This window comes from Globicephala melas, chromosome 3 (assembly GCF_963455315.2).
Source record: "Globicephala melas chromosome 3, mGloMel1.2, whole genome shotgun sequence".
Classification (NCBI taxonomy): Eukaryota; Metazoa; Chordata; class Mammalia; order Artiodactyla; family Delphinidae; genus Globicephala; species Globicephala melas.
The window spans coordinates 122,177,198-122,321,376 of record NC_083316.1 but is presented as its reverse complement, the minus strand read 5'-3'; the positions used below and the strand labels follow the sequence as shown (position 1 = coordinate 122,321,376).

Sequence of the window (144,179 nt, the reverse complement as noted above, 5' to 3'; positions counted from 1 at the left end):
AGATAAAAGATTCCAGGCGATTTTTACATTTAATGAAACTTTATCAGCAGATTATAATCCAAAATAAAATTTCTGAACACCCTGTCATTTACATCATAATCCAACACCAATAGCAACAAAAACAGGTGGTGTGGAAAAATAAGGCTCTAGAGATTATCCAAGTCATTCCTGTGGATCTTCACAACTGTGTAAAAGTCACTAGGCCTTTGGTGCTTTAATATCATGAACAGTTATGAGATGTATTTAAATAGCAAACTTGCTGTCCTTAAACCTACTGTGTTGAAAATAAAAATAAAAAAAATTTTTTTGGCTCATTGACTTCTTTAAATAATTTTAAAAAGTTGTTCTTCTAAACAATATTCCTAAAAAGTATACAGCTCGCATCAGATTTCATCTTCGCCATGAACGAGATTCATATTCATCTTCATCCTCATCGTCGTCATCATGCAAAAACAAATCTGATGTTTCTGTTTCCTGAAGAAAAGAGAGGGTAAAATCTGCTCAGTGGCACAAGAAAGTTAAGTAAAGTGCTTTTTAGGCCAAAGGACAAACAGACTAGTGTACAAAGCCCAGGCTGGATTTACAAGTGACGCAAAGTATCTTTGGGGGCAAAAAAACCCCAAAACATTTATTTATATATATATATATATATTCTTCTCCCCTGCTAATTTTGCTAGTTTAATAGAAGATTTCCATTCTAATATCATCAGAAAAACAAATAACATATGAACATTTAGTGGGGGGAGGGGGATATCTATGAAACATGTGTTTGATAAAATTAATTTTATTCTATTATCTTAAAAGTGAGAAAAGTAAATAACCATTTGAACGTCTAAACGTTTCCTCTAATATCCGACTGTGAAGGACGAATATAATACCTTGCCTATGACACTGACATTCCAAATCTTACATAAAAATCTAAAATCTTACACAAAGTAAAAGTATCTACAAACATTCCCGAAATACCAAGATTTTTCTTTTCTTTCTTTTTTAAAGAAGGGAAATGTTTCTGCTTTTGTTATGTAAAATTACCCACTTGGTCAGGAAGACTCTTGATCAGGCATAAATGCTATCTTTTAAAACCAAAATTACAATGAATGAGGAATAACTTGCAATGCTGCCTAAGTGTCCATTTTAACAAACTAATTAGAAATACTGTAGTAAAAAAGCAATATTAATTCTCATGTTTTAAGAAGCTGGTTAGTACTTGTATTATTTAAGTCCTTGGTTTTGCTATTCTTCCCTCTTATGGCCATCTTCTTTACACTCTCTCATTTTAACCAACTATATGTAGAAAGAAAACTCAAATCTATTACTTATGGAACTTGAATAAGTTAAAACTAGAACAATCAGATAAAATTTAATTTGTTCACTTAATCCATGTCTTCATTTACCAAAATAAAAACGTCCAGAGCCCCAATAAAGCCAAAATAAATGCAAATTTTAAAAAAGTACAGTCTCTCCTACACCAGAAAATAACCCCCAAAAGAGCTTTTTTATTTCTGCACCTAATATGATTCTTTAATAAACTTCTAGACTAGTCTTAATTAATTACATGCATGAAAAAACTCAATATTTATTTTTAAATTTTTATTACTTAATGTTAAGAAAAGCATATAACTGGAAAACAATCTAATTCAACTCTTATTTTCAATCGTTAAATTTACCTCCTCCTTGACTTCCTCTTCCTCAGTCTCAGTGGATACAGAAGGCACCTTGGCCTTGTGCCATGATATTTGTAGCCGACGGTCTTTGAATTTTGACCCTTGGTTTGCAGGCTAAAATAGATTTTAGAAGAACACAAAAGTTTGTACTCACACTTACTAATGATTTCTTCAAATTGTGTGCTATTAAAAGTTTAATGACTTGAGGGAAAAAAAAACCTGTTAAAATGGATCTACAAATAATCTCCAATGAGAGCTAGAAAAAGTGAAGTTCTTTTTAATTAGAAGACCACATGTCTGGTTTTCCCAGGATAGTCCATGATTAATGTTGATGTCACATAAATTTTAAGATCTGTCTTGGTTTGGATATAAATTATATAGTCATTCTACATAGAAAAGTCATGATGAGGACAACAAATACTGTCTTAATATGATTATTGGCCTTTGGCTTTGATAATCTACATATTTAGAGTAAAACCTTACAAATATAAGTAATTTAAAAATTATCTATTCATCTCATGACATCTCTTATATCCCCATCTATATCTGTTAAAACTATTCCCACTTCTTTTCCTGAAATGCTATATAACAATGACAAATACTCTGCAGCTCATCTACGCATCCCACAAATGTTAAACACCTATTATCCTATCTCAGGGTAAAACTACGCAGTTTCAAATGTATTTCTTGTTATTACTGTCTAAACATTTTTTCCTCCCCAGCAAATTTCAGTAAGAGAAACCAAAAGTTTAATTTTAAGGACAAAGCAATCGAGACAAAAGAACAGAGACCCAAAGTTTCATGAAAGTGAAAGCTTAATCATTCCTACAGCTTTCCTATCAACAGATCTGGGTTGTAGATTATCCCCAATTCTTGGTTCAGTCCTAAAATATGTAATAGAAGGGGCTCTTTTAAATTTGGGGTTTCACCCTATATTTTCTAGGAAAAATATTGATAAACTTCATGAAACATTTGCAAAATATTTCCATAGAACACTCAGATCATTGCATGGCAAGAATGTACATTAGGCCAGATGCATACCAGTCAATTACTGTCTCTGCTGATACCACAGCCTGTGATTAAAGGAAAAACTCCTATTATCCCTTGTAGGTGTTAAATGTTTATAACCTGACACCAAACATTTTGATTCATGGGACAAACTAAAATGACACATCAAAATGGCCCTAACCCAAATATACATTTACCATCTTTTCAAAATCAGGTAGTTACTGAGTGGACATTAAAAGTTCTCATCACAAGGAAAAAAAAATTTTAACTATGTGTGGTGATGGATTTAACTAAACTTATGTTAGTAATCACAATGCATATGTATACTGAATCATTATGTTGCACATCTTAAAATAATACAATGTTGTATGTCAATTATATCTCAATAAACCTTGGAGAAAGAAAAAAACAGGTAATTTGTGTAACAGACATCCCTTGCCCTTACTCTATCCTTTAACATACAGCCCAATTATAGAGATTTCTTCAGTATTTTGTTCATTTCTATATTATTTAAATTCTTTCCAGCTTTACTGAAGTGTAACTGACAAATAAAACTGTAAGATATTTGAAGTGTGCAATGTGATGATTTGATACACTGTGAAAGGATACCCCATCGAGTTAATTAACACATGCATACCTCACGTATTTATTACCCTTTTGGGAGGGGGGCGGGAGAGGGGGGTTTTTAGAACATTTAAGTTCTACTCTCCTAGCAAATTTCAGTTATATAATAGTGTTGTCAACTACGGTCACCATGTTACACATTAGTCCTTAAACTTTGTTATTTGAATTTTTAAGTAAAGTTATATTACTTTTATTAGCAAGAAAAAGCAATATAAAAATTTTTAACCTATATTAACTGGGTTGCTTTCCAAAGAGGGTAGCAGTTCTATCTTCCAAAAGAAATTTTAAGGCATTAGATGTACTGCATATATATTACTGAAGGAAGAAGGAGAAATTTAATTTGTATGCAGTCAGGAACTAAGAATATAAAACTCCCACTACCTAACTTGTAACAAATAAGATTAATAAATAGAATAAAGATGTATTCTAATAATACCAAGTCAGGAACTCTCACACACCACCAGTGGGAATCTAAACTAATAAAACTGATGCAGTTCACTCAACAAGTCCATGTATATGCAACAGAAATGTACATGTATATATGAAAAGACATTTAAAACAATGTTCACAGCAACACTGTTCATAAAAATGAAATGGAAATAACCCAAATATCTATCAATAGGAGAATGGAAAAATAAATTGTGGTATATATATATACAACTGAAAACTATACAGCAATAAAAATAGCAAACTACTGTTACATGTAATAACACAAATGAATCTCACAAATATAATGTTAAGAAAAAAAAGTAGACACAACAGAATATATACTATGTGGTTCCATATATATAAATTTTCTTAAATACGCAAAATAATACTATAACATTTAGGAATACACATTAAGGTGATAAAAATACAGTTGATTCTCGTTATTTGCAGTAGTCACATAAAGTTCACCCAAGCACTGAATTAGCAAACACTGAACCATTGTTCCTAGGGGAAATAGAGGGTTAGGTTCCTATGAGCCTCTGGTCAAAACATTTTTGCCAATGATCAATATGTAACCTTGTTTTATGTTTAAGGACATTACTTAATATATACTGTTGATTCATTAACATTGAACTCATGGCCCAAAGCATGACAACTCATGCCTGAACAAGGCTTATCTCTAACACACATCTTTACCATAAGGCACATCACTACCTTACTGAACACTTACACAGCACTTCAGAACTATACTTGGAAGCCATTTTAAACAGTGAAATCACCAATGAAAAGCACAAAAAAATGAGAGAAATAGGGCACTAAATAGACAGCAAAAAAGACTTGTTTACAGGATGAGAGCTGAGACAAGAAGGCAGAACATCACCTCATTTGACCTCCGTTGGGAACTTGTGCACTGGTCAACTCAAATTTTTCACAGCACATGTCTGAAAATGACCACACAAGCACTTCAGGTATTGATTTTGAGGCTGTAATAAATTTTAGTGGGTAGGTGAATGTGCAATGCAGTATCCACGAATAATGAGAATCAACTGTATAAAGAAAGCAAGGAGGTGATTATAATAAAGTGAGGCTAGACTTTTTCTGAGGAGGAGAGAAGATAGTGACTGGAAGGGGGCAGAAGGAGACTTTTGGGGTGCTGGGAATGTTCTATTTCTTGACCTGAGGGGCAGGTAATATGGTACCTTCTGATAAATCACTTAACTATACATTTCTTATTGGTATAGTTTCAATAAACATTTTAAGTTGAGTATTATCTTCATAATTTCAAGAAAATACCAATTAGCCAAGATATTTATGTTAAAAAAGCAATGTTTAGAATGCACCTCTGTATTTATAAATGATCCCATTTTGGTAATTTTTTTAATTAATTAATTAATTTATTTATCTTCGGCTGTGTTGGGTCTTCATTTCTGTGCGAGGGCTTTCTCTAGTTGCAGCAAGCGGGGGCCACTCTTCATCGCAGCGCGTGGGCCTTTCACTGTCGTGGCCTCTCTTGTTGCAGGGCACAGGCTCCAGACGCGCAGCCTCAGTAGTTGTGGCTCACGGGCCCAGGTGCTCTGCAGCATGTGAGATCTTCCCAGACCAGGGCTCGAACCCGTGTCCCCTGCATTGGCAGGCAGATTCTCAACCACTGCGCCACCAGGGAAGCCCCGGTAAAATTTTTTTGATGAGAGACTTAATATATGTATTCTTATATTCGTAATTTTTTTCTATAAATATATCCAAGAATAATAACTACCTTGTAAGAGTAGGCCAAGATTAAGAGGTGAGATTTTTACTTTTTATTAACCGAATTTTGACCCTTTGCTTGTATTAATTTTTTTAATTAAAAATACTTAAAAAAATTTAGGACTTGCCTCATATACCTATCAAAATATCTAATTTTTCTATATACACATATATATTCTCTCACACGCATATCTATACCACGGCTTGAAATAATGAAATAGTGGAGAAAAGTTAGAGGTCCATCAATACAGGACTAATTAAATCTAGTACAGTACATCTATACAATAAATCACCATGCATCCATTAAAAACAAAGTAACATCATATGCACAATTAACAGTAATTGCCTATGGGGAGTGGAACTGTATGACTGGAGGTAGAAGGAAATGTTATTTTTCTTTCCTTTTCTTTTTCTTTTGGCCACAACACGCGGCATGCGGGATCTTAGCTTACCGACCAGGGATCAAACCCGTGCCCCCTGCATTGGAAGCATGGAGTCTTAACCACTGGACCGCCAGAGAAGTCCAGGAAATCTTACTTTTCATCGTACATACTTTTCTTTTTGACTATGTATATGTGTGTTGCCCCTCAAAATAAATCAAATATTAACATATATGAATATATGTGTGAATATGAGCAAATCAATTACATATCATCAATAAAAAATTATATGCAGTAACTTAGAAGCATGTAGAACCTTAGAGGTAGAAGTTACGCAGAGAGAAATTCACCTACACAGCCATTTTCCCAGATTAGAAACTGATGCCAAATCTGTGCCAGTCATGATCATCAATCCCCTGACTGGCAAAGATGAAAAAACAAAACTTAAGTGCTGTTGAGGATATGGGCAAACAGGTGCTCTCACCCAATGTCACTACAAGTTTAAATTAGCGCAACATTCCTGGAGGGTTATCTGGCAAGCTGTACCAAAATTTTAAATACACATACGCGTGCCTTCGATCCAGTCATCTTGCTCCTATGAACTAACCTAGGGCAATGGTTCTCAGTGGGAGACGATAATGTTACTCTAGAGGGCATTTTGGTGGTCACGCTGACTGAAGCGCACTTACTAGTATTTAGTAGGTGAGAGCCAGAGGTGCTAAAGGTCCTGCAATGCACAGGACTGTCCACATAACATTACTTCCCTCAAAAACGCCAAATACAGTAAGATGTATATAACATTGTCCATTAACAGTGAAAAAACAGGAAACACCCTAACTAGCCATCCTGACTGACATCATGAAGAAAAAGACCTAAGGAAGAAAGCCAACACACTAGGATAGTAGAGGAGAAATATGAAAAGAACCTGTGTAGCTGAGTTTCTTAAATAATCAATCCTAAAACCTCCTTACCTCTAAACTTCTTGAAAAAAAAGAAAATAAACGTCCATATTTTCCAAGTTATTTATCTGTTACTTGCAGCTACTAAATGCATCCTGAGAAGCATTTACTATTTTCATAATCAGGAAGAAGAAAATAAAAAAAATCTACTTCCACTCTATTATTACTGAGTACAACTCTAAACCACACTACCATAGCTCAAAATCTTTGTAGTTAAATGATGCATACTATTGAAAAAATGCCAAAGTACAGTTCAAGTATTCCAAACATTCAGCATAAATAACTTTCCCTGTTGAAATTAGCTGAACCTCTCTTTACCCAGGAGTGAAGGAAAGCACCCTAAGCTCTCATCCTATCTGTGCCCTTAAGCAAGCCTCTATGACTTAAAATTTTCAGCTTTTACCTAAACTTTAATATTAAAATACTTAAAGGAAATTCTTCATGGTCTTTGATACCCTCCTAACTCTGTCAAATGAAAGATATATAAATAAGGATTCTTTTTTAAAAAAAGTTCTTTTGGGACTCACTGATTTTATCTTTAAAATATACAAAATTCTATTTATATATTACATGATATTATTTCCCTTTTTTTAATTTATTATTATTATTATTACTTTTTTTTTTTTTTGTGGTACGTGGGTCTCTCACTGTTGTGGCCTCTCCCGTTGCGGACCACAGGCTCTGGACGCACAGGCTCAGCGGCCATGGCTCATGGGCCCAGCCGCTCCGTGGCATGTGGGATCTTCCCGGACCGGGGCACGAACCTGTGTCCCCTGCATCAGCAGGCGGACTCTCAACCACTGTGCCACCAGGGAAGCCCTCCCTTTTTTAAAAAAAATTATTTATTTGGTTGCACCGGGTCTTAGTTGCAGCAGACACGCTCCTTAGTTGAGGCTCGCCAGCTCCTTAGTTGCAGCAGGTGGGCTCCTTAGTTGTGGCATGCGAGCTCTTTGTTGCGACATGCATGTGGGATCTAGTTCCCTGACCAGGGATCTAACCCGGGCCCCCTGCATTGGGAGCGTGGAGTCCCAACCACTGTGCCACCAGGGAAGTCCCATATTTCCCATTTTTGAACTTAAATATTTTATATATAAAGTAATAAAATAATATATACCAGGGGTCTGCAAACTACAACCTTCAGGCCAAACATGGCCCAGCACCTTGTTTTTGGTGGCCTGTGAGCTATGAATTATTTTTACATTTATAAAAAATTATTAAAAGAAGAAAAGGAAAAAGAAGAAGGAAGAGGAAGAGGGAAGGACAGGTTTAGAGAGAGGAGGAAAAGGAGAAAATGTGACAGAGACTGTACGAAGTCCGCAAAAGCCTAACGTGTTTACTATCTGGTTCTTTACTAGAAAAAGTCTGACTAGTGATATATACTATTAAAATATTTATATATTATTATACATGTTTTATGTTGTTATAGATAACTTCCATTGTATATAAACATTCTCTGGATTTTAAATTTGTGTATATAGTTGACCCCTGAACCACACAGGGATTAGGGGTGCTAACTCTCCATATGGTCAAAAATCTTGGTAATAACTTACTGTCAGCCTTATTATTGAAAAAAATCTGTGTACAAGTGGACCAGCACAGTTCAAACCCATGCTGCTCAAAGATCAACAATTTTTAAATTTACTCATATTTTTCATGTACGTATCTGGGACGTAAAGCCCAAGATTAACACATATCCTCAAATTTGGTTTTAACATATACAGTATAAAAATGCTGGTGTTTCATCTTAAAAATGAATGTGAAGTTAAAAAGTCTGATTTTAAAAATAAGATATCTTCCTTTGGAAAGCACAGAAAACAGAGAAGAGCCTAGAAGGGAAAAAAAATTAAAACTAACTTGAATTCTCCCACCCAGAACTAACAATTTAAAGCAGTTCCACTCCAAGTTTATGACTACTCTCCTATCCCACCTTTCCTTAACCTAAAAGACAATCCTGAGAATTTTCTTATGTCATTATTCTTTAAAAACATGTTTTTAATAGCAGCAAAGTACTGTTGAGCGTTTAGATAGTTCTCATTTTCACTATTATAGCAAGTGCTACACTGAGCACACTTACAGTTTGCAGAATCGTTTGCATAATTTCCGTATGATAAATTCTTAAAAGTGGATTAATGCAGGGGTCCTCGACCCCCGGGCCACACAGCAGGAGGTGAGTGGCAGGTGATCAAGTGAGGCTTCATCTGTATTTACAGCCACTCCCCGTTGCTTGCATTGCCACCTGAGCTCTGCCTCCTGTCAGATCAGCAGCAGCATTAGATTCTCATAAGAGCATGAACCCTACTGTGAACTGCGTATATGAGGGATCTAGGTTGCACGCTCCTTGTGAAAATCTAATGCCTGATGATCTGCAGTGGAGCTGAGGTGGCGATGCTAGCACTGGGGAGTGGGTGCAAATACAGATTATCATTAGCAGAGAGGTTCGACTGCGCAGAGACCCTAATAAGTCTCTGCTTGCAGACTCACATCAAAACCCTATTGGTGAGTGGCATGTGAAAACAAGCTCAGGGCTCCCACTGATTCTGCATTATGGTGAATTGCATAATTATTTCATTATATATTACAATGTAATAATAATAGAAATTAAGTGCACAATAAATGTAATGGGCTTGAATCATCCTGAAACCATTTCCCCCCTCCCCTCCGGTCCGCAGAAAAATTGTCTTCCATGAAACCAGCCCCTGGTGCTAAAAAGGTTGGGGACTGCTGGATTAATGAATACAAGAATAAACTGAAGGACTCTAGAATTAGGTCCTCACACTTCAGAACAGCTTCACTAACACCCATCCATCACCTTTTCATACAGATATGGTTGATCCATGATCCTTTCACAATCATTAAGGACAGTAAAAGAATACTGAAAATATACATTTTACTTTAGTCTTTGTGGGATTATAAAAGACCTTGAAGAAGAGTTACCCTATAGGTTTGCTAAATCTACTTTCAATAATGTCTTAGGCATACGTATTTCTGTATTTTTTTCAAAGAAAGCATACTATACTGCCCAAGTATCTGTTACAAGTGTAAGTGTGTTTCTAGCATTCAAGACTGTCTGATAGTACCCTATCAAAACAAAAAACAAACTACAAAACACCATCGAAACCAATGGTAGTGTCTCATTCTTGAAGTTGCCTTACCAGCCTTGGCTTTGTTTGCTCCTTCCCCAAATGCCTGGACATGTCCCTTTCCACAAACCAAGTGCCGTATTTCAGACTTAACAAATGTATGTATATAAAAGTTGGTTATTGGGGCTTCCCTGGTGGCACAGTGGTTGAGAGTCCGCCTGCTGATGCAGGGGATACGGGTTCGTGCCCCAGTCCGGGAGGATCCCACATGCCACGGAGCGGCTGGGCCCATGAGCCATAGCTGCTGAGCCTGTGCGTCCGGAGCCTGTGCTCCGCAACGGAAGAGGCCACAACAGTGAGAGGCCCACATACCGCAAAAAAAAAAAAAAAAAAAAAAGTTGGTTATTATTAGATACTCTAGAATGACTCTACTTATGAGAAGGAGAGAGAGCCATTTGAGCATGACTTCTGGATTAAAACTTAAAGATTTATATATAACCCTCAGGGTAGAGCATGCAGCTTCCTACCTAACAAAATTACCTACTTTTTGTAACTAAAACTTTCTACAGAGCCAAATTTATAAAAATTCTGCTTTATATTATTATACATTATTATGTAATGCACCTCACCAGAGCTGGCAGTGGGTCTAAATGCCCATGCCCAAGTTTTGGCAAGGAAATTCGAATATTATATACTCAACCCTGAGAGACAAAAATCGACATTCACCCAGCCTCCAGAAGAACACCCTGCCCATGTACAGTGCTCCTCCATATATTATCTTCTTTACTCCTCAAAGACATCACTTAAAGACAATCTCACACTTTACAAAAAAAGAAAATAACAGTCAGGGTAGTGAAAAAACTGGCTCAAGAGTAAACAGACTGCAGCCCAGGTGGCTCTCAAATCTGGACATCTTATAATAACCCACCATTCTCTAATAGCCAGGGTGAAACAAGATTAATGAGCATCAAACTAATAAGAAACTATGGAGTGAAATCTTGCTCTTTAAGATTTCTCTCACCATCTTTAACACTCAATAGGGCTGAAAATGTTTTCTCTCAAAAAAGTTGTTTGAGGAATAGGCATCCTGGATGTTAACAGTCAATTGTGTATTTTTACCTTGGTCCTGCCTCTTATTAACTGTATGATCTTGGGTGACTTTTTTAAGCTTTAGTTTTCCGATCTGTACACATGGGTTTCTACCTGCACTTTATACAGTTATTTAAGGTTACATGAGATCATGTATGAAAATGCTCTAGCACAAATAACACTCAAAAAATATTTACTAGATGAATTAATGAGTGGTTAGAAAGAGAATATACTGTTTATGTGCAAAATAACAAAAACATTCACTTGTGGCAAATATCTATTTGCATATTTGTCTAAAAGCAAGTGGTCACCACTGTACACAGAATATAACTAAACATGACTCTTCTCCTAACAAATTCTTCCTTTGGATTTCGTCTCCATCCCAGACTATTTTCACTTATTGACTATAAACATCTAGTAAACCATGTAATAAACCCTAAAGCAAAAATCAAATATAGCTTTCGAATAACTTGTTGTTACAAATGCATTTATGTGAAGTATTATGGAATATAGCATGAGCTGCTTCTTGACCTTCAAATATATTAATAGGAATTTACTAATACCCATGATTTTACAACTTATTTTTCTAATCTATAAAACATTTGACATTTATACAGAAGGCATCAAGGAAATGCTAAATACAATGCTTTTAGAGTTGGCATTTACTATTTTAAAAACTTACTGAAAAATGCTGAAGTAAGTCATCTTTCTCCTCCTCAATGAATCCCCCAACTGTTAGTGCTTTAGGGCGGTGGTCCACCACCATGTGATTTAGTGAACCCCTTCCTCTTCCTCCACGGCCTCGGCCTCTTCCTCGACCCTGAGAGGACATGGTCTTTCCTCGACCCACAGGTAAAATACCTAATCGCGCAGCCTGAATAACAACAAAAAGCAGAATATAACACATCATCAGACTAAATCTAGGAAAACTATTTTTCGAGATGTTAAATGTAGTGGGTAACTCCTCTTAAATCTCACCTCAACCTGTAACTGACTGAGTTTTTTCCGTAACTCTGTTGTGTCTTCTCCTGAGGATAGCCTCTTGTGAAGGTCCAGTTCGGTATCTAATAGTTCTTTTTGGGCCTTTGGAAAAATTAAGAGTAAAAATGTATTTTTTAGACAACCTACAAAATCTTGTTCACAATATTACACTTACAGAATGACACACATCTCTTCTGGGTAAATGTGAGAGCACGCAATAAACATGGGTGTTTTAAGGAAAGTAACTTTACAGATATAATACTGAAAACATGTAGAGAGTATAATGTTATCAGTAGTAACAATAAACAGTATTACTGCTTAATAAGCAAGCACTATTACAAATGCTTAATTAAGATGGCACAGCCCCTCCAGAATAGAGAGACCCCCGGGGTGGCTGTCTCCAGGTCGGCCACCTGTACACAGGTGTGTGAAGTTCTGAGGCACAGCTCCGTCCATACGGGGCCACTGTGTCCTCGGCAGCACCTAGGGCTGCTACCCATACCCTCTGAAATCGGCTTTGCGAAAGCTTTGTATCTGCCGGGCAGCTTTTGGCTGAAATGCAACAGATGTCGAGCCCTCCTTGTAAAGGAACATTGAGTTTTCCTCTTGTGACACATGGGATGCATCATAAGTCCCTCCCCAAGTCGTAGTTCACACACCCATCCTTCCGACGGCGAGTTTTGTGGTTTCTTTTTTTTTAGTTTTGTGGTTTTTAAAAACAAAGACAATTCATTCTGATTACTGTCGTGATATGAAGGCATCATTTCCATGAGCTTTGGGGGATTTTTATGTGAAATAAATAAACTATCACTGAGGGAAAAAAAAAAAAAAAGATGGCCTAAAAATCAGACCTTGGAAACAGTCATTTGAGATGAGGGAGCTGAGAACATAATAAAGCATCATAAGTGAAACATAATAGGGCAAAATAAATTACACAATAAAAATTCACTAATAGTACAAACATAACAGTTACATAATTGCTTTCAGATCTGAACCCTATAACTACTGCCGCTCTTTTTTTTTTTTTTTTTTTGGTAAGAAACAAATTATCAGCCTTTAGCTGGTGTGACTATGAGAGATTTTCTTTCCCCCATATTCTCTTAAATTTCTTTCCATAATTAAATGCTCTTTTTATTATTGGGGGAAATTTCAATTAAAATAACATTTTATTATATTTTTAAAAAGCAATCATTTTTTCTTTTTTTAGATCATAAATTAATCTTTTTCAAAAAATTTTTATTGGAGTATAGTTGATTTACAATGTTGTGTTCTTAATGAAACACTTTACATTCCTTTAATAACAGAGAACCACAATTTCAAATGTAATATAATATTGTACATAAAAATTTGCATTCTATATATATATATCTGACAAATTTATTCCCAGTTTTCAAAGGGCTGCAAATTTATCTAAAATCCCACTACAGAGCTGTAGAATAATGATGGAACCATGGTGTAAAAGCAAGTATTCTTCTACGGTAAGGAAACAAATAGAAATGAACAAAATTAGACTTAAATGGATCTAGAACTTTTGATTATTCTTTTCAATAGAAAGCCATATTTTTACCCATACTAAAGGCAATGATATCTTTTGAATATTAAAAGGGATGGCTGCATTACAACATTATTAAAAAATTAGAAAAAAAGCTGCTGAAATAGGAAATGTCTCTTTCCTTGCCATCACTCTAAGCAGTTACATCATCAGCATGGAGAACAAAAAAATTCAGTTAAAAAACATCTTTGTTCAAACCGGGTATTATCACTTCTTTCAGAGGAAGTGTACAGCATCTACAGAAACATTAAAAAAAAAAAGATACTTATAATTGTCTCACACTAGACTATTAGCTACCTAAGGATTCCACTGCACTTTTTTTTTTTTTTTTTTTTTTTTGTGGTACGTGGGCCTCTCACTGTGTGGCCTCTCCCGTTGCGGAGCACAGGCTCCGGATGCGCAGGCTCAGCAGCCATGGCCACGGGGCCTAGCTGCTCCGCGGCATGTGTGATCTTCCCAGACTGGGGCACGAACCCGTGTCCCCTGCATCGGCAGGCGGACTCTCAATCATTGTGCCACCAGGGAAGCCTCCACTGCACTTTTAAAGTGCAAAGCACACCACAGATGTTCAATAACCCTATGCTGAATGAAAAGTGCAAATAGGTACCTCTGTTTTTGTCTTTACTTTAGATGGTGTGGAGACTGCAGAAGATGTTTTTAACTCATCTTTCAATTGTGAGATCTTTTCTCCAAGCTCTTTTAAAGTCTTCATTATATTTGCTCTCTCTTCTGGTTTCATGTTTTTGTTTTTTTCTAGCTTGGATATTAACATCTATAAAATAAACAGCAAAAAGTAAAACTATGCTTAGTAAATTTTAGTTTAAGTAACCTTTAAAACTCTATTGGGGATATCTTTGTAAAATCCATTCCATACATCAATTCCAGCATGCAAATAATGAACATTTATCTTACCTTTTGGCATTCTATTTGTTTTTCTAACATTTCTTGCCTCTTTTTCCTCATATCTTGTTGTAGCTTCATTGCTTCCTGTACGAACAGGTAAAGAAAAAATCAGTAATGAATAACTAAGTTTGCCCATGATATATATGGCTACTACAGTCTCAACTCATTTCTTCTGAGTCATCCCTTATACGAGACAGATTTTCCTCCTAATCAAAAAACAGCTGAAGCCAGAGATGAAACCTTTAAACCTATTTTCCCCAACACTTCCAATATAAAAGAGTTTATGTTTGTAACTGTACTTTAATATTTAAAATACTGAACACTAATTAGCTGTATCTATGAGGTTTATTCACTTAAATGACCTGAATATGTATGTAAAGAAAAACAAGTTTTCACTTCCCCACATAATAAGCGAAATCCTTATTTTTGAAGTTTGAAGTCTAAAAATAAAGTCTAAAAGTGACATGCAGCTATAGATTAGAAATGATAGCAAAATCTATGGATTTTTGCCTGGAAAATGTTGCCTCCAACCCCTCTGTTAATTAAATCTCCAATTATACTGAGATAATATATATAAATAACTATTTTATTTGAAAAACTGTGAGTTTAAATCTAAGATGATAATGAAACTCAGAAGTGAGTCACATGAATAATAACTACATAATTGTTACACTTCACGTGAAATATTACCTAACTTACGAAGCCAGAAAGGAATTAAAAGAGAAAATAATGAAATAAAAGTGTTTATTTCTCTCCCTTGCGGGGGGGTGGGGGGAGAGACGACAGCTCAGTGTCTTTTACTTTTACATAGAAAAAAGTTCTTTCTTTGTGCTTGATGTAGCCACTGAAAGGCAACTGCAAAACATTTTTTCTGTTTGCTCATCTTTTTTTCAAGTGTACAATGCATCAAGCAGCAGCTAAATAAATGTTAAAATGTAGTTTCATAACAACATGAACTGTTCAGAGATGTTAATATAATCACTTAAGAATTCAACAAATCCCGGACTTCCCTAGTGGCACAGTGGTTGAAAATCTGCCTGCCGATGTAGTGGACACGGGTTCAAGCCCTGGTCCAGGAAGATCCCACATGCTGTGAAGCAACTAAGTTCGTGCGCCACAACTACTGAGCCTGCGCTCTAGAGCCTGTGAGCCACAATTACTGAGCCTGCACTCTAGAGCCCGCGAGCCACAACTACTGATGCCTGCGTGCCACAACTACTGAAGACCGTGTGCCTAGAGCCCAAGCTCCACAACAAGAGAAGCCACCGTGATGAGAAGCCCACGCACTGCAACGAAGAGTAGCCCCTGCTCGCCGCAACTAGAGAAAGCCCACACACAGCAACGAAGACCCAACGTAGCGAAAAATAAATAAATAAAAAATAAATAAATGTATTAAAAAAAAAAAGAATTCAATAGATCCTTTCCTCTTGAAGGAAAAGAATTGAGGCTGTTACCTGCTTCTTTTTAAGAACTTCTTGGACATCGTGAGACTTTGATCCTGAACAAAGTTTTGAAGGTGTCTTTAAGTTTGAGGAGCTGTAGATCATTTTTGGATGGCCTGGAGTTGAAAATATCTATGAAACACAAATATAATTAAATTAAATCTTAGCAATACCTTAAAATAATTTTTTAAAAAGACTCCATATATTTTTTTTACATTTAAAAACTTCATTTATAAAACAAGTTCTTTATACATAAACTCAATTGTCATTCAAATATAAAAACAAAAACTAATTTTAAGCAATAATGTTGTGTTTCTGAATACAATCACTTATCTTTCTTTTCTTTATATATTTTTTAATTATGGGAAAAAGAACAACAACTCCTGACATCTAGGAGCTGGACTGCCACTCACAGCTAGGCCTTAGTGTCCCCTTGTTAAACATAAACAATTTTCATAGAACATCAACCTCAGACAAGGTCACTCTTGTGCCCATGGTGGATCAAGGCAAAAACAAGATCACTCCATTATCACGACTGAACACACACACAAACCATGAATACTATCCAAACCATAAAAATGACTAAACATCTCTCTACCCTGGCTAATATGAGTGACTACAGCTTCTTTACCAATTACAGCTTTAGCATAATTCTAGTCTTCCCTCCTTCTAGGTAAACTACTAGGAAATTTGATCATAGAATTACTCCTGTTTCCTTTAACCCTCCAACAAATCACCTAACACTGCCAATCCTAACATAAGTCCTTGCTAACACCCTCTAAATGAGATGTTCCATGGTTTCACTGTGTATACTCCCTCACTGAATAAGAGTTGTTCAACTACAGGTGTGTTCCTGGAGGTCTTTGGGAGGGTAATGTCATTAAGCTCTTTTCCACAATGCCAAATAAGAATGCATGTTCTAACTGCAAACCCTCCTAAGAATTAAGGTACTTTGCAGTCATAATCTTAATACTATATTTAATCAAATGTTATGAGTTTACAACCAACCATAAGCAGTTAGCTCACAGATCTAACTTTGCAAGTAAAATGGTGACCATCTTTACTGTGCTTGTTTTGGTATTTAGATTCCTTTCTGAACAGAAATTTATTTATTTTTTTTTCAGACATTTATTTTTAAACAATTTATAATTTATAATAAATAAATAAATTTATAATTTATTTTTAAATTAACTTTGAATATATGATATAAGGGACACAGGATATAATACTAAGAAATTCATGGAAAATTCAATCACGCAATATATACAAATACAAAACTTATCTCAATCATACAATACTTAATTGTCCTAAAACTTAAGCTACTTTAAATACACAGGAAACTCTCTCAAGTACTGTAGGAACCTGCAGAGATGATGTTCATGCTGTTATTACTATTTATCAAAATAAAAATGGCACTACCTACAAGTTACTGAGCACTTATTATGTGCGAATAAGCACTTCTCTTTTATGCTTTACCAATATGAAATTTTTTAATCCCCATAGCAACTGAGTTTATTGAAAAGGAAACCAATGCTCGCCAGTTATTTAACACAGCTAGTAAGAGGCAGGTCAAGTCAGTAAGGGCTGTGTGACTTCAAAGTCTGAGATTGCTTTTGTTTTTCTATCTTTTAGTATCGAATTTTTTTTTTTCTTTCTTTTTTTTTTGCGGTACGCGGGCCTCTCACTGCTGTGGCCTCTCCCCTTGCGGAGCACAGGCTCTGGACGCGCAGGCTCAGTGGCCATGGCTCACGGGCCCAGCCGCTCCGCGGCATGTGGGATCTTCCCGGACCAGGGCACGAACCCGTGTCCCCTGCATTGGCAGGCGGACTCTCAACCACTGCACCACCAGGGAAGCCCTAGTATCGAATTTTTGAAACAAACCAAAGTACAAAATTATATATAAAAAACCTGACGTATCCATCAGCAAGCAGAAACAACCATCAATTTACATTATTTTATATAAAATAACCTTGTTTTATTTAAACCCCCAACTACATCATCATAACACACACATTATTTTATCTGTAAATAATTCAGTTGTATCTCTAAAAGATAAGGACTCCTTTCTTTTTTAAGTAAAACTACAATACCGTTGTCACACTTAAAAGGTATAACAATTCTTTAATATCGTTAAATAGTCACATTTCCAGATTCTATTATAATTTTCTAAACATTCTTTTCACATTTAAATTAGGACCTACTAAGGTCCATATAAATGCAATTGGTTATATCTCTTTAAAGTCTCCTTTAATTCCGTTTCCCTCTCTGTATCTTTCTTTTCTTTGCAAATCACTTCTGGAAGAAACCAGGTCATTCATCCTGCAGTATTCACTACAGGATTCTATGGTATCCTTTAACACGTCCCTCTGTCCTCTGAATTTCCTTTAAATTGGTGCGCAGTTCTAGAGCCTTTATGACATTTTTTCATTCTTTGATAGGATGCTAGTAATCTTCGACAAATTCCTCACTTTCTGGTTTGACATCTGGAACACTGTCACCCCCAGATCTGGGAACAGCCATTTCTTCAAGGATCCCTGGTTCTTTTTGGAGCTGGGGGAAGGGGCATGTCAAGGTTCATTACCATCAGGCTGGGTCACTGTTTCTAGACCTTTTTGGTGGACAGAATTAAGAAATGTTTTGGAGGTTTTTAAAGTTGTCTAGTTTCTTCTATCCTTGCTGTAACCACCAAGACTTAAATTATATGGGTTCCTTTTTTTGTTTTTTTTCTATCATAAGTAAGTATACGTATTCATTGCCCCAACTTTCTTAAATAAACAGTGGCCAACTCTACATTTTTTGTCCCATTTTGCTTTTTTTACTTAATGTATCCTGATGATCACCTCATGGTACACATAAAGATATTCGTCATTCCTTTGCAAAGTTACACATATGCTATTGTATGCATGTACTACATTTTAAGTAACCAGTCCCCTACTGATGGACACTGGACTGTTTCCAGTCTTTTGCTATTGAAGAGAGTCTACATTCCCTAGCCTTGCTCATATGTCTTTCTATAGTTTGACTAGTATATTTTTGGCACAGATTCTTAGAGGAGGATTATTGGTTTAGAGTAAATGCATACATAATTTTGCTAGATGCTGCCAAATTTCCTTTCACGGAGGCTATACCATTTAGCATTACCATCAGCATATAAATTTCAGGTCCTTGTGGACATTATCCTGGTTTACTATGTAATTTTAAAAATGGATCTAATTTTTTTTTTCTATCAGGCTATCCAGTTATCCCAATACCATCTACCAAAGAGTCCATACTTTCCCCGCTGAACTGAGATAATGTGTTAGCATATGATAAATTCCTATTTGTGAGTGAGTCTATAATCTCAGTCTTCGATTCTATTCCACTGGTCTGTCTCTTCATGTGCCAGTATCAAATTGTTTGAGTTATACTGACTTCACATTATTTTTTAATGTCTAGGAGGGCTAACCCCACCTGTTCTTTTTCAGTTTTCCTAGCTCTCTTGGAAAAAAAAATCACCAATCTGGACAGTCATCATATAGATATATTCCCAAAAGGAAAGGAAACTACTTAAAAACATATTTCAAAATCTGACTTTTGGAGCTTCCCTGGTGGCGCAGTGGTTGAGAGTCCGCCTGCCGATGCAGGGGACACGGGTTCATGCCCCGGTCCGGGAAGATCCCACATGCCTCAGAGCTGCTAGGCCCGTGAGCCATGGCCGCTGAGCCTGCGCATCCGGAGCCTGTGCTCCGCAACGGGAGGGGCCGCAACGGTGAGAGGCCCACGTACCGCAAAAAAAATAAAAATAAAAATCTGACTTTCGAATTGACTATGACTGAATCCCCTTCATGATGTTCTTAATTATATTAAAAAAGAAACATTATAAAAGGAATGGATTAATAGACATCTATTAATAAATGGCTAAAAATTTCAAATTCCTATTTAGCTTTCAATAGGAAAAGAAAATTTAACTAGCAAATTTCTGGCTCAATCATGGAAATTAGGGAAGTTTACCGGCCACATTTAGGTTAGCTCTCACAATTATCTTGATTGAGGAAATAAGACATTATAAATCTGGGTGCTAATCAATTTGTTAATTTCTTTGTGTCACTGAACAACTCTAAATATATTTAAAGGTCCACAGAAATATATACCTGGCAATCATCTCCAGCACCACCTGACTGATTCAACAAGTGTGCTGCATCACCCTGGTTACCACTTGCATGTCCAAGACGATGTTTCACAGGAACTTTGTTAAGAACATATGCACCCGATGTCTGTGGTTTGTTCATCATCTGCATATACAAAATAAACATATTTATGGTGGAAGTTTTTTTAAATGCCTAGGAATGATACAAATTTAGGACAGTAATTACCCTGGGGAGGAAGATAAGGAAATGCGAAGGAAGGGTGCTTCAATCATCTGTAAGGTTTGATTTTTTTAAGTGAAGAGGTGGATATACACCGGAGCCTGTGCTCCGCAACGGGAGAGGCCACATCAGTGACAGGCCCGCGTACCGCCAAAAAAAAAAAAAAAAAAAGAGTGTCTGATTCTAACACAAAACAAAGAAGCTGTTCTAGATTCAAAGTTGTTCGGTCATGGATGGCTATCATACTTTAGTGTTGAGAAGAATCACTAAAGGTATTTCTTAAATATGCAGATTTACGGTCCAATATCTAGAGACTGACTCTAGATCTGAGAAGGTAAGACCCAGGAATGTGCACCCAGATAAGTGATTTTGATGCAACACAGCACTTCTCAACCTTCAAGGTACGTAAGAATCACCTGGAAAGCCTGTTAAAACGGATTACTGGGCCCCACCCATAGTGATTCTAATTCAGTAAGTTGAGGTGAAGCCTTAGAAACTGCATGTCTAATAAGCTCCTAGGAGATCAGATGCTGCCGGTCTACAAATCAAACTGAATGGCTCTGATATAGAAGACCCCAGGACCACAAATTGAGAAACAATGATCTAGGGGATGGGATTAAAGGACCTTTAATTCCCTGTGAACCAGTAGATTACCTTCTGAATACCCCCATGTACCGTTGAGGGAGGAGACTGGGCCACCAGCACTTGCTGCTGATGAAGGTGCTGTGGCAGGTGATGGTGCTGCTGTGACAGGTGACTAAGTGTTTGCTGCTGTTGCAGGAGCAGCTGTGTTGGCGACTGTAGTGCTGGCTGCTCATTATTTTCCCTGTGCCACAGGACTCGAATGAACCGGTTGTTTAGAACTGCTTCAGTGCTGGAAATGGCTTTTCTGGCCTCTTCATTGGTAAGATACTGGATGAGGGCTGCTTCTGGATCTCCCTTAAAGGCAACCTATAAGAAAAAACAACAGCAACAACAACACACATAAATTAATGATTGTAGTTAAGCAAATATTGATAAATTATTGATAAAAAATTCAAAAGTAGAAAACAGCCTGCTGAAATCCATTGTGAATCCTATGTAAATAAAGTTAGCTATCCCTTAAAAGATAACATGTGTATTTCAACATTATATATGAAAGAATATTGGATTATTTAATAAATAATCCTAGTGATGTTATATAACCACTTGGGGAAAAGTTGTTAGGTTCCTCCCTGGTATCTTACACGTCCAAATAAACTCCAGAGAGAGAAAACATTTTACAAAAAAACCCAGGGAAAAAAGGTGAATATCTGTATAATCTGAGGCTTTGGAAAGCCTTTTTATGCACACCTATAAAGGCAGGACCCATAAAGACAAACAGCGAATTTGACCAAATAAAATTTTAAACCACTGTCAGTCCAAACCTGCCACAAACAAAATGAGTGACAAAACGAAAAAGTAATTTTCATATATATGACAGGCAAAGGCTTGGAAAAGCATTATTATAAATGCCTTCATAAAAAATGGGCAAAGACAGTGGGCAGGTAAATCCAAAAGTGCTGCAAATGGTCTATATAAATTAGAGTCTACCTAGGAATAAAAACAAAGCAAATTAAAGCAAGTACAATTTTTCACTTATGAAACTAGTCTAAAAATTTTTAATGGATCCATATTAGAGTTTTGATGAGGTTCACACATTGTGTTAGGGAGCATCAACTGGCACAACCCTTTTGGAGAACAATTTGGCAGTTCAAATAAAAAGTTTTACAATTCCCTTTAATTCAGCAATGCATCATAAAAAAATAAAAGGTTTATACAAAAGGAGGTTCACAATAGCATTGTTTTTATAAAAAATAGTAAGAACAACATAAATTCCCCCAAATAGAGAATAGTGCTTATATAAATTATGGCCTACTGCTATGGAATGAGTTATGTCCTCCCCAAATTCATACGGTGAAGCCCTGACCCCCAATGTGACAGTATTTGGAGACAGGGTTTTTAGGAGGTAAATAAGGTTAAATGAGATCAAAGGGGTGCGGCCCTAATCAGACAGGACTGGTGACCTTACAGGAAGAGCTCTCTCTGTCTCTTCCCTTCCCTCTCCTTCCATCATGTGAGCACACAGCAAGAAGATGGCCGTCTCCAAGCCAGAGAGTCCTTACCAGGAACCAAATTGGCTAGTATTCTGATCTTGGATTCCCCACAAATAAATTTTTGTTGTTTAAGCCACCCAGTCTATGGTATTTGTTATGGCAACCCAAGCAGACTCATACTCATTTACATTAAAAGCTTCCTAGTTTTTCTAAATGCCATAAAGAATAATGACCTAGGAAAAATTTAAGAGGAAAAAGGTAGTGAGAGATACATAAATCATATTTTGGTTTGATGGCAACACTGCGTGTCAGGGGTAACTGACTGAAATCCCAACTTTAACAGACCTTCTAGTACCCTCAATTACAGCGTAACACCCAACCACAAATTGATAAATTCAAATATCTAACAAACACACAGCAAAATATAAAAGCTTCAGTTTATTTGATGTTAGATTACATGTTACAGTGCCTACAATTCTCAAGATTAGAACCATCCTTAACCAATTAATATTTCACAAAATAAAAGCCAGTCAGTAAACAAAATTACAATCTTAGAAGTTACCAAAAATCTTACCTACTTAGTTAGAACACTAAAGCAGGTAAAAAAGTCATCTGTCCAGAGATACAAGTATGAACAAAAATACAATAACTGGCCCACTGTCTTTCAGGAAGAGGTTGCAGAAAAGAACCAAATGAATTCAGAGGACAAATTCAGCACAACAACTCCGTCATAAAGTTGGGCATACAGATACACAGTGGAATTTAAAACACATAGCAGAGATGATCAGACTAATCACTGGCTTGTTTAAGCAAGGTAAGCTGATAGGAATATTTTTGAAGATACATTATATACATGGATTTTGTCACCAACATAGCTACACCTACCTGGATATTAACAATAGTTCCAAATTTGCTGAAATGTTCATTGAGCTTGGTAATGTTGTTCAATTCCTGAGGGATTTTCTTGACTTCTAATTTGGTGTTTGTATACTGATTCTTTCTCAAGAATCCTGGTTTACTCTGATTGTTATTCCCTTGCCTGAAAGGAATATTAACAGATCTTGGTTAATTCTCCTACATTATGCCTAGGCAAGAGATAATCAGCAAAGAATGTAAGTTTATATTTATTCAAGTATCCTTTGTAAGCACTTAACATTCTTCAGAAATGACTAGGTAATTTTCACATTATCCTTATTACATGGGAATCAAACAGGTAGAGAGAAAGAAAGAAGACTGATGTCTCAATAATTCTAATACTGGGTTAGGCCTAGAAATTAGTACAAATTACTAATATCTATTATCAATATTCTGTTAACTTTTCAATGTTTAAGACATACTAATGATGCCTTTGGGAACCTTAGCTTTAAGGCACACAGATTGAAAATTAATGATTAATGACAACTCTTAATTTTACAAATTTACTACTGCAAACAAAAAACCAGAAACATCAATTAGATGTTACTAATTAGCAAATTATCTTACTTTCCCAGCCAAGGTTTCTTTGCCAGTGGCCCTTCCAAACCACTCATAGCTCTTTTCCGGCTATCTGGTTCAAGAACCACTCTGGTTATGTTGCTATTAATTGAAACAGGAACTGGTGGTTCAGTCTGGATGACAATGTTAGCAGCTGTAGAAAACAAAAATTAACATTACTGACCATGCGTTGTATTTGGGGAATTTCAAATGATTAAAATTATTTAGTCCAAAAGCTAAAAATCACTGTGAATAGCACCTGGCTACTACCATTTCCTTTTCAGAAATGTTTAACAGCAAAAATAAATTATCAATTGCCTCCTTTTTCAAAAATAGAATATGCGCATTTAAAAACTCCTAGCCAACTCTGATGTAATAATGACTGATTCAGGCAAGGATCATAAATGGAAGGAAAAAAAAATCAGTGAAAGGGTGTTGGAGAATAAGATATTTATCTGATGCCAAAGTACCACTCCACAAACTTTACAATGGAGAGCTCTAACAATTACAGCAAGTGATCAAACTTATTAGGCCACAAATGGAGTGAAATATTTGTCTCCTTATAGGATTCAACAAGAAGTTCACATGGATAGGATACTACTATGGAATTATGATTTTCTTTTATGTGTGGCAATGATATTGCGCGTATATAGTACTGTGTCTTATTCTCAGATGTAAACTAAAGGATCTTAAAGTGTCACAATCTCCAAAATTTACTTTCAAGTGATTCAAGAAAACAATGTGAAGGGAGAGGGGAGGAAGACAGAGAGAAGAGTGGACACAAGTGAGCATTCATGCCCAAAGCTGACAAAAATGTTAACAACTGGTGAACCTAAGTGAAAGTATTAACGTGTTTATTGCACTTTTGATTTTTTTGTAGGTTTAAGATTATTCAAACCTAAACATTGAAAGGAAAATTCAAAGCCAATGTTATAAATTAACACATTCCATTCACAACAGTTAAGACTAAAATACTATACGACGCTGACCTTACGATAGGTTACCTGTCAATGGAAAGAGGTGTGTTGAACCAAAAAGCAAATACCAACCCAAAACTGCACGTTATATTCTGAGTATTCTCCATAATTTTAGCGACTCCACCAAAAGTAAAATCAGCAGCAAAGAACAATCACTGTGGGGCTGAAAATACGAACTTCCCACTAATTTCAGGTAATTTGGTAACAATATATGCATTACAGCACAGAAAGTAAGAGCATATTCTTTGGAATTAGATAAACCTGGGTCCAAATGCTAGTTCTGTCATGTATAGCAGGGGTCTCCAAACCCCAGGCCAAAGACCAGTAGCGGTCCACACAGCAGGAGGTGAGCGGCGGGCTAGCAAGCTTCCCCATCGCTTGTGTTACCGCCTGAACTATCCCCACCACCACCCGCTGCACCATCCGTCTGTGGAAGAATTGTCTTCCACGAAAACTGTCCCTGGTGCCAAAAAGGCTGGAGACCGCTGATGTATAGAATAGAATAGAACAGAAAAGAATTAATAATGGGCAAGTTCTTTAACCCCTCTTCGCCTCAGTGTCTATATATGAAAAAGAGAATAAAAATAGTACCTCATTTAAGTTGTTGGTAAGGAATATTAGAGATAATAATATATTAAAAAGGATTTAGTTTAATCTTGACACAAAACTGTTAACTGGTAGTAGCAATAATGTCATAAATGGCAGTAAAGAAGAGTTAATAAAATCAGGATAAGAAAGAAGGTAAGAAAAGGAAAATTGTCCACCATATAATTAAATCAGGAAAATATCCTCAGGATGGCACATGGCCAGTCACTCAAACTGAAATTAAATACTGGAAATCTAACTATAATAAGAAGTAAGAAACTGGAATCTCATCAAACGCTTTAACCAAACTTTGTTTTGAGCGGAGGTGAAAGGATGGTATCAACCCATATTAAAGGCAATGCTTGCATTTAATCTTTTAAGATTTGTGGCTATGCTTTATAAAGGTCCTAACATATGGTTTTAATCATAAATAATAGTCAAAAGATAATTTTATCATAGTGTTTAAAATTCTCAATGTTACTAGTGTGAAGCACAGCTCTTAAAACACAAAGTAGGCCATTAAATGATTAGTTCTTTGAAGGTGAGGGATCATGTCGTTTTTCTGTATCTAACATCTAGCATAGTGCCTAAAATAGCCTAAAGTCCTACAAAAAGAGCAATTAATTAACACTAGTATTATTTTTATTTAAAAATAAATATAGGCAGAATATATTTATTTTTATTTTATTTATGGCTTTAAAGTAAAATCTGGAGATATTCAAAAGCATTTGAGATCATTACACAGCACCCTTCAAAGAGAGACTGTTGAAAGTATTTTTAGACCTTAGTGAGGTCAGAAATACTATGCCCAAATGACATTTAGCATGAGAAAAAGTTAAATGCATTCTTACCTCTTGGATTTGCATCCATATCTCCAGAGGTTAGGCCAATCAGGTTTGGGCGCTGTGTCTGTGTTCTTGAAAAAAACTGCCTATACTGAGATCTACCAGAACTGGTAATACTAGGAGCTTCTGGATTATAACCATCTGGTTCATAGGTATCTGAGGGAAAACAAAACAACAAAACATGAAACAAATAACAGTAGTTAAATAATTTCCTATTATAAAATAACCAGAAAAATGAATTTTCTTCAACAAATATATCAACCCATATATATTTCTCTCTTTGAATTATAGTATATAGATAAACCTATTGGAAGTCAAAGAAACAAAAATGTTCCAGTCACAAAACACAGACATGTAAATCCATTCTGAATTACTGATATATTTCTGGATTTGTTTACCTAGCCATTTTTGTCCTCTATATTAATCACCTAATGCAAACTTAAATGCACATTTTTAAGAGAAATTTTCACATACATGAACGCCATATACAAATGACTGGCTGGGTTTCCTCTGTTATCACGTCTCACCTAATTTCTCGGTGTTCTTTTAATTGGGGGAAAAAACCAATCTATTAATTTGGTTATCTGCTTTTCTTTTTTTGGCCGCGCTGCGCAGTATGTGGGATCCTGGTTCCCCAACCAGGGATCAAACCCACGCCCCCTGCATTGGAAGCACAGAGTCTTAACCACTGGACCACCAGGGAAGTGCCTGGTTATGTGCACTTTAAACTGGAGAGAAAAGAGCCAATTTCATATGTAAAATATATCTCAAATGTTTGATTTCAAACAGCTAAATAAGATACATTTTATGTTTATAAATGTAATCATTATTTTACTACCACCCGCTTCATCAGTGCCACTTTTATCATGTTCTCTGTGTTTTCTCTACAACTAAAATTTTATTTATTTTTTTGGCCACACTGTGCGTGGCATGCGGGATCCTAGTTCCCCAACCAGGGATGGAACTCACGCCCCCTGCAGTGGAAGCACGGAGTCTTAACCACTGGACTGCCAGGGAAGTCCCTAAAAATTTAATTTTTAAAATTCTTATGCTAAATAAATATTTTGTTAGTGTTTAAAAAAAATTCTGAATGTGTTTATCTCCAAAATATCCTTTTCATCGTACATAAAATGAAAGAAGGTTAAGATGGAGTGAAGATGCCGATTCTCACAGTTGTGATTTATCAATATAAATCCTTGCATCTTTTTTTCTTAGTGGAAAAACCTCCTTTGTTGCTCGTATTAGGTTTCAGCTACAAGATAAGGTACATTCAGATCTTTATTACTAGCCAATTAGTTCTATAATTCAGAGTATAAGATCAGCAAATTATGATTTAAAAGTTTTCAGTTACCACTTGGTACTCTTGACAGAAAAATCTATGCTAAGGCTGCAGAAAGTTTTAAAGAAGTTACATAATCAAATAGCCTCGATCTGATAATTCCTGGGAATACACAGAACCCTAAGAAACTTGAAAGTCCTTTAGTTAATCATGATGAACTGAGATCTAAACGCAAAGTGAGAAATGTTAAAAACCTCATGAGACACCCTCAAAGCACTCCATAGATCTTCAAAATGTACATGTCAATAGGAGGGAAGAGTTTTCAAGAAATCACATTATACACAGCCATTCCATACAACAAGGGACAGATGGGAAAAAGACATTTTCATCTATGATCAGGAAGAAACCAGATGTTTTTGTTTTCTTTTAAAGAAAAATTAACCTAGTTTTCTTATAACATGTAACTGATTAGAAACCATTCAAGTAGATACTCTCTTCCTATCTATCGGATTAGAAACTAGTTCAAGGAACTAGCATGACCTTAGTTACAGAGGCATGGAAAGTAAATACAAAGGACACCAGAGATGACAGACACACAGGAGACCTAATCATCTAGGAGCCACTAGGGACAAACCAAAGAAGCAGAGAAACAGAAAATAAAACTACCTAGGAGTTTTAATGGGAATCTGTGAGAGCAGATCAGGATACCAGATCACCTCTTAGGTTGGCCAGTTTATGGTACAAAAGATCAGAGGTGGATGGCCATCTGTAGCAAAGCTTACCTGGGACCAGAGGGGTGGGGCTGGAGACTGAGGTATGGTACCCAATGGAGGATCCCATGAGGTTTCGAGGTGGCACCAAACGAGCTGCCAACAGAGGAGGCGGTGTCCCCAACTGAAGTCGCTCAGATGCAGCAGCACCATGTTCACGAGAGTACATGGGCTGTCCTACAGAGGAAAGAATAGGAGGGCAGCTGGGATTGAGAGTCACAAGCTTCTCGTAAGCAATGATCTACTTCCTGAGACTTGAGCCAAGAACAAAGAAAGTATACCAATGGGAACTGTACTCAAGAAAGATGTTACTAAGATACTTTCTAACTCAAGAAATAGACATGCAACTGGTTAGGATGCATTGAGGTACAAAGAGTAAGAATTAGATAGTATGACTGCAAAACGACCATTTTTTATAATCTTAAATGGAATAATTACGTGCTGATTTACCCAAAACTGAACAATCAACCATATCAAGTTATTAGACAATGGAACCTTGAGCTATTATTCATGTAGAGTTTTGTATCCAATGAGACATGTGGTTATCAAAGCTGTCATACCCATTTAAAAAAAATAAAAACACTCCTCCCCAAACTCATATAATTTCAGGTATGCACAAACTATACTCCCTGAGAGCAGAAAAAAGAAAAATAATAAAGGAACTTAAAAAAAAGAAACCCACCACAAGCATACCCTCAGAGAATAAGAAATATTCAAAAGAAAAAATTAAACAAGACAGTGAAAATTCGTTATCCTACTAGCAGGTGGATAACAAACATAGAGAAAGAAAAAAAGGAAAAAATCCCAGGTGAACAGACTAGCCACTGTACACATGAAATTACCTCAGATATTAAGGACCACTTTTGGAAAGAAAGCACATTTAGAATCTATATTTATGGATGCAAGAAATGTCAGAAACAATGAAGCCAAATTCTGTAGAACAAGATTAAAAAAGACAAGGTATCAAGGAGCAAAACCCCCCTTTGGTTGGTTATTTAATAGTATCTTTTTCACTGACTACCTCGTATGAGACCTATTTTTAAGATTTACTCAATATTTTATATCTAAAGTCAGACAGACATTCACTATGTGACACAAAACAAAGTGAATTTAGAATTTTTTTATACCTGATGAAATGTCCTTATAAAGTGAACAATCCAGAAGAATATTAATACACCTTAATAAGACAAGTCACAAAGCACCACTTGATTTCACAGTAAATGCAGAGAAGAAATAGATGTGCTAAACTTTACTACCCTTCTCTTCCTATATACGGAGCAGAGGAGGTGACACATCATACTGTATAAAGCAGACCACATAACTGGGGGCTTAGCACCAATCCTTTCAAAACTGAAAAAAGGATCAATCATTACATTGCAAAAACAATTTAACATATCCTCAATGATCTGAAAATAGTTTTAAGCATGACCTACTGCAGAGAATTCCTTGCAGAACACAGTAGTGAGCTAAAGAGAAAAATGGGAAGTACAATCTCAGTCCATATGACTAGTTTAAATTTATGATACAGCACTCAATGTACCATGTGTATTTAATTAATAACTGTCTCAAAGTAAATTAGAAACTAAAAGGCTACTTTGTACAATGTCTTTTTAAAACGAGTGACAAAGAACATGCATTCAGACACTTCAGAAAGATGGCTGTTTATTCAAATGAGCCGTGATTTTCTTTAACAACATCTATTCAGGTCTCTAAATAGTATTTCAAAAAGAAACAGTTCCACAGATAAAAGGCTGATTCTAGGACTGGTTAGAAAACTTCTAAGATGGGCCTGGTACACCTTAGTATACCCTGTCCCTCCAAAAGCAAGATGGCTACCAAACACTAGCATGTCAAAAACGAAACAAAGCAATCTGCAGAACCAACATGAAGAGGCTCCCCATGGTCAAAAACTAGACAATTTGAACATCAAAAAGGGCCATAATGGGGTGAAACATACCAAACATTAGAAATCCATGAGTTCTTTATGATACTTAAAAAAAATACAGTGGTACCTCTGGAAGATATTAGGAAACAAACTCATTTTCTGAAAAGTGATAAATGAAAGGACACAAGCATTTATCCTGTCTTTCCTGTAAAAAGTGAATTTCAGGTTAAAGAAATGGTTAACTCCCAAGTTTCACTTTGTAGAATGCCAGCCAATAAATGTAGAAGAAATAATAGAATTAGAGTATCACACTTTTATAACCCCAATGAAACAAGAGATCTAGGCAGGGATCACAAATAACCACGTGCAACTTTTTAAACAGATGCATCAGGATGAAAACACCTGTACACAGTGATCAATATTTGTAACACAGAAAGGAGACAACTTGGTATTATGTACATCATGATATACTGCAGTAGGAAGTACAAAACCCCATCAATAAAATATTCATTCAAAATAAGGTGGGGGGAGCAAACATGACCCTAATTAAGTCTCTAGATCTAAACCTCTAATTTACAGGAAATACAGAGGATAGAGGAATGTGTTAAATAACACCAGGGGATGCAATGTGCCAAGTCCAGATTGTGGAAAAATTCTTCAGGACAAATGATCTGTTCCTTCAACAAATAAATGTCAAGGAGAAAAAAAAGAGGTTGGAGAAACTGTTACAGATTTAAAGACTTTAAAAAAATAAAATAAATAAACAAATAAAGACTTAAAAACATATTAACTAAATGTAATATGTAACCTTATTTGGATCCAGCTTCAAATGAACCAGCTATAAAGGAACATCTATGATACAATTGGGAATAATGAACACTGGTTGGATATTTGACAATAATACCTGTTATAAATATCTTGGGATTGTGATTAAAGTATAGTAATTGTGTGCATGTGTGTTTATCCCTTATCTTTTAGAGGTATATAATGAAGATTTTACAGATTAAATGTTATGTTTGGGACTTGTTCTAAAATAATCAAGTCAGGAGTGAGTTACAGATAAAGCAAGATTAACCGTGTGTTGATACATGTTGAAGCCACTAAATGAATAATGACAATTAACTACACTATTTGCTCTCCTCTTGTATTTGAAATTTTCCATAATAAAAAGTTTTTAAAAATCAAATTGGTTGGGCTTCCCTGGTGGCGCAGTGGTTGAGAGTCCGCCTGCCGATGCAGGGGACATGGGTTCGTGCCCCGGTCCGGGAGGATCCCACATGCCGCAGAGCGGCTGGGCCTGTGAGCCATGGCTGCTGGGCCTGCGTGTCCGGAGACTGTGCTCCGCAACGGGAGAGGCCACAACAGTGAGAGGCCCGTGTACCGCAAAAAAAAATAATAATAATAAATAAATAAATAAAATCTAGGATGTTATATTTTACTATCACTCTTTCACATACCCAGTACAACGAGCCTAGCAGTTACAAAATATTTCTACTCCTACTTCTTCAAAGAAGCAGAATAAACAGGTCAAATTTAAGGCAGAAAAGGGAATATACTTTAAAATAGTCCTGTCCTGTGCAGGGGGAAGGGGGAACCCACAAAACCCAAAACCCCAAAACTGTACACTGAATTGGTGACTTCAAATTTGGGTAAAATGTTTAAGTACTTCAAAGGAAAGAGTTGATTTTAATAGGTGTTTTTCCATACAATTCCAACTACGTTTCATTATTTAAGTCCCTTTCAGAGTATTTCGGACATCTTAACTCCAAAAAAACCAAATTTCAGAGCTTTTTCTAAATTATAACCATTTCTGACATTAAGTTTTAAATAGCATTACCAGGAGCCCCATGTATCCTACCCAGTTTTCCAGTGAGGTAATTCTTTTTCTTCTTTTAACATTCAACTGACCTCTTAAAAAATGAGTGATAATTACAGACTAGATGAAGGTTTTATTTTGGGCAGAATTAGTTCCTTTGTTACCTGTATTTCTGAGGCACTCTGTTCATTTAGTTTTAACAGCAAAATACACTGTGATTGATTTTTGTGGGTTTGTAATTTTTAACATATTTCTTTCCCACTAATAGATTTTTAGCTTCTTAGGAGAAAAATCATTTCTTATTCATCTGTATATTCCCAGTACCTAGCATTCAGTAGACTCCTATTCTTACCTCCAAAAATCCAGATTTCATTTTTCTATGTTTATTTGGGTCCCTATTGACATAATTTTCACAACTAAATACCATTTGATATGCTGTTCTTCACTTACACACATTTTCTATGCTGTGAATTTTAATGATAGTTTCAATGACCAAAAAAATCTGTAACTTAAACTTTCCCAACTTGTAAAACTTTAAGAATAGCTTAAGTTCCCTATTACATTGCAAACAGACATATAGCTTTTTCACTTCATTTGAACTGAAGCAAGTTCTAATTTTCTTGAAATTATAAAGTATAGCTTAAAAGTAAACCTGAACAATTTGAAGAATTCAACTTATCTGTCTCAAAGGTAATTAAAAAAAAAAGATGTTTTAAAATCAACTGAATAGAAAGATACAAAAAATTTATAAATAACAAACTACACTCACCAAAAAAAATTTTTTATGTTTAGATGATCAGAAACCATCTCCTAGGTTTTCAAATTTCTCTCTAAATTTTGGAATCACATTTTAACTTTTAAGAAAGGAAGAAAGCAGTTTGCATAGTAGAGTTTTAAACTTCCCAATATTGAATATTCTATAAGTTTCAAAATGTTCAGTTGCCCACCAACTAAGTCTCTTTATAAACAATGACACAGCATATAAGACTATCTTCTAAAGCACTAATTCACAAATGCCAATAGGAAGCTATTGCCCTTTACTGGTCTGAAACAAAAATGGGAAAAAAATGTGATATTTCATAAAGCCAAATTTAAAAGGACTGTCATTTATTCTGAGTTATTTGGTATAAAAATGTATTTTTAAAATCGAAATATTAGATGTCTTCATATGCAGTCCTTAACACAGCAAAATAAGAAGCTGCTAACTGTACTGGTCCCCCAAATTTTCTTAGAAATGTTATCAGCCTCTGAAAAACAGAAACTTGAAACTTCAGTTCTAAAAGGACTTTACTGATATACCAAAAATAGTCTGGCTTTTAAGAAATAACAGAAAAATCATCTTCAAACATGAAGTCAGACATTTTGTTCATCTTGGCTCCCTAGGGTGTAGCACAATGCCTGGCACATAGTAGGCACTCAAAAAATATTTGCTGAATTAATATCAGGCTAAGTCATTGAAATAAATGGTAACTGCCAGATATTTTTTCATTAAAATCAAAATGGAATTTTTGTCATACTGAATGAAGTCAGATGAAAGAGACAAATATCATATATCACTTATATGTGGAATCTAAAAAAATGGTACAAATGAACGTATTTACAAAACAGAAACAGACTCACAGATGTAGAAAACAAACCTGTGGTTACCAGGGGGGAAAGGGGTGAGGGGTGGGGAGGGATGAATTGGGAGATTGGAATTGACATATACACAGTACTATATATAAAACAGATGACTAATAAGGACCGACTGTACAGCACAGGGAACTCTACCCAATACTCTGTAATGACCTATATGGGAAAAGAATCTAAAAGAGAGTAGATGGGGCTTCCCTGGTGGCACAGTGGTTGAGAATCTGCCTGCTAATGCAGGGGACACGGGTTCGAGCCCTGGTCTGGGAAGATCCCACATGCCGCGGAGCAACTAGGCCCGTGAGCCACAACTACTGAGCCTGCGAGTCTGGAGCCTGTGCTCCACGACAAGAGAGGCCGTGATAGTGAGAGGCCTGCGCACCGCCATGAAGAGTGGCCCCCGCTTGCCACAACTAGAGAAAGCCCTCGCACAGAAACGAAGACCCAACACAGCAAAAATAAATTAATTAATAAACTCCTACCCCCAACATCTAAAAAACAAAAAGAGAGTAGATGTATGTATATGTATAACTGATTCACTTTGCTGTACACCTAAACTAACACAACACTGTAAATCAACTATACTCCAATAAAAATTTAAAAAGAAAAAAAAAAGCTGTACTTCAGGGCACAAAATTTGATATACATTTCCCCATAACTTATCTGAAATAGAAAATAAAAATCTCATGCTGGGAAAAAAAAAAGGGAACTTTTATAGAGTGAGTCACAATGTTAAATTTAACAATATTAAAATAAATGGTAATCGCCAGATCTTTTAGAAATTAAAAACAAAATGGAATTTTTATTGTGAGTCACAATGTTAAATTTAACAATATGAAAATGTGTCATCTGCAAAAGACTCTCAGATAAATAAAAGGCATTAAGAAGTAATGTTAAGAGCTGATTCAGGGAGGAATAGATGAAACAAGACTGATCAACATGAAACATGTTGAAGCTGGGTGATGGGAATGTGGCAGTTTATTATACTACCTTCTTTATTTTTATAAAATTTCCCGTAATTAAAAAAAATGAGAGAAGCAGTAAAACAAATACGCACTGCAACAAGACACTATAGTAATTAGAAGATGGTGAGATACTAAAAGTGAAACAGTATGGACAATTACTTAACTATCAGATGTGGTTTCCGTTCTGAAGAAGCACAGCTGAACATAAGATTTACATAAATGAAAAGAAATCAAATAGTAGGCCTACGTACAATTATATGTCATTACGTAATAAATGCTTTTTGGTACTGTAGGAGTTCAGAACAGAGCAGTAATGTTCCCCATATTCTTAGAAGATCTGGGTCTTGCAAAAACAGGAGAGGGAGTACATTACTAAGAATGAAGACAGGAAAACAAAGTTGAGTCATGACAGGGGCACAGACAGGGTTATAATTGGCCTGACCACAGAAAATACACATGGGGGAATAGTGAAAAGAGACTACCAAGAAGTGAGGAATAGATTATAGAAAGAGAAGCCATAGAAAGGGGTTCATCTATGGTTTAGGAGGAAATAATGGCCACTGAAGAGTTCTCATAAGGAACTGTCATGGCTGGTTTTCTTAGGCAGACTAGCTTAGCAGCATTATGTGGTGTGACATGGGGGGAAGATGGGAGTGAAACGTAATGGACTCAAGAAGATTGTAGCAATAATCCGAAATGCGAAGTGATTCAAGCGTGGATGAGGGCAGAAGCCACAGCAGGAAGAGACAGAAAGGGATGCTTCAAAGAAAAAGAGGAACAATTTTTCGATTAACTAGATATAAAAAAGCAAAGCAATGAGTCAGTCATGTCAGGGTTTCAATTCTAGGTGATAAGGTGGGTGTTATTTCCATTAACAAAGAAAGACAAGCATTGTGGAGGTAGTAGAGACTTAAGGGAAGATAACAGGTTTGATTTCAGAGAGGCTGAAATTTATGGAGACAATGATAACTACAAAATTATAATAACTATTCCTTACGTGTAACTTGCTAGGTGCCAGATACTATTCCAGATGCTTTATAGCTATTAATCCATTTCTTCCCCAAAACAACCTTAATGAGGTGAGTAATGTTATTATTATTTCTATTCTACAAAAGAGGAAATTAGGATACAAAGAGGTTAAGTAACTTGCCTAAGGTCACAATGACACAAGTGATGGAAGCAGAATTTGAACCTGGGCTTAATTACTTTTCTAAGTTGCCTCTCCAGGTCATGACAGAGATGAAGAAATGTTTATGATAAACACAGTTACAAAAAAAGATGAATTTATCTATAAAGTTACCTAGCTCTGTAAAGAAAATCTCACAGTCTGACATTTTAAACCACCAACTACCTTATTTTTATGTTTTTGAAGAAAAATTTTTTTAAGCCTTAGTCAACTAAAACCAACACCAACAACAAAAAAAAACCACTTAAGAAATAAAAGAGAATTAGGATCCAAGAAAAACATATTATTACAGTTAAACATAAATGTTACAAAACAGCCTAACCACTAAATATTACAGTTTAAAGGATGCTATCTTCACTTCAGCATTACAAGTTAAATAATTAGGTATATTTTATCGGACCTTTTGTATACTCTTAGGAGATAAGCCTTATGTTTTGGAAATTCAATCAGAGGAACAATTTTTGAACAGAAGCTTCAAAATAAAATTCCTTTAGTGGAGGAATGTTGCTACTCTACAGCAGAGTAGACTTCTCCAATACAGAAGGCCTTGCCCTTCTCTCCCATTATCACACAAAATTAAAATACAGTTATATATCATAACCACACACTAAACTGCCCTTTAAACACACATATAATTTTTATATAGCACAGTCCATAAAAATAGAAATTAATTGTATTTTTTTTTTAAGTGTAAGACTGTTCTGAGAAAACTTGGCTTTTCTATACCCTAGCAATTTTAAATCAAATGTATACTTACGTTCTGACACTGTATAAAGGAGGTTCTGGGGTAAGGGAGGAGGTAGTCTTGCTCCCACTGGTGCAAGATTGGGCACTGCACTTGTCCCAGGCTGATCACGGTTGTTTATCAAGCTTGACTGTGTTATAGGTGGTCCTACAGACAACCAAAAGTGAAAGGTAGAGCATTAATGTTTCCCAGCTAATAAAAATACTCACTACACCAAGTATTAATTTGGATATTCACACTTAAAATACCTACTTTGGCTTAGAACAGAATTAAGGAATTTGATGTGTGCAGGGTTAAGCACTGGGTACATAATTAATTTAAATGACATTTTAGTTCTGTAACGGACGAAACTAATCTAGGGTGGAAAAATGGCAGACTGGTTGCATCTGGAGGGGCAGTAGAAAATGGCTACCAAGGGACCTGAACAAACTTTCTGCGGTGAGAGAGTTCTACAGAACTCTCAAGTTAATGATAAACATGTTTAAGTGTACTGATGTTACAACATACCGTGAAATGGCATGAAAACTAAACATGGAGAGATCACATTTTTAGTTAATTGTAGAACCTAGATGCTATTTGTTTCCTTGAAATTTTTCATAGCAAAATGTTAGGGGGAAATGACATTCTTAGATTTAACTTTTAAACAGATATGTTCCCAAAATGAGGTTAAGATCTTTTATTGTGAGAATTCCTATACATCAAAGATGGCTTTTAATCTGGGAAATAAAATCTCACCTTGAGCTTCATAATTATACCATTCATGTGACAATATTAAATACTAACAAACACTGTTAAAATAACCATATTGCTATTGACCAATCTATGCATTAAATGTCTCCAAATCGTTATCAACTTTAATGAAACGTGTTCTATAAAGAATATTACTGCAGGAAAGCTATGTGATGGGTACATGGAATCATGTTAAACTATTTTTGCAACTTCTCGTGAGTTTGCAATAATTTAAAAAAATTAAGATTAAAAAAACCCCAAAATTGAAAAAGTACAACTTAAATAAATTAAATGGCAACCATTTTTAAAAATAATTTGCTAACTCTTAAAACATTAAATGTCTTTGGGTAGATATTTTCTTATGCCTTTGTACACATGTAAACTGACTGCCCCAGAATTTTTTCAGTTACATTTAAAAAATTTAGTCTTATTTCTGTTTCTGCTAAACCAGCAACTGTTAAGTAAGTTGTTTTTTTTTTTTTTTTTTGCGGACGCGCAGGCTCAGCAGCCATGGCTCACGGGCCCAGCCGCTCCACGGCATGTGGGATCTTCCTGGACCGGGGCACGAACCCATGTCCCCTGCATCGGCAGGCGGACTCTCAACCACTGTGCCACCAGGGAAGCCCCAGTTAAGTTTTTTTAAATGATCATTTTTAAACATTTCTTACTCTTAATTTTGGTGGATGTGGTAACAGCATATTGATTTTTTTTTTGAAGTCCTTATCATTGAAGAGATTCATACTGAAGTACATACTGGTGAAATGCTATGACATCTGAAATTTACTTCAGCAAAAAGAAAAAATAAGCAAAAAAATTGTGTGTGGGGAGGGGGAGGAATAAATGAGACAAAAACAGCTGAATATTGATAACCACTTAAGTTGGATGATGGTACATGGTATATTATTATTCTACATCTGTGTATATCCAAAAATTTCCATAGAGGGGAAAAGGAATGGGACGAAGGCAGTCAAAAGACACAAACTTCCAATGATAAGATAAATAAGTACTAGAGATGTAATATACAACATGATAAATATAATTAATGCTGCTGTATGTTATATATGAAAGTTGTTAACAGAGTAAATCCTAAAAGTTCTCACCATAAGAAAAATAATTTTTTTTCCTATTTCTTTAATTTTGTACCTATATGAGATGATGGATGGTCACTAAACTTATTGTGATAATCACTTCATGATGTATACAAGTCAAATCATTATGCTGAATACCTTAAACTTAAACAGTACTGTACATCAATTATATATCAATAAAACTGGAAGAAAAAAAAGAAAATTTCCATAATAAAATGTTTTAAAGATTATTTCAATACTCTTGCAGAGATTTTCTTTAAAGACGGAAATTTCACTGAACTACTGGCATGTTCTTTTTTTTCTGACCTCTTCAAAACACTGGCTTTCTTAAGATGCTATCAATTAGCAAGATTCTGACTCCAGGTCAATATAGATTAGACCACTATTGATAAAATTTACACTTGGAGGTACTACAAATAATGCAATGTAACACTGGATAGAAAAAAAAGAAAAACATCTTAATTATGGGAATATATTCCAAATTCTATTAATAATTTATTTTTCAAAAACTTAAAATCTAGTGTCAAGTTAGGTAAAAGGTATGGATTCTTCTAAATATAATTCTCCACTAAAGAAATATTCAACATATACTTACTTGGTATGGGAAGCACAACAGAAGGCGGAGGCTGGCCATGTCCTTGAGGAACAGGAAGTCTCATACTGTGGCCAGGACCTGGGCCTGGGCCTGGGCCAGGACCTGGACCTGGGCCTGGGCCTGGGCCTGGCATCGGAGGCATTAACATTCCAGGAGGTGGTGGAGGAGGAAGCCCAGGAGGAGGCGGAGGGAAAGGAATCATGCTTGGCAGAGCAACTTCATCAACAACCAGGGGATCATTTCCATGATCAAACTGACAAAGGTCACCAAGTACACAAAATCCTCTTTCTGTAAGAAGATAAATCTTATTATGATCTACCCAGAGTTTAGAAAACAAACAAGTCCCTGAAACACCCACCAATCTCATTTATGAGGTGTTTTTTCTCCAGGGAGTCTAAAGCCTTCTGAGTGTTACTCTGTTAACCATCGCATATCCCTGAGGTAGGGGCAGGTGTACTCTCTACTTTCTATACTGTGAGACTACACTTTGTTGAGATAGCAAATAACTGGATCAAAAACAGGCTACCAACCACTATTAGATTAACCCATTTCACTATTGAGTTTTCGTAATAAAAATTCAGATATTTTAAATAACAATTTAACGAAGGTGGGGAGGGATAAGGAACTTGAATTAGATGATCTACTTTCAACTATCTACTTTCATGCTATTATTCTAAAGCAACCATTCTTGCTATATCTAGGAATTGAAACTTTAAAGTATTCAACTGAGCATTATGTACCAGGTTATTCACTGCAGCATTGTTTGTAACAGCAAAATATTTGAAACACCTCAAAAGTGCCATCAAAAAGAAACAGGTTTAAACACATTTTTGTACATACAGAATACTAAGAAGTGTAAAAAATACTGAGGAAGCTCTTTATATATTAACACAGGATGACTCCAGAAAATACTGCTAAGTGAAAAAAACATTATGCATAGTATGAATGAAGTATGAATAGTATATAGTATACTAGAATTTATGTAAAAAAGGAAGTGGGGGAAATATATGTTTTTGTTTATGTACACATGCAAAGACTATGTTTGGAAAGACACAAGAAATTGACAGCATTAAACTGTCCTTGGGAAGGAGATCTTTGTGGCTGGAAGACCAGGGTGACAGTGATTTAATGCTTGAATCATGTGATTCTATTCCCTACTTAAAAATAAATAAAATGTAAAAATATATACATTCTATATTTAGAGAAAAAATGTTATGATGTCTGTTATTTGCTTCAAATAATACAGGCCAGGGAGAAGTGGTGGAAGTATACACAAAAACAAGATTGCCCATGAGTTAACGCGAGATCATGGATACACTAGGGTTAATTATATTATTCTGTCAACTTCTGTAAATATTTAAATATTTCCATAATAAAAAATTAAAATAAATGCACGCACACACACAGCCTGATCCATTCATTCAAACAGAAAGTTAGCAAGTTAAAATTGTAAGTAGGTTATACATGCTTATTAACAAATTCCCAGGGACAAACACCACACAAAAAAATTAAAATTCCTAGTGTCTACCAAAGTTTGTGGTATACTTATAGTGTTTGAAGTAACAAGAACAACAAAAAACAAACTAAAGGGTAAAATTTAAACATTCTGTCAACAAGAGCCAAACTATTACACCCAACAAGAAGCATATGCCAAAAGAGATTCTCCTCCTCATTCACCCCTATTAATAAAATCCAGACTGTAATGAAAAGGTATGCACTACTAGCAACATTTGCTTTACTAGTACTTTGGGGTACAATATAGAAGAGAACTTTTACCATCATAATCTCTGCATCGCCTCTTTGGTGGAGGGTTTCGACCAAAAGAATTGGAAGAGCTATGATTATTATAGTAATTAGACCAACTCTCCGTTGTGTTTTCAGAGTGGTGTGCAGGTGCGATCACAGTAACAGTGCTGGGAATAGACTGTGCCCCAGAGGAATACTGCTCAGAAGAGTTCGGAGGTGGTGCAGACACAGACACGTAGGAACTCTCCAAGTCATTCCTCTCACTCTTAAACTTTGATCTTTCCCTATGTTCTGCTTCAGAGACAAAATAAAAACAAGAAACAAATAAGATCAGACATCTATGTTCTTAAACTACGTTTATTTTCTCACAGAAAAAGAAAGATGAGAATACTGAAGTAAACTTACTGAGCTGTCCATATTTCAAAGTGCTCTCATTATTAATATATCCTAAAACCAGGAACGTCAACAGTGTGACATATTTTGACCAGTAACTTGTATAAAATCATCTTTTATAACATCAACATCAATACAAAATGAAGAAAGACCTGCTTCTCTACTGATATTTAATAAGAATGCTATCCAAGAACTGACTTCCAGGGCCTCCCTGGTGTTGCAGTGGTTGAGAGTCCGCCTGCCGATGCAGGGGACGTGGGTTCGTGCCCCAGTCCGGGAGGATCCCACGTGCCGCAGAGCGGCTGGGCCCGTGAGCCATGGCCGCTGAGGCTGTGCGTCCAGAGTCTGTGCTCCGCAACGGGAGAGGCCACAACAGTGAGAGGCCCACAGACCGCAAAAAAAAAAAAAAAAAGAATTGACTTCCAAACTGCTATCCTGGGAGATCAGTGGTTGGGATCCCAGTAATCTACTTAAATTTCTTTCTTTTTAATTTTAAATACTCTAATCAACCTTAAAGCAAATCAATTATTTTCAGTCGGGGGTGGGGGTAGGGGAGCAGGCAACCCTCTTCTTCCAGTAACAGCTTTGTTGACTAAAGGACATTTGTTTCAATTATACAACATGACTTAAGTCTACTCACATACGATGATACACTTATGGATAGCTTTTTAGTCAAACTCCTTTAACTCCAACCTGAGACTAGAGCCTTGTCTTTAACAAAAATCAAGTTTTTTGAGATAATTCCAGATTTTACATTGTTCAAACATATTAAAGGTACAGTTACTTTTAAGGGACACTCTGGCACCCTTGTGATATAGGAAGATAAGCAACTACGGAGTTTTTTGGGGAAGGCTCATGGACCCACCAACATTCCTATTGGGATCCCGGTCTTTGCTGCGCCCCCGGCTTCGACTCCGACTTCGACTCAGGCCTCGGCTCTTACTCCGGCTCTTACTCCTGCCTCTTCTCCAGTCATACTTCTCACGGTACATTTCAGTCCGCTCATAGTACCGGTCATAGTCTCTCCACTTGCCATCGTCTCTTTTTTTCTCACGTGTCCTATAATACACAGATATGAAAGCCATATGTATGCTATAGAAACCAAGTCTGAAAACAAATCAGTAGTATGAAATATCCTCCTTGATTCACCAAAATTCATAGCTTCTATACTTTTCCAGAAACCATAAAACTACCATATAATTCCTCTAATCCATTATATAAAAAGAAAAAAACATTCCCTTCAAGTACACTGGGTGGGAAGAAATGAAAAAAAGAGGTGAATCCAAAGTATGGGGAGGGGTAAGAGGAAAAACATATTTAAAACTAGAAAAGACAAAAGGCTCAAAACAAAGTTTTCCTAAACAAAGACTAATTTTTTGATGGTAGGCTGATGATTCAACATATAAACTGCACTACTTGTAAGAAAATGCTACAGATGATTTTAATACTGAGCACCCCTAACAAAATGGAACATTTCATTAATATTCTCTAAGGAGACTGCTCCCACCCCTGAGCTCTTGGGGAAAGCACATAATGAAGACTGTTTATAAAAGGAAGAGAAAGTATGACAAAGACAAAAAACAGATGGAATGGAAGGAAAAACATTTTCTTTCTTTAATCAGCGTAGAGAGAGGAGTAGAGCATATGTTAAAAATCCCTTTAATGCCCTTCTACGGTAACTGAAAAGTGAGCTATACATGTCTTCCTAATTAAAAATAAACACAAACCTTCGTTCACTAGATTCTGAACGAGTCTTCTGGGGACTAGGGTATTTCTTTTTTCTGCCATCTCGTTCTTCCTCTGCTGGTTCCTGAAATACCTACATGAAAATATTCATTAGAAACAAAAAGAGTCCTTCTATAAATTATAAACCACATCCACCTGATAATCTTTCCAGCACACGAGAGGGCACAAATATACTGAAATACTGAAGTCAAATCACATCCCCAAAAGCTGGTCAACAGGAAGAAGTAAAAAAGATGCTGAAATTACTTTAACAGCAATATGTTAATTTTTAAATGCTAACTTAAGGTAGAGAATAGGAGGAAAACAGCAACTCATTCTTTAAACCGAAACAGTAAAAATAGCAAATCTCTAAGTATAATATAGTAAAATGGTGTGTGTTTTCCTAATTACAGAATATATTCACACATTAATTCATTTGAGGAGAATTTCAGATTTATTTCACAGAAAAGGTTTTGGGAACAAATGGTTAAGTTAACCACTGCTATAAAACTAAGTATTTCATGTGAATTATGGAAAAATGGTATTGGAATTACTGGAAATGTTAAGGCTTCTTTTAAAACTTAACAGTCAAGATTGACCAGAAATAGAGAACTAGTGATTCTATTATAGTTTTTAAACAGAAGTTAATCTCAAAACAAATATATGGCCTTTATCAGAGAGAAATGAAATAAAGACATTTGGAAGAGGTAAACAAATGCCCATCTAATGGAGAAGCTCATTTAAAAATACACAAATAAGCAAGTGAATGAATGGAACAGAAGATAACAATTTAGTAAAACTCAGGCAACATAAAATGGCAGCCACAGTATGGCAACCATATGGTGCTGACAAAAACACTCTACAATTATTAGACTATATTTAAAAATCATTCTTTCTACCAATTTACAGGAAATACAGAGGATGCAACCAGCAAAATCCAGAGTCAAAACTCCGTAAGACAAATGACTGAGTTTCTTCAACAAAACAAAATTTAAGGAAAAAAAGAGGGTGAAGAAAGGAAGAAGAGAGGTAGATATATAGGTAAGTATGAAAGGGGAATTTACAGATATCAAGAGACTTAAAAGACATCAACTTGGAGAACTTTTTCCTTCTTTTCGCTGTTCTGTATTTTCTAAGGTTTTTTTGATGGACATGTATTAATTCACTCTGAATTTTTCTAATTTTAGGAAACTAGTTTTCGTTTTGTTTTTTTAAATTTTTAATTTTTTGGCTGAGTTGGGTCTTCGTTGCTGCACCCAGCTCTAGTTGTGGCGAGCGGGAGCTACTCTTCGTCATGGTGCGCAGGCTTCTCACTGCGGTGGCTTCTCTTGTTGCAGAGCACAGGCTCTAGGCGTGCGGGCTTCAGTAGTTGTGGCACACGGGCTTAGCTGCTCCGCAGCATGTGGAATCTTCCCAGACCAGGGATCGAACCCGTATCCCCTGCATTGGCACGTGGATTCTTAACCACTGCGCCACAAGGGAAGTCCCGGAAACTAATTTTTTAAACTACTCTCTAATTAGTTTTTCTAATAGGAAAAACTATTCTTAAAAAGTTAAAGGAGCCAAGAGGAATAAAAACATAAAACAAAACAAAAACCTGTGCAAGAATGTTCACCGCAGCGTTATTTATGATAGGCAAAAAGTATTAACCATTTGCCTATTAATCCAAATATCCATCAACTGATGACGGGATAAAGAAAATATGATATATTCATAAAATGGGGTACTATTCATCCATGAAAAAAAAGAGAAGTACTGATACGTGCTACAACCTGGAGGAACCTTGAAAGCATTATGCTAAGTGGAAGAAGCCAGTTACAAAAGACTACATACTGTATAATTCCATTTATATGAAATGTCCAGAATAAGCAAATCCATAGAGACTGAAAATAGATTAGAGGTTGCCTGGGGTGGGGGCTAGGGAGGGAAGCACTTGGAAGGTGATGATAATGAGTATGGGGTTTCTTTTTTGGAGGATGAAAATGTTCTAAAATGGATTGTGGAGACGGCTGCACAACTCTGACTACAATAAAAATCATCACATTTGTACATTTTAAATAGGTGACTTGTAAAGTTGGTGAATTACACCTCATAAGCTGTTTAAAAAAAGTCAAAGGGCATGCACAATATGGATGAATCTCATAAAATAATGAGCTAACAAGGAAGCTAGACAAAGGACTGTATGACTTCTACATCCAGGAAGTGTCAAGTTTAGATTACAGAAGCTAAACTAATCTTTCTAATGGGTGATGGAAAACATAAAAAGATATCAAGAAATCCAAAGCAATATGGGTGAAGTCTGATTTAGCATCCTGCAGTACACTACCAAACATGATTTTAAATCTCAAGCATGGTATCTAAGTGGAGAATAAAGGAGTGCTCCCTTGCTATATAACTAAATAAAATGCTTGATTTGTACAGATAAAAAAAAAAGTCTATGTGATTCTTGTAACATAAAATGAAAAAAACAGGAGTACATGGTATTAGAAATAAGAGTAGTAGTAACCCTGGGGAGAGGGAAGGGAGAGAGAATGAGAAAGAGGGAATTTTTTTAAAAAAAAAAGGCAGTTCAACGAACTTGATTTAGATATTGATTCAAACAAATGGGGAAAAAATGGACATTTATGAACAAATAGAAATTTAAACACTAAGTATCTGATGACATTAAGAAGTTACAGTTATTTTTATACACGATAAGAATACTTGGGCTTCCCTGGTGGAGCAGTCGTTAAGAATCCGCCTGCCAATGTAGGGGACATGGGTTCGAGCCCTGGTCCAGGAAGATCCCACACGCCGCGGAGCAACTAAGGGCTCGTGCACCACAACTACTGAGCCTGCACGCTAGAGCCCAAGAGCCACAACTACTGAGCCCACGTGCCACAACTACTGACCCTGTGTGCCACAACTACTGAAGCTTGCATGCCTAGAGCCCATGCTCCGCAACAAGAGAAGCCACCACAATGAGAAGCCCGCGCACTGCTACGAAGAGTAGCCGCCGTGCGACACAACTAGAGAAAGCCCATGAGCAGCAACAAAGACCCAACCCAGCCAAAAATAAATAAAATAAAAAAATTTTTTTTAAAAAAAGAAAGAATACTTGAGGGCTTTAAAGATATAACCTTTTAGAGATACCTGCTAAGTATTTACAGATGAAATAATATGATGTCAGGAATTTGTTTAAAAATAATTTAAGAGGATCGAAAGTAGTTGAAGGTACAGAAAAAGACTGCCCACGGATCTATAATTATTGAAGAGGAAATGAGGGCTTCATGGGGACTCATTACATTTTGCCTTCTTTCAAGCATTTTCATAATAAAAACTTTTTATATAAGTTAAACAAAAATAATCTGTATTCTTTTCTATTTTAAATAAAATTTCCAGAACTTCCTGAGGTAAGGATATGTTTTTCCACAATTATGTAAAACTTTTACTCTGAAATGAGTTACACGGCACTAAACTGTCATATTTTTCCTGAACTAATATGAAGTATATGTAAAGACTTCATACTCCAAAACCTCTTACCTACTTTGAGCCTAGTATTCTGAGAATATGAAAAGTAAATTTCTTTATGGAATGAGATTATGACCAGACATGCTAATTTTAAAAGTTTTTCTTCTATGTTGTCCACCTGACTTAAATTCTTCTACCTCACATCTTCTTTTAGAAGTCTGATCATTACACACATATTTAAGACTTTTTAATTATTTATTATATTCGTCTATCAGGGCTATACAAGTCTGAAAGCCTCCATTCCACTGGACCATTTTAGATATAAAAGTATACTAAGCAGGTATGTGGATGAGGCAGGATTGGCCCTGGATTAATGAGCTGCTGGGGTGATGAATACTGGGAATTCATTAAATTATTCTGTCTCCTTTTGATGTGTACCGAAAAGTCTCTAAAACAGGGTTGTTGTTTTTTTTAATTAAGTGAAATAAAGGTACTTTCAGAAAAACCAAACAGGGGAAAAACTGTGCCAGAGGCTCTCATATTTCCAGTCATAAATCCATGCAGTGGGTCTAAGAAAAACTGCCTTCTAACGTTTCAGATGATTGTGATATACTGTGAATAAGGAATTATAATATCAAAGATCCACTATTTTCATGATTATTCTTTTGTATGTTCATGAACTCAGACAGACAGGGTAAAGGGTTTGATGACAGCTAATTATAACCACAGCAAATTCAGAAGTGATTTTCCAAATGCAGATAGAACACACTGTGCTTCATAAATTATGGCACATATATACCAAGTGTTTTTCCAGCCCCAGGATGAGTTGTGCCAATGATCCAACTTCTCTCACCCGGTTCCCTGTGTGACCAATAGTTTTATTGTAAAACTGATGGTACCGTGTAGCTGGGGACCAAGGGAGAAAGTTAAAACAGCTAGTCCTCAGAGTTGCTCCCGTGCTCAGAGCAACTGCATCAACTGAGCACAGACCAGAAAAAGAGATAATTAGCCAAAGACAGTGCTACCTCAAATCCCCTTCCTTCAATGTTATCTAACAATTACTGTAAACTATTATATTTACACACTATTCTACAAGCTATTATTTGTTAGTAATGACAATTAAGTTACGTATAAAAGCTTAGAAAATGGGGAAAATGCCAGACAGCATCATTTGGGGTAGTTATACATATACAGAAGCTGAAATCCATTTTTCATAATTTTCAAAATTAGAATTTACTACAAAGATACAAAATGAAATAGTGCAACAATTTGGTTTTTTTAAACTGTTCTTTCAAAACTCAAAATAATGCAATTTTCCTCATATTCAAATGAGCTGTCTTTCAAACAGACACTTCCAATCCACTGACCTTCAATGACTGTAAAAAAGGACATACGCTGCAAAAATTTTAACTTATTATAAAAAGATTTAACATATACCTTTTTTTAAGTTCCCTGACCAGGGATTGAACCCACACCCTCGGCAGTGAAAGCGCGGAGTCCTAACCACTGGGGAGCCAGGAATTCCCTAACCTATACCTTAAACCAAAAATTATGCACTATCAAGTATGGAAGTAAAGTTTCTTCCTATTTCCATTACTTGCAGAAACATACTGGGAGCCCCTTCTTTTTTTTTCTTTTTTAATTGATGTATAGTTGATTCATAATGTTGTGTTAATTAGTGCTGTATAGCAAAGTGACTCAGTTATACATATATATATATTCTTTTTTTAATATTCTTTTCCATTATGGTTTATAATAGGATATTGAGTATAATTCCCTGTGCTATACGGTAGGGCCTTGTTGTTTATCCATTCTATATATACAAGCTTACATCTGCTACCCCCAACCTCCCAATCCACCCCCCCAGCCCCCTTCCCCTTTGCAACCACCAGTCTGTTCTCATGTCCATGATGCTGTTACTGTTTCATAGATAGGTTCGTTTGTGCCATATTTTAGATTCCACATATAAGTGATATCATACGGTACTTGTCTCTCTTTCTGACTTACTTCACTTAGTATGATAATCTCTAGCTGCATGCCCCTTCTATTTTAAAAAGACTTTACGAGACAACTAGAGAGCATGAGCCAAAAACAAAAAAGTGACAGTAATCTCAAGTGATCTTTTTTTTTTTTTAATTTTTTTGCGGTATGAGGGCCTCTCGCTGTTGTGGCCTCTCCCGCTGCAGAGCACAGGCTCCGGACGCGCAGGATCAGGGGCCATGGCTCACGGGCCCAGCCGCTCCGCGGCATGTGGGATCCTCCCAGACCAGGTCACGAACCCGTGTCCCCTGCATCGGCAGGCGGACTCTCAACCACTGCACCACCAGGGAAGCCCAAGTGATCTTAATTAAGTATAGCTACATTTTGTTTTCTTTGAATGTTGGATCAGTTCAATCAAGCTAGCATTTAAAACTGTATCAAAGAGACTTCCCTGGTGGTCCAGTGGATAAGCCTCTACGCTTCCACTGCAGGGGGCACGGGTCCAATCCCTGGTCTGGGAAACTAAGATCCCACGTGTTGCATGGTGTAGCCATAAAAAAAAAAAAAAAAAAAAAGAAGAGGATAAAAATGTATCAGAAATGACAACTAAATGCAACATGTGATCTTCAGAATGAATCCTGTACTGGAGAGAAAAAAAAACATGCTATAAAAAAGAGACTCTGTTGGGTCGATTGACAAAACTGGAAAACAGTAGAAGAAAACAGTAGATTAAAGTGTTTTATTGATGTTAGGGGACTTCCCTGGTGGTCCAGTAGCTAAGACTCCATGCTCCCAATGCAGGGGGCCTGGGTTCAATCCCTGGTCAGGGAACTAAATCCTGGATGCCACAACTAAGAGTTCGCATGCCGCAACAAAAAGATCCCACAAGCACAATGAAGATCCTGCATGCCGCAATTAAGACCCAGTGCAGCCAAATAAATAAATAAATATTTTTTTAGAAGTGTTTTATAGGTGTTAAACTTACTGAAACTGATAACGGTACTAAAGCCATCTAAGAGAAGAATATCCTTATTCTTATGAAATACACAGAGTATTTGGGGATCAAGGGTCATGATGTATCTGACTTACCCCCAAATGATTCAGAAAAAATAGTTCTGGGTGAGGATATATAAAGAGAGCAAACAGGGCAAATCTTCAATAGATGAATCCAGGTAGATGACAAACAGGTGTTTTGGGTAGTATTCTTTTAATTTTTCGGTTTAAAATTATTCCCAAATAAAAAGTTTATTAAATAGTTATAACAAAAACAAAAGTTGGGAAATACCTCTATATAATAACCAACATTTATGTGCCAGGCACTGGACTAGGGTGTGGGGTGGGGGGTGGTGTATAAATCTCATTTAATCCTCAATGAGATAAGTACTACTATGATCATCATTTTGCTGATGTGAAAATGAAACAAAGAATAACTTATTTTAAAGCTACTATTTTAATTCATACAGCCTAATTTTGGAGCCCATATTCTCATCATGTAATACTAAATACTATGACATCTATATAAAAAAAGAATTACAAATGAACTCCGTAAAATTTCCTCCTTGGTTCAAACAATTAGACTACCATCTAAATCATGTTTTTATACTTCAACACTGTAAAAACATTTATTTTCCTTTTCTTTCCTATGTTGAAAGTGATGTTTATAATTCCATTAACTAAAAAAAACTATATGGTTAAAAAAGAAGAAATGGTTTCTCTTCACATGGAAATGATCTAATGATTTCTCTTGAGGTTTCATTAATACTTTACTTTCAGTCAAGCCTATTTTTTTTTTTTAATTTTATTTTATTTTTTGGCTGCGTTGCTACGCAGGCTCTCTCTACTTGCAGTGAGCGGGGGCTACTCTTCGTTGCGGTGTTTCTCATTGAGGTAGTCAAGCCTATTTTTAACCAAGTTTTCTTTTTCTAAAAGTCACTGGAAAAGATTTCCCTGAACTCCTCAATATTACTAAAATATTTCTTGTAACACTAAACAAGCTATCTGAAATTCTTCCAACTCCTCAAGTCCAAGGAACTAAGAAGCCCTGATAAAGAATCTGCACCATGCCCAAAACCCAGAAACTTCCATCAAGAGAGCTCTAAAGAGGCCAACTACCAGCTAAGAATGATACTGGTAATAAGATCTAAGAAGCGTCCACAGGCAAAAGAAAACTCTGCATTACCTCTTCTTTAACTTCTTCTTTTTCTTGGACTGGTGGTTTTGGCTCAGGCTTAACTGGTTCCAAAGGTGGAAGGTAGTTCTTAGTATAGAGACTTTCAAATAGTTTATCCACAAAACCTGAAGTCTCTAGGAGAAGAAATAATATGTGTTACACAAACAAACACCAAAAGTTTGACAACACTATTGGCAAAGCTGAGGAAAGTGGGACACCTCATACGCTGCTGGTGGAACTAAAAATGAGCCTAACCCTTATGGGGGAGAACCCCTCTTCTGGGTTTTAAAACCCTTTGAACATACTTGCACATGTACAGAATGTTTTATATGCAAGATTGCTTGTTTGAGTATGTAAAAGATTGGATACAACCCAAATGTCCATGAATAAGAGACTATTTAATAAATTATATGACAACTGAACAGAACAGAGTGGCTATAAAAAGAATGTGTACTGATAATATCAACTCTCAAAGATATGATTAAATATTTTATCTATTTATATTTGCATTAAAAAAAACCCTGAAAGGACATAAAAATGACAAGTTGTGCACTGGAGGTGGGAAGGGAGCAGATGAGGTGAGAGAGACTTCATGGCATATCATTATATTGTTAGATTAAATGTACTGCCTACTCAAAAATTTAATTAAAAATATTTTTAACTCAGTTGAAAAATAAACTTTGATATGAGAAGTGATATGAAAATATCATTTTGTGTTTTACTTAAGGGATGCTCTATTTTATAACTCTTCAGACTAATTGAATGGGGAGGAACAGATGAATTTATTACAAATTAAATGTCAAAATATTTATATTATGTTATTCAAACCAAAGTTAAATCACTTTCATTGGTCCTACCCCTCAGGAACAGCTAAAGAGCATATCAGAAGTACAACACAGACTCTGCTTACACTGCAACTATTACACATTTTACATAAATAGCTATTTCTAAAATGTCAAATTAATTTTTCTTCAGAAAAGTATCTTTTCATAAACTTTTTTATGCTATTAATTTGTGCAGTAAGCATTTTCCATGATTATAAAATTGTGAGCTCTTGTTACACATAACTTTAAGACAAATTAATCAGACCGTTCAAAAGTCTTCATGTTCAGAAGACCTTCTTCATATGCTTCTGTATTTCTAAAGCATTTTTTAAAACATGTACTACTTTTGTAATTTAAAAGACATATATCATTACTATCTTTAATTAAAACTAAGTAATATAAATTAATACATTTAGAAAAGAAAATACTCATCGGTACTGGAAGAATCCTGTGTTAGATTTATTATGTATAAAAAGCCTTAAAAATGCCCCCCAAAATATGTAATCCTGTGTTTTAGATTGAGAAGCCCTATTTACTATCTTTTCTTTCTCAGTAAATATTTGAGTTAAAGGGTATCGTCTCATCACCAACAGCTAGATCAACTAGTAAGTATGAATTATCCACATTCCTGTTTGTCCATTCAACAATATTTACTGAGTATCTTCTACATGCCAAGTCTGTAGGTTCTGAGTCACCAATCTCAACAAATGGAAAGACAAAGGGGAGGTGGGGAAAGAGATACACATAGATAAACAGACAAATAAACATATAACATGACAAGGAGTAACAAGTGCCATGAAAAAAAAAATAAATAAAGCAAGGCTGGGAAGAAGAGAGAGTGATTAGGGGTATGGGGTATACTATATTGTATACAGGATGCTCAGGGGAAACCACTCGAGAAGATGACATTTGAGAAGAGACCAGAAACCATAAGAAACCATGTTTCAAGCAAGGGTAAACAGTGTTCAAAAGCCCTGAGCTGGGAACATGTCTGCCATGCTGAAAAAACAGCAAGGTAGTCAATGTGGCTAGAATAGAAAAAGTGAGGGGGAATGGTAGGAGATGAGGTCAGAGAAGCAGCAGAGAGGCCCCTAGTAAGCTCCGCAGACTACGGACAAGACTTTGATAAGATGATGAAGTTAAAGACACAAAGAGAAGAGGATCATGCCCATTTCTTCTTGGATATCAAGAAGCCCCGGCCAGGAAGAAGAAAAACAGATACCTTCATTGTCCTAATAAACAGTAAGAATAAGCAACTTCATTATCCTTAAATTGCTACCCCTCAACCATCAACCAGGCTCTACCACAAGCTGCAAGGGATTCATTCACCTAAAAAGCACTTGAGTTACCACTGCCTCAATATAGGAGAAGCAGAGAAGGAAAGGGAAAAAAAGTTTTGCCAAAATACACAATAAATAATTAAGCATGAATAGGTATATTCAAGTATTTAAAGGACCCTGACCAATTTCCTTCCTTTCAAGCTTTATCTTCAAGATTTTATCAGGAAGTTTTAAATTTAAAATCTTTACTTAAATACTTGGTTGAAGGCCTATAATAATTACCTTTTTGTAAAAATACGTCAAGTTGATCGGCACAAAAGGCTTTCAATTCTTTCTCAGGTTTGTCCTTCTTGACCAGTGCTACAACATAGTTGGCTAAGGCTGATGGGTCAGCATCACATCTAGTTAAACAAAGAGAAAACAAAAATTTTTAAACATTTTTTTCAAACACTGATGTCATTAATGAAGTCACCCCTATCTTAGAAAGCTTCAAGCCAAAAACTTTATTTTAAAAAGTGTCTGCAAACAAAGGCGACTATTTTAACAAAGAGCATATATATAGTACAAGTAAGTTTTTCTTTTTCTGCTTATTCTTATAAAATAACTTGTCTCCTATTTTCAATGTTCTAATCATACTCAGAATTTTGGACCAAATCTACATTTATTTGCTCTCAGTGGTAATAGGGAAAGAGTGGCAACGGACCCTTAAGTTGCAGCTTGACTCCCAGCCTGCAGAAGCACTATCAGTATCCTCAGGAACTATTGGTTCCACATAATCAATGAGGAAGAAGCAGGGAAAGTGTGATGCGACAGCTTTCCCCATTCCCTATAACCCCAAGCACCAACATCTAAAAATGGCAATCAATTTCCACTACTAATCTTCTCAGTGAGTATCTTAAGGATCTTTTTAAGATAAAAAGTGAGAACACAAGAAGGATGTCACCTTAAATTTTATTGGCAAACACTTCAGCAGCTATAAGCAAGAAAGGAAAGATCTGGGAGAACAGAAAGGACAAGAGAAGTGGTGAAAGGGCAGCAGAGATAACCTTTGTCTACATCACTTTTTCTTCTTTTTCTAGTCAGTAGTAGTAACCTGACTTTGACATTCAAAATTATCTCCTATGCCAGGGCAGCACATGATCCTTGAGTAGCAATTTGCCAGACTTAACATTTTATATATATTACATGAAATAGAAAGTTTCCATTTTATAAAAAATATTTAGGGCTTCCCTGGTGGCGCAGTGGTTGAGAGTCCGCCTGCCGATGCAGGGGACACGGGTTCGTGCCCCAGTCCGGGAAGACCCCACATGCCGCAGAGCGGCTGGGCCCATGAGCTGTGGCCGCTGAGCCTGCGCTCCGCAATGGGAGAGGCCACAACAGTGAGGGGCCCGCGTACCGCAAAAAAAAAAAAATTATACACACACTTATATATTTATATTCTATTTTCCCCATAAATGTACACTTAAGTAACATATCCTTTGTGGCTTCACAGCACTGTTGTGAAGGTAAAATGAAAAAATTCAGAATGACAGTAAATAAAATCATTATGCAAGCAAAGTGATCATATCCCTATAATACACTATTCAAATCTAACTAATCTTATTCTATAATCCTTGGGCCTCTACCATCAATCAGAAAGTTAAAAAGTTTCCGTTCAAGGTATCAATCACATTTCCAATAACTTTATGAGATTACTAAATAAAAAACAAGCACCAGCACCCTTACTTCCTTTCTAGTGTAATGTATACTTTTAAAATTAATAATTCCAATAAAATAGCAGACTTTTTCATTGTCAATATTAACACTGTTTCAGGCAAGGCTGCTTCTTTAAATATCCATGCTCATTTATGTACCAAATTCTAAGAGAGCAAATTGTAATTTTGTCAATTTTACAAAACTCAAAACTATAAAAAAAAAAGATGGGCAAAGGTCAAAGTGCACTAGGACTATAAGTACACAGATGATGAGCTACATGTTAATTAAAAGAAAGCTGGAATTTTTAAGTAAAAACTATTACATTTTGGAGAATTATGAACAGATTACCTTAGTAAATCCAACTGCTAAATTCTAAAATGGATATATAGCATTTCCACTTTCAAAAAATGTTACCCGGGCTTCCCCGGTGGCACAGTGGTTGAGAGTCCACCTGCCGATGCAGGGGACACGGGTTCGTGCCCCGGTCCTGGAAGATCCCACATGCTGTGGAGCAGCTAGGCCAGTGAGCCATGGCCACTGAGCCTGCGTGTCTGGAGCCTCTGCTCCGCAACGGGAGAGGCCACAACGGTGAGAGGCCCGTGTACCACACACACACAAAAAAAATGTTGCCCATGCCATGCCAACCTTGGCACCTCCATAAACACCTTAAAATAGAGATGTGTAGATAGACTTCATTTCACTCCTGAGGACAGTAAGACCTTTGATCAGTATAGTTCTAATCAACATTCAAATGGAGGAGAGGAAAAAGAAATTACATCTCTACCTTTACTTAGAAAGTTCAGATCCTGGATAAGGAAGATATTCTAAACACAGAGAGAAAGGATTTTTTTAAATAAGTAAGAATGGAAGAAAAGAAGCAATGTTATTTTCCCCAATGTTATAGGGACCTTCAAGGAGTCTCACGACCTAACAGGTATTAACACTGGGTAAGGATATAAAGTATCTAGTGAGAAACAGGCAAAACTCAGATTACTGGATATATGAGGTGAGTTAAACAAACCCAGATATCTTATACATACATTTAGTATTCAGACTCTGAAAAACAAATGCAGAGTTAGGCTGCTTCTGATGAAATACTTCTTGATGTGACAGTGTTAAAACTCAAGATGGGGGACTTCCCTGGTGGCGTAGTCATTAAGAGTCCGCCTGCCAATGAAGGGGACACGGGTTCGAGCCCTGGTCCGGGAGGATCCCACATGCCGCGGAGCAAATGAGCCCGTGCACCACAACTACTGAGCCTGCGCTCTAGAGCCCGCGCTCTGCACCAAGAGAAGCCACCACAACGGGAAGGAAGCCCGTGCACCACAACTAGAGAAGGCCTGCGCGTAGCCAAAAAACCTCAAGATGAATAGTTACAAGAAGGTAAAAAAGTAGAAAAAGACTAGACAACAAGAAAAAAGAGTGATCACAGATTCTAAATATTTGTTTAATGTGAGTGAACAACTGACTGTTAATAACTGATAGTTAGAATTCTGCACCAAATACAAAAGCATGTTTACAGACAAAGGAATGGGACCATTTAAATTTAACAGCTCCTAATATGTATCCATAAATGCACTGTGAAGGAAATTGCCAGTCTGAAATAATGAGTCATGTTGAAACTTAAATACATTAGGGAGTTTTTTGCTGTAATTTTCTATACCTTTATGATTGCTCTTATTTATTCTTTCATCACCACTTACCATATAATCTTTAAAAACGGACAATTACAATACAGAAGCAGCTATGGTACCAATACTAATAGTAGCCCAGCAAGACTTCCAGAAGTGTGTCACAAAAATCTGAGCATGGTTAAGATCCTTGATAGGATCAAATGCAGGGCCACTTCCTACTTCTCTTACACAAAAAGCACTACCCAAGAAGAGTATTTAAAACCTTTTAGCTCTTCATTTGTAACCAACACTTATGGAAATTCATTTCTGTTTAACTACAGGGACAAGTACATTTTGGAAAGAAAGACATTTTAAAATTCTGGAGCCATGGCTATGTTAAATACACACGTTTCTAGACAAAAAGGGGCTTCCATTATAACAAAGAGATTAGAAAAGGTAATAATATCCACCTAAAATTACTATTCTACTATAGTCTTTAAAAGACCCTAACAGCATAATCAATCAATTATTATTCATTTTATAGATACCTAAATCTGTAAATATGTAAAGACAAATCATGTGATCCATTCAAGAGCAGGCAGACAGCTTACCTGTGGAACTAAAACTCAGCTGCAATTCCATGCAAGTAAAATCTATCACAGCATATACATTTTACTAATGTTTATCTGCACAACAGATTAATGTGTTATAAGTATCAACCAATAATCACCTTTCAGTTAAAATAAAGAACCAACAAAAGAAATTTCCTAAGTTTAATGGAAGTTACAAATGAGGATTCCTTAAAATTCACATCTTGCATAATAATGTCCTAAGAACGTTTCAATTATCTATCTTTTAATTTAAAAAATAAAAATTAACTAGAATTAATTTTTATTAGGGGAAGTGAACAGAAATATTGTCCTAAAAATCTCTTATCTGTAAAAACCTCAAATTTGTCTTTTTCCTTCTAAATGAAATCTCCATTGCAGGTTCTGACACATCTACTGAGCTAGCACCTCAGCTTTACAGATTTAGACATATACCCAATCCCAAGGACAAAGAGTAAAGGTTCTCCCTTACCTTAAGCCCCAAGCCAAGAAACACCACTAACCACTTTAGGAAAAAGCCAAGGCTACCTAAACCTCGTCCATTTTCAGAAAATACTACATGTTTCTGAATGTGTGCTGTTTTACATTCTACCTCAGTGTGATTTTTGTTTCAGAGGTGAGACAACTAATGACTACGCTACTGGGCCGCAGGAAAAAAACCTGATCCTAATGTGTATCAAAAGCCATTAAAAATGTTCATACTTAGGACTTCCCTGGTGGTGCAGTGGTTAAGAACCCGCCTGCCAATGCAGGGAACATGGGTTCGAGCTCTGGTCTGGGAAGATGCCACATGCCGCGGAGCAACTAAGCCCACGTGCCACAACTACTGAAGCCTGCACGCCTAGAGCCTGTGCTCCGCAACAAGAGAAGTGCCCGCTCGCTGCAACCAGAGAAAGCCCACGCGCAGCAACGAAGACCCAATGCAGCCAAAAATAAAGAAATTAATTAATTAATTTAAAAAAAATGTCCATACTCCTTTGACTAGTAGTTGTACTTATGGGAAACAAACCTCAGGAAATAAAGCCAAACGTAGAAAATTTTATGGGTACCTAAGAGACACTAAATACATATACATGTATTATATAAAAACAGCATTATTTTTAACAGAAAAAGTAAAGTCAAAGTAACCACTCTTATTGTTGAATGTTTATGAAACATTAGGCATCCAAAGTGGTTATAGAAACAATACACAAATATTAAAATGCTAACGTCAACTGGAGAAATCAAGATAAAAAATTTTACATTTGAGGGACTTCCCTGGTGGTCCAGTGGTAAAGAATCCGCCTCCCAATGCAGAGGATGCGAGTTCAATCCCTGGTCAGGGAACTAAGATCCCACATGGCACAGGGCAACTAAGCCCGCTCACAACTACTGAGCTCGTGCACCTCAACTAGGGAGCCCATGTGCCCTGGAGCCTGCGCACTACAACCAGAGACAAGCCCGCGTGCCACAAAGAAGAGCCCACGTGCCACAGCAAAGACCTGATGCAGCCAAAAATAAAAAAATTTTAGGGCTTCCCTGGTGGCGCAGTGGTTGAGAGTCCGCCTGTCGATGCAGAGGACGCGGGTTCGTGCCCCGGTCTGGAGGGATCCCGCGTGCCGCGGAGCGGCTGGGCCCGTGAGCCATGGCCGCTGAGCCCGCGCATCCGGAGCCTGTGCTCCGCAACGGGAGAGGCCACAACAGTGAGAGGCCCGCGTACTGCAAAAAAAAAAAAAAAAAAAGAAAGAAAGAAAGAAAAAAATGTTACATTTGAGTCTAATTACAGCTACATGAAAGTTCATACACAGAAGAGAAACTAGAAATAAATACATACAAATAATTTTATCCTCTTCTGTCCCTTCTACATTTTCTGTAACGTAATGCTTTTATTTCTACTTATAAAAAAGTAAAAAAACAGGAAGTCTGACACTGAGATCTATGTTCAGAATATTCCTTTGATAAGAAAGTACTGGAAAAATAAGTAAAATCTGAGTTGATTTGATCAGAGTATAAGTGAATAAATAACTATTAATTTCTAAGAACCTGTTAACTCATATTAAGAAACACAAATATTGGTACTTCTACTTCTTTTCAAATGAAAGCTTTCATACCCCCCTTCATTAATTAGGGGCTTTCATAAATGAATATGATGTAAAAGAAAATATCCCTAGATTTATCTGGAGGGGAAAATATATGACTCTCAGTTGTATCTCATTGTGATACTTGGACTATGGCTCCTAGTGCAGTAGCCCCCAGCTAAGCACACCCAGAAAATTAGACTACTAAAACAAAATCTTACTTTTCTAATTGTGACCAACCTAAATATACATATAAGGACATTGATTCATTTAAACATTTCCTGAGTCTTAACAAAATGCCAAGCATCTTGCTGGGTAATGGAATTACTTTGAGCAAGACAGACCTTGCCCTGCAGTCACAGGCTAAGAGATGGAAATGAAAACAAATAATTATAGTACAAAATATCAAATGCTTTAAAAAAAGAGATTAATAATGAAGTAACAACACTGTGAGAGGATGAGACAAGACAGTGGTAGGAAACATAAGGCTATAAAAGCAATATATGGCTTCTAGCCTACAACAATTGGGCCAGGGAGAATGAAGTCAGAAATATTTAGGAGGCGGACCAAAGGACATAAGAACAAATACCTTCCTAACTTAGTATACTATAACTTGCCAAGAAGTCTTCCGGTCAAAATAAGTCTCTTTCTGTGAAATAGTGAACGGTCTCCTTAAACAAGTCCCACAGGACTTTAGAGGCACACTATTTCTATAAAGCCACTACATATATTTCAGAAAATTATCACTACTTTTTGATCTTAAGAACATATTTACAAAATACTCATTTTACCCTTGTAGTTTATTTATCAGGGAGATGTGATCTAACAGCTGCTACATGGTGATTTTTCTTCCCATCTGAGCAACTGCAGAGATTACTAGTCAGAGTTAACTTGATAAGGACTGCAAACCTATAAGCAGCATGTAAACTTTAGAGTTCAACCCAAGTATACACCCGCTGACCACGGAGTCATAAAATGACCTAAATGAACCTTATTGCTGCCTTTTCCATCATACAGAAATGAAACAGTCAATCTCCTGGTGCATTTTTTTTACAAAGACCTGAACTCACAGAAACTGCACACCAAGTCCTTTCACTAGCAATTCTTGTCCCTACCTATAGGGCCTGTAAGGAGAATCTAACCCTGTCATGCACTAGACTGATTACTTTGTAAGAGGTAGCAGCGCTTAACATCAGTAAGTAAAATATTTTTGCAAAAAGAGTTCAACATATTTTCACATTTCAAAAACCATAAAATTTCATTTATATTTAATGATTCTGAGGTACACAAAGCACTTTTTATAGCCTGCATCATAATACTCATATTAACTCTGTTTAATACAGGAAGGTTAGACAATCTCTCCAAAGTCAAACAGTGAATCACATATAGAACTAGAAGCTAAATGCCCTAAGTCACATAATGATGCTCTACTAAAATGGATACAACTGTCTAAAAATATTACAAACCCCATCACTCTTTTTAAAACATATTATCAGGACAATTTTTTGTTATTCATAGCTTTTTTTTCTTCCAGTTTTATTGAGATATAATTGACATACAGAACTATATACATCTGAAGTGTACAGCATTAATGATTTGATTTACATACATGAAATGATTACCACAATAAATTTAGTGAACATCATCTCATATAGACACAAAATAAAAGAAAAAATACACATTTTTTCCTTGAGATGAGAAGTCAGGATTTACTCTCAACTTTCATATGTAACGCAGCAGTATTAATTATATTAGTCATGCTTCACTTCCCTAGTACTTATACATCTTATACCTGGAAGTTTGTGCCTTTTGACTATCTTCAATTCCCCTCCCGCCACCCCCCACCTCTGGTAACCACAATCTGATCTCTTTTTGTATGAGTTTGTCTGTTTGTTTTTGAAGTAAAATTGACCTACAACACTTACGTTAGTTCCTGGTGCACAACATAGTGATTCAATATTTCTATACATTACAAAATGACCATCACAAGACAAATTTTTACAACAAGCCTAACAAGCAGCAGTAAATTAGATGTATTTGTACATATTTAACGTATGTAATATAAATAACTTAAAACATTCCTCATTAAAGACAGCATTTTTGGTAGAAACGCATGTTTGTTGTTGAAAACTGCTTGCCTGAACATTTCCTAAACTTGTAGAAATTTCTCTAGTGATTGATTTATCCCCAAGGTTTACTTAGACCCTTACCTTTAAGGAGTCCAAATACTTAAAATGAGCAATTATTTCTAATATAAAGAAACCCAACATGTCCTACTTAAGCATAATCCCTACACAGTCTCTATAACTAGGATACCTAGGAGGTTTTGAAAGTGAAGAAAGATGAGGACCCCAAAGAAGATCTGTGAGTTCAGTCTGTTCATGCAGTGGTAGGAAGAGACAAACTCCTTGACTAAGATGGTTTCTCTCCCCTTTACTACACTGCCAACAAAAATGGTACTGGGTTTCTCATAGCCAGTTAAGGAGTCATTTCTTCTAGCCTTCCTCCTTCTGATTTTCCTCTAGTAAAGTAATAGATATGTCCCACACCTACAAAAGGAGTGGAACGAAACAGATAAGCTCTAACAGCATGAGATTTCTTATTTGTCTACAGGGAATAATCACATACAAACTGGACTGGCTTAGTAATATCCTGTTACGTGCCTTCGTTTCACTATGACGAGGTGGACCATGCTTAAAAATCCCTAAAAATCAAAAACTTTTATAAATTTAGTTAACTTTTTTTTCTTTTTTTGGTCACCCGTGTGGCTTGCAGGATCTTAGTTCCCAGACCAGGGATTGAAGCTGGGCCCATGACAGCGAAAGCTCAGAATCGTAACCACTGGACCGCCAGGGAACTCCCTAAATTGAGTTAACTTCAAATTAAGCTAAATAAGAAAGTGCAATAGGAAATGATGTACACAGCTACAGTATGATTCCAACATATCCACTGCAACTACATTATATGAAAGCCTAACAACTGCTCTGAAATGCTATGTTGTAGCAACATGCCAATCTCCTATGAAAATTTTCTTGAATCTGGAATATGCAAAAAGTAAATTTACAAATACAACCCACTTTAGCATATCATTTATTACATTTTAGGATGTCTAAACGAAAAATAATCTCCCATGACAACATACTAAGAATGAAAATATACGTGACCTCGGCATTTGCATTTACTATTTCTTATTAACACCTTCATCCAAAATCATTACTTATACGAGTTAAAAATAAGTATTTTAATTTTGTAGTTCTAGGAAAATCATTTGTATTATTAAAGTCTAAGCAGTGACTTTAGATCTTTTTTAACCCTAAAAAAGTAACAAAATTTTTATTAAAAGAAAAGATGCATGATGTGAGCTTTAAGTTGAACATATAACTCAAAACAAATGGGGAAACTAAACAGAAATAATCATTTCGAAAGATAATTTTTACCCATGAAAATTACAGAATATCTATGAAAAAATCAGTGTAAATAGTCAAAAAAAACCCTAGTGAAAACACCCTTAGGAGGTTTAAGTTCCCACCCAAACTAAATTCTGACATTAAGAAAGAAACCAAAAAACATTACCCAGACCAAAACATTTCAGGGAACTTTAAAAAAAGATAGCAATTAACTATAATGTTAAAACTTGTCACCTTCTACCCAAAACATAAAGTACACATTTAATACTTTCAAAAGGATCTCTACCAAAAAACTAAAAACACAAAGGTAAACAATATTCCAATAGACCTTTTTCTATTTCTAGCCTCTTCCATATATGGTCAATTTCACTAAATCTACTTCATGATTTCCCACCTTCATTTCCATCTTTGTGCTCCAAGCTTGTTACTGTGTGTAGGGAAAGTACGATGAACACTCAAGAGGCCCATATTCTTCTATAAAACTTTCAAGGGTGTCCAGAAGTCCCTTTCACTTTAATCAGACCATCACTAATGTAAAACTCAGAGGCTCTTAGTGTACATTTATTCATACCTGTGCTCTACTCACACACTCCTCGTCCTCAGAAAGCAAATAAATATCATTTCAGACATCAAAATGCTCCTAATGCTGTCTCCCTTTCCCATTCTACTTCCTTCACAAGGCTGACACACTGGACTACAGATGAGTCTTCCTAAGTGTTACCATCCCAACCCAAGAAACCAAAATGGCAAAACAACAAAAGTTAGTTAACAGGGTTTCTCAGGAGGACAAGGAAACACACCAACAGGGAAGTAGCTGTCTCCCAACAGCCCCAACTTCACCATACCTCCACACCTCCCCAACTACCCCTTCTTTCTGCCTCTGCAAAAACTCAATTTTTCCACTAAAGTGATCTGATCTAATGAATCAAAGCTTACCCTTCTCTTCATCTACCCCTTTTCTTTCAGCCAGAAAGCCCTCCCCTCCACTAGGAGGATAAGTAAGAAGAAGTGACAAGGGGGCAGCAAATGATCCCTTCCCATGTCTTCCTTCCCGAGAGAGTGAGATAGCACCTCTCTCCAACTCTCACTCCAGCTTTCCCTCTTTGCTCATGGAGATATGCTTCTGAGACTACCTGTGCCCCAGTGTCCCAAATAAGAACTTCACAACCCTGCCCCTTAAAAATGATTATAAAACCAACCAAAAGTTGATACTGCCGCTATTCCTTTCAAGGGTCCCAGCAATATTTCCACAACACTACCCAAAATATTTTTTAAAAAACAAGCCCCGCACCGATAATCCTACACCCCAATATCTTTAGTTGCCCTCTCAGGACTTACAAAACTCATTCTTCCTACTACCCCCCCCCCCTTTTATCACTCCAATACCTGTATCCAAAAATCCCTAGAAGCTGCCGGTATACCCCTCCCAGCTCGTCCTCCAATAATATTAGATACCAGGGTAGTCCTTTCAACCCCCAATCAACTTACAAAAATCTCAATTTTCCCAATCCCTAATGGTATTTAAAAATCATCAGCTCTCCTGGCACTATCAACTCCTCAATAATAACATCCCTCAATAGGCTTATCAGGTTCCCAATAATTCCTAAAACATTTCGATGCCCACAAATCCCTTTCAACTACCCTATTTTAATTCAATACTCTTGAACCTTTAGAACTCAGTACTTGCTATACATCTCTCAATGTCCCTACTCTCCCTTTCTCCCCTCATGTTTTCAAAAGGTCCTCGATATTCTGCTTCTAGATCTTTTAGTCCCGTAATAATATTATTTGTAAAGCCCTTGATATCCTGATACTCCCTTCAAGATCCCGATATTCAAATTTTAAAATCCCTCGACAGCCCCGCTTTCTCCCTCAGTTCTCAAAGAGCAATGTTTTAAATTCCCTCACTTCCTTCAGCCCCTTTGAGCACCCCAATATTTACATTTAAAAAACCCTCGCAGTCCTCCCCGCACTCCTCCCCACCCCGGCCCCCCCAGCCACACCGCCTCTACGCCCCTGGCTCTCCCTCCCCCCCACCCTCACAATGGTGATAGTACTACAGAGAAGACGTCGCCGGGACCTCCCGACCGCGGCCCCTCCGCTCCGCCCTCCCCCACGCCGTTTCCCCTCCCCCCACACCCCCACGGGCCCCCAACGCCCACGTTCGCCAGCCCCGGCCCAGCCTGCCTCACTCACATCGGCTCCAATAACTTGGCCAGCCAGGACTTGAGGGCATCCACATCCTCTATGAGCATGGTGCAGGGAAGGCGGGCTCCGCCGCCGCTCCTGTTCGGGCCTGCCGCGGGTCGTCCCTCGCCGCCTCCTGACGCCTTCTTCACAGCTCTCAGTGCCCCAGCCCACCGGGCATCTTAGGAGACTTCAACCTACTCCCCCGGCCGGGGCCTAACAGGAACTAACCCAAGAGCCCTCACTCAACGTAGCACGACGGCACGAAAGGGCGGGAGACAGCGTCGAGTGACGGGCGCGGGAACCAATAGGAGACAGAGGGGCCGTGCGCGCAAAGCCAATGAAAAGGCTCGTTCGCCCCGCCCGCCTGTCGTACCCAGTGGAGGAGGAGGGATTTAGCAAGGTAGGTAGAGAGCTTAAGTGAACTCCTGGTGCAAGATGGTATCTTGGAGAAGGTGCTGTGGCTCTTAAAGGGGCCGCGGCGCCTTTTTTTTTTTTTTTGACCACGCCGCCGACCGCCGCGGAATACCGCTGTCTGCTGCTGGAAGTGCGTGGGGAAACCCGGCGAGACCCTCAGACTGGCTCCTTCGTCTCGTTTTTTCCTGGAAGCACACACTCGTGTCCCGAAATGACTCAGCTGTAGTAAATCTGCAACACAACGTGAAATACGTTCACGTTCGACATATCGTACAGAACGCAAAATTTTACTTTTTTTCCTCGTACACTCATTTTGCTCGGCACACATACCGGTATCTTTTGCTGCTGTGCTTAAATTATGCAAAATGCTATGGCAACCATGCCTTGGACTCCAATAATCGTCATTTTTAAAACGTGGCGCAACGGTTGTAAAAAGCTGAGGCCATTTCAATTTTACCAGTATTTTAAATATATTTTTTATTTAGGAAGAGAAAGGATTCCAATTTTTACAAAAATTCTCTCTTCATTGCCTATCTAAAATTCAGTGGGAGTTTAGTGCAGGGAGGATTTTCGTCAGAAAAAAAGTTTTTAAAAATAATTAAAAAAAAATTGAAATCACTGAAATAGACAGTTTAGTCTGTACTAGATGAAAAATCCCTTTTGGAGTTTTGAAATGACTGGCTTGGCACTGGTGTTAGAATGTTTATTTAACAACAAATACTGAGCACCTGCTATATACCAGCACTGTGTAAGGCGCTAGGATTCCAATGGTGAGCAAAACAGAGTCCCTCCTCTTAGAAAGCTGAACAGTATATGGGATAATGCATTATAATCATAACACTATGAAAAATACCTGATGAGCACACACCTCATGTAAAAGAGACGGGTCAACCCAAAATAAGCAGGCATGCTATATATATATGGAGCAGGTGTAGGCAAACTTTTTCTGTAAAGGGCTAGACAGCAAATATTTTTGGTTTTGTGGGCCATGAGGTCTCTGGCAACTACTCAACTCTGCCCTCTTGGCATGAAATAGGCCATAGGTAATATGTAAACAAACGATTATGGCAGTGTTCCAATACAACTCGTATGAAAATTTCAATTTTAGAGAATTTTCGCAATATATCGTTCCCTTGATTTTTTTTTCAACTATTTAAATGTGTAAAAGTTATTGTTACCTCGCAGGTGTCCAGAAACAGATGCCAATATGGTTTGGCTTGCAGGCCGCAGTTTGTGGACCCCTTACCGTAGAGTGATAAAAGCGAAGTGCACTTAAAAATCATCTAGTGAAACTCCTTCACTGACACCTCCTCCCCAACTTTGCGTATGAGAAAAAAAGCCCAGAGAGACTGAGGATTTACGCAGAATTGCACATCTGTCAATGGAGCAGAAGTAACATCCACATCCTCCAACAGCAAGCCCAGAGCGTTCCCACATTCAACTGTTGCCTCTTCTTCCCTCTCACCTCCCCTTCTTGCTTTATGCTTATCCACATTTTCCCTTTACTTCTTTCCACTACAGAGATGAAGTGTTACCCCCAAGTGACAGAAATTTTAAAAAGAGAAATGTAAAAGTGATTTGATTAGGCCTAGGGCTAGGCAAGAACCTGATAGCATGATTGATATGGAATAGGAATCGCCTTTATCACAGTAAATCACTCCTCTGCAAGAATTTCAAAGTACTTTTCAAATGTATTTATAGAACAAATTTTTCAAGCCTTACTTCAGAGGTGAGGGTGTTGAGATACCAACTTCCTAGAGACCAAGGGCATTATTTAACCAACACAGAGAGTAGAACAGACATGATTACAGTAGCAATATCTGGGTTTGGAGACCCTGGATAATTTATTCCTTTCCCCCTATTTTTCAAATGTGATGTTACTACTTTTATAAACTGAATAGAATAAAATAGATAGGTGGATATAAACTAGTATTTTGAATGTAGATGTTGAACTCCAAACTGTGTCTTGAGAAAGTGGCATCTATAGAAGAGTTGCTTTTCCAGAAGTGGAAGTGGAATACAATACAGGCAATCCCACTCCCATGCCCGACTCACTCCATTTGCTAAACAGTTGGTTCAGATTTGGTCAGTAGCCATGGCCCAGAATTTTCCATATACTTTATATGTTGTATGCACAGAACTGACTCATCTGAAGTCCATGAATGAATGAGGCACTGGTTTCAGTCATTCAGTTATTGGGCTACCCTGAAGGCAATGCGTACACATATGTACTGGTTCAACACACCTATACTTAGTGCTGGTTACCAGGTACCAGATTCTGTGTTCTGGGCTGGGGCAGAGACAAAAGTTTAAAAAGTTATATCCATTCACTGCCTTTCGGGAGCTCAGGTTCTGGTGGTCTAAAATAGTCATGCACTGGAAATGATAATCAAACCCAAAGTTGAGTACATACCCTGTACTGGCCCTATGCTAAATATTTCAGTGTATTTCTGCCTCTCATGCTCACAGTACCTCTGTATAGTAAACAATATTCATAGACAAGAAGATTGCATCCCAGAAAGTCATGAAGCTAATGAGTGAGAAAACCCAGCCGTGACCATGAGTGATTCCAAAGCCCATACCTGTAACCTTCACTTAATCACCTCACTTGCAAACACTGACATATGAACTATGTGGTTCATTCAAATTTCATTCAACAAATATGTATTGAGCCCATTATCATCTATTAGGCACTGCTCTTGGATAATACAGAGTAAAACTGATTTTAAATGAATGTTCTTTCCTTAGTTAATTAAGGTGGACATTAAAATGGATACTTGACAAATACTGACTTTTCTCTCAGTTTATTTATTTTCACATGAGGAGAAAAAAAGAGATGCCAGTTTATCAAAGACAAAAGAGATTATTAATATGGGGCATTGAAAAGAGAGAGTAACACTACAAGAAGAAAACACATCTAAACCATCCTTATTCAAACCAAGTTCACTTTCTTGGCTTGAGGGTAACTGTGCCTCCACCAGGAAGAACTGTCAATGGTGTGATTTCACACAAGTGTTGACAGGATTAGACAGGCTTTCCAAAATCAGAGTGTATTGTGCCCACTTCTTTGGAGGGATTATGGGGAGTTTTTTGGTCCTTATTCTCCAACGTGTGGCTAAGAATGTCCCAGATGTACAATAAGAGAAGTTGAGGGTCATTTCTGAATTTTCTCTGTGAACCTTACAATCACAATTTGCTTCCTTTACATGCAGTTAAATTAAGCTTTGGTGGAATTTCAAACTAGGAAGCTCATGCTTACAAACAGACCCTCTCATGTCTGTACATTTGTAAATAATCAGCTAATTGAACAACACATGCATCAAAATATCAGTCTCTTCTGAGTCTGGGTCACCTGGAGCAGCCCACCTGGCTCAGAGAAAAGTCACTTCAGTAAAAGTCACTTGAATCTTAGTTATGCAAAGTCAAGGTGAGTTGACAGCCAAATAGTCTGTCAGTCAATTGGAATAGTCTCTCTTCGTTATGGAAATGACAGTTTGTTTTCCTAGGAGAACTACATTAAAAGGGATTTTTTAAAAAGTTGCTTCACACTAAATACCTCTAAGAATAGCTAGGACTTCCCTGGTGGTGCAGTGGTTAAGAATCCGCCTGCTAAGGCAGGGGACACAGGTTCGAGCCCTGGACCAGGAAGATCCCACATGCCACGGAGCAACTAAGCCCGTGTGCCACAACTACTGAGCCTGTGCTCTAGAGCCCACGAGCCACACTGAGCCTGCATGCCCTGGAACCTGTGCACCGCAACTACTGAGCCCTCATGCCACAACTACTGAAGCCCACGCGCCTAGAGCCCGTGTCCCGCAACAAGAGAAGCCACTGCAATGAGAAGCCCGCTCACTGCAACGAAGAGTAGCCCCTGCTCGCCACAACTAGAGAAAGCCCGCGCGCAGCAACAAAGACCCAACACAGCCAAAAAAAAAAAAAAAAGAATGGCTAACATAAGAAAAAAAACAAAAAAAACCTGACAGTGCTGAATGCTGATAAGGAGGCAGAGAAACTGGATCACTCACACTTCACTGGTGTAATGTAAAATGGTAGCTACTCTGAAAAACACTTCGGTATTTTCTCTAAAAACTAAACATGCAACTACCATATGACCCAACAATTACACTCCTGGGCATTTATCCCAGAGAAATGGAAGCATATGTTCACACACAAAAACCTGTACACAAATGTTTAGAGCAGCTTTATTTATAATAGTCCCAAACAAGAATCAGCTCAGATGACCTTAAACAGGTGAATGGTTAAACTGTGTGACACAGCATACCATGGAATGCGATTCCATGCTTCCCTCCAACAAGGAAGGAAATATTGATACATGCAACAATTTGGATGAATTTGCTGAGTGAGGAAAAAAGCCAATCCCCAAAGGTTACATATTGTATGGTTCCATTTATATGGACATGTCAATATTCTGATTGTCATGTCTGACATGTCAATGTCAATATTCTGATTATGATTTGCAAAATCATAAAACTAGAATTTTGCAAATGTCGCCATTGGGGGAAATTAAGAAAAGTGTGCAAAAGTTCTGTCTGCATTATTTCTTACAACTGCTTATGATTCTACAATTATCTCAATTTAAAAGAAAGTTGCTTCACACATAGAGAGCAGTGTCAACAGGGAGAAAAGGTTGAAAGTGGCATCTCTGGATGTGTGTGTACCAGAAATAGTCCATGCCCCATTCTCAAAGATCTTCATAGGGACCTCAGTCTGCCATCCTTACAGATTAGAAAAGCAAACAGGAGGAATGTGCAAAGCTCCACTGCAGTAGGGACTTTTTTTTTTTTAAGCAGGAAATAGCAACAGTAGACCGACAAGACACCAGTTCCCTCTGGTTATTCCTCTGATATTAGAAGACAACTGCCCTCTCTTCCTTGGATTGAATAAGCCCCTTGGGATTGGGACATATCAAATAATAATAACTCATACTCCTGGTGTGCCAGGCACTCTGGCCAATGAATTCTGCATGGATTAACCTCTTTCAATTCCTGCATTCAGCCTTTCTTTCTTTCAAGAAATATTGATTGCAACCCTATCATAGGCAAAGCGCTCTTATAGGCCCTGGGGATACAGCAGCGAATAAAATAGGCATTCTCTTGGAGATCTATTTTAGCAGGAGGAGAGTGATGACAAATAAAGAACTATATCATATGTTGGGGGGGATACATTCTATAAAGAAAAATAAGGCAACGTGATGGGAGAGAGAGTGATGGGCTGAGCAGTGGTCTGGAGGGTGTTAGTCATGTGGATATCAGGAAGAAGAGCTTTTCAGGGATGTGCAAAGACGCTGAGGCAGGAACTAATTTGGCAAGTTTGAGGAAAGGAGGAAAGCAATAGGGCTGGAGCAGAGTGAGCCAGGAGGAAAGTGATGGTAGAAAAGGTTAGAGAAGTAGTAAGAAGCCAGATCATGGGGTACTTTCTTGGCCATGATAAGGACTTTGAATTTTTATTCTGAGTGAAACTGGAAGACACTGAAGGTTTTAAGCAGAGGAATAAAATTGTCTGATTTAGTTTTTTATTTTTAAACATGATAACTATGGCTGCCTCATGGTAATCAGACTGGAGGGGACAAAAGTGGAGGTAGGGAAACAAGTTAGGAAGGAATAATCCAAGCGAGAAATGATGGTAGTTTGGACTAGACCAGCACTGAAAGAGAGTAAGAAGAAGTTGGATTCTGGATATATTTTCAAAGTAGAGTCAATGAGTTTTGCTGACAGATTAATTGTTGGTATGAAACACAAAAAGGAATCAAGAATGACACCAAGGTGTTTGGCCTGAGATGGGGAAAATGAGGGAGGAGCAGATTTAGAGAATGGCTGGTAGATCACGAATTCAGTTTGGGACATGAATTAGACATTAGACATTGTCTTAGACATTGGACACAGTGGTAGCCGGCCTCCAAGATGCCCCCCAATGATCCTTACCTTGTAGTTTTCACACCCAGGTATACTTTGCTCCCACATTGGATCAGGGCTTGTCTGTATGATCAACAGAATACACTAGAAATGACAGTCATTGACTTCCAAGACTCGGATAAAAAGCATTGTAGCTCCTATTTTGGACCTCTTGTTCTGGGGAAAGCCAGTCATCATGTCCAAAGGCACTCAGTCAACCCTTCGCAGAGTCCCACATTGAGAGGAAGTGAGGCATCTTACCAACAGTCAGGACTAACTTTCTAGCCTTGTGAGTGAGCCATGTTTGAAGCAGATCTTCCAGCCGGAGTAAAACCTTCAGATGACTGCAGCCCGGGCCAGCATTTCACTGCAATTTCATGAAAGCCCTAAGCCGGGACTACCCAGACAAGCTACTTCCAAACTCCTGACCCACAGAAATTGTGAGTGATAATTAATGGCTATTATTGTTTTAAGCCACTAAGTTCTGGGTAATTTCTTAGGCATGATAGATAATTAATATAAAACTCCAAGTAGAATGCCAAGTAGACAGGTGGATCTGAGAGTCTGGAGCTCATGAGAGAGATTGGGCCTTGTGTTAAAAACTGGGGATTCATCAGCATGTAAAGTGTGTTGAAACCATGGGCCTAAATAAGATCACCTAGGAAGTGAGTATACCTAGATAGAAAGGTCATTAGGGCATTCTCCTATTTAGAAGGAAGGGGAGTAATATCCAGTAGAGTAAACTGAGAAGACTTGGCCAATGAGGCAGGAGGAGAACAGAGAAAGAAGAAATGTGCCTCAGGAAAGATGGAGTTTTCAACTGTGTCAAATGTGGTTCTTGCATCAAGTAAGATGATGACATGGAATTGACCATTGGATTTGGCAGCATGAAGGTCATTGATGACCTGGACAATTCCATGAAATGGAGGAGGTGAACACATGGTTGGTCAGAGTTCAGGAGAGAAAGAGAAGAGAGGAATCAGAGATAGTATGACACTCCTCTTGAAGAATTTTACTGTAAAGGGGAGTAGAACAATGAAGGTACCAAAAGGTGTGGTGGGATAGGGAGGATGTGTTTGCATTTCATTCTGTTTTTTTTTGCTTGTTTGTCTGCTTGCTTGCATTAGGTTAGAAGATAGGTATGAATGTAGATTGGTATGATCTAGCAGAGAAATGAAATTTGATGATGTGGAAGGTAAAATCTCTTAGTAGGAAAAGACAATGGGAAAAGACATAGTTTATTCCGGTCTGATTTCATTGTTATTGTAAAAATAGGAACCCTAAGTGTCATAAATGCACAAAAGAAATTTTAAAAATATAGCTACTGAAATTGGAAACTCAATGATATGTGATTGGTTGTCTTTACCTATTTCTTTTTTTCTTCTCCTTTTCTTCTTTTCCATCCGTCTGTCCATCCTCTCCTTCCCTCCTTGTGTTTCTTAAGAAGCCCCTGGACTACTTCACAATGGTCATGGAAATGCTGGTAACAATTTAGATATGTAGGTTATCTAGGAACTCAAGTGTCACATTTCCCATATGACCCTATGACACGGCTGGCAATGCTCTGTGCAACGTTGACAAGAGCAGGCTGAAGCATGTGGATCCCGAGTCTGGAGTGGCATGGTATGAGTGAGTGATTTCTAATTCCCAAGAATTACAAGTATCACCACTTTAGGAGAAATCTAGGCAACAGGGGTTTCTCAAAAATTTGGTACTTGAGAAGTGCAACTTCTCTAATTTGGTTACATTTGTCTAAATATAAAAGTCTCTCTAATTAATATGGCTACTTGTTCCTAGTTCATGTCAATCAGATTTAGAATTCCCATTAATTAAATGACTGTCTTAGTCTATTTGGGCTGCTATAACAAAATACCCCAGATTGGGTGGCTTATAAACAGCAGAAATTTATTTCTCATAGTTCTGGAGGCTAAAAGTCTGAGGATCAGGGTGCCAAGCATGGCCGGGTGAGGGGCCCATTCCAGGTCGAACGCTCCTCTTTGTATCCTCACAAAGTGCAAGGGGTTGGGGAGCTTATGGGTTCTCCTATATAAGAACATTAAACCCTTTCAAAAGGGCTTCATCCTCCTGACCTAAGCTCCTCGCAAATCTTAATGCCAACACCTTGGGCATTAGGATTTCAACATATGAATTTTGTGAGGACACAAACATTCAGACCAGACCACAGCACTCATCAAACTGGCTTCCAGTATTCACCACTTCTCTTTCTTTCTCTTTAGATTAATCTTTCTTGAGCATTTAGCCCATGAACCACACATTGGGCTAATCACCTTCCTTGGTATAGCTCATTGTATTTTCACAGCAGGCCTAGGAAGTAGGTACTATCATCACACACATTTTACATGTGAGGACCCAGAGTCCCAAGGTTGAAGGAGCAGAGCTAGCACAGGACAGAGCTTCAAGTCAGACCCCAGCAACTGACTCCAAGGCCAGTGAGCACAGCCATTGCACACACGCTTCCTCTGCTGCCCAGTAACTGTCGGAGGCTGCACATAGAGCAACCCCGGGATCATCTAAAGTCCATAAAGCCTAGAAGGATCTCCTTCTCTTTATATTCATTGCCTAGGTCATTAAAAAAAAAACAGAACTGTTCACCATTCAGGAAACATAAAAGTTAAGGTAGAACACTAATGTTGGAAAAAAAACCCATTTAAAAACAAATGGTGTCTAATAGGATAGGGAAGTGACAACTATATTTATTGAGTGCCATGTTTGTCGAACAAGTATGAAAATAAATGCCCCCAATTCCTTCCTTGAACTGTGTCATATAAAGGTTGGGAAGCTAGGTAAATATGCATGAAAAACAAGTATAAAGAGACTCAGAGACAAGCCAAAGCTAGTTATAGCTTTATGCATCTGAATTTAGAAATGCTGATTCAATTGAATTGAGTAGAGTGACCGGTGGGGTGGGTTTGGAAGAAAAACAAAATAAAATAAGGCAGAAGTGAGTTCTGTTGTGGCATTTTAAAGAATGAGCACAATATGATAGTTGGTGAAGGCATACCCCACAATTATATGGTGATAACTAGCTTAGTTAGGCTAGGAAAGAGATTATTATGCGGTGCAGGTAAGCTTTTTCTATTTTAATCAGATTCAGATTAGTGTTTATAGATCAATTTTCCTAAAATAATAATAAAAATATCTGACATTTTAAAGTGCTTACTATATGCTGGGCATATATATACAGGGTTTATACCTAAATACATATTATTCCTTTAATCCTCTATGAGGTACTTACTATTATTACCTTTATTTTACAGTGGTTAATTGAACTGCCTGAGGTCACTCAGGTAGTAAATGATGAACTTGGTCTGATTCAGAGCCTGAGCTAATATCCACTATGCTACCTTTCTAATTTCATTTATCTAGAGGGGGTAATCCACATGGCATAGCAAAGAATCAATGATTCCCAATTAAAAAGCCATATTACTAAGCTGTAATAACTTTCATTTTCTAAATATCTCTTGACTCTGTTTACCTTTCTCTACATTTACTGTCACCACTAAAGTCTAAACTACTGTCACCTCTCACCTGGACAACTGCAACAGCCTTCTGCTTCCAGTTTTGCTCCCTTTCAACACTTCTTCAGAAAGATCTCTATGAAACACAAATGGGACCATGTCCCTTCCTTACTTAAAACCCTTCCATGGCCTCCCATCGCTCCCATAGCTTCAGTGTTTGCCTCTTCCACTAGAAGGAGGTGACTGCACTTGTCTTGTTCAAGAGTTGTATTTCCAGCATCTAGGATAGTGACTTGTATATAGTATAAGTGAATTAAATTTTTGTCGAATGAATGAAAACCAAGTGACCCTTGAAAAATATATTTGTCACTTAAATAGGAAAATTAAAAAGAATGCAGTTGGAGGCATGGAGATAGGTTTTTCATAATTTTCATAATTTGTCATCACACAATCACTTGTTTATTTTCTTCTTTAATGGCTCATGCACTTTAGACTGTAAGTTCCATGAGGGCAGGGGCAGTGTCTGTCTTGTTCCCTACTATACCTTACCTCTATGTCATGTTCATAGGAGGTATTTAATAGATATTGGTTGTATGAATAATTTCAATAACCAACGTGGATTGCAAGCTGATGAGTCAAAGATGACAAATAGTACTGGTTAGGGTAGAATTGGAACAGGAAAGCCTAACCCTAGTTATAAGAGCTGTGGATGATGAGGATTCTCTCATTCATTCAATAAATACTTATAAGGCACCTACTATGTGCCGGACACTGTGCTAGGCAGCCTCTGCTATCATAGAGCTTAACTCTAGTGATAAATCAACAGGCAATTAAAATTCAGTGAGATAAATTTCCCAAGGGAGGGCAGGAAGGGGGTGCTTCAGAGAATATTTAGGAACAGACATTCAACCCAGACTTGGGCTGTGAGGAAATGATGTCTAAATGGTTAGTAGCTGTAGGTAGAGAGTGTGGAAAATGATGTGGAGTATTTGTACGTGTAAGAGCCTGGAGGCAGGAGAGCCACTGGTAGGTTCTCTATAACCTAAGGTTCATTCTTAACTTCCTTTCATTCAACAAATTTTTATTGAGCCCATACCACGTGCCAGGCATTGTGTTAGGCCATCATTAAATTTATATTTCAAAACTAATTGTTGAAAAATGTAAATACAATATATATTACACATATATAATTCAAAATTTATTTTTGTTAAAATTTTTATTAAAAATTTTTTTCCCACTATTCCATTAGGAAGACACACTTCTGGGCTGCGCACACCTCCACCCCTCCAAGTGCTTTGTAGATACTTAATGATTATTTATTGAATTAATAAAGGAATGCATGTGAGAGTAACTAATCTGACCACCAGAAAGTGAAAGTCTTGGATCAGCACTTTTCAATACATCTTTGTTTGATGATGGAAATGTTCTATATCCGCACTGTCCAGAGATATAGTAACAACTAGGCACATGGACTTTCCAGCACATGAAAAGTGGCTAGTGCGATTGAAGAAATAAAATTTAAACTTTACTTAATTTTAATTAATTTAAATAGCCACAATATGGCTAGTGACTAGTACTTCAGACAGTTCAGTGTTGGTTGGTGACACGGATGAAACAGTCTGAGCTTGGCACTGGGACCAGGTGGAAGGCTTCCAGACTCTCCTTTAATAAAATGGAGATTGTTAATAAATGGCTACAAAATGTCTAAATTCTGGACTTCTGAATGCCACCGACAGTGATAAATATCTGTGCACAACGGCAACGCATAATTAGCACTTCAGTCACTGAGGACGAATACACCTTGCATCCTGGCATCCTGACAAGACACCCAAACCAGCTCCATACGGTGAAAAGGTTGAAAGCCGGCTATCCCCACGTCAGTCAGGGAGCACTCGCGGCAGTCTGCGACACCGAACTGCATCATGGGCTTTGTAGTTCAACATGCTCATGACGTCACTACCGGGTCCCCTCCGAGTGGCTTATCGGGTACACTTCCGTAGCCTGTTTTCCTCTGGGAAATGTAGTCAATAGATGCCTGTAGGACGTGGGGTTTAGGGGTCTGGGAACTACGATTCCCAGCAGGCTATGAGATGCCCCCGGAGGTACTTAATTAGTGAGCCCGTGATTGCCTCATCAGGTGCGAAGTGTGTGCTTTAGTGTCGTGGTAGGCCTGGCTTCGCAGAGAGGGAGGGGAAAGGTTGTAACCACTCCTTTGAGGGGGATCACCGAAGTCACCGTCGTGGGTTTGCACAGTCGGACGGGCGGCGCCATGGCGGTGAGTTTTGGCGGGAAGAGGGTCCGCTAGGCCAGGCCTTGGAACCCGGCTGGTTACCTGCTTTCGCCAGAGTCTAGGGGCCCCATGTGGTAGCCACTGTCCTGAAGGGAAGAAATCCTTTTCTAAAGAATGGGGAGGCCTTGCCTCCCACGTTTAAGGCTTGGCTGTTGTGAGGATGTGCCTTTTCTTGCTAGCTGATGAGCGAGGCCCTGATATCTTTAACTTTGTAGACTACTTCATGTCACGTGTGTTATTTCACCAAAGTTTCTAAAAACTGATTTGGAGAAAGAGGAGTATGTGACATTGATTTCTCCTTTCAACAAAAAGTTTTTGAGCGCCTCTTTGTAAAGTAGACAAACATTTCTGCATTCATGGTGTTTACGTGTGTGTGCGCTACATTCTAAAGTATGTGGTAAAATATGTCAGGTGCCGGTAGGTGCTATAAACAAAAAAAACAGATCAGGAAGGAGTAGATCAAGAAAGACTTTGCTGAGGTGGCATTGTGGCAGAAGGTAAGGGAGCAAGCCATGCAGCTATACGGAGGAAAAGATTTCCGGGCAGAGCCAACAGTGTGAGTGGAGTGAAAAACAAGGAGGGTTGTATGTGCAAAGGACTGTCATCCAGCGGGAGGTGATGATGATGATGATGATGACGTGTATGTGTGTGTGTTGAGGGGTAGTGGGTGGTGGTTGATTGGTGGGTGGATGTAGGTCATATAAAGCCTCGTAGGTCCTGATTGAAGAGTGTGATCAAGAATGAATGGGAAGAGAGAAACTGGAGATAATGAGTATGAACAACTCTTCTGAAGAATTCTATAAAGGAGAGCAGAGGAATGGGGTAATAGATGAAGGTTAAAAGAGGTTTTTTTTGTTTGTTTGTTTTTGGTTTTTTTTTTAAGGACAGGAGAAATTATATAGTGGTTGTATGCTTATGGAAATTGTCCTGTAGAAAGGGAAAACTGATAGAGAAAAGTGATGTTCCTGTATAGAATAGAGGGGGTGAGATCAGATCTACTAAGAAGTAGAATTTTAATTCATTTGGTCCCATTCTGGAGCTCATTCACTTAATTATTGTACTATTTGCAATTGTAAACTATGGGGAAATTTCTTTTGCAAGCACCTTCCTGTAATGAAAGTTTTCTAACTCTGGAAGAAACCTTACCAATAGTAAAGAGTATAAGATAATAAACATGAAGTAACATGGATATAAAATTAGTTTTTATATTATAATTGTATTTGTAAAGAGCAAGCAATGTAATTTCCTTCATATCATAGGAATATTTATTTTATAGAGGTTTTTTTTAAACTTTTTTTTTTTGTGTGTGTGGTACGCGGACCTCTCACTGCTGTGGCCTCTTCCCGTTACGGAGCACAGGCTCCGGACGCGCAGGCTCAGTGGCTATGGCTCACGGGCCCAGCCGCTCCACGGCATGTGGGATCTTCCCGGACCGGGGCACGAACCCGCGTCCCCTGCATCGGCAGGTGGACTCTCAACCACTGCGCCACCAGGGAAGCCCGGTTTTGACAGTTTTAATACCTTTTAGTTACATGTCAGACTTAGACCTGGGGATTTGTTGTAATAAAGATAATAGTCAACTTTAAATTTTTTGTTTTAAAATTTTTCATTTGGAAAATTTAAATAGTGAACAAAGTAGAAATAATAGTGTTATGTACTTCCATGTGCCCATCACCCAACTTCAGTAATTGGCAGTTCAGGGCCAATCTCGTTTCAGTCGTACCTTCCCCAGAACCTCCTCCTCCACCTGTCAGGATTCATTTTAAACAAACTGAAGGCGCTGTATCATTTCATCCATACATATTTCAGTAAGTTTTTAAAATATAATGAGATATTCTCTTAAAACATAACCACAATGCCATTTTGACATCTGATAAAAAGCACGTGATGTCTAGTTGTCTCTCTGTGATAATGGTTAGCATTATTGAGCATTTACCATGGGGCCGGCACTATGCTAAATCCTTCATGCGTATTATCTCTTAATCCTCATAATAATAGTACAAGGTAGATATAATTATTATTCTCATTTTATAGATAGAGAAATGGAGGCTTAAAGAGGTTAAGGATCTTGTCTAAGTTCTACAGCCAGTGGTGCTAGGATATGGCCAGAGTACTAAGAGAAAGCAGAAATAAAAGTCAGAAGATGAGGGTTTTTGTCCAGCCTGACCATTTGCTGGCATAATGATCTCTGAGCTTCAGATTCATCATCTTTGTTTTGTTTTGTTTTGTTTTGCGGTACGCGGGCCTCTCACTGTTGTGGCCTCTCCCGTTGCGGAGCACAGGCTCCGGACCTGCAGGCTCAGCGGCCATGGCTCACGGGCCCAGCCGCTCCGCGGCATGTGGGATCTTCCCGGACCGGGGCACGAACTTGTGTCCCCTGCATCGGCAGGCGGACTCTCAACCACTGCGCCACCAGGGAAGCCCTAGATTCATCATCTTTGAAATGGTAATCGCTGGTCTGCCCACTTCTTAGGGCGATTGTTGCCCACCTCTTAGGGTTGTTGTTAAGATCAAATAAGTTAATGTGCATAAAAGTTTTAAGAACTGCAGAATACTATGAATATATGGAAGAGTTTATTATCTAGTTCAGTGGTTCGTTACTGGGGGTGATTTTGTCCCCCAGAGAACATGTGGTCTGGAGACTCTGGATTATCACAACTGGGGGTGTGCTACTGGCAGCTAGTGGGTAGAAGCCAGGGATGTTCCTAAACATCTTGCAGTGCCCATGACAGCCCCTGAAAACAAAGAATTATTTGGCCCCAAATGTCAGTAGCGCCAAAGTTTAGGAACTTTGCTCTTGTTAAATAACCTTTTAACTAGTTAAAATGATCAATTGTTGGGAATTTCCTGGCTGTCCAGTGGTTAGGACTCTGTGCTTTCACTGCTGAGGGCATGGGTTCGATCCCTGGTCAGGGAACTAATATTGCGCAAACCAAGCAGTGCGGCCCAAAACAAAACAAAATGAAACAAAATGAGACAAAACAGCAAACCAATTGATTAGTTGAGCAACCAATGAAGAAATTGAGACTCAGATTGATCAAGTGACTTGCTCAAAGTTATACAACAAGTTGATGCTGGGGTCAATATCAGATTTCATTACAATTGACCTTTGAGTTTTGAGGAACAAGTTTTTCTGAGAAGCAGAGACCTCAAAGAAGAGCTTTTGTGCATTTAGCACGCTCAGTACAGTGAAAAGAAACACATAGTTCTAAGTAACTTGTGAAGACTGTTGCTTTCATGGGTGGTTGATGTCATTTTTAAGCAAAAAATATTTGTCATGTAACTTCTGTGTCTGTTAGCATTGGATGTGGTGCTGAGGTGACTATAAATGTTCTAAAAGTTGCTGTCTGCCAGGAGTTTACAACCCAGTTGGGTAAATATGAGAGATTATTTGGTTGCATGCAGTGGAAGCCAACTCAAGTTGGTTAAAGGAAAGAGGAATTTACTAATGATACAGTGGGATTTCATATGACGCATGACCCTAGGATAGGAGGTACAACAAGGCTTCATGAGGCCTTAGATAATTTTGCCTTTGTGGGCTGCTTCCTCTGTAAAAAAAAAATATATTAGAAATTATCTTTGACAACTGTGTTGTATAAAGACAGATATATTAATATTATCTATTAAAGATTTTTCTTCTATCCAAAAGTTTAATTTTTTCTTCTGATTCTAAAAGATATTAAAATATTTTGTTGAGCCCCTAGAAGTATTGTGGGCCCTAGGCAGTGTGCCTGTTCCACCTACAGATTAAGTTGGCTATTAGGAGTTGTACAGGCTGTTTTAAGGGCCAGGTGGAAGTGACTTACTTTCTTCTGCTCAAAACTCCTTTGTCAGAACCTAGTCACATAGCTCCAATCTGTGAATTCTCCTGGAACCATGGAAGAGTATGCTTAACTGCCTTTGCTGCACTACCCTAAGTAAGGTTGGGCGTCTGTTGCTGAGTAAGAAAGGGAGGGAATGGATATCGCATAGGCAAACTGTCGTCTCTGCCATAGCTTTTTTCCAAATGGTAGTTCTTGCATGTTAAAATTGAAAACAGGGGTCAGCATGTATAGGAATAGAGAGACTTACTTATAACTTACAGGTTACTTGTTAAAAAGAGGATTTTGCAGTAAGAGGGGGCCAAGGAGCTGAGGGTCTAAGTGAAGTTGGTTGGTAGCAGGAATGGAAAAGAGTGAATAGATGGAGGGCCTTATTCTTTCTTGGAGAAGGAAATTCCTTATGCAGCCACATTTAGTTTTATGGAAATTCTTGGGAAGGAGTCCAAATTGCTTAGCAACTTGACTCAAATATGCAACCCAGTTCTTAGTCTTAGGTTATTTTGTTATGGCCATGGTATGCAAAAGCTGGCAGTGTTACTCATTTCTCTTTTTAAATCTTTAAATGTTCAACACATATTTGAGAGCTGCTACAAGCTTAGACATTGAGGATATAATGAGAAATGAGGCACAGTCCCCACTGTGAACAAACTTATAGTCCTATGGGGAAGATAGACTGATACTGATACTGCGTGATTAGTGCTATCATAGAGGTAATACTGGTAGGTAGGAATATATTAAGAATGGTACCTGATACACTCTTGGGGAATCAAGGCAGGTGATCAGCTGGGACCTGAAGGATGAGGTAGCCAGGCAAAGAGATTGGTGGGGTATGAGGGCGGGGAGAATAGCTTGAACAAAGGCCCAGAGGGGAGAGAGGGAGCTTGGCACGCTTGGGAAAGTGCAGGTGGCTTAATAGGCCTGGAGTGGTGGTGAGAGGGAAGAGGGAGGGTCCTGGCAAAGATGAGATAAGAAGGGCCTTGAGTGCCAGGTTTAAAGTATGGACTTTATCCAGAGAGCAGTAGAGAACCTCTGAAGAGTAATTGACTTGGTCAGATTTGTGTTTTGATATAAATTCTACTCACAGCAATTACGATCTGGTCAGGATTTATAGAAATAAAAAATTTACTTGTCATTTTTATTTTCCTTTGGTACTAGAGAAACTTATGTCCATGACTTTTCAAATGTGGAATTCTTTCTTATTTCCTCTCTGCCTTTGTGGCAGTGTTCTTTTAATCCATCATCGCACCTCCCCTTGTAAGCTGACATTTCATCTTTCTGTTGCTTGTCCTCTTCTATCTTAAACTTGCTTAAAAAAATAAAAAGGAATAGTAAACTTGATTTACTAATCAAATCCTTTGATTTAAAATAAAGAAAACTAAAGGAATTCCCTGGCGGTCCAGTGGTTAGGACTCTGCGATTTCAGTGGGGAAGGCTGGAGTTCAATCCCTGGTCAGGGAACTAAGATCCCACAAGCCCTATAGCATGGCCAAAAAAAAAAAAAAAAAAAAAAAGAAAGAAAGAAAAAAAATATAAAACTGAAAATAGTAAAACAGAGTTGACAACTCTATGGTAGATTTGTACTGAATCTTACCCAATTTTAGTACTCTTATTTTTATTACATAATACACAAGGTATATTTAAGATAGTTATTGAAGAAATAGTGGTAAGTTTAGGGTTTTTTTTAATTGCACAGAAGTCCTGTTTGCATAGTACTTCAAATTTGTGTAACCATTTTTAAAAATAGCTGTCTAAAAATCCAGTATATCTGTGATATGAGTAGAAAGCGTGTTTTAAATAGTTGGGTGGAAGGACAGAGGGAGACATGCCATGACTTGGCAAGGTCACTTGCCCTGTAGGTTGTAAAGGTATTCAGTATACGTAGAACCAGGGTATTTTCTCATTTGAAAATGCTGCAGAATCTGGAAATGTTAGCGTGTAAGAAGGGGAAGAAAATCTAATTTCGGTTCAGATAATTTTGTACAAGAAAATAAAATTCTAGAAACTAATATTAAGTTTTCAAAACAGAATTAGATTGTGTATGGTCCATTGGTATCCAGCTTTCCCAGTTGCCAGTTACATAAGTCCCATGTTCCACCTCGGCTGTAGCACATGTGCTTTTAGTAGCTGATTCTTTCTCACAGAGTCACATACTGAGAGGGAAGTTCTAATCCTTCTTCATTTTCAGAGTTAGAGTGATCACGTATGTTTTTTCCTTTTATTTTCATCCAAGGGTGGCATAAGGGATGATGGGAGTGTTGCCAGGTAGATCCAATATGCTGGAGGCATGTTTGCCGTTCTGTTTCATTTTAATTTCATATTAATAGCCTGTTAACCATTTTGGAGAGAAGTTCTTCATCAGCTTCCTTGAAAAAAAGAACACGCAGATGACTAATCCTCTCTCAGCCTCTACCCATTAGGCCTCACCATCCTCCTTTGGTGGGCATAATTGCAGCTGGGCAAGCAGGCACTGCACCATCCTATGCTTTTCTAAGTATTCATCTATTTTAACTAAATAGGAACATTTGACAACGGTGTTATATTGTAGTATCTAATTAAAAACAAGTATTTCACAGCTTTTTTATGTATTTAAGTAATTCTTTAGTCATCCCTTTGACGTCTGAAGTGGATAACCCTATCAGGTCATGATAGCCCTAATTTTTAGTCTTACTCATTTAAATTTAAAGATAACCATGGAAAAATTAATCTGTCAATAAACAGCTCAGTTCTGTGTGAACCCAAATTTTTTTTTCTTTTTTTTAAAGCAAGTCTGCTGAAATATAGAGTGTATTAGTCTATCTCTTTTGTGTCCAATAGGAAAGAAAAAGAACAACCAAAGTGGACTTCTTGAAGAAGATTGAGAAAGAAGTCCAACAAAAATGGGATGCCAAGAAAGTGTTTGAGGTCAATGCATCTAATTTAGAGAAACAGACTAGGTGAGTAATAGTTTGTGAAACTCTACACCTTGTGTTTCCAGAACCATTGGCTGCAGAGACTGCTCTGTGGAAGGAATAAGGCAGATTGTATTTACAATGTCTGAAACAGGCTGAAGGAGGTAACTTCCACTTTCTCTATTTCAAATTAGCATCCTCTTTCCTATGGAATCTTAAAGGATTTTTTCCTACGTAAAGGTTTTTTTAAAAACTAATACTTTTCATAGTTAGACAAAGGAAAATGTTTTGAAGTTTTATCTTTGCTGACTGATAATAGCAAGTCATTCTGTTACAGAGATTCATATTATAGTGATAATTATCTCCAAAGGCACAGATTATAAATTTTGAAGGATTTCTGTATTTAAAGATCTTATTTTATAAATCTGTATTGCCTTGATGTTAAGAATTGTTTATTAGAAGACAGACCATAGATAATGATATGATATTGGGGAAAAACAAAGTAACTGCTGCAACACAGTACCACAGTAAATATATGCATCAATTATAAGATGCGTCACAATTTCAGATACGTTGGGCTGTAGAAAAATGTGCTTCTTAGAGTTGAGGAAATGCACTGACAACAATAGCAATAATAGCTAATATTGAACAGGTATTGTTCAGTATGCCAAGGCAATAGGAAATAGGCCATTTTTTAACATGCATATTCTCATTTAATGTTCTTAGTAACGCTTTAAGGTTACCAATATTTTAATTTTTGTTTTATTGATGAGTATACTGAGACACAGAGAGGTTAAGTAACCAGCTTAAGATTGCATGGCTAGGAATTGACAGGGCTTGGACTTCTTATCAGGACTTTCTGATTCCAAAGTCTGTCCTTGCTACTAAGCTACACTCTAATGGAATTTTTTTTTTTTTTTAAGAGAGGAAAAGAATTTGCTCTACTACAAAGTCTCTGGTGTTATACTTTAAACTATAATTTGAAGTTTCTGTTTGATTCTAGAACTTTGGTCAAATCTAAGGTAATTTATAACACTGAACGAAAAAAGCTCACGAGTGAAACTAAATGATGTATTGTTTAAAGGCATAGACTTATGTGCAAACTATTCAAAAACAAAGGAATGACAAAAGTAAATTTCAAGATAATGGTTCTGTCTGGTGGGAGGGTGGGGAGTAGCACACGGGTAGCTTCAGTGAGTTCATAAGTTGGATGGTGTGTTTACAGGTGGTCACTTATGAAGTGCAGGTGTGCTTTATAACTTACATATGTCTGTTAGATACACTTGATTCATAGAAAAAAGGAGTATAACAATACATTAAGCAGCTTTAAAAAGGTGCTTTTTAAGGGAATTTACCACATATCGTGTAATTTTGAGGATGTTTTATTTTACCTGAGAGGCTTTGAATTGCTTTATATATATCTAATGAAAGCATATCTCATTTAATCAGTAAAACAGTAAATTAATTCAGTCTCCCTATTAATTTTTTTTTTTAGTATATCATTTTTAACTCAGTATTTTAGCTTAAGTTAAACCTCCAATATTTGCTACAAGGATATTTAGTTCTTTAATAGCCACCTATAAATATCTTAGTTTTTCTAAATCAAAAACAAGTTTCAATTTTAGAGAGCTTTTAATTTCTGGATTTATAAATTTAATTTTCAATGTCTGTTAAATAACTAAAATTTAAACAAGTTATTTATAGTAAGTGTCCCCATGACCCCACCCTTAATTGTAAAAGGAATTTAACATTTTCTTTTTTGTACTTTCTTTTTTACATGATTGTTTTGCAGCAAGGACAAGTACTTTGTAACCTTCCCATATCCATATATGAATGGGCGCCTTCACTTGGGACATACATTTTCTTTATCCAAATGTGAGGTAAAGCTTCCTCTATGTTTAATATAATGGGATGGGAGGGTCTTTAATAAATACTATTTTTAAGAAAATAGCATCTATAGAATTTATTTCCTGTAAGGGAACTTAGAATTCCTTAATTTTAAGCATGGTTTTTATGTTAAAGTAATTTAATTGTTCTATTTTCACATGCTGTATGTGTGTGTGTGCAGGGGTCTAGGTATGTATACATGTTCATAAGTAATTTCTAGGTTGGTGAAAAGACAGAAAAAAAAGGATAACTTTGCAATGACTATAAAATCTAACTGGTATTCTAAAGGAAGATGTGAAGAGGAAAACTCATGATCTTTGTGAAAAGTCAGAATTTTGTATTCGTCTAGCATTTAAATTTGTAGTTTAAATTGAATTTTTTTTCTATAGTTTGCAGTAGGGTACCAGAGATTGAAAGGAAAAACTTGTCTATTTCCCTTTGGTTTACACTGCACTGGAATGCCTGTTAAGGTAAGATTGCTTTTGGGATTGCTTTGTACTCTTTTTAGCTTAGAGCAAATTAAGCTTAAGTTAAACCTCCAATTCAAGAGCTTGAAATAGGATTTTCCAATATGTATTACGTTAGAGTGTTTTTTGAAGTGAACTGAATTTATTATCATGAAAATTAATTTTTAGAAAACATTTGGAGAAGTGCTTTAAGGGCACACATTAAGGTCTAAGTGATTTCTAAGTAATGCTGATATCTTTTGGTTCCTTATGTATTCATATTTCTGTTTTAGAATTAGATGATAACTACTAACAAGTAAAATGGGCAGTGTTTTGTGCATTCATGGCATATATAGGCTGTTGGCATAAAATAATAAACAATTCTATCATATTTTGGTCATTTTTGCAAGTGTCTTAAATTTGTCATAAATTCATAATAAAAATAATTTTCAATAAACGATGGGCAAGAAAACTACAGTTGAAAGGATTCCCTAAATCCTTGGGACTTGGGAAATATATCTCATTTCTTTTTATTCTCCAGTCCTTTATTTTGAAAAATGTCCAACCTATAGGAAAGGTAAAATGATAATGCAGTGAGCACCCATGTACCCTTCACTTACAGTTACCAAGTATTAACATTTGCCACAGTTGCTCTAGTTCTGTCTCTCAACATACAATACATGCACACTTTCTTCTTCCTTTTTGTATGAATTCATTGAAAGTAAGTTGGCAGACATCATGACGTGTCACCCCTAAACACTTCAGCTTGTATCTGTTGAGAACAAGGGCATTCTTCTACATTGTCATAGTCCCATTATCCACTCCACGAAATTGAGCATTGATGTATCCTTTCTGGTGGTTTTTTCCTTTTTATTTTGTGGATCACACTTTGCATTTGGTTATCACCAGTACTACATTGATGAGGTTGGAACTTCCCACTGTATCACATCAAAAGTCATATAATGGCAACTTGTGTCATTTTAGTGATATTAAGTTAATAACTGCCAGATTTCCTCATTCTAAAGGTAACTTTTCTCTTTTCTAATTAAAAACTAATCTGTGGGATGATACCTTAAGAGCCTCTGAATATTTGGTTACCCAGTAACTCAGTGGTTTTAGCATCCTTTCATTATCTTTGTCTTTCAGTTATTGAATTTGTGGTTGTAAAATGATGACTTTCTAGTTGTCTCATTCTTGTTAGCTGAAATTCTTCATAGAAGTGTCCCCTCCCTTTTTTTTTTTTTTTTTTTTTGGTACACGGGCCTCTCACTGTTGTGGTCTCTCCCGTTGCGGAGCACAGGCTCCGGACGCGCAGGCTCAGCGGCCATGGCTCACGGGCCTAGCCGCTCCGCGGCATGTGGGATCTTCCCGGACCAGGGCACAAACCCGCGTCCCCTGCATCGGCAGGCGGACTCCCAACCACTGAACCACCAGGGAAGCCCTCCCCTCCCGTTTTTGAAGTTCACAATTCTATATTTGTATTTTTCTCATAACTTTAACACTGTCTACTTGGTGTCATCTTTGTTTGTGACAGTGGACTTATGGTACAGCTGAAAAGAGCTGGGGTTGAAAATGCAGGTTCATGTTGTAATTCTGCAGCTTACTAGCTTTATAACCTTGGATAAATCCCTTCATCTTTCAGTGTTTGTATTCTAACTTAATGTCTGTCCTATCTACCTAAATTTCAGAGTCAGGTTTTTCTTTTAAATAAATCAATTTATTTTTTTATTTATTTTTGGCTGTGTTGGGTCTTCATTGCTGTGTGCGAGCTTTCTCTAGTTGTGGCTAGCGGGGGCTGCTCTTCATTGCGGTGCACAGGCTTCTCATTGCAGTGACTTTTCTTGTTATGGAGCATGGGCTCTAGGCACGTGGGCTTCAGTAGTTGTGGGCACGCGGGCTTTAGTAGTTGTGACATGAGGGCTCTAGAGTGCAGGCTCTGTAGTTGTGGCACACGGGCTTAGTTGCTCCGCGGCATGTGGGATCTTTCCGGACCAGGGCTCAAACCCGTGTCCCTTGCACTGGCAGGTGGATTCTTAACCACTGCACCACCAGGGAAGCCCCAGAGTCAGTTTTAGTTGGCCATAGAAACAACAACAGAACTCAAATTGTTTCCACCTTGAATTTTTAACTTTACCATCTCTAATGTTGTGTTTTTTTGTAGGCATGTGCTGATAAATTGAAAAGAGAAATAGAGCTTTATGGTTGCCCCCCTGATTTTCCAGATGAGGAAGAGGAAGAAGAAGAAATCAGTATTAAAACAGAAGATATAATAATTAAGGATAAAGCTAAAGGAAAAAAGGTTTGGTGGTTTGATCATACTTATTTTGGTTGAAGTTTTATATTTATATTTGTCTGATTTATATGTACATTCCCAGTACTAGCATAGTACCGGACACATAAAAAATACTCAGTAATTTTTAAAAAGTAATAAAGCAGAATTATCTTTCTCAGTTTTTGATTACCTTTTTTTCCCCTTTTTACTTTATTTTGACATAATTTTAGACTTACAGAAGAATTACAGGATTGTACAGGGTTCCCTTAGAATCTTAACCCAGTTACATCTTATATAACCATGGTTCAGTTCTCAAAACTAAGAAACCAACATTGAACAATACTGTTTAAGAAACTACATACTTCATTTGGATTTAACAGTTTTTCCTTAATATACTTATTCTGTTCCAAGATCCAGTCCAAAATCCCATTTTGCATTTCCTTCTCATGTCTTTTCTTCTGTCTTCCATGATCTTGGCACTTTTGAAGAGTACTGGTCAGATAACTTATAGAATGTCCCTCATTTTGGGTTTGTCGAATGCTTTCTCATGAGTAGATTGAGAGGTGATGTGTCTTCAGTGCATCATATCAGGGAGTATAAGATATTGATATATCTTATTACTGGTGCTGTTAACCTTGATTATTTGGTTTGGGTGGTGTCTGTTAGGTCTTTCTCCTGTGAAGATTTTATTTTTCCCTTTGTAATTCATGTTTGTTTTGAGAGAGATACTTTGAGGCTATGGAAATAATACCTTGTTTCTTTTTTTGTTTTTAAACCATTGCATTGTATACTTTATATTTTAAAGACTTTTATTTATTTTGGCTGCATTGGGTGTTAGTTGTGGCACTCGGGATCTTCATTGTGGCATGCAGGATCTTTTAGTTGTGTGTGGTATGTGGACTTCTTAGTTGTGGCATGCGGGCTTCTTAGTTGTGGCATGTGGACTCTTAGTTGTGACACGCAAACTCTTAGCTGTGGCATGCATGCAGGATCTAGTTCCCTGACCAGGGATCGAACCCGGGCCTCCTGTGCTGGGAGTGCGGAGTCTTACCCACTGGATCACCAGGGAAGTCCCAATATCTTGTTTCTTTTTATATATTTGCTCACTAATTTTAGCATTCATCATTGGATCTTCCCTGCAGCGGTTATTGCTGCATATTTTGTTCTAATGGTGATTTTCAATTTCCCTCATTCCTTCTACATTTATTATCTGGAATTCTTCTGAAAGGAAGAGTTGTTCTTTCTCCCTCATTTACTTATCTGTTAATTTCTTTTTTATATCAGTGTGGAATCATGCATATTTATTTATTCTTTGGGTTATAATCTAATCCTATTGGGTTTTTTTGAGTTATTGTTATTGCTCAAATTGTTCTAGCAATGGCCATTGGGGGAATCTTTTAGGTGGGCTCCTGTGTCCATTTGACATGCCCCCATCTTTTTTTCTTTTTTCTATTTCTTTCTTTCTCTTTTCTTTTTTTTTTGAGCACTTCTATACATTCAGGTGCCACAAGATGCTCCAGGCTCATTTTGTATTTTCCCTGTTTTAGCCCCAGAGTCAACCACTTTTCCAAGGAGTCCTCTTTCCTTTTATTGAAATATAGTATTTAGAAACTAAGTTCCGAGTGCTAGTTATGCTCATTGTTTCTAGGTCCTCTCAGTAGAAAGAGCAAGGAAATATATGTATGTCTACTAACCCACTTATATGTACGTGTCTGTATTTATTTCTTTATACATTTAAAAAAATTTCTTTATATTTTTTAAATGAGTTTTTTTTTTAATTAATGTAAACTCTTCCTTCCTTCCTTCCTTCCTTCCTTTCCTTCCTTTCCTTTCCTTTCCTTTCCTTTCCTTTCCTTTCCTTTCCTTTCCTCTCTTCCTCCCTCCCTCCCTCCCTCCCTCCTTCCCTCCCTCCCTCCTTTCCTCCATCTCTCTCTCACTCTTCACAGTGTATTGTTGTGTTGGTTTGACAGGTGCATGGAGTCATGTTTCTACCACCACAGTACTATACAGAACAGTTTCCTCAGCCCCCAGATTCCTTGTCCTACCTTTTTATAATTCAGCCTTTTTGCCTACCTCCAGTCCCTGGCATGTGGTTACCTTTTTGATATTGGTAAATATTGGAAAAGGAGGAAACTCTTGTTAGCAGCTTATTCATAACTAAAAAAGATGCATATGGTATTTGAAAAAAGGAAATAGAGAAGGTTTGGTGCTAAGATCTTATCTTTGTGATGATAACTTTTTATGGTTCCACTTCTGTATTGATAGTTATCTTTGGTGTCAGAATCCAGGTATCAGACTATATGGTTTGGCAAACAGAACAGTACATCCAGATCCTGCACTATTCTGACATGTCAACAGTATTGTTTTAGATTTTAAAAAACTACCAAATAGGATTATTCGCTTAAAATTACTGTGGTCCTGGAATTTGTTAGCCAGTTGTTAGTTATTCTTTGATGGAGTTTGGTTTTGCTGTTATTTTCAGAGTAAAGCTGCTGCTAAAGCTGGATCTTCTAAATACCAGTGGGACATTATGAAATCCCTTGGTCTGTCTGATGAAGAGATAGTCAAATTTTCTGAAGCAGAATATTGGCTTGACTATTTCCCACCACTGGCTGTTCAGGATCTGAAGAGAATGGGTTTGAAGGTATGCCCATCACCCCCAGAGTTTAAGGATATATGAAAAATACATTATATTTGTGTGATTGAATGAGATTTGGACTACCTCTTAATTTAGAATAGTATATTCCAGTAATGACTCAGTACTGTTATTGTCAGATTAGAACCACATGGGCCTCAATGTAAGCAATGAAGTACTTCAATATTTGTTGTTTTGGAATGTATATACATATATTAACAATTAGTAGAAAGGCATTCTATTCAAAGAATATGAAGAAGCCCACAACATTGTAAATCAACTATACTTCAATAAAATTAAAAAAAAAAAAAAAAGATAAGAAGAAGCCCAAGTGTAGCTTGAATATTTAGGGATACATAAAGGTGTTATGTAAATGCTCCTTCTTAATTTCTTATAATTCCTGTATGTTTAATAGGTAAATGTGTGTGTTTAAAAACTTACATATTAAGCACAAATTAACATAATTATGACGTATTATATATTTAATAGGTGGAACTTGAAATTTTTTGGTTTCCTTTGATATTTTTGATATAATTCTAAGTTGGAAAATAAGGAGTAGAAGAGTAAATAATTGATTCATGGGAATTCCTGTTCATAGAGACCATATAAATTTCTCAAAAATTACCTTTTCCTTTCTCCTTCTGTAGGTAGACTGGCGTCGTTCCTTCATCACCACGGATGTTAATCCTTACTATGACTCGTTTGTCAGGTGGCAGTTTTTAACATTAAGAGAAAGAAGCAAAATTAAATTTGGGAAGCGGTGAGTTTGTTGTCCTTCGGTATAATAAAGTAAAAATCATGTAATTCCTGCATTATAATTCAGTACGCCCCAGAGCTTACTTTTTTCCATTATCTTTTCTCTTTTTATAATTTCTCTTTTTGTTCTCTTGTTTCCTTTGAATTCCTTTTTGTTTGGCTGGTGTCTCAGTTTCTCTGAGCTGCTTAGTGTTTGTGACAAATAGAACCAGGGAGAATAGGGGTCTCACTAAAGATTCTCTCTTATGTTCTCACTAAAGATTCTCTTAAGTATTCTAGCCAAGTAGAAAAATAAATTTATTTGTGTTTTAGTTTATCTTTTTGCTCTATAAAATCTTCTATAAAGTTCTTCCTTGATTATATGGATTAATTAAAAGCAATTTGCAATTTTTTTTTAGTTTTTGAATTTTATTTTATTAATTTTTTTATACAGCAGGTTCTTAGTAGTCATCCATTTTATACACATCAGTATATACATGTCAATCCCAATCACCCAATTCAGCACACCACCATACCCACCCCCATAGCGGCTTTCCCCCCTTGGTGTCCATACATTTGTTCTCTATATCTCTGTCTCAACTTCTGCCCTGCAAACTGGTTCATCTGTACCATTTTTCTAGGTTTCACATACATGCGTTAATATACGATATTTGTTTTTCTTTCTGACTTAACTTCACTCTGTATGACAGTCTCTAGATCCATCCACGTCTCAACAAATGAACCAATTTCATTCCTTTTTATGGCTGAGTAATATTCCATTGTATATATGTAACACATCTTCTTTATCCATTCGCCTGTCGATGGGCATTTAGGTTGCTTCCATGACCTGGCTATTGTAAATAGTGCTGCAATGAACATTGGGGTGCATGTGTCTCTTTGAATTTATGGTTTTCTTTGGGTATATGCCCAGTAGTGGGATTGCTGGATCATATGCTAATTCTATTTTTAGTTTTTTAAGGAAGCTCCATTACTGTTCTCCATAGTGGCTGTATCAATTTACATTCCCACCAGCAGTGCAAGAGGGTTCTCTTTTCTCCACATCCTCTCCAGCATTTGTTGTTTGTAGATTTTCTGATGATGCCCATTCTGACTGGTGTGAGGTGATACCTCATTGTAGTTTTGATTTGCATTTTTCTAATAATTAGTGATGTTGAGCAGCTTTTCATGTGCTTCTTGGCCATCTGTATGTCTTCTTTGGAGAAATGTCTATTTAGGTCTTCTACCCACTTTTGGATTGGGTTGTTTGTTTCTTTAATATTGAGCTGCATGAGCTATTTATATATTTTGGAGATTAATCCTTTGTCCATTGATTCGTTTGCAAATATTTTCTCCCATTCTGAGGGTTGTCTTTTCATCTTGTTTATGGTTTCCTTTGCTGTGCAAAAGCTTTGAAGTTTCATTAGGTCCTATATGTTTATTTTTGTTTTTATTTCCATTACTCTAGGAGGTGGATCAAAAAAGATCTTGCTGTGCTTTATGTCAAAGAGTGTTCTGCCTACGTTTTCCTCTAAGAGTTTTATAGTGTCCAGTCTTACATTTAGGTCTCGAATCCATTTTGAGTTTATTTTTGTGTATGGTGTTAAGGAGTGTTCTAATTTCATTCTTTTACATGTAACTGTCCAGTTTTCCCAGTATCACTTATTGAAGAGACTGTCTTTTCTCCATTGTATATCCTTGCCTCCTTTGTCAGAGATTAGTTGACCATAGGTGCGTGGGTTTATCTCTGGGCTTTCTATCTTGTTCCATTGATCTGTGTTTCTGTTTTTGTGCCAGTACCATATTGTCTTCATTACTGTAGCTTTGTAGTATAGTCTGAAGTCAGGGGGTCTGATGCCTCCAGCTCCGTTTATTTCCCTCAAGACTGCTTTGGCTACTCGGGGTCTTTTGTGTCTCCATACAAATTTTAAGGTTTTTTGTTCTAGTTCTGTAAAAAATGCCATTGGTAATTTAATAGGAATTGCATTGAATCTGTAGATTGCTTTGGGTAGTATAGTCATTTTCACAGTATTGATTCATCCAATCCAAGAACATGGTCTATCTCTCCATCAGTTGGTATCCTCTTTAATTTCTTTCATCAGTATCTTATAGTTTTCTGCATACAGGTCTTTTGTCTCCGTAGGTAGGTTTATTCCTAGGTATTTTATTCTTTTTGTTGCAATGGTAATTGGGAGCGTTTCCTTAATTTCTTTTTCAGATTTTTCATCATTAGTGTATAGGAATGCAAGAGATTTCTGTGTATTAATATTGTATCCTGCAACTTTACCAAATTCATTGATTAGCTCTAGTAGTTTTCTGGTGGCATCTTTAGGATTCTCTATGTGTAGTATCATGTCATCTGCAAACAATGACAGTTTTACTTCTTCTTTTCCAATTTGTATTCCTTTTATTTTTTTTTCTTCTCTGATTGCCGTGGCTAGAACTTCCAAAACTATGTTGAATAATAGTGGTGAGAGTGGACATCCTTGTCTCGTTCCTGATCTTAGAGGAAATGCTTTCAGTTTTTCACCATTGAGAATGATGTTGGCTGTGGGTTTTTCGTATATGGCCTTTATTATGTTGAGGTAGGTTCCCTCTATGCCTGTGTCTTTTGGTTGGAGCATTTAATCCATTCACGTTTAAGGTAATTATCAATATGTATGTTCCTATGACCATTTTCTTAATTGTTTTGCGTTTGTTTTTGTTGGTCCTTTTCTTCTCTTGTGTTTCCCACTTAGTGAAGTTCCTTTAGCGTTGTTGTAGAGCTGGTTTGGTGGTGCTGAATTCTCTTAGCTTTTGCTTGTCTGTAAAGCTTTTGATTTCTCCATCGAATCTGAATGAGATCCTTGCAGGGGAGAGTAATCTTGGTTGTAGGTTCTTCCCTTTCATCACTTTAAGTATATCATGCTACTCCCTTCTGGCTTGTAGAGTTTCTGCTGAGAAATCAGTTGTTAACCTTATGGGAGTTCCCTTGTATGTTATTTGTTGTTTTTTTCTTGCTGCTTTCAATCATTTTTCTTTGTCTTTAATTTTTGCCAGTTTGATTACTGTGTGTCTCGGTGTGTTTCTTCTTGGGTTTATCCTGTATGGGACTTTCTGCGCTTCCTGGACTTGGGTGGCTCTTTCCTTACCCATGTTAGGGAAGTTTTTGACTGTAATCTCTTCCAGTATTTTCTCAGGTCCTTTCTCTCTCTCTTCTGCTTCTGGGACCCCTATAATGCGAATGTTGTTGCGTTTAATGTTATCTCAGGGTCTCTTAGACTGTCTTCATTTCTTTTCATTCTTTTTTCTTTATTCTGTTCCGCAATAGTGAATTCCACCATTCTGTCTTCCAGGTCACTTATCCGTTCTGCCTCAGTTATTCTGCTATTGATTCCTTCTAGTGTAGTTTTCATTTCATTTATTGTATTGTTCATCTCTGTTTGTTTGTTCTTTAATTCTTCTTGGTCTTTTTTAAACATTTCTTGCATCGTCTTGATCTTTGCCTCCATTCTTTTCCGAGGTCCTGGATCATCTTCACTGTCATTTTTCTGAATTCTCTTTCTGGAAGGTTGCCTATCTCCACTTCATTTAGTTGTTTTTCTGGGGTTTTATCTTGTTCCTTCATCTGGTACATAGCCCTCTGCCTTTTCATCTTGTCTGTCTTTCTGTGAATGTGGTTTTTGTTCCACAGGCTGCAGGATTGTAGTTCTTCTTCTGCTGTCTGCCTTATGCTATTTTCATTTTAAAGGCAAATTTATATTTTACAGTCTTCTGTTTCATACCATAAAGCCAAGATCAGTGAATATTTTTCAGTGGTATTACCTTTGTTGAAGGCAGAAAGCTTTCATTAAATAACTATGTTGGCAGTAGAACTCGCCATAAAAGCATAAAAATGATGTAGACATTTGCTCATTTAGAAGTTTTAGTTAGAAGAAATATTGTGATGGTTAGGTGCAACACTGGCAAATATGTTAGGATAAAACTTGTACGTTAAAATAATATTTGTCACTTACTTATTTTTTAGGTATACCATTTATTCTCCAAAAGATGGACAGCCTTGTATGGATCATGACAGACAAACTGGAGAGGTAATTATTTGTGCCATAGAGTAGCTATTGTAATAATTCTTTTTTTAAATAAATTTACTTGTTTGATTATTTTTGGCTGTGTTGGGTATTTGTTGCTGCATGTGGGGTTTTCTCTAATTGCGGCAAGTGGATGCTACTCTTTGTTGTGGTGTTCAGGCTTCTCATTGCGATGGCTTCTCTTTGTTGTGGAGCATGGGCTCTAGGTGTGTGAGCTCTAGGCGCTCAGGCTTCAGTAGTTTGACACGCGGGTTCAATAGTTGTGGCACATGGGCTTAGTTGCTCTGCGGCTAGTGGGATCTTCCCGGAGCAGGGCTTGAACCCGTGTCCCCTTCATTGGCTGGCGGATTCTTAACCACTGTGCCACCAGGGAAGTCCCTATTGTATTAATTCTTAATGTGGGCATAGAGTTTAAGAAATAGATTAGAAATCTAAAAATCACTTTATTTCAGTGCTGAGGTGTATAGTCATGATACTCTGGTGGCTGTTAAGCCAGAGGCAGAATGTCATCATAGGTACCTGTATCTTGTCAAGGACCTTGCTACTCCAAGAGTAGCACTAGGTTCAGCTGCATCAGCTTGTGTTAGAAAAGCACATTTTTGTTTGTTCGTCTGTTTTTTGTTTTTGTTTTGTTTCTTTGGCTGCTGTGCCTGGCTTGTGGGATTCCCTGACCAGGGATCGAACCCAGGCAACTTGGTAGAGAAAGCGCAGAGTCCTCACCACTGGACTGCCTGGGAAATCCTAGAAAAGCAGATTCTTGAACCTCACTCCCAAATTGCTGAATCAGAAGCTCTGGGGGTGGGGCCTAGGAACCTGTCTTAACGTGTTCTCAGTGTGATTCATATGCCTGCTAATGTTTGAGAAGAACTGCTTGGAGAGTGCACTGCTCTAAAAGGAGAGCATGAGGAAAGGTAATGAGATATGTGGTTAACTGTTGTACGCAGATTCCATTTATACTTGCTTTGGTCACATGCCTACTTACTTATTTCCAAAGTACTTCCAGCCATGCATGACATCAGTTCATTCTACATTCCTGTAGGACACATTCGTGACATTATTCCTTGTAATACTTGAATGAAGTAAGGGTAAGTCATTTGCCTAAAGCCTTGGCACAGTAAATCAACAGCAATGCCAGGATCTGAACTTTGCAGTCCCTATGAGTGTGTCATTCTTTGTTACCACCTTTGAACACATTTGTAGTCTAGCAACTACCTTTCAAAATCAGCCTTCAATTATGATGTAACTTATTTGACAGAAATGAGTGTTAATCAAAATTTTGAAAGATTTGAGGGCCTTCAGAGGCCCAGTTTACTATGCTAAGTTTTAATATAGTCAGTGGTAGCAGTATCCTAAATTTCAATAGTACATCATAGTTTTTCACAGCATTTTCCTATCATTATCTTAGGTTTTCCTCAGGACAGTCCTGTATGAGTCACAGCACAGTTATTTTACAGATGAGGAAATGAAGGCTCAGAGTGATTGTGACTCCTTGGGTCAAGCCACAAGTGAGGGCCCAAGCTAGGTTTTGAATGCACATCATCTGACCCCTGGTCCAGTGTATGTCTGTGATGACTGCTCTGTAGGATTGATGTTGGTTGTATCTTCTAACTCCCATTTTGGCAAATACTATTTTGGCTGATTAATCCAAGTCACTTCATTTTTTTTTCCCGCTGTTCTTCCCTCTCAAGGGAGCTCTTAGCAAATCTTACTTAGTACAGTCTGGGCCTCCTTGATTGGTTTTGGTCTGGTGTGGGGTGGGATGGTGGTCTTCAAGTCATTTTTACACATTAGGCTTCCATGTGGTCAGCACACCACTGGCAGTCTCTTCATTGGGAGAAAGAATTACTCTAACAATGCAGGAACCCATTTTAGAAATTTGAATCAGATCTCTCACATAGATTAGTAGGTGTAGTCCAAGCCTTTCTTTCTCCCTTGAATTTTTGTTTTATTTTGTTTAGGGTGTTGGACCTCAGGAATATACTTTAATCAAGTTGAAAGTGCTTGAGCCATACCCATCCAAATTAAGGTAGGTTTGCTACCTACCTTAATAGGTAGAAGAATTGTTGCTTCATCTTTTTTTTTTTTTTTTTTTTGCCGTACGCGGGCCTCTTAACTGCTGTGGCCTCTCCCGTTGTGGAGCACAGGCTCTGGATGTGCAGGCTCAGTGGCCATGGCTCACGGGCCCAGCTTCTCCGCGGCATGTGGGATCTTCCTGGACCGGGGCACGAACCCGTGTCCCCTGCATCGGCAGGCGGACTCTCAACCACTGCGCCACCAGGGAAGCCCTGCTTCATCTTTTTGAAATATCAGATAGTTGTGATGGAATCCATAATGTTTTTTGCATAAATGTATATTTTTTCTTCCTAGTGGCTTGAAAGGGAAAAATATCTTCTTGGTAGCTGCTACTCTCAGACCTGAGACCATGTTTGGACAGACAAACTGTTGGGTTTGCCCTCATATGAAGTACATTGGATTTGAGACAGTGAATGGAGATATATTCATCTGCACCCAAAGAGCCGCAAGGAATATGTCATACCAGGGCTTTACCAAGGACAATGGAGTGGTGCCTGTTGTTAAAGAGTTAATGGGAGAGGTAAGTTGGGTAACAGACTTTATTTTAGTGCATGAATTTAGAGGAAAATGTCAAAAATGAAGCTTGAGAAAACATTTAAAAAAACCTTTTAATTGAGGTATACGTTACAGTCAAATGTGTTAAGTCATAAATGTGTATATTTTTGGTGTGTTTTTTTCCTGTTCTTAAATGCAACTTTTTTCCATGTTAATTTGAACAGATTCTGGAATGAGGAAAATGGGTGGTATAAATTTAAAAATAGCTTTCAACCTTTAAGGCTATTATTATATTTAGCCTTTATCCTATATGACTATAAATTCCATAAGCAGCTTATGTATATTAATAAAGTGGAAGGGTGGGAACTATATGGAATTGAAAAGTGCATTCCTTAGGTAAACAAGCAGCTGCAAGCTGTTTGTGTGTTTTGTTTTGTTTTGTTTTGTTTTGTTTTGTTTTGGCTGTGCCGAGCGGCATGTGGGATCTTAGTTCCCTGACCAGGGATTGAACCTGAGCTCCCTGCATTGGAAGTGTGGAGTCTTAACCACTGGACTGCTGGGGAAGCCCCGCAAGCTGTTTGTTGATATATGAGAATATGGGTCCAGTATTATCCGACCTTCTGATTTTTTCTTTTAAGATACATCTTTTTAATTCAGTTTGTCTTCCTAATTATCATTTAAAATAGAGATACAGTATTCTATCTTGTTGATGTTTCATATTTTATTAAGTGATTTTTTTATCATTTAAAGTTTTAGTTGTTTCCAGGTTTTGCTAATGTAGTTAACACAGCATTGGGGAGATTCTCAAAGAAAAAATAATTCTTTTTCCTGTGAGGTAAATTCCTAGGATTGGATTGCTGGGTCCAAGTTGGATTCCTATATTGTTTTCCTCAAGCAATGTATAAGTGTACTAATTTCCTCACAACCTTGCAAGATTTGGGTATTATAATTATTTTCAATTATTTTTAGTCTAGTAGGTATAAAAGAATGAGTGTTGTTGATTATTAGCTTCTCAGGGCTTAAAATGTTAACATTGTTTTAAATTTTAATGATTAGAATAAGTTACTTCTGTTTTATGCTGATCTTTTTCTTACATAGGATATTCTTGGTGCATCACTTTCTGCACCTTTAACATCCTATAAGGTGATCTATGTTCTCCCAATGCTCACCATCAAGGAGGATAAAGGTAAAGAGTTTATTTCTTTCTAGAAATTCTTTGCGAAACACATTCTGGTTATATTAGTTAATTCTACAGTTTCTTTTATAAGGTACTGGTGTGGTCACAAGTGTTCCTTCTGACTCCCCCGATGATTTTGCTGCCTTCAGAGACTTGAAGAAAAAGCAAGTGAGTATCTGTGTTTCATGTTCCTATTTCCTCTTCATCATCTCATTGGTTAGGTACCACTGAATTAATTATTGGATTAGGCTAAAAAGCTATGCGTGTATCTTTGAAATGCTACCTTTAACCTGTTTCTTGATATTTATATGTTTTTCTATGATTTGAATGTTAAATATCGATGTAAAATTTATAGAATCTTTTTTTTTTTTTGGCTGTGCTGTGTGGCATGTGGGATCTTAGTTCCCTGACCAAGGATAGAACCCACGCCCTGCTGCAGTGTAAGCGTGGAGTCTTAACCACTGGACCACCAGGGAAGTCCCCATAGAATCTTTTTTTTTTTTTGCGGTACGCGGGCCTCTCACTGTTGTGGCCTCTCCCATTGCGGAGCACAGGCTCCGGATGCGCAGGCTCAGCAGCCATGGCTCACGGACCTAGCCGCTCCGTGGCAGGTGGGATCTTCCCAGACCGGGGCACGAACCCGTGTCCCCTGCATCGGCAGGCAGACTCTCAACCACTGTGCCACCAGGGAAGCCCCCCATAGAATCTTTAAGACTTATTTTTTTAGAGCAGTTTTAGGTTCATAATAAAAATCGAGAGGAAGGTACAGAGATTTCCCATATACCCCCTGCTTCAATACCTGCATAGCCTCCCCCATTATTAGTATCACTCACCAGAGTGGTACTTTTTTTTTTTTTTTTACTGAAGATGAACCTACATTGACACATCATAATCACTCAAAGTCCGTAGTTTACCTTAGGGTTCACTCTTGGTGTTGTACATTCTGTGGATTTGGACGAATGTATAATAACATGTGTCCATCATTATAATACACAGGATTTTCACTGCCTTAAAAATCCTCTGTGCTCGGGCTTCCCTGGTGGCACAGTGGTTGAGAGTCCGCCTGCTGATGCAGGGGTCATGGGTTTGTGCCCCGGTCCGGGAAGATCCCACATGCCGTGGAGCGGCTGGGCCGCTGAGCCTGTGCGTCCGGAGCCTGTGCGCTGCAGTGGGAGAGGCCACAACAGTGAGAGGACCGCGTACTGGAAAAAAAAAAAAAAAAATCCTCTGTGCTCTTTTTGTTCGTCTCTCCTCCCTCCCACCCCTGGCAACCACTGATCCCTCCCTTCCTTCCTTCCTTCCTTCCTTCCTTCCTTCCTTCCTTCCTTCCTTCCTTCCTTCCTTCCTTCCTCCCTCCCTTCTTCCCTTCCTCCCTCCCTCCCTCCCTCCCTCCTTCCCTCCCTCCCTCCCTCCGGGTCTTAGTTAGGACACGTGTGATCTTCGTCGCAGCATGTGGGATCTAGTTCCCTGACCAAGGATCAAACCCTGGCCCCCTGCGTTGGGAGTGTGGAGTCTTAACCACTGGACCACCAGGGAAGTCCCCACTGATCTTTTTTTTTTTTTTTGCGATACGCGGGCCTCTCACCATTGTGGCCTCTCCCGTTGCAGAGCACAGGCTCCAGACGCACAGGCTCAGCGGCCATGGCTCACGGGCCCAGCCGCTCTGTGGCACGTGGGATCCTTCCGGACTGGGGCACGAAACCATGTCCCCTGTGTTGGCAGGCGGACTCTCAACCACTGTGCCACCAGGGAAGCCCCCCACTGATCTTTTTAATTGTCACCATAGTTTTACCTTTCCAGAAAGTCATATAGTTGGAATCATACAGTATGTAGCCTTCTTAGATTTTCTTTCAATTAGCAATATGTATTTAAGGTTTCTCATGTCTTTTCATAGCTTGATAGCATATTTCTTTTTAGCACTAATAATATTCTGTTGTCTGGATGTACATTTATTCATTCACCTGATGAAGAACATCTTGGTTGCTAACAAGTGTTGGCAGTTATGAGTAAAGCTGCTGTAAACATCCGTGTGCAGGATATTGTATAGACAACTCTTTCGCGTAAACACCAAGGAGTGCGATTGCTGTATCATATGGTAAAAGTATGTGTAATTTTGTAAGAAACCACCAAACTGTCTTCCAAAGTGGCTGTACCATTTTGCATTCTTACCAGCAATGTATGAGAGTTCCTGTTGCTCCACATCCTTGTCAGCATTTGGTATTGTCAGTTTTCCAGATTTTGGCCATTGTAATTGGTGTGTAGTCATATCTCATTGTTTTATTTTGCATTTTCTTGATGGCAGATGTTGTGGAGTGTTTTTTCATATGCTTGTTTGCCATCTGTGTATCTTCTTTGGTGAGATTTGTCTGTTAAGGTCTTTGGCTTATTTATTTATTTATTTTAAATGAGTTGTTTTAATTATAGGTGGTACAGAATTCAGGATAGAACCAAGACTTAAGAACACATTTTGGCAGGCTTCTGGGCTGGGTTTATGCAGGTCTCATAAGCTAAGAAATGGCTGAGAACTAAAGACAAGATGAGCCACTGTATGATTTTTTTTTTTAACAAAAGTTTATTCTTAAATGTACAATAGGTTCCAACACAACACTTCATTCTAGCTATAAGTGGCAACAGATACTATGGCAGGGAGTCCAGATGTTTAAACAGGAATGGAATTAGGATCATCATTGCCTCAAACACAAGGAACAGCTTACTTTTTGCCAGATTTTTTAATAACACCTGTGGCCAGGGGGGCCTTTCCCTGCGGCCTTCGCTTTTAGCTCCTTGAGTTTCTTCTGCTCCTCCTTCTGTTTCTGCTTGAATGCCTTACCTTCCTTGTCTATCTCCTTGGCTTGCTTCTTGGCGTGCTTCAGGGGCTTCTCCTCGCCACCTTCAGGGCCCAACATGGTGCCTGCCACCCCTTCCCCAGAGCCTGCTCCTGGAAGCCTTATTTTTTAAATCAGGTTGTTTGTTTTCTTATTGTTGAGTTTTAAGAGTTCTTTGTATATTTAAGAGTCCTTTATCAGATGTGTTTTTTGAAAATATTTTTTCTCAGTGTGTGGTTTGTCTTTCAATTCTCTTGATGTTGTCTTTTGCAGAGAAGAACTTTTTAATTTTAATGAAGTCCAGCTTATCAATGATTTCTTTCATAGATTATGTCTTTGGTGTTGTATCTAAAAAGGCATCACCATATGCGTGGACATTTAGGTTTTTTCCTGTGTTATCTTCTAGGAGTTTTATAGTTTTGTGTTTTACATCTAGGTCCATGATCTGTTTTGAGTTAATTTTTGTGTTGAGTGTCAGGTCTGTGTCTAAATTCATTTTTTTGCTTGTGGATGTCCAGTTGTTCCAGTAACATTTGTTGAAGAGACTGTCTTTGCTCCGTTGTATTGCCTTTGCTCCTTTGTCAAAGATCAGTTGACTGTATTTATGAGGGACTCTTTCTGGGCTCTCTGTTATGTTCCATTGATCTATCTGTCTGTTCTTTTGCCAGCACCACACTATCTTGGTTATTATAACTTTATTATAAGTAAGTCTTGAAGTCAGACTTTATTTATACTTCTAACTTTATTCTTCTTTTATATTGAGTTGGCTATCCTGGGGCTTATTCCTCTCCACGTAAACTTTGGAATCAGTTTGTTGATATCCATAAAGTAACTGGCTAGAATTTTGATTGAGAGTGTATTGAATCTGTTGGTTAAGTTGAAAAGAACTGACATCTTGACAACATTATGTCTTCTAATCCTTGAACATGGAATATCTCTCCATTTATTCAGTTCTTCTATGATGCTATTCATCAGAGTTTTGTAGTTTTCCTCATATCTTACATTTACATTGTTAGTTTTGTACCTAAGTGCAATTGAACAACACAGGTTTGAACTGTGCAGGTCCATTTATAAGTCTTTTTTTCAATAAATATGTACTACAGTACCAGATGATCTGTGGTTGATTGAATTTGCAGATGTGGAACCACGGATACAGTGGTCTGACTGTAAAGATATATGCAGATTTTTGACTGCTTGGGGTAGTTGGCACCACTAACCCCCATGTTGTTGAAGGGGCAACTGTATTTAATTTTGGGGGTTACTAATGTAAATGGTATTGTGTTTTTAATTTCAAGTTCCACTTGTTAATTGTTGGTATATAGGAACACCATTGAATTTTGTGTTTTAGCCGTGTATCCTGCAACCTTTCTATAATTGCCTGTTAGTTCTAGGACTTTTTTTTGTTGATTCTTTTGGATTTTCTACATAGGTGATCATGCTATCTGCAAACAATGACAGTTTTGTCTTCCTTCGCAGTCTGTATACCTTTTCTTTTCTTGCCTTATTTAATTACCAAGAGCATTCAGTATGATGTTGAAAAGGAGTAGTGAGAGGGGATATGTATTGTGTCTGATCTTAGTGGGAAAGCTTTGAATTTTTTGAAAATCATCAAGTATGATTTTAGCTGTAGGTTGGTTTTTTGTTTGTTTGTTTGTTTTTTTCTTTGGCCACACTGCGTGGCTTGTGGGATCTTAGTTCCCCGACCAGGGATTGAACCCTGCCCCCTGGCATTGAAAGCACGGAGTCCTAACCACTGGACCGCCAGGGAATTCCCTAGCTGTAGGTTTTTTATACATAGTCTTTACCAAGTTGAGAAAATCTGCTTCTATTCTAGTTTACTGAGAGTTTTTATCTTGAATAGGTATTGGATTTGGCCAAATACTTTTTTTCATCTGTTGATACGATTGTGTGATTATTCTTTTTTAACCTGTTGATGTGATGGATTTCGTAAAACTTTTGAAAAAAGGTTTGAGAAAAATTTTCTAATATTCACATTTTCATTGCAACCTGGAATATGAACCTCATTTTAAGTGGTGTGTGTGTGTGTGTGTGTGTGTGTGCGCATGCGTGCGTGCATTTTTGCTTTTGGCTGTACAGTTTCATCATTTAAATCATTCACTCTAACTTAAACTGTTTAGTTTTTTAAAATCATACGTCCTTTCTTGAGATATTTTGTAAAATTAAAAAATTGCTCTCTGTGGAGGGAAAAACAAAAATAGTTTAAAAAAGTTTGGAGGGTGCTTCTCTTAATGATTGTACAGTAAGTCCCCTATATATGAACCTTCAGGTTGTGAACTTTGAAAGCTGCGAATGTGCATCTGGTTCCAGCAAGGAACCAGAACCTGTGCCATCCATGTTAGGCATGAGTGAACTTGCAGCTTGCCCTCCGTGTCCTGTTGCTGATGATCCTTCAGCTCTATCATCTCCCACCTCCTGTCCCTCCTCCAGTCAGTAACTCTTCTTGCCTGTCCACTTGATGCCAGCCCCTGTATGCCAGCTGTTGTACAGTACTATTGTAATATACTTTTCAAGGTACTGTACTGTAAGATTAAAAATATTTTCTTTATTTTTTGTGTTTGTTCGTCTTGTATGTATTATTTGTGTGAAAAGTATTATAAACCTGTTACAGTACAGTACTATATAGCTGATTGTGTTAGTTGGGTACCTAGGGTAACTTTGTTGGACTTACGAACAAATTGGACTTATGAACAAATTGGACTTATGAATGTGCTCTGGGAACGGAACTTGTTCGTATGTAGGGGACTTATTGCACCAGTGAACTATTGATCATTAATATTAACTTCCAATTTTTTTGTAGGCTTTACGAGCAAAATATGGAATTAGAGATGACATGGTCTTGCCATTTGAGCCTGTGAGTACATAGATGATTCAGAATATTAATATCCATTTCTTTATTAGAGAACAAAGAGCAGCTAGCACTTTACTTGTCACAGAATTACATAATTGGTAGAGTATGAAATAAGAGGGAGTTGAAGAGTTTGTTTGCTTTAACATGATATCTGCTGTGGTGGATAAGAGCAAAAGAAAAACCAGCAATAGGCATTTTCTTAGCACCTGGCACCTGTAATTCTGAAACAAACAAATAGCCTTTTAGCATTACCAATTTTATAGTAGCTTATTTTCTAGTGTGGCCAATTTCCAGGCTTCTAAAGACAAAATTTTGCCATATTACTCATGAATGTTTATGTTTTCATATTAGTATCTGCAGAAGAAAAAAAAATTAAATTACTAGTGAATAATTTTCATGAAGAATCCAGAAGACTTAATATAAACCAGAAATAAGACCATCCATAAATTTAGTTGTTTACAGCGTTTTGCTAGTTTCAACATTATTTAATTAATTATGTGCCAGTGTGGGGTTGAGAGCTGAGGAAGTTGTGTATGTAGTGAGGGAGGGACAGTGCGGGGGTTGGTGCAGAGAATGCGGGGGGTTCCTATGGAGAGTAGGAGGACACATTCACATCTGGATGTTAGTCCCTAATGTGTGACACTGCCCTAGTGATATATAAGATCTGAAGTGACTTCATTGGACAGTAGAGGCAAAAGGACTATGCCTTTAGGGCTGTTTTTGTGTTTATTCAATGTGAATAAGTTCTGACATTGCTCTTTTTTGCAGGTGCCAGTCATTGAAATTCCAGGTTTTGGACAGCTTTCTGCTGTAACCATGTGTGATGAGTTGAAAGTTCAGAGCCAGAATGACCGAGAAAAACTTGCAGAAGCAAAGGAGAAATTATACCTAAGAGGCTTTTATGATGGTGTAAGTAATAATTTTGTTATCATTTTTATTTGATTTACTTACTCCATGCTCTGTGATTTTCTTCTTAGTGGTTTAGAAAAAAACTATAGAAAAATTCAATATTGTTTCAGCTCTATCCTGTTTTGAGAAGGGATTACTATAAGATTGTGTTCTTCTATTTCCAGATTTGTTTTTTTAATCTATTTTGGTCCAATAGTATTTACGGAAATTCTATTTTTGTGCCCTCTAATCTCTGAGTGAATTTCTTGAGAAGATAAAGTTAGTTCATATTATTTTACAATAAATTCCAAAAGTTTATTGCATGGACCATACCTGGTCCCTTCTTTTGCTCTCTTAATTGTGGAGTTCATATTTTAAATAAGCAGTTTCATTCAGTTCATTAATTTACTTGTTAATGCCTATTCCATGCCATGTTAGCACAACAGACAAGTTGTGAACCTCTCTTTTCTCCTCAATTGTGCATATGTTAACATGGCTTACATTTCCATGGAAAGAAGATGAGGCTAGAGAAAGTAAAAACTCAATCAAGTTGCTAGTGACTTGAGGTTGAAATGAAGATTTTTAAGGCTGTAAGTGAGAATGTTCTTTATTTTTACCTTTACTTTCATTTCTCTGGATAACCAAGAATTGGTTGTATGTCCTTTTTAAAAGTAACTTACACGTTTTGGATGACAGTAAAAGCCAACACTTATAGAGCATTTATATATTAACTTACTTACATCTCAAAATAACCTTGTGAAGTGCCACTTATTCCCAATTTATAGGTGAGGAAATTGAGGCACTAAGAGATTAAGTAATTTACCTAAGATCAGCCAGACAGCCAGGCAGAGGCAGAACTGGGACTCAAACTAGGCATCTTGGCTCTAAGATTTGTGCTTTTAGCCCCTGTGCCATAATGATCTATAACTATAATTTCATAATGATGAATTAAGTAGATATGAAGCATCTTGGTACGTTAGAGAACTGGGGCAGAAAAAAGAACATGTGTCTTTTCCACTTAAGATAGAAACTATTAAGAATGCCCTGGTGGTCCAGTGGTTAGGACTCTGCACTCATTGCTGAGGGCCCAATTTCAATCCTTGGTCAGGGAACTAAAATCCCAATCCCATATGCCGTGCAGTGTGGCAAAAAAAAAAAAAAAAAAAAAAAAGAAACTATTTGAGAGAGTCAACAGGAGTCAGATAGATGGAAGTCAGAGTATCAGCTGGAAGGGGATTGTGGCTTTGCTCTGTGACAGCAATGGGCAAGTCATTACTTTGCCCTAGAATTAAGTCTCCCTGCTACGTAAAAGGCAGAGTTGAAAAACAGTAGGCCTTCCTCTAAGAGCCAAGTTTATCACATGGGCAAGCAAAGGAGAATGCTTGCTGGCAACAGGCGGAGTTGTAAAGAGAAGCCTAATTGGGGCCGAGCTGCATTTGCTCAGTTCCTTCTCCTAAAGCCTTCAGGAATGATGTGAGTTAGGGTAGAGGAATTCTCTTCACATGGAATCCTGAGAAGTGGGAAGGAAGTGAGCATTTCTTTCTAATCATGTTCATAATACTTATCCTAGTTATACTGAAAGAAAAACAAGTGTGTTGTAAATATTAGCTGTCCAAGCTGTGCCAAGATAAAAATTTCTGGTTCTAAATGTGATAAATTTCACACTAAAAATATTTTGGTTGTGTGTGCAAGTAAATTTAGTTAGGGAAAGTTCTGGGGGGGCACCCAAAGCAAATTTTAATTGTATGTGCTTTTTCCCTACTTCTCATCCTTTTAGGTAATGTTGGTGGATGGATTTAAGGGACAGAAGGTCCAAGATGTAAAGAAGACTATTAAAAACAAGATGATTGACACTGTATGTAATAGGCTATCCTCTGAAGGCTGTTTTAGGAGAAGAGCTTTCAGTTAATAGACTTTACAGTGTTACTTAGCAGTGAGTTCTGTAGTAGAACCTGGAGCTATATTAAAGGTATAATTTTATTTATATATAAAACTGGAGACCTATTTAGCAATTCATTTAACTTGAACATCCCACCTGTAATGTTGATGAAGATAGCGTTCTAAAGTTGGCATGTACAAATCACGCACAGAGAATTTTAGTGATGCTTCCTGGCAGTAACCATTCGAGGTACTGGTAGTTGACAGTTCTTTATGTAGTACTTTATACTTTAATCCTTTTTCCCCTCTTCATTTTTGTTGTAACTTTTTTCTGTTGAGTTACTTAACTTTTGAAATTGAATTTTTATTTTTGACAGTTGTGTATACCCATAATACAGAGAGACAATGATCTGTAAGTCTTATTAAAATAAAAAAAGCAATTTCCTCTCCATCCTTCCACATTCTCTTAAATTTCTCTTCCTTGGACAGGCTTACTTGCATCTCTTTTAGTTATTTCTTTTAGTATTGACCTCTGCCTCTCTTATAGATCTCTAATCTAAATACTTGTAGTGTAATTTAAAAATTTTTCAATTTTAGCCATCAGCCATAGACTTCCTACTGTGGAAGATCAAGATTTAACTCGTCTCCAACCTGTGGCTTCCTCTCTAACCTCGCATTTGTATACACTTCTCCACCCCCCATCTTCCTAGTATAGGTATGTTATAATTTATGTTAGAGCAGTAGTCAGTGTGTACGTTTTTGAGACATGGCTGATCCATAATGTAGTATACAATGAGAACTTCTCTTCCCTAGCTTTTGGTTTTCCCTAGAGTTAATAACTGCCCTTTTTTCCCCCCCACTTTTCTTACTTTTAAATACAGTTATCAATACTTCATCCCCAAACTCTGTCCCAACTGTTTATTTCTCCTCTCAGTACCTTCAAACACATGAGTATGCTGTTGTTTACATCTTAGAGAAAGTTCTCCTAGAGCCTTCTGGCCTGTTGTAATTATCCACACCGTTTGCTTACTGTAGGTGTGCTCAGATGTCATCTGGGATGTTCCTCCACCATTACTTAGGATTTCCTTTGCTTCTCTTGAGTTGGATCTGCTGTTTCCTTGCTCCCATGGCTTCTTCTTTCTTATTTACTTTCTTGTTTTGGTGATGCTCTGCCTCTAGTAGTGTTCCTGAAAAACAGTGCCTGGAAGGTAAATTTTTGCGACCTTCCATGTCTGAAGTATCTTTATTCTGTCCTCATACTTGAATGCCTGGGTGTAGGATTCTGGGTTGGAAATAATTTTCCCTTAAAAATTTGAAGGCCATTACCCATGGTGTTCTGGTTCAGTGATGCTGTTGAGAAGTCCAAAACCATTCTGGTAATAATGGATCTTTTATAAGTGACCTGTGTCTCCACTGTTCCCTGCACTGCCCCCCACCATGCCAAAGCTTATAGAATCTTCTCTTTTCTTCCAATATTTTGAAATTTCATGAAGATTTATTTTGGTGTAGGTCAGTTTTCATTCATTCTTCTGGCTGTATGCTGGGCTCCTTCAGTCTGGAAACTTATGTTCTCCAATTTTGGGAAAATTTCTTGACTTTTTTGTTTAATTATTTTATCCCTTTCCATTCTTTATTTTTGCTCTCTGAATTCTTATTATTCAGATATTGGATCTCTTAGACTCTGAAAGTTCTTTTGCTCTTCTATCTGGGGGAGTCCCTCACCTTTTTCTTCCTGTGAGTTTTTGTTCGTTTGTTTACTGTTTTTTTTTTTTTTTTTTTGCGGTACGCGGGCCTCTCACTGTTGTAGCCTCTCCCATTGTGGAGCACAGGCTCCGGACGCGCAGGCTCAGCGGCCATGGCTCACGGGCCCAGCTGCTCCGTGGCATGTGGGATCTTCCTGGACCGGGGCACAAACCCGTGTCCCCTGCATCGACAGGCGGAGTCTCAACCACTGCGCCACCAGGGAAGCCCTTCTGTGTTTTTTATATCTGCTACTTGTGTGCTTGTGTGTGTGTGTATAAATAAATGTTTCTAAGAATTCATTAAAATTGTTTTCTTTGTGTGGAAAATTTCAAATTTATGAAAAAATGGAGTAGTATAATGAATTCCTGTGTACCTGTTACCCAGCTTCAGCATTTACCAACTCAGAGCCAGTTTAAGAGCTTATTCTTGTTATCTGATCCTTTTTTTATAGGATGCCGCTATTCTTGTTTCAGGGGTATGAAACTTTAATCTCTTATTAATCTGAGGAAGACTATTGATATTTAAGAGTGGGTACAAAAAGATGATTGGAACCTTTTTGGATATGGGTAGGGCTTGTCTCTGGGCTTCACTGGGAGAGATCTGGACGGTCCATTTGGACCTTAGGGAGACCCTGATGTTAGCCTTGATGTTAATTAGGGCTTCTTGGTTTGTTAGATTCTCCTCAGAAGATTCTTCAGTTTCCGGTTTAAACGGTCTCAACTAACTGAGCATTCTGGGAGCTAAATGGTGGAAGATTACTAGGTTGGGTTCCAACACCCAATGTGCTGACTTTCACTTAATCCCTCTTTTCACTATGATACCCATACCCTCAACTTCATCCTCTGGTTGACTCTCTTTTGTCCTCTCCAGAGAGTAAACCTTCACTGTTCTGCTGGCATAGGAAGGGGCAGTTGCCTGTCTGCATGGTGTGGGATTAGGGTGTCTGAGGTTCTAACTTCTTGAAAAGACTTCAGTTAGTCCCCCTGTTTCCAGTCTCACATTACCTCCTCTTCCAGAACTATCTTGTGCCACAAATCCTGAGTCTTTTTGGAGGTTCTGTAAAGCAAACTGAATTGCTTTTCAGCCTTCTCTTCTGTGGGCTTAGGATTCAGCTAGCTTCCTTTGATCTGCTAATACAATTGTCACTCATTCTACTTTTTAGTTTCCAAAATTTGGTTGATGTTATTTCTTCTCCCATTCTTGTTGTCTTTGTAGCTTCATACCATTAAGACAAAAAAAGCCTCTTTGTTGTTATTTTGTTAGAATTTTGAGAGGGAGCAGAGTTAATTAAGTGTCTGTTTTTAATTTACCATCTTTAAACCAAAGTCCTACCTATTTAAGTTCAGTGTGAAGAACTTGCATTAAGAACACAGAACAATGAATCATTTTTTGAATAATAATGCTGAATTTTATTTTTAAAAATTATCCTAGCCTAATAAGTTTGGGATTATAATACATTAAAAGATATTTGTATTTTTTTCTAAAAGTAAAATTTACGGTCAGTTTTCTAGTGGGTATTTTTCATGATGCTATAAATCTTTAGTAAAAGTACTTTCTGTGTTTAATTTTTGTGCATCTCTTTTTTTTTAAAGGCAGTGGTTCTGTGCATCTATTTTCTTTATATATATATATATATATATAAACATCTTTATTGGGGTATAATTGCTTTACAACGGTGTGTTAGTTTCTGCTTTATAACAAATTGAATCAGTTATACATATACATATGTTCCCATATCTCTTGCATCTCCATCCCTCCCACCCTCCCTATCCCACCCCTCCAGGCGGTCACAAAGTACCGAGCTGACCTCCCTGTGCTATGCGGCTGCTTCCCACTAGCTATCTACCTTACGTTTGGTAGTGTATATATGTCCATGCCTCTTCTCGCTTTGTCGCAGCTCACCCTTCCCCCAGAAAGAAAAGCAGATAACTTCTACCCTGGGAAGAGGGAAGACATAATGAAAACCTGGGGTTTTGGTTATGGGTGGTAGAGCATTTTTTTTTTTCTAAAATGTTACTTTTCTTTTCCTTGAGGAATAGAGATTGCCTTGACATAATATCTGATATATTTTTATTTACTTTCGTTTAGGGAGATGCATATATTTACATGGAACCAGAGAAACAAGTTATGTCCAGGTCTTCAGATGAATGCGTCGTGGCCCTCTGTGACCAGTGGTTAGTTTTTCTTATAGCAAGAAGAAATTTCCTCCTGTCACTTTGCTTATCCTTGACTTTTTTTTTTTTAATCAATTCGTCCACCCCCAGGTACTTGGATTATGGAGAAGAGAACTGGAAAAAACAGACATCCCAGTGCTTGAAGAACCTGGAAACGTAAGATGGGAGAAAGTGATAGGGAAGGAGATGAGAAACAGGGAAGACAATGAAGCTGAAGAGAGATACTTTATCTTCTACTCTCTCCAGGTTCTGTGAGGAGACCAGGAGGAATTTTGAAGCTACCTTAGATTGGCTGCAAGAGCATGCTTGCTCAAGAACTTATGGCTTAGGTAAGCAAACTTCAAAATTTTCTGTTTGAATGACTTTGCCAGTTACACAGCAAATTAAAACTTCACCTTTTTTTCTTCTCTTCCAGTGTGTTTCTGAATTGGAAGTGAGAGGTTTTGGTTAGAAGGTGAAGGAAACTAGGATGTGGTCCCTTACCATCTACCTGGTGGTAGAAGTATCTAATGCCCATATAGCTTTTTTTTTTTTTTTTGCGGTACACGGGCCTCTCACTGTTGTGGCCTCTCCCGTTGCGGAGCATAGGCTCCGGGCGCACAGGCTCAGCGGCCATGGCTCACGGGCCCAGCCGCTCTGCGGCATGTGGAATCTTCCCGGACCGGGGCACGAACCTGCGTCCCCTGCATTGGCAGGCGGACTCTCAACCACTGCGCCACCAGGGAAGCCCCCATATAGGTTTTATGATGCAGTTTTTTTTTAATAGAAAGTTTCTAGTGCTTCAACCATTTTGTTTTTTTTATTTACTGGTTTATTTATATTAATTATTCAAGTAAATTTAAGAACCTAAATAAGTAGCTTTGTCAGTGCTATAGACCTGCTCTTAAAAATGTGAATTTTGTAGATGAAGTGTCTCTTAGGTTCCTCATGCATTAATTATCTTCTTTTTATCTCACAGGTACTCGTCTGCCGTGGGATGAGGAGTGGCTGATTGAATCACTCTCTGACTCCACTATTTACATGGCATTTTACACAGTTGCACATCTGTTGCAGGGAGGTAACTTGCGTGGACAGACAGAGTCTCCACTGGGCATCAGGTTGGTAAATGGATAAGGGGAAGGAATGTAATTTGTTAGCATGAGGTGATCTTTTGATTTATGTATTGAAAATTCTTTCTTTTTTTTTTTAAATATATTTTATTTTTATTTATTTTTGGCTGTGTTGGGTCTTTGTTGCTGCACTTGGGCTTTCTCTAGTTGTGGTGAGCGGGAGCTGTTCTTCATTGCATTGTGCAGGCTTCTCATTGCGGTGGCTTCTCTTGTTGTGGAGCATGGGCTCTAGGCGCACGGGCTCTAGAGCACAGGTTCAGTAGTTGTGGCTCACGGGCTTAGTTGTTCTGTGGCATGTGGGATCTTCCTGGACCAGGGCTCAAACCCGTGTCCCCTGCTTTGGCAGGCGGACTCTTAACCACTGCGCCACCAGGGAAGCCAGAAAATTCTTTCTAATAATTAGTTTTTATAAGAATTCATTTAGTGGAATTTTGTCATGATGTTTTTGCTTTTTTTGCATTGAACTGAGAAAGAAAGTAGTAAATAGCCCCTTCTCTATTATCCATTCTTCATTCTTATGGGAGTCTGTTGACCTCATTTGTTACTGTAAAACATTAAGAAAGTGTTTTCTACTTCATGGTTGGATTAGAATGCTGATTCTTTCAAAGAAATTATATATATATATATATATATATATATATAGTTGTTGTTTGTTTGTTTCTTTTATTTTAATACAGACCACAGCAGATGACCAAGGAAGTTTGGGATTATGTTTTCTTCAAGGAGGCTCCATTTCCTAAAACTCAGATCCCAAAGGAAAAATTAGATCAGTTAAAGCAGGAATTTGAGTTCTGGTATCCTGTGGATCTTCGAGCCTCTGGCAAGGATCTTATTCCAAATCATCTTTCATATTTCCTTTATAATCACGTGGCTATGTGGCCAGAAGAAAGGTGAGTGCCAAAAAAGATGCAGACTAAATTTATTGATTATTGACAAGGGTGCCTTGTGGCTTCAAATATATAGATGTTATTGTGGGGAGGTATAGTTAGATTTAACAGTTACATTCTTTTTCTTACATTAAATGTACTGAAGGAGAAAGCACACCTCCTCCTATCTGTTATATCCAGAAATCTTCGTACCTACCTTGGGCCACCAAAGCATGTCACATTTCAGGTACTCTGTCAGTAATTCCCTTGACCTGTTACATGACTCATTTGACCTGTTAGATGCTGGAATAAAGGCGATTTCAGACAGAGCCTAGGACATTAGAATGGGAAGGAAACATCCCTTTAGAGCTGAGAGCCCCAAGGTTCCAGCATTAAGTAGTGATGTTGTGACTAGAATCTGGGTCAAAGATGCATTTGTTAATACCATGTGCTCAAGAGTAATCCTTCTATCATCTTCCCTCTTGATCCAGACATGTCTCTGTGCCTTTTCCTCCTGTCCTCAAGTAGCCGAAGAAACAAACCCCTTCCACTGTTCAAATTTTATTTTGTAAAACCAAAGCAATCTCATGGGACTTTTTGTATTTAGGATGAGATTGCATTTAGAATGAGATTACATTTTCTTTCTCAAGAATAAAAGGGAGATTTTGAAGAAGAGGAATAAAATAAATACGATGTGGTTCTTGTCATCCAGTTATTTTTCTCTATTGGTTAAAATGTGTTTTTGGAGATACCAGGTGTCTCAGAAGTACTTGTTAGTAATATAGTTCAATATTTATCCCCTTGCATCAAGTTTTGGACATGTATTAGGGTTTTAAAAATTAAAGGTAAGTAGTAGCTTCAAGTGCTTTTGTCAGACACTCTTCTAATCACTTTTAGTAACTCGTGTAATTTTCACTACAACTTTTCGAGGAAGGTCTGTAATATCCTCGTTTTTACGGACAAGGAACCTTCGTGAGGCATAGAGAGCTCAAAATGACTCACCCAGAGTTACCCAGCAATGGCAGAACCAGGATGCAGAACCCAGCAGTCTGGCTCCAGAACTCTTGCTCTTTACATTACCCTCTACATGATCTCATTGTTAGAATGAATGAATGATATGTACATAGTTTGAAAATTCAAACAGCTCATAAAGGTACAAAGTTAAAAGTGAACTTTCACCCTTTTCCCTGTATTAGTCTATTTCCCAAAGCTCATCACTGCTACTGCTTTCTCGTGATTTCTTCTGGAAAATGTATGTATGCATATACCAGCAGCAGATATCTATACTTGTTTATTTTTTAATTTATACAAAGATGCCACATTATAGACAGTATTCTGTCTCTTGTTTTTTCCTTGTAATAGTATATTTCTAAGATCTTTTTATTTATATATATATAGCTGTGCCTGTATTTTAAAAATTGTTACGTAGTATTTCATTGTATTCCTGTACCATAGTTTATATCAATATAACCAGTCCTTTACTAATGGATACTTTCCTTGTTTTCATTGGTTTCCTGTTATGAACAGGACTCAATTAATATCCCTGCACATTTGCCTTAGCAATCTTTTATGAATCTTTTAGCGTTTACCTCAAATTTTTAAGCCTAAACCATAATCTTTAAGTTTTATTTTCTATCTTTAAACATTTTCCTGTCAAGTGATAAATGGCCTGTAGCTGTGAGAGCAAATGGACATCTCCTCCTCAACTCTGAGAAGGTAAGGCTCATTGCCTCTTGAAAGGTTAAAATGCTACAGAAAAGTTTTTCAGATTTAGGATGTTGTACTTTTTAAAGAAATAAAGAATGTGAAAATCAGAGAGTTAAATGTCTTCCATTTAGAATGTTTAGGACTACCAGCGTAAATGAGAAGTTTATTTTAAAATTGAGTGAGTGGAGTAGATAGTATTAGTTGAGAGGTGGGATGGGGAAAACTTCCCTATTATAACATTTGTATTAGAGTGGCAAAGGGTGACACAAATTTTTACGGGAGGAGAGAGAGAAAGGGACAGGAAATGTAAAGATCCTAGCATTGTGACCCAACAATATCTTTCTCATTAAGTTGAGAAAATAATTTGTTGGTTTTTGCTTTATACTGTGACTGGCCACTAAATTAGAATAATAGAATTTTGGAGTTTATAGGATTTTAAAATGTCATTTAATGCTTCTTTCCAGATGGTATCTCTCTCCCCATACTACTGCAACTTCCCTTTTTCATTACCACTACTAATATATTCAATATATGATTTTTTTATGCTACATAAGACTTCACCTAATTATTCAATATCCTCACCAGGAGTTATGCCAACCTCTTGACAAGCCCTTGTTTGCCCCATGATGCTTTTGTGTACATTAGAAAGGGGCACCCTTCCTCAACTAAACAAAAAAAATTAAGTTACAATATTATTTATTTCTCATTAATAACAATTGTAATAAGTTGGATTTGTTCCAACCAGTGAATCTTGCTACATCTGATGGAATATTAATGGTAAAAGAATATTCATTGCTATAGGTATGTCATAATGAAAATAGTTATAGATTTAAACATAGCAGATGATATAAATTGCAAAATGAGATGTTATTTTTTACCAGTGTCCTAATATTGAAAGGGAATAAAAAAGTTCATGTAAGGTAATCTGTACATTAGGCTGAAAAATAGCTACTTTATAGATTTTGTTAAATCAACAAGGACTTCGGGCCTCTCACTGTTGTGGCCTCTCCTGTTGCGGAACACAGGCTCCGGACGTGCAGGCTCAGCGGCCATGGCTCACAGACCCAGCCGCTCCGCGGCATGTGGGATCTTCCCCAGGCCGGGGCACGAACCCGTGTCCCCTGCATCAGCAGGCAGACTCCCAACCACTGCGCCACCAGGGAAGTCCCAACAAGGACTTTTGATTATCAAACTCATTTGTTCTTTGTAGGTCAAAGTGAACCATATATGTATTTATATATATGTATGTGTATATATGGGTGTATGTATATGTGAGTATATAAATAGGAATCCTGTTATAACATGACATTTCCTTTGGTCTCCACATTGTTGTGCTATATGTACATTATACTCATTTTATTAGAACAAAATATTTTACTGCCATATAATAGAAAATTGATAGAATGACCACCTCTCTTTGGTATCAGCAAAGTTACAAAAACATAAACATTTTTTAAATAGTAAAGATTGCTAGGCTGGGCACAGTTCCTCCTTAGTTGTGCTGCCTTCAGGCAGAGCACAACTTGAGTAGCCAGTTGTGACCCTAATGACAGGAGGTTCCCTAAAACCCTAATTTTGACCTCATGAGCTTGTCCATTCATTTCTGAATGACTCTAATTGCTATAAAGCTCTTCTGTGTTTTTTTTTAATTTTTCTTTCATTTATTTATTTTGGCTGCGTTTGGTCTTCGTTGCTGTGCGCGGGCTTTCTCTAGTTGTAGCAAGTGGGGCTTTCTCTAGTTGCAGCAACTCTTGGTTGAGGCGCAAGCTTCTCATTGCGGTGGCTTCTCTTATTGCAGAGCACGGGCTCTAGGCGCGTGGGCTCCGTAGTTGTGGCGCACGGGCTTAGTTGCTCCGCGGCATGTGGGATCTTCCTGGACCAGGGCTCGAACCTATGTCCCCTGCATTGGCCGGTGGATTCTTAACCACTGCACCACCAGGGAAGCCCTAAAGCTCTTCTTTATGACCAGCTGAAGTATTCCAGAGTTATAGTGGAATCATCCATGTGTATAAACCAATTCCCAAGGGACAGTGTTGGTTAATGGAAAGAGCCATGGACTGAGTATCAGACTGGAGATGCTGTCCTAGCTTTGTCACTGACTAGATTAGTGACTCAGACAAGTCACTTCAGTTTTTTCCTCTATAAAGTTAGTATAAGGTATCTTTTCCTTTCCATGCTTCTGATCCTTTTGGTTTTTATCTGATTGTGGCCAACCTATTTAATTTGATGTGGCTGATTTGGTTTATTTTATTTATATATATTCTTACTAATGCCTGATCATTGACTTTCTCTTTCAGATGTCAAAATCCACAGGCAACTTCCTCACTTTGACCCAAGCTCTTGACAAATATTCAGCTGATGGTGAGTATGCTTTTTTGTTATTGCTGTTGCATAGTGTCCAGTTCTCCTCATATTACAGAAGGCAAGTTAGCATTGTTGTTTCAGTTTCATTGCTTTTCTCTTTCGCTTTTACCAATACTTTAAAATATTCATGTTTTCTTTGTGTACAGGAACATAATTTTTAAAACATAAGAATTGCTGATCTGATCTGTTTAGGAACAGATTTAAGCTAAGATTATTAGTCTTCTTTCAAAGGAAACTCACTGTAAGTGCTACCTGGTTTGTTCCTAATTTCATGCTACTTCTAAGATTAAAGAGTTGGTTTGTAGGGGGACTTCCCTGGAGGTCCAGTGGTTAGGACTTCGCCTTTCAATGCAGGGGGTGCAGGTTCGACCCCTGGTCGGGGAGCCAAGATCCCACATGCCTTGTGGCCAAAAAACCAAAACATAGAGAAGCAACGTTGTAACAAATTCAATAAAGACTTTAAAAATGGTCCACATCAAAAAAAAAAAAAAATCTTAAAGAAAAAAAATAGTTGGTTTGTAGAGATGTTAAGTATGTAGGAACCTTTTTCAAAGTATTTCCTCCATATTTGGTATACATATAAGTGACTTGAACCTAGGAGCATTCATTTCTTCAAAAAATATGTTTTCTCTGGCCTCATTACTATTCCATTTAACTGTTACTTTGTCAAGAGAAGAAATGCACTGTCTAACCTGAAAGAACCAGTCATATCTTATGTAATCCAGTCTTTGGTCATCATGGCTGATCATTTGCTGATCATGGCTACTATAGTTTGAGAGTGCACTGAAGGGGATGGGGAAGAACTAACCTAAGTTACTTAGAAAAACAGTATTTTGACTGAACACAGTAAGGCAAAAAGAACTGTGCACAAATACTGTAGTTATTTTCTTTTAAAGAGGTGTAGATTAGCAATTCTGAAACTTTTATGGGTTTACTGGGATTTAACAAATAAATATATTATAGATGAGAGCTCATTGTCAGAAGCTATAAATAGGTCAAGAGGAAATGCTAGAATGAACCCTGTGGTGTTGGATTGGAATTGGCAACATCAGTATGAACTCACAGGTTTTATTTTACATACAGATATAAAAATAAACATAGATTTATGTGTGGGTTAGTATACATGCATTTATTTTCCTAGTTCTTTCTGCTGAGAGAGCCCATGGGTAATGAAACACCTGGCATTGAGATCTTGGTTTCCAAATACCATTCTCCAATAAAAGGAACTAGGGTTCCTAGGAGAAGGGTTGATTTGAGGGCTGGAGTAGGGAACATACAAGATGAGCATGGAACATTTTATGATGCCAGAAAGTAAGGAAATGTTTAAAAAAGGATGGGGACAGTTTGAAAGGGCACAGGAGTCAACCTGACGGGGCTCCCAATTGTCCACGTTAGAGTAGTTTAGGAAACAAAGTAAATAATGATAGTATTGAATTATAACCCAGTGAATAAATTAAGTATTTATGAATCCATATGAATGTATAGTAATAATTGAATAAATAAATAAGTGGAGTAGGGACTGTTCTTCCTTTCAGAAGAATTCCAAGTAATAAAGTAGAAGGACTGAGTGAAATATAAAATCACCATTAGACAAACATCATAGTAATATTGTCACAGACAAATTCCATCAGTGGTTGCCAAAATCAATGGGTGAAAGTTTAAAAAAAAAAAGATTATTTGCATATTCTCAGAGTATCTCTCCCAAGATATTTCTTAATCACAAAGGGAAAAACAGTAACTTTACAGTGGAGAAACTTGGCAGACAGTCTACCTGACCAAGTGAGGAAGGTTTGCACTTTAGAGTTGCTTAGGTTTGTACTTTAGAGTTGCTTAGTCCTGGTGTATTTTTAAGTTTTCTTTTTTTTCCTCATTACCTACCTCCCTGATAATGATGCACTGAGAAAGGCACACAGCATCACTTTTGTGATATTCTTGCCAGAGGTTCATAACATCAGTTTAATCATGAGAAAACATCAGACAAACCCAAGTTGGGAGAAATTCTATTAAATACCTGACTACTGTTCATCAGAAGTCAAGGTCCAGGACAGACTGAGAAACTGTCACAGATTTGAAGAGACCAAGGAGATACAACAGTCAAATGCAAGGTGGGATTCTGGATTGGATCCTAGAACAGAGAAGGATATTAGAGGAAGCACTGGTGAAATTTGAATAAACTCTGTAGTTCAGTTAATAGTATCATACTAATGTTAACTTCCTGCTTTTGAAACTGTGGTTATGTAAGCTGTTAACATTAAGACAGTCCGGTAGATGGTATATGTTTATTCTCATCTTTGGCATCTTTTCTGTAACTGTAAAATTACTTCAATATAAAAAGTTAAAAAAATGTGTTCAGCTTCTTGTGTATTGTAAAAGATGTTTAATGCATACATAACTTGATGTTACATATTCTCATCTCCTCCTTTAAGGCGCAGATGGTAGCATATACCCTACATACTGTTTTGAAATTTGCCTTCTTCACTTAGTTCGTATTTGAGATCACTTCATGTTGATACACAAGAGTTACCTCACTCTTTTACAGCAATATAGTCTTCCATTGCAAGGATGTCCTGTAATTTACTTAGACTCTTATTGATGATTTTTTCAATATTTTAGAATGGAAGATTTTGGTTGAAAAGTCGTATTTCGTTAGTAGGAAAGTTGGAAGAATCTGCTTTTAGGACTAAGAAAATCTGTATTTGTGCACATAAGGCACTTCTGTGTGTTCTTTTTTTCTTTTTTTTTTTTTGTGGTATGCAGGCCTCTCACTGTTGTGGCCTCTCCTGTGGCGGAGCACAGGCTCCGGATGTGCGGGCTCAGCAAGCCATGGCTCACGGGCCCAGCCGCTCCGTGGCATGTGGGATCTTCCTGGTCCGGGGCACGAACCCGTGTCCCCTGCATCGGCAGGTGGACTCTCAACCACTGCGCCACCAGGGGAGCCCACTTCTGTGTGTTCTTAATGCATTAAAATACAATAATATTTTGCTACCTATAAATGAGGCTGAGATGTTGATAGGGATATCTTTCCCCAGTTTAGCATTTTTTCCCTCTGCCTCATTAAAGATCACTTTATCTCATTAACTCAACATGCCTGAGAAGAAACACATATTGATGCTAAGTGTATGCAAATCAATACAGAAAATTCAAATATTTTAGCAACATCATTATGGATTCTACTTTTGGTGATCTTTATTTTTGCTGTTGATATATGCAGTCCTTTAAAGCGTTTGTTATTTCTTAATTTATATGTAGGCTTGGCAGTGTACTCAACTGGATATGTAGTTGATATGCAGTAACCTCATTTTTAAATCATCGATTGATTTTTTTTTTCTTCTTCCAGGAATGCGCTTGGCTCTAGCTGATGCTGGTGACACTGTTGAAGATGCTAACTTTGTGGAAACCATGGCAGATGCAGGTATTCTCCGTCTGTACACCTGGGTGGAATGGGTGAAAGAAATGGTTGCCAACTGGGATAGCCTAAGAAGTGGTCCTGCCAACACCTTCAATGATAGAGTTTTCGCCAGGTAATCTATGGACCCCAACCACTTCGTACTTTAGAGTTGCTTAGTCCCGCTGTATTTTTAAGTTTTCTTTTTTTTTCCTCATTAAATAAATTAGATGTTAATAATAACTACTATTCACTGAAAGCTTACTTGTGCCAGGTACTATGCTAATTACTTTGCATCCATTATCTGATTTTAGCCTTCTAGCAATTTTATATGATAAAGATATTATTAGCTCTATTTTATAGTTAAAGAAATTGAAGCTTAGAAAAATTAAGTATTTCATTAAATGTCTCAAAGCTGGTAATTTCAGACTTGGGATACGAATTTGTTTCTGTCTCCAAAGCCCATTCTCATGACCATTTTACCATGCTGTCTTGCATTAGAGAAGGGTGGAATGGTTAAAGGAAAAGTAGGTTAAAGGAAAAGAATTGTCTTTTCTTTTTTCCTTCAAAAAACATTTATCAGTCTTTTTGTATCAGAAACATCCGAAGCACTGGTATTACAAAGATGAATAAGACTTGATCCTTCATTGTAGTCTAGCAGGAGAGAAAAACACTTACCCAACCAATTATAAGTGCAATAGTAGGGATAGAGGGAAATTAGAGGAGATGGCACGTGAGTTCTGGGTTTCTTGAAAAGTAAACCTAATTTTTGAAGGAGAGGAGAAAGCCATGGAAAGAGTATGGTATTTATTTGAAGTGTACAGTATGTGGAGGGCAGAAGTAGGAGATCAAACAAGTTGGGGCCATATTAGGCCAAATTATGAAGGGCCTGAGGTAGTGTAAGGAATATATTTTTAATCCAATGTCAGTTGTTTAAAATGCAACAATTAAACCTGACTACAGCCTCAGTAAAGCTATTTTCATGTTGCATTTTGGGCTTCTTAATAAAGTTTCCATCAAGGAATTTTTTTGTTTGTTTTTTTAATTTTTGAATTTTATTTTATTTATTTTTTTATACAGCAGGTTCTTAATAGTCATCAGTTTTATACACATCAGTGTATACATGTCAATCCCAATCTCCCAGGTCAGCACACCACCACCCCATCCTCGCCACTTTCCTCCTTGGTGTCCATACATTTTTTCTCTACATCTGTGTCTCAACTTCTGCCCTGCAAACTGGTTCATCTGTACCATTTTTCTAGGCTCCACATATATGTGTTAATATACGATATTTATTTTTCTCTTTCTGACTTAACTTCAATCTGTATGACAGTCTCTAGATCCATCCACATCTCAACAAATGACCCAATTTCGTTCCTTTTTATGGCTGAGTAACATTCCATTGTATATATGTACCACAACTTCTTTATCCATTCGCCTGTCGATGGGCATTAAGGTTGCTTCCATGACCTGGCTATTGTAAATAGTGCTGCAATACATATTGGGGTGCATGTGTGTTTTTGAATTATGGTTTTCTTTGGGTATATGCCCAGTAGTGGGATTGCTGGATCATATGCTAATTCTATTTTTAGTTTTTTAAGGAACCTCCATACTGTTCTCCGTAGTGGCTGTATCAATTTACATTCCCACCAACAGTGCAAGAGGGTTCCCTTTTCTCCACACCCTCTCCAGTACTTGTTGTTTGTAGATTTTCTGATGATGCCCATTCTAACTGGTGTGAGGTGATACCTCATTGTACTTTTGATTTGCATTTTTCTAATAATTAGTGATGTTGAGCAGCTTTTCATGTGCTTCTTGGCCATCTTATGTCTTCTTTGGAGAAATGTCTATTTAGGTCTTCTGCCCATTTTTGGATTGGGTTGTTTGTTTTTTTAATATTGAGCTGTATGAGCTGTTTATATATTTTGGAGATTAATCCTTTGTCCGTTGATTCGTTTGCAAATATTTTCTCCCATCCTGAGGGTTGTCTTTTCGTCTTCTTTATGGTTTGCTTTGCTGGTCAAAAGCTTTGACGTTTCATTAGCTCCCATTTGTTTATTTTTATTTCCATTACTCTAGGAGGTGGATCAGAAAAGATCTTGCTGTGATTTATGTCAAAGAGTGTTCTGCCTATGTTTTCCTCTAAGAGTTTTGTAGTGTCCAGTCTTACATTTAGGTCTCTAACGCATTTTGAGTTTATTTTTGTGTGTGTTGTTAGGGAGTGTTCTAATTTCATTCTTCTACATGCAGCTGTCCAGTTTTCCCAACACCACTTATTGAAGAGACTGTCTTTTCTCCATTGTATATCCTTGCCTCCTTTGTCACAGATTAGTTGACTATAGGTGCGTGGGTTTATCTCTGGGCTTTCTATCTTGTTCCATTGATCTGTGTTTCTGTTTTTGTGCCAGTACCATATTGTCTTGATTACTGTAGCTTTGTAGTATAGGGAGTCTGATTCCTCCAGCTCCGTTTATTTCTCTCAAGACTGCTTTGACTATTTGGGGTCTTTTGTGTCTCCATACAAATTTTAAGATTTTTTGTTTTAGTTCTGTAAAAAATGCCATTGGTAATTTGATAGGGATTGCATTGAATCTGTAGATTGCTTTGGCTAGTATAGTCATTTTCACAATATTGATTCTTCCAGTTCAAGAACATGGTATATCTCTCCATCAGTTGGTATCCTCTTTAATTTCTTTCATCAGTGTCTTATAGTTTTCTGCATACAGGTCTTTTGTCTCCCTAGGTAGGTTTATTCCTAGGTATTGTATTCTTTTTGTTGCAATGGTAAATGGGAGCGTTTCCTTAATTTCTCTTTCAGATTTTTCATCATTAGTGTATAGGAATGCAAGAGATTTCTGTGCATTAATTTTGTATCCTGCAACTTTACCAAATTCATTGATTAGCTCTAGTAGTTTTCTGGTGGCATCTTTAGGATTCTCTATGTATAGTATCATGTCATCTGCAAACAATGACAGTTTTACTTCTTCGTTTCCAATTTGTATTCCTTTTCTTTTTCTTCTCTGATTGCCGTGGCTAGGACTTCCAAAACTATGTTGAATAACAGTGGTGAGAGTGGACATCCTTGTCTTCTTGTTCCTGATCTTAGAGGAAATGCTTTCAGTTTTTCACCATTGAGAATGATGTTGGCTGTGGGTTTGTCGTATATGGCCTTTATTATGTTGAGGTAGGTTCCCTCTATGGCCACTTTCTGGAGTTTTTTTGGTCATAAACGGGTGTTGAATTTTGTCAAAAGCTTTTTCTGCATCTATTGAGATGATCATATGGTTTTTCTTCTTCAATTTGTTAATATGGTGTATCACATTGATTGATTTGCGTATATTGAAGAATCCTTGCATCCCTGGGATAAATCCCACTTGATCATAGTGTATGATCCTTTTAATGTGTTGTTGGATTCTGTTTGCTAGTATTTTGTTGAGGAATTTTGCATCTATATTCATCAGTGATATTAATCTGTAATTTTCTTTTTTTGTAGTATCTTTGTCTGGTTTTGGTATCAGGGTGACCATCAAGGAATTTTTAAACAAGCATGTGGTTAACTGTGTTGTCATAAACAAGAGCCCTAAGTAGTGTTATGACCATACTCAAGAGTGGATAGATAGTGCGAGGCTGCAGTGGTCAGTTTTGAGGAATACAAAGATGGTTTTGTGGTTGAGCAGTCTTAAATGTTTCATGCATTGTTCTCATTTTAATGTTTATTAGTATGTGTGGAAGTTTTTTATACCTATATATATGTACTTGCCTTTAAACTCAATTACCTTTTTTTTCCTATTCAATAGTGAAATGAATGCAGGCATTATAAAAACAGATCAAAACTATGAGAAGATGATGTTTAAAGAAGCTTTGAAAACAGGGTTTTTTGAGTTTCAGGTAGGCTATTCTTTTCGTAGCTATAAAATACGTCAGTGTCAATATGATGTATTTCTTGTTTTTTCCCCTCCTGCTGTAGCATTATAACTCATCTTAAGTGGAGAGTGAAAATTTGTAAAATATTCAATACATTGTGATTTTAAATAGTTTCTTGAGTACTTTTTGTATTATGTTTCTTTAATGTAAGTAATTCTATTCCTAGTTGAGCTGTGGGTTAATAAAGAGGTTAAATCTAAAAATTAGACACGTTTTCCAGGAAAACATTTTAAAGTTGATAAAAAACAAAGGCATAATTGTAACTAATTGCTATTAGTTTGAAAGCAAACATTTTCTGAGGTTTTCCACAAGGTGTCAGCATATCCTCAAGTTTGGCAGTTCAAGTGCTTAAAGTAAAAATGTAGCTTTCCTCAGTCAGTTTTGTAAAATATCACATTGGGATTTATGTAACTTGGTTTTCAGAGATGTGATTAAATAAGGATAAGTGCTGAGCATAGCAGTGTGTCATATTTACAGCCTTTTTGATGCTATTAATACATGCTACTGAGCATTCACCCTTAGTACACAGTTTAAATTGTTCATCTTTTATGTCCATTGCAAAATGTCTTTTTCAGATTTTCTTGAGAATCAGTATAAAACTGCATTATCCTTTTGTTAGGATTGATTTACTTTTTTTTTTTTCTGAAAAACAGGGCTAAGTGAACATTTATTTGATTTTAGAATTGAAAAAAGATTTCCTAATCATAAAAACAAAAGAAAGGAATAACCAAAAAAGTTCTGATGAACTTGCCAACATAGATAAGAAAACCATAACTGAAATCATCTTAAAAATACACAGTTAACTGGAAAATTATTTACAGTCTGTATTTCAGGATTTTGACAAGCCCATCAAAAAAATACTAATGGTCCAAAGAACAATTACCAAAGGACATGAACAAACAACGCCCCCCAAAGAACCCTAAATGGCTAAGAAATACTTAAAAAGAAATGCTTAATAGCAAAGATTATCAAAGATGTATAAATTTAAACAATTTACTGTTTTTAACCTAAGGATTGATACACATTTATTTTCAGGTTGTTAAACATAAAGTAAAACCTGTACTAAAGTTTATTATGGAATTTTAAAAGACTAAATACTTTAAAATGCATTAAAATAGAGATACTGAGTTTTTTTTCCTATAATTTTATTTTAAAGAAGTGGGGGAGAGAAATGGTAAATAACTCCAAATTTTGTAGGCTGCGAAAGATAAGTACCGTGAATTGGCTATAGAAGGGATGCACCGAGACCTCGTGTTCCGGTTTATTGAAGTTCAGACACTTCTTTTGGCTCCATTCTGTCCTCATTTGTGTGAGCACATCTGGACACTCCTGGGAAAGGTAACTTTATGCATTTAAGATGTTCTGGGTGGTTTTGATTTGGGCCTCATTAAATAAATGTTGGGATAATAATGTGACTTAAGAGAGAAAGACTGAAAATGAGTATTTCAAGAATAATATTGGGTTCATTATCTCATAATTATTACAGCAGCTTAAATTGAAGCTACATCGGGTATATATGCCTTAATTTATACACACACGGTGTATATATTTAATCTTATTTTATTAAAAATTTTTTAAAAGTATATTTATTTTATTTATTTATTTTTGGCTGTGTTGGGTCTTCGTTGCTGTGCATGGGCTTTCTCTAGTTGTGGCGAGTGGGGGCTACCCTTCATTATGGTGTGTGGGCTTCTCATTGTGGTGGCTTGTCTCGTTGCAGAGCACGGGCTCTGGGCACGCGGGCTTCAGTAGTGGCACGTGGCCTTAGTAGTTGTGGCTCGCAGGCTCTAGAGCACAGGCTCAGTAGTTGTGGCACACAGGCTTAGTTGCTCCGTGGCATGTGGGGTCTTCCCAGACCAGGGCTCAAACCTGTGTCCTCTGCATTGGCAGGTGGATTCTTAACCACTGTGCCACCGGGGAGGCCCCCCCTTTTTTTTAATTTTTAAAAAATTTATTTATTTTTATTGTATATATTTTAATAATGTGACTTTGTGCGTGTTGTTTATCACCTAATTCTTATTAGGAAATGTTATAATGTATTTGAATACACGTATAACTAATACTGTTTTCTCAACTGTTTGTTTAGAAAGGTGAAAATACTGAGAAAGATGTAAATAACTGTTATGAGCTGCTTATAAACAAAGATAGAAGTGTATACTTGCATAAATATTCTTGTTTTATATAAAATTCCTGGCATATATAGGGCTGCATATTCAGGGATTTTATATTAGCATTCTTACTGTGAAGATAAATTTATTTCTCCCAGGCTTACAGATAAACAGATTGGCTGGTTTAATAACTCCTTTCCAGCATTATTAGCCAAGCTCTTTTGTATTTTTCAATGTGTGAACAATGCAAAAATGTGCTCATGATATATATTCCAAATAGCCATACTTTCAGTACTGGATGTATTAGTAGGATAAAAACTGAGAGTATGCATAATTTATATAACAAAGATTAAATTTAGGCAAATTAGCATTACATAATTTTCTTTGAAAGTGAGCATATGTGTGTGGGTATCAATATGCTTGTACAAATGGATGCTAATTAAGAATGTAGAGTCAGACTTCACAGCTTGAATTCTAGGGAACATTAGATCAGGGTCTGTGGACGCGTGTTATGTGTAGTCAGGTTTGAACTTTGAGCACACAGTTACACACCATGTCTTGGTATGAAACTGTAACCAAGAATCATAAAATAGTTGTGTTGTCTAATCTCACTGAACCTTTTTTTTTTTTAAAGCCCGACTCAGTTATGAATGCTTCATGGCCTCTGGCAGGTCCTGTGGATGAAAGCTTGATACGCTCCTCACAGTATCTCATGGAAGTAGCACATGACCTTAGATTGCGACTCAAGAACTATATGATACCAGCCAAAGGGAAGGTGAAGTCTTTTTTTTTTTTTTAATGTCATTCCTTAAAAGTTATTGGTCAAATAACATTTAATAGTAATGAAAATAAAGACAACTTTCCTTAGGGCCATTTTCATTGCTAATGTAGGGCTATTTTCATTTCTAATGCAGTTCTATTGTATGCATATTTTTTAAGTTAAAGGCAGTAGTGCTATATACTGGGAGAGGGTTCTTTCATTTTTGGTGTATATGAAAGTGATTAAATGTTTTTTTTCTTTCTTCTGCCCTGTAGAAGACTGACAAGCAGCTCCCTCAGAAGCCTTCACATTGCACCATCTATGTGGCGAAGAACTATCCGTCTTGGCAACATATCACCCTGTCAGTTCTGCGTCATCACTTTGAGGTGACGTTCTCAATAGACTCCCACCCCACCTCACCCCAGCAGTGTCGTGTTCTGCCTATGCTGCTTTTGTTTTTAGGATGTTGGCAATGTCTAGGGGAAGAAAGACAGGCAGCTTTGTTTAATTACCTTTACACATGGAATGCCATTTGTTATCCTTGGTGGCTCTTAAATGGAATGCCGAGGATGCCGAGGGAAAAGCTGTTTTTCATCATTTCTGAAACTTTCATAAAAAAATACTAGATCTAGTTGTATGTAATCAGAAGGTGTGGGACTTTTTCATATGTGTGGTTAAAATTATGAAGCAAAAGGGCTGAGTTTGCATTTTGGATTTGTTGTGCCTTGAACACTGGCATTCATGAAGGCTTAACGTTATTATGTTTGAAAAAATTTGAAGCTTGGCTCTTGAGTAATTTAAAAGAAAATGTCCAATTTGGTAATTACCCATAGAAATGGAGAGTTTGATGTTGTGTTTTTGATTGTCAGGTAAATAGCTATTAAATATGATAGTTGTATTTAAAGGGAACTCAATATTTAAACTTAGTTCTAGGTTTTCCTAGAGAAAAAAATTCACCTTCCTTTTTCCTTTTACATTCAAAATGTGGAAACAAAGTATATGTTGTAGAATTTTTGCTCAGGTTATAAGCAACAGTTATTGGTGGACAGAAACCATTAAGGCGCACTTTAAAAAGAGAAAGAAAGAGGGAGACCAAATAGGGATTATGGCCAAAGCATAAAGTGGTAATATAAAGGAAAAATCCTTAGCTTTGATTTTCTAGACGTTTATTGGAATTTTGCCTCAGTACTTTTCATGGTTAACCAAGAAATACTCAGAAGAACTTTTATATTTGTAAGATTTAATGGAAAGAGAAGAGCAAGTATTTTTGTATTCTACAATATGTGAACCTGTTTTTATGGAGAACTACCTCTTCCTTCGATTGCGTTTGATAGAAATGGAGTGTAGCTTTTAGAATCTGCTTGCAGATTTTTGACTTATGGTAAGTAAAAGAGTAAAAGCTACTTTGGTAGTTAGAAAAATGAAATTTTGCCTCAGTGGCGTATATATTCATACCAGCATTTTCAAGGAAGCAGAAGAACCGAATATGGTATGTAATGTCCCAGATATTAAAAAATTAATCACCACTGTTCTTTTAGAAGTTATATTTTTACTTATATTTATTGACTAGATTACATAGTTTGAAATCAACATCATCTATTGGCATTATTTGGAATGACCAGCTTCCTTTAAAATTTTCATTTGTTTTCATCCAAAAGAACTAAAAGAATGTCAGTTTATAATCAACAAGAATGTTCTTATGTTCAATATGGCACCTTTTTCGTGACATAAGGAAAAAAGCGTGTGTTCCACCCTCTCCTTTTTCTTATGTATTTCAAAGCAACGTATTGGCAAGTGGAGAAAATATTTTTTCCTATGTACTCTAGTAAAGGTTAGAATTGAAAGTAAATAGATTATTGGAAATCTTACTGTATGTTACTTTTCTTTTAGGTTTATTCCCAACCCTTGGCTTTGGTGTGATTCTTTTACAATAAGGAGAAAATAGGTCACCCAAAAGTCTGGAAAGGCCGCTTACTTTATTTCTCCTCTATTGATGTTCGCACGAGTGAATTTAAATTCAGGCAGCTCATTTGGGACTGTGTGCATATTAATGCTTATGATATAGATATTTATTTTTGGTAGATAGAAATTATATTATTTTTAACAGGTTGATAGCTAGAGATTCTTTTTTCACATTTGTGGTAACAATTTATAAGGCAGAGTGTTCAAAAGCAGACATTATAATACATCTTATATGATAGTTGTATAGTTTTCATTTTGATGTGACTAATGAAATGCTTTGAGAAGTTTGAAGTTTGAAGACAAATAGGATTTTTATAAGACCATTTTATCACTAGATAAGATCTAATGTTACAATCCTAGAGTATCATTAGTGTAAGGGAAAATTAAATATTTCAGCATCATGCACATGCTTTTCTCCTTTACCCGAAAAAACATGTGTCCTTTGAATTTAGAGGAAAGAGGAGACTCCTTTCTGTATTATTCATTTACCTTTCACTTCCCTGTGATGCTAGAGGCTGCACCTTCTTGTGCTGCTCTCTAGCAGATTGGTAGAGGCCACCATTTCATGTCTGGCTACATCTACTATCCTATATTATCTTTAAAATATTTTTCTTCACATTCGTCTCCCACTCTTTTTTTAGACCAACAGTGGAAAATTGCCTGATAACAAGGTCATTGCTAGTGAACTAGTCAATTTGCCAGAATTGAAGAAATACATGAAGAAAGTGATGCCATTTGTCGCCATGATTAAGGTAAGCTGTGGACCTTGTGCAGCTGTGACCACATGGGTAATGGTTAGATAGGATAGTAGAAGTAAGAGGAACACTTTGGGCACAGTCTCCCCCAAGAAATCTGCTAAAATAGCACTTTTCAATCAGTGGTTGTGGAAATGAGTGATCAGATTTGGGATTTACCTGTGGAATTGCCGAGTGTGTGAAATATATGTATTGTGGAAGAAAAATTGGTTGAGAATTACTGCACTAAATGATTCTCTTCATATTCTACCTTCTCTTCTTTTCACTTTAAGGAGGAAACATAGTCTTTTAGCTTACATTGGGGTATTTTTACTAGATCCTATTCCTGGAACAAGATTCTACATTTGTACAGGTTTAGCTTAACGGGATAAACGTTGTTTATAGTGGTTAGATCAGGGTTTCTCAACAATGGCTCTGTGTATTTTAGGCTGGATAGTTCTTGGTTGTGGGAGGCTGTCCTGTGCACTATAGGGTGTTTAGCAGTGTCCTTGGCTTCTACCCACTGGATGCCAGTAGAATTTCTCCCTCCCCTACTCAAGTTATGACAACCAAAAATGCCTCCATACATTGCCAAATATCTCCTGGTAGCAAAATCAGTCCCCCACCATAGCTCCCCCACTGAGAATCTTTGGGTTAAACTCTTAGTCTTTTTCATATATATAACTGATCTGGAGGATTTCCTGACAAAGAGAAACAGAAAGAAGACTGTATATTGCTTAAGATCTCAGACTCTGGGGGCAGACAAATCTTGGCCCAAATCCTGTTTTCTGTCACTTTTTAGTTTGGAGGACTTAGACAAATCACTTAAATTCTGTGGGCCACAATGTTTTTCATCTATAAAATAGGAAATTAATAGAACCTACCTTTTAGGAGTGCTGTGAGGAGTAAATGAATTAATACACATAATACATTTTAATACTACCTGTCAAAAAGTAGGCTCAGTACATTTTTAAGAAAATGTATATCAGTGTCTTCCAGCCTGCTAAACATGTAATAGTTATTCTTATACTTTAGATTAATTATTGAATCTTGTGGGCTACAGATACCTGCCTGATAAGAGACCAAAACTCTTAGCTTGTCTTGTATTGGAGTAGATTGTGTTCTTAGGAAAGCGTTTTAATTCTCCTAGAACCAGAGTCAACTGTCTGAGCCTTATGGTATTTGAAGTTTCAGAAATAATTTAAAATCATGGCTTGACCTACAATAATAAGTTATATTTGCTGGTATGCTCATAATTCATTGGTTCCCAGCTAGTGCCATTGGTCATAATGTCAGATCCATTGTCAATATGGGGAAATCAACAAAATATCCCATTGTTGGTTGCAGAGGCAATTAATTTTGGTGACATGCTTTATAGAATCCAGAAACTGATTTTAAATGATGTTAGATTCAAAGGTTGGCTTTTTGAAAAACCAGTGTTAGATTTTTTGAGTAGTAAAATATTTTTTCAGTAATATTGGTATTACTTGGTATTATGAGGCAAATTAGTGGTTGAAACTTTGAAAAGTGTTTAATAAATCTGGGAATAAGAAAAGGGTTTTCTAGCACCTCATGGGAAAAGAAACAACTTGGATGGTAAATGAAGGTAGTGAATATTAAGAATCATGTCAGGTCACTTTCATGTAAGTGAAACATGTTCTAGGCAGTTAACTGTATTTGTGCTTATGAACTTAGGTCTTGAAGGTTACATCTTGAGCAGCAAATATTGATATTTAATGTTAAAATTAAGAATAAGAAATGGTTTTTTATATGTCGCAGGATTATCTGAGTACCCATATAATCTGACTTTTAAAAAAATTTTTAAATTTATAGGAATGTTTTGTTTGGTTATTATTAATTCACTGTTTCTTGAAATAGCTTTACAGACGTGGTATCTTGGGAACATTTAATTTAATTTATTTTATTTTATTTGTTACCTGAAGGGGTATTTTAAGACATTTGTTTGATTCCTTGTCAAAGTGAGTTCTTTGGATTTGCGTATAAAGTCAGGGTAAATTAACAATGATGAAATCATATTTCTTTTATAAATCTGAAAACCTTGTCCTTCTAGTCTCTTCAGTGCTGTCTTAATCTTATCATACTTTAAATGATAATTACTCTCAGCGAGTAATTTCATTAGCGAACAAACATAGATAAGGGAAACCATGAGTCCAAGGCCTTTCCTTTAACTGTTCAAATTTGAAGATATTATCACTTGAGAGACTGATTGCTTTGGGAGAAATATGTTCTTTTCATCATATTCTTAATGTGATTTTGTTTTTCAAAACCATTTTGGCTGCTAGGAAAATCTGGAGAAGATGGGACCTCGTGTTCTGGATTTGCAATTAGAATTTGACGAACAGGCAGTGCTCATGGAGAATATAGTCTATCTGACCAATTCCCTTGAGGTAAGAGGGGCCTGGGATTATAACAACTAGTTAACTATCGTAAACAGTCCAGTTCTTTAGTTTTATAATAAACCTTTTTATAAACTTCATCTTCTATGTTTAGTACCTTTGCCAAATATATTTTGGGGGGAAAGAGAATGGGTGGTATAGAAGTTACAGGAAGAGGAAATGATCTGTTCTCTTATTTCACTTATCAGTTATTCTATTCCTAAAATACTAACTGTATATGCCTGGATTTCCTCTCAAAATTATCTGTAAAAAAAAATTAGGAGAGGCCTTATATTCAAATGCTTTCAAAATCTCTCATATTATGGGGTATTCTGGATTGCTTTTTTCCCCCCTCCCTTTAAGACCTCAGAATCACAGATTTGGATTAATTAGAATCCTTGATTCATTATATATGATCAGTGGTCCATGTTTGGCCCTGTTTTTTTTTCTTAATTAGTAATATAATCACCATCCATGAATCTACTGCCCAACTCAGGAACTAGAACATCACCAGTAGCTTTCACATATCTGAGTTTCTCCCCATTCCATCTTCCTGCCCCACTGACAATTTAATATATAGATTCTAAAAATGCTGTCTCTCATTCACCTTAGGCAGAAGGAAAGATAATTTTCTATAGGAAATTGTGTTAGAGGATTCAAAAAGTGGTTCTAGTAATAATGAAAACACTAATATAAAAAAGTACAGGTTTCGAGTTTGAATAAAATTGTCTTATGAAATACAGGAATGGAAGAAATAAGCATTTCTAAATAAGCATTTTATGTCATGTAATTATAAATGTGTTAATAAAGTAAGTATTAGTAGACATCTATTTTATGTATATTTCTAAATGTTCATATATACTCATGGAGGTCAAAAAACTTCTTGGATATTTACACTGGGACAATGGGAACACTTTATTTAGGGTCATCTTGTATTCAGGTATATGCAATTTGCTACATTTCTGAGGTTTTCCATTTATTTGAGTGAAAGCCTTTTATACTGATTTTTGTTTTAGGCAGCAGGTAGATGCCAGATTTCCTGATAGAAGATGGTAAACATGACTATATAAATAACATACTATGAGGCATCTAACATGAGTGTTAAATACTTGATGATAGGTTTCATATAATGTTTATATGGAAAATAATAAAACTGCACAGGCCATTTTATGATAAGTGGAGAACTTGGTTTTGCTCTTTGGTGAAATGAGGTGATGACTAATTCCAATCATATTAAGTGATACTAATGACTTCCATCTTTCCCCTCTACTTAGCTAGAACACATAGAAGTCAAGTTTGCCTCTGAAGCAGAAGATAAAGTCAGGGAAGATTGCTGTCCTGGGAAACCACTTAATGTTTTTAGAACAGAAGTAAGTTGAAAGAATCTCACTGAATCATTGCATTTTAGAGCTGGAAGAGACCTTAGAGAGCTTTACACCTAAAACCATCATTTTAACGATGGAAAGAAGTGAGGTCCAGAGAAGTTAAATGATTAGCTTGGCTTAGGCCACTTAGTTGGTTAGTAGTGGGTCTGGATTTGAGGTCCTCTAATTCCCTGGTTAATGCAGCCCTCACTTTTCCTTACTCTACTATCACAGGTAGCATCAGATGTTGATTGTGATTTTAAAAATAAGAATATGGTTTTCAAAACCTGACTTAAAAAAAAAGATAGTGGACATTGAAATGTGAAACTTCTTTAAACAGTGAAAAGGAGCTTTCATATTTCAGATGAGTTTTGGTTTAGTAATGGTATTCAAGACTTTTGGTTTCTGGCATAAACCAGATTGATGCATCATTTCCCATTATACTGGAAATGCTTTTTTAATTTCTTAGTTTTTGACCATTACTGGTGAAGATAAATAGGTTTTGAAGTTTGGGGAGATTTTATTTATTAACTCTTAAAGAATCCATTCAGAATGGCAGCATTTGGTAAAGTTCACTGGAGTGCCATTGTGAGAGTCCATAAAATGCCCTACTTTTCTTGATAAGCAGAGGACTTACATATATCCTGCCACTTTTACCACATTTAATTGAAAATGCAGCAAGCAGAAGAAGTCTATTTTGAAAGAATGAAGTAATCATGATCATGCAGACCTCCTAAATTTATCATCAGATTATAAATAGTCTCATTACATTAAGATATGGTGGCTTTTAAAAGTACAGTCATTTGGGCCATGAATATAGGTACATGAAATAGTTTTCCCCATACAAATATGTTTATTTCAAGCTTCTTTCAAGCATTCCATTAAGCTACTATGTATTTAAGTTTCATAAGGCTCAGTTGACTTTTTCCATTTAAAATAATGAGCAAGTTCTTTAACTATATCGTTTATATTATGTGGGAGTTAGTATGTCATAGAAATGAGTTTATTCTCAGTAAAGATGAGACTCTGCCTCTTACTAGCTATGTGACCTTGGGTTACTTTGTTAATCTTTCTGGTTCTCAGCTTTTCATCTGTGAAAAAGGGTCTTAAGGAACTGCCTTTCAGGATACAGGAATAATGTCTATAAAGTGCTTCGTACAGTGTCTGGTACATAGTAGGAATTCAATAAATGGTGGTAGTTTTAGAAGAGAAAATAGAATTATTGTTTTTATCCATCATCAGTATTGATATGTGTACTCATAGTCATTTTTACCTAGGCATTTGGTTATAAGCATGAGCTTTTTTTTTGTACATTTTTTCTTTCATATTTGAGTATCCCTTGGTCTTGATTTTAGAATACCAAAATTAAATCTGTCTTTCATTGGGCATTAAAAATCTAGCAGAGATTCCTTCTCCCTCAGCAGTATTCAAGTTTGATTTCTTATAACAGTCATTTTCTATTTATTTTCTTAGCCTGGTGTATCAGTTTCCCTAGTGAATTCTCAGCCATTCAATGGCCACTTCTCAACCAAAATTGAAATCAGGCAAGGAGATAACCGTGATTCTATAATCCGGCGTTTAATGAAGGTGGACCGAGGAATCAAAGGTAAATGGTTTCCTTGAAGTGCACATTTGGCAGTAGCTTGTGGATTTGATGAGTTCTAAGCAGAGGGGAGAAAGAAAAGTAACTGTCCTGCTTAGGGACAGTCATGTAATGTTGTGGAAAGAGTGTTGGACCCAGAATCAGGACACCTATATTTTCTTTTGGGACATTGTGACTAGGTAGCTTGGTGGCTTGGCCATGTCACTTAAGCTCTAAACTGATTTCTCTTTTAGTGAAATGAGGACACTGGATTAGATATTTTTCCAGGATTCCATCTAGCTTTAAAATTGTAATAAGCAATTTCCAATGCTCAGAAGTATTCAGAATGAAGGAACATATTCCCTTAATTCCAAACTAACCTGCTTGACAGAATCTGTTCCTGGGGAAGGAAGAGAAGTAAAAGTTATTGAGTGTCTGCCATGTATTGGCCATTTAATCCTTTTACAACCCTGTAACATTTAGGGTATTATTACCCTTTTGCAGATGATGAAATGGAGGTTAGAAAGGCTAAATAACTTGCAAAGTTCATACAGCTAGTAAATCCTGGAGCTGGAATTCAAACTTAGATATATTTGACTCCAAAGCTCATATTCTTTCTTTTAGACAGTGTGCCTCCGGGTAAAATATGTAAATAATCTTAATTTCTTAGCAACATTAAGTCTAGATCTCCTATGATTAGATTTGATATAACAACTTATAGCTTTTTTTTTAACATCTTTATTGGAGTATAATTGCTTTACAATGTTGTGTTAGTTTCTGTGGTATGACAAAGTGAATCAGCTATACATATGCATATATCCCCATATCTCCTCCCTCTTGCATCTCCCTCCCACCCTCCTTATCCCACCCCTCTAGGTGGCCACAAAGCACCGAGCTGATCTCCCTGTGCTATGCAGCTGCTTCCCACTAGCTATCCATTTTACATTTGGTAGTGTATATATGTCAGTGTTACTCTCTCACTTCGTCCCAGCTTCCCCTTCCCCCTCCCCATGTCCTAAGTCCATTCTCTAGTCTGCATCTTTACTCCTCTCCTGCCCTTAGGCTCATCAGACCTGTTTTTTTTTTTTTTTTCAGATTCCATATATATGTGTTAGCATACGGTATTTGTTTTTCCCTTTCTGACTTACTCTGTGTGACAGACTCTAGGTCCATCCACCTCACTACAAATAACTCAATTTCGTTTCTTTTTATGGCTGAGTAATATTCCATTGTATATATGTGCCACATCCTCTTTATCCACTCATCTGTCAATGGACACTTAGGTTGCTTCCATGTCCCGGCTGTTGAAAATAGTGCTGTAGTGAACATTGTGGTACATGACTCTTTTTGAGTTATGGTTTTCTCAGGGTATATGCCCAGTAGTGGGATTGTATAGCTTCTTTTTTTAATTACTCAGCTGGTCTTACGCTGAGAAGAACGTGAAGGGAATTAGTTTGTTTCTGTATTATTTTTCTTCCAAATTATGAAGACAAATTAATGTTGAGATTCCCTATTTTGCATAATCTCTCTCTTCTCTTCTTATGGTAATCAAGAGTTGATTGGGCCAAATACCATCAGTATAAAATTTTCTGAAAAGATTTACAAATCCCATACAGTGACCAATTTATGGAATTATATTCAGGGTAACAACATTCCATTTACATAGAAGGCTTAAAATAGCCCTTTGGAATTCATTCTACCATGTATTTTTTGTTCTCTTGAAGTCATTCGTGTACCTTCTGTTGTCATTTCTTGAGAGAATATCATGTGTAGTGTGTGTAGAGATAAGTGTGTATGCAGAGACTCCTTTGTAGGTACTAGGGGCTTTGGGGAGTCCACAAAGTACTGTTCATTAGGAGGCTGCATCTAGTGAAGGAGTAGGGGACTAAGCTATTGAAGTACATAATCAATCTAAGGAGAAACTGCTGAGTACAGTAAGAGAGATATAGTAAAATTTATACACAAAAAGGTGAGATTATTTCCAGCTGTGGTGATCAGAGATGATATTATGGAGAAAACATTGTTTGATAGGGCCTTGAGAATTATACCTGTGAGGGTGAAGGGAAAGTGTGTACTAGCATGAGGGAAACACTGATATTTTTTTCACTGTGTACCAGCAATATGTTAGGACTAGGAATATTTTTGTTTGCAGACATTTAAAAAATTGTGGTAAAATATACGTAGCATAAAATTGACCATTTTCGTCATTGTTTAAGTGTACAGTTCGGTAGCATTAAGTACATTCAGACTGATGTGCAGCCATCACACTATCCATTTCTAGAACTTTTTCATCATCCCAAACTGAAACTCTGTACCCATTGAATGATAACTCCCCGTTCTTCTTCCCTGTAGTCGCTGGTAACTACTCTTCTACTCTATGTATTTGACTGTTCTAGGTACCTGTATAGTGGAATCATACAATATTGTTCTTTTGTATGTCTTATTTCACTTAGCAAAATGTTTTCAAGGTTCATCCATTTTGTTTTAGACATTTAGCGTGTTCCTTCGATAAACCAGGTACTGTAGAATGATAATGCCATCCTTAGAACTTATAGGCCACAAAAAGCAGAACTTGAAAATTTTGAAGTGTGAACATACAGGAAGCCGTTTTGTGGCCTTCCTTTTGGCTGTTTTATATTGCATATATTCAGTCATGAGAAATTTTTGTAATAGGAAGAACTCTTAACTTTGAAGAACAATATGGTGGCTTCTAAAGAAAACAGATATTTGTGTGGACATGCTGGATAGGATTATTATGAGGTTATAGTGCATAAGAGGTTTTATTCCTGTATTGGAAATTGGATTATATAATATAATGTTAAACCTGACTCCCTTTTAAATACACTCAGATGCAGCACTGACTAGGTTCTTTAGAACTGTACTGATGTGTTTTCTTTAGCTCGTCTTTTCTCACTGAGCCTCTGGCATAATTCTTACATCCTTTGTCATTCTAGCTGTGAATAATATTATCATGAAGTGCGTTAAGTTTGGTATTAGTGGCTACTGTGAATTTGGAAAATAGATAGAAATATTAGGGGGAGTTTGCAATTGATATTCCTCCAAGTATCTACAGAAGAGCTCTAAACTTAAGACTTTTCCAGAAGCCCTCAGATTACTTTGATATCTAAGGGGACTGAGTATATTGAGTATATGAGATGGGAAAGGAGTGAAATTCAGTAACATATTTCTCAGTCTGTCTGCTGTGATAGCCAGCAGGTCATCCAATTAGTGCCAATTGTATTGAGAGTGATTATGATCTAGGTCCAGGAGGCACTAGCTAAAATCGTCATTCAGTCCACAAAGGCCATGGAGCAACTATTTGACGATAATGACTTTAAATCACTTACCACCCATACCACATATGAACTAATAATTTGGAGGTGAAAAACTCCATTTCACATTATCAATCCCTAGGGACTCTCAATCACTCTCATCTTTAAGTGCCTTAAATCTTGTGTAGTTGCAGGCTTAAATTTCCACATTTTCAATGATAAGAGAGGTCTGGGATAAGAAAAGATAGTAAAACCACAAGAAAGCACCAATAATTTTATTGGCAGTAGTGAACTACATGGTGAAACATCAAAGCAGGTGTGTTTAGCCACTTAGAAGCCTGGTTGGGTATTAAGGCTTCTTTGAAATAGTTTGATTCAGCATTGCTTGGAATGATGAGGGAGGTCTGTTTCAGAGAGAGTGAGAGAGAGAGACAGACAGAGGCAGATCTTCAGTAAAAGGCTTTGTGCATAAAATCTGCCGGTAGGACTTGTCACTACTTCCATAAGAAAATAATTTGCTATCACTGGTGTGCATGTTGAATTGCAGTAGCTGTTAAAATGAATTGTGTTCTTCCCCCCAAATGAGACCATGGCTGTCATGAAGACTGTAAGTGCTCCTTTCCCATTTTAATTTTCAGGGCTTGTGCTGTATATGGGGATAGATTGTATGGCCTCTGCAGAGACTCTACAAAGACTCTTAGGCAGGGTTTGCCTTCATGGTAGTTGCAGATAATTGCTCTATAAGCCCCAGGATCCCTACCCTAAACTTGTAGTCCTTTAGTCTTTGTTTCCCAAGGAGAATAGAATGCCTGGATAACCTGTACTCCTGGCATAGCCGCCAGCTGCATTAATGTCTCCTTTTATCTTTTTTTAAACCTTATCCCTCTCATGCTAAGTTTCATACTCTCAAGGCAACATGAGGGAGTGTAGCTCATGGACCACCCAGCAATCTACTTTAGAAAGGGGTGGGAAGTAATTCAGAAAATATCTTCAGTTTCTGTGGATCAGGTTAAGTATAAACTAGCCATGCTACACTTAGAATGAGCTGTAAATCCAGAATCAGCATTTGTAGTCATTTATGGTGTTTTTCTACCATATAAAATAAAACCATTTGATGTTGAAAAGTCTCAGAATTGCTGAAATAAATAAATTTCTTTTGGGCTCAGTTGTTGGCAGGATTGTTGGATCATAAATTTGTTCAAGGGACAAGTGCTGTCTTTACCAGGAGCCATCTTATCAGCTTGCATAAGAGCAGATCAGGAAAATCTCAAGCAAGGGAGGGTTGGAACTCATCCAAAAGCTCAAAATTCTAAAACCTGTGCCCTTTCCCCTAGCCATTCCCCTTCTTTCCTTGTCTCTCATCAGCTTGTTGATACACTTTCATCCTTTGAGCAAAACAAGGAAACTGGTAATGCTATTTCTTAGAGTAGTAATTCTTTTTCCAAAATTATCTTTCCCCAAAAGCCACAATTCTTGAACTTTTAAGTATTCCAGGAAGCAAGACAAGCAAGATAAGTAAGTTTTAGGCTTTTTAATATTCTGAAAAATGGTTAACTGAAGTGTATTAAAAGTGATTTGAGAGACCATATAGGATAATACTCAAAAATATAATCAATCCCTCCCCTTGGTTTGTAATTCAGGAGATGTGTTATCCAGAATCTCTGCTGGTCTTTGATCTGGGTAAAAGTTGACAGAAGATGAAGATTTGTTAGATTCAGCTTTGCTTTCTGACATCGGGTCCTATTTAGTAATCTGATGAAAATATTGATTTAGATATAACAACCAGTGTGAATTATCAGGCTCAGGCATGGGTTTGAGTCAGTGACTGTAATTAAATGTTCATATTGATACTTTCTTTTGCTGTAGACCTTTCCAAAGTGAAACTGATGAGATTTGATGATCCACTGTTGGGGCCTCGGCGAGTTCCCGTCCTGGGAAAAGAGCACGCTGAGAAGACCCCCATTTCTGAGCATGCTGTTTTCCACGTGGACCTCACGAGCAAGAAAATTCATCTTACTGAAAATGGGCTATGGGCAGATATTGGTGATACAATGGTCTATCTGGTTCATTAAATTCAGACACATTGGAGATTTATCCTGGTTTCTGGGGATATTACTACTATGATTGTGCCTGTAGATGGGCTATGAGAATCATAGGCTGGACCTAAATAGATTTCATTTCTAACCATCAAATTCTGCATGTACTTGTAAATACACCAAGTTTTCTTGGATTCTTGGACCTAATAAATTTTTTTTCCTTATTGAGGCCTCAAAGAGAAGTAGTTGTACCATACTTTGTTTTTGTTTTTTAACAAATAATTTCCATTTCCCAGAAGCTTCTAGTATTTCAGATTATTACAAAAGTGTCAGTATGCTTCTTGTATGAGGTATACTTCATATTATTTATGAGGCTAAGGAGTATCTAACAACTTTTTATATTATATCCATTGTGGAGTTAGCTGTTTTTCTTCTAAAAGAGTAAGTTAGGCAGCTAGTTTTGCTTTTTAAAAAGAACTCTCATGATTTTAAAAGAACAAATGAGAATATTTTGACTTGATTATGATCACTCAGTATTTTGTATAAAGAACAAATAGGTCTTATGTTTATAAGAATTTTTTTAGCTTTAATATATTCAGTTAACCACCAATAATATTTTTTCAAGGCTAATATCAATAGTTTATAAACAGTTTATTTGTTTTTCACTAACTTTAGGTGAAATTTTAGGATTTAGGATTTCCCCCAGAAATCTGCATCTATCAGATTTGTCTTGAGTCCAGTTGTGTTTAAAGATCAAGCCAACGGGGACTTCCCTGGTGGCACAGTGATTAAGAATCCGCCTGCCAGTGCAGGGGACACGGGTTCAAACTCTGGGAAGATCCCACATGCCGCGGAGCAACTAAACCCGTGCGCCACAGCTACTGAGCCCATGTCCCACAGCTGCTGAAGCCCATGTGCCTAGAGCCTGTGCTCCACAATAAAGAGAAGCCACTGCAGCGAGAAGCCTGAGCAGCACCGCAACAAAGAGTAGCCCCCGCTTGCCGCAACTAGAGAGAAAGCCCGCACCCAGCAACGAAGACCTAATGCAGCCAAAAGTAAATAAATAAATAAAACAAAAACCAAAACAAAAAGGATCAAGCCAACAGCATTGCAAATTCTCTTATTCTTTCTGGAATGTCATTTGATATTGTCTGTGCCATTTGTTTTCATATGAGGAAAAAATATTAGGTATTGATTGACAGACAAGAAAAACATTTCCATTTCTTGAAGGGTTTAATATGGGGAAAGTCCAACTCTGATAATCCTAAGGAACCTGAATTCTAACTTTTCAGGTCATGTAAAGAGATTTTATTGAGCTTCCTTATTTTGCTTTATACAGTTTGAGATTACTGGGCCTAGTTGAATGCTCTATTATAGAATCATTAAAGCAAATCATAGAACGTTAGAACTGAAATATTCCTTAGAGATCATTAAGTGCAAATCCTTGTTTATCTGCTAGGAACAGGCTGTATAGCAGAGTGGATAAGGTTACATTCTCTGAAGTCAGGCTAGCTATGTTAGATTTCCATTTCTTCCACTTGCTACTTGGGTGGTTTTGGCCAGTTACTCAGCCTATTTCTTCATCTGTAAAATGGAACTAGTAATTTACCTACTTTCTGGGCTTACTGTGAGATGTTTAGATGAAACAATCTAGGAAAATCTTATATATAACATAGTGCCTGGCAGGTGGTAGACCTTTAGAAATGTTACTGATGATGATGATGATGATGATGAGCCTTCAGTAAATGTTACTGAATACTTCTATTACTACTACTACTATATCAGGATTAAGATATAAAGATTATATTAAGATTACTATGGGCCATAATCATGTCATATTTGTTTGGTTCTTCTGGGGCAGCTGTTTTGTTTGCCCTCCATTAGATTCTTTTCTGCTCCCTCAATCTGCATAGCCTTAGTTATTCCCAACATCAAAGTAATCCTTCCTGGGGCCTAAAGCCTACTTAATGTTTAACTTAGGCAAATTAAATGAAATGAGCTTGGCCAAAAAAAAGAAAGGTGAAAGGAAAATAATTTTACTGTTGTAAGTGATTGTGCCTATTTTATTAAATGAGCCTATGAACCTATACTTCCTTGGATTAAGTGTGAGTTGGGATTCATGGATTCTCTGTTCCCTCAGTCTCAATTCCTATGTGTCTCTCTTAAGAATAAATGTCTTGCTGGGCTGAATATATTTTTTTTGTTTAAAGATATATAAGTTTTGTATAAGGAAGCCTCTAAGCATAAGCCTATTACTTCATCAGGTGTGAAGCAAAAAACAGCAACTAGTTGAAATGCTGAAGGAAAAATAAGCTGCATTGGGCTTATTGTTTTATGGGAGATGGTTACCTTTTTAAAGGATTGTAACTCTTTTTAAGTTGTAAAATGTAATGCACATAAACTGAACAACAATAAGAAATATATAATATACACACAAATATATAAAATACATACAAAAAATGAACTACGAAACAGAATTTATCAACAAAGCAAAAACCTATGTAATCACCACCATGTCAAGGAATATCACAATGCCAGCACCTTGGAAGCCTGCCTTACGCCTCCTCCCGTAAAGACAAGCTTATCGCCCAGTGTAAGAACATTCTTTATACATGTTCCATGTGAGCTTTTAAAGAATGTTTATTCTGCAGTTGTGGAATTCTACATACGTGCATTAGGTCATACTTGCAGATTGAATCGTTCAAATCTGTATCCTACCGTTTTGTTTTCTTGGTGTACTCTTTGTTTTGGAGACATACTGAAATCTCTCATGACCCTGGATGTACATATTTCTCCTTCTAGTTCAGACAATTTTTGTTTTATAAATTTTGATGCTGTGTGATTAGGTGCATATAAATTTAGATTCTACTGTCTTTCTGGTAAATTGAACTTTTCTAATTAGAAAGTTTTCCTTTATTTTTTCCTAAAGGCTACTTTGTCTAACATTAGTATAATAACATCGGTCTTCTTTTGGTTAGTGTTCAGGTAGAATATCTTTTTCCATTCTTTTGCTTTTAACCTTCTGTCACTTTATTTTCTTTTCACATTTTGACAAATTTTAAACCTACAGAAAAGTTAAAATAATTGGCTAGTAAACATCCATATACCTGTCAACTGAGATTTACCAGTTATTAACATTTTGCTCCATTTGCTTTCTCTTGAAACATACATTTTAAAAAATGAACTTTTTATTTTGGAATAGTTTTAGCTTTATAGAAAAGTTGCATCTAATGTATGGAGAGTTCTGGTACACCCTTCACTCAGTTTCCCCTAATGTTATTTTATGTAACCTTGGTTCAGTTGTCAAAACTAATTAATACTGGTACGCTGCCATTAACTAAAGGCTTCATTAGGATTTCACCAGTGTTTCTTTTTTTTTTTAATATGCCTGTATTTTTATAAATTTTTGTTTATCTTTGACTGTGTTGGATCTTCGTTGCTGCATGCAGGCTTTCTCTAGTTGCAGCTGGCGGGGGCTACTCTTTGTTGCAGTGTGCGGGCTTCTCATTGCAGTGGCTTCTCTTGCTGCAGAGCACGGGCTCTAGGCGCGCAGGCTTCAGTACTTGCGACACGCGGGCTCTAGGGCGCGGACTTCAGTAGTTGCGGTGCATGGGCTTAGTTGCTCCGTGGCATGTGAGATCTTCCCAGACCAGGGATAGAAT

General features: G+C 37.2%; 2 protein-coding genes across 6 annotated transcripts in view; one reads left to right on the top strand and one right to left on the bottom strand.

Annotated features, from left to right (window-relative positions):
• RBM27 (RNA binding motif protein 27) overlaps positions 1-64,236 on the bottom strand; it is a 67,252-nt gene extending 3,016 nt beyond the window's left edge. Inside the window, exons 1-21 of one of the 4 annotated variants that reach the window (XM_030841185.3) lie at positions 63,990-64,236; positions 52,696-52,814; positions 50,319-50,443; positions 42,712-42,803; positions 41,850-42,043; positions 40,622-40,885; positions 38,846-39,133; positions 36,446-36,580; positions 28,220-28,384; positions 26,165-26,314; positions 23,761-23,905; positions 23,164-23,317; positions 20,858-21,154; positions 19,988-20,128; positions 15,870-15,989; positions 14,425-14,499; positions 14,120-14,284; positions 11,958-12,062; positions 11,662-11,853; positions 1,668-1,778; positions 1-474 (exon numbers count right to left, since the gene is read on the bottom strand). The exon at positions 1-474 is cut by the window's left edge and continues 3,015 nt beyond it. In XM_030841185.3, the coding sequence (XP_030697045.1) occupies positions 391-474; positions 1,668-1,778; positions 11,662-11,853; positions 11,958-12,062; positions 14,120-14,284; positions 14,425-14,499; positions 15,870-15,989; positions 19,988-20,128; positions 20,858-21,154; positions 23,164-23,317; positions 23,761-23,905; positions 26,165-26,314; positions 28,220-28,384; positions 36,446-36,580; positions 38,846-39,133; positions 40,622-40,885; positions 41,850-42,043; positions 42,712-42,803; positions 50,319-50,443; positions 52,696-52,814; positions 63,990-64,048 (3,180 nt within the window). In that variant the 5' untranslated portion in view covers positions 64,049-64,236 and the 3' untranslated portion in view covers positions 1-390. The remainder of the gene's footprint in view (positions 475-1,667; positions 1,779-11,661; positions 11,854-11,957; positions 12,063-14,119; positions 14,285-14,424; positions 14,500-15,869; positions 15,990-19,987; positions 20,129-20,857; positions 21,155-23,163; positions 23,318-23,760; positions 23,906-26,164; positions 26,315-28,219; positions 28,385-36,445; positions 36,581-38,845; positions 39,134-40,621; positions 40,886-41,849; positions 42,044-42,711; positions 42,804-50,318; positions 50,444-52,695; positions 52,815-63,989) is intronic. The other 3 variants (XM_030841186.3, XM_030841188.3, XM_030841189.3) reach the window with 3 other exon arrangements.
• Positions 64,237-75,913: 11,677 nt separating this feature from the next.
• Positions 75,914-142,707, top strand: LARS1 (leucyl-tRNA synthetase 1). 2 transcript variants are annotated; one of them, XM_060296396.1, is made up of 33 exons: positions 75,914-76,063; positions 82,714-82,832; positions 84,580-84,667; positions 85,064-85,144; positions 87,282-87,419; positions 89,875-90,036; positions 90,675-90,787; positions 94,766-94,829; positions 96,785-96,852; positions 97,194-97,419; positions 98,493-98,580; positions 98,663-98,739; positions 104,215-104,268; positions 105,034-105,174; positions 106,931-107,008; positions 110,863-110,948; positions 111,039-111,104; positions 111,195-111,277; positions 111,907-112,045; positions 112,735-112,947; positions 114,582-114,639; positions 116,928-116,991; positions 120,332-120,515; positions 123,417-123,563; positions 124,177-124,267; positions 125,501-125,641; positions 127,046-127,186; positions 127,447-127,557; positions 129,775-129,885; positions 132,171-132,275; positions 133,538-133,633; positions 135,101-135,233; positions 140,348-142,707. In XM_060296396.1, exons 1-33 carry the CDS (start codon positions 76,058-76,060, stop codon positions 140,551-140,553), a joined length of 3,678 nt encoding a protein of 1,225 aa, XP_060152379.1. In that variant the 5' UTR covers positions 75,914-76,057; the 3' UTR covers positions 140,554-142,707. The 2 variants fall into 2 exon arrangements, with proteins under 2 accessions (XP_060152379.1, XP_030697040.1); XM_030841180.2 differs by lacking the exon at positions 123,417-123,563.
• The last annotated feature ends 1,472 nt before the right edge of the window (positions 142,708-144,179 follow it).

What these genes read in the sequence shown, in the direction of transcription:
- LARS1 (XM_060296396.1), top strand. An exon ending in TTAAAGAGTTAATGGGAGAG is followed by an intron (nt 97,420 to 98,492) that starts GTAAGTTGGGTA and finishes TTTCTTACATAG; the next exon opens with GATATTCTTGGTGCATCACT. An exon ending in TTAATGTTTTTAGAACAGAA is followed by an intron (nt 133,634 to 135,100) that starts GTAAGTTGAAAG and finishes TTATTTTCTTAG; the next exon opens with CCTGGTGTATCAGTTTCCCT.